Source organism: Mustela nivalis (genome assembly GCF_964662115.1).
Source record: "Mustela nivalis genome assembly, chromosome: 11".
In the NCBI taxonomy this organism is placed as follows: Eukaryota; Metazoa; Chordata; class Mammalia; order Carnivora; family Mustelidae; genus Mustela; species Mustela nivalis.
In genome coordinates, this window is record NC_139030.1 from 72929362 (window position 1) to 73073172 (window position 143811).

Consider the following 143811-nt stretch of genomic DNA (forward strand, 5'->3'; position numbering starts at 1 on the left):
GATGCTCACCAAGTGTCTCCACATCTGCTATCCTCAGCTAGGTGCGACCATCCACACCTTGGGTGTGAAATGACTTTGCATTTGGAATGTAGGAAAAGGCGCGGATGTGCGAACCATAACGCAAACACTTGTTATTCCAAGTGTGAGTTTCGGCTGAGCTGAACACATGTGATGTCACAGTGGGAAGACTGGTGAACTAAAACGAGTCGAGTAAAAACTTCTGGAAAATATCCAGAATAGACTTGCCCGTAAAACTTGTATTTGTTTGATAAAAAGAAATCCTTACAAAGACACACAAAGCTATTCAGGCCCTTGTGTGTAGCCTCCCTCCAGCTGGATGCCCTGTCGTGGTCCCTGGGGTGTTCTTCTTTCAGCCAGCCACACACCCGAGAATTTACTGGGTGTGAGTTGGGCACTGTGGCATCTTCCTCACTCCGTTTGTGGTCTGTGGGACACAAGGTGCAAATGCATGGAAAGATTCGGATTATATTTGTGGTAAGGGCGGAGGGCTGCAGGAAAACAGGTGGGGTTTTTCTTGGTGCATCCAAGAAGACTTCCCAGGGGACTCTGATCATCAGAGCAGAACCCTGAAGGAATAAAACTCAGTCAGAAGCCCAGGTGCGTGTTTGCAAGCAACAGAAATTGGCCCTGGCTGATGCTTCTGGAAAGGGGATTATTCAGATAATTAGGTCAATCTCCCCGGGGGCTGGGAGAGGAGCCACGCTCCGTGCGCGCCACGTATGTCAGGGAGGGTCAAGGACCCGGGACCACTGCTGCCCCGAACGTTCCACCACCCCCTCGGCTCCCTCTGCAAGTTGCTGGTCTCTGAGTCAGAGATCCACTCGTCACATGCCTGCATTTAGCTGCAAGAGAAGCTGCGAGTTTGTGTTTTCTGGGTTCCAAATATAGTGAAAGCGTTCTCAAGATGCCGAGCACCTAGAGAACGCGAGAAAGCCCTTGCTACCACAGTGAGGAGGGTGGTCTGGGAGAGACAGCCAGAAGGGCAGAGGGCCACGGAAACAGTCAGTCTCATGTTGTTTCTCCCTTGTTTGTCCAAAAATTCAACTCTTAAGAAAAAAATGCTTGGATGCCGGTCATCGGCCAACATTTTACTTCGCCAAGAACCACTACTCCTACAATTTACTCTCCTTATCAGTTACTAAAATAAAGGACATTTTAACACCAAAAAAAAATGGAGAGCTTAATCTCAGGACCAGGAACAATGATTTGATTTGCATAAGTTTGTCTGAATGGAAAGCCTCAGCCCACTGTGCTTATTTCTCTCATTTTGAGTGGGCAGGTGGTGGAAGCTTCGTTGGGGCCAACAGCGACCGACACGTGGGCGTGGGGGAGCCCCTGTTCGTCTCCTTGAAACATGGGGGCCACTGAAGGTGGGTGTGAAACAGAGGGGGCATGGGTTGGTTTTAGAAGGACCGTCCTGGGGGCCAGGATCCGAGGAGAAACCCCGAGAGAAATGGAAGGGATGGAATCAGAAGCCTTCATTAATAATCATTATAATGGGAGTGGGTGTGGGGGGGGGGGAAGAGGGGAAGCACTGTGGCTTCTTGAATCTTCTCTTGGGCTGCTTCAATAGTAACGCAGCCGTCTCCCTTCAATTTCAAAGTTCTGCTTCTTCCTTCCTGGAATACAGATAGATCCTGGAGGGCCAGGAGCTGGCTCCTCTCTCCCTCCTGCTCTGTGTGCGCAAAACTGGCTTCCAGGACATGCACCGGGTGAGCAGCCCTCCCGCCAAGCTGCCCACATCTCACAAGGCTTATGCCGCATGTGTACTCCTGTTCTGGCTGTCCCTTGCTGAGCCCTGGAGTGAAGATTACAGAGAGAGTTGTACTGCCTACGTAGGACCTGACTAGACAGATATTCTTCCAAAATGCAAAGCAACTGAATTGGGAAATTAAGGAAAATGACTTCAGATATTTAAAAAGTCACAGACACGACCAGTTTATTCCTTCGGTTCCCTTCTGCCTTGCTAGGTAGAGTAAGAGATGAGAGAAGCAAAGCTTTAAAAATACTATTCTGGATGAGCTGAGGCAGAAAACATCCTGCAAATCCTTTGAAGCAACTAGCGAGCATATCTGATGTCAGTTTCCTTACCATGAGCTTCCTGGTTTTTTAAATAAGGAAAAAAAAAAACATCTTCATTTTCATAAACCTCTAACTGAACATTAGCATCTCCTCCGGGCATGCACGGAGGCAAGGGACCTCTAGTAGGAATCCCTGTGATTTTGTCAATGATTTCTCAAGCTCAGATACTTGCAACGCTCATCATTATTCTGTAAGTTTATGGTGGATGAGACCTGCTACTATGTTGTTATTTGGTGCCTAAAATAGCATATATATCCCCGTGACAATTAAAAAAACCTTTTGCTAACTGCATGTAAATGTAATTGCTTTCATTTGTAAGCCCCGGGTTTGCTTATTTTATGCGTTTACCTAATTGCGAGGACTTCAGAGCTTTATCCAAGTGCCAAAAGGGTCCACGGGAGGGTTTAAAGTCCTGCATTGTACCCACTCCAATCCGTTCCCTGATTTCCATAACCAAGCTGGGCTTGTGGGCAACCGGACTCTTCCTTCACTTAAAAAAAAACACATAGTGAAAGTCTATAGTCTTTACCCTTTTAAGTAGTTCAATACAGTTCTGTAGTGACGCCCATTTATAGTACTGTGCAACACAACCTAGAACGAACTCTTTGCTGGAAATGCCTGGGTCTTCAAAGTGGAAGATGTTTGCTTCTATTTCAAGTACACTTCAATAAAGCTGAAATTCTTAAGAAAGGAATAATTTGGACTAAGTGCAAATATTTTAAATACTTGAGGTTTTAGGGAAATGGACATGAAATTGTAAGATTGTAAAATGTGTACTGCGCACACATGTTCCAGCAGAGGTCTGTGAGGGGTGGAGGAACAACCCTGCTGGCTGGTCCCCTGGTCCCCCAGAGCACAGCGGTCGGTGGCACTGCCCGTTCGCTCCCAGGCACCTGCTTCTCAGACAATGGCCTGTGTGCTGTTGGGTTTCTCTTTGCTGATGCGGCGGGAGTACACAGCTGGGGGTGGACGGAGCTTGCACTGGCCACTGCACCAGCTGGGCCTGTTTGCTGCTCCCCCCACTCCCAGCTGCTTCCCTCCTCTTTGAAAACAAGGTCATCACGAAGATGAATTGGAGCAAACCTTTCAGAGACCGCAGGTGTGATACAAAGCCTGGGCACTTGGCGACACTCTTTTTTCCCCTGAATTCAGGTTACTGTTTCAGATGATGCCATTTCAATCTATTTTACATAAAATTGAATTTTATTATAGCATAAATCATGGACCAAACTGACAGCATTTCCCTCATGGCCAGAAATGAACTATTAGGTAAATTAATTGCTTTTGGTGTACACTTGAGTTCCATCCCTGCCATGTTCTCCCCCTTCGAACATTTCACAAACTGCTGAGTCCAATGCTCTCATCGCTGGCCAAATAGGTCTTACACTGGTTGTAAACCCAGTACGAAGCCTCCCCTAGGACCCCTGATAGCCAAGCTATCTGCGTTGAAGGACCATTTCTATCAGTCACAGTATATTCCCTCCCACAATACGTTCGTGGCACCAGGCTCTGGGGGTTCAGTAACGCGTTCAGATGCTCAATGACCTCAAGGAGCTCAGTGTGGCTGATGGAGAAGGAGAGGTGTTCTAGCGTGGGGGAACAGCTCAAAGGCAAGGAGGTAGGACTGTGGGGGATGGTCCAGGGAGCAGCTCTACTGCTGAACGTTCTCGGGAGGCGCAGCCAAGCCTGAGCATGAGCCAGGAGCAGACCATACAGCAGGAAGCAGGAGCGGAGTGGCCAGGTGGCGGGGAGGGTGTTGAGTAGTGAGTAGTAAGGAGAGCAAAGGGAGAGAAGGCAAAGACTGAGGTCCCATTGGGGCAGTAGAAATGCACGGGAGACTACAGGGTGCTGGGATCTGGTGACAACTCGCGGGGAAGGCTGTCCTAGGACCGAGCCTGGGCTTGGCTGCCAAACCAGGTGACAGTGGGCGTGGGGAGCTTGGTGATCACAAGCGATTTGGCTCCGGTCCCATGTGACATGACTGTATGACAGTCAAGTGAGGACCGAGGCAGGAATTTATTATGGACAAAATGTCTTCTTCTCAGGAAAAAAAAAATTTTTTTAACCAAATCCTTTTCCTGAATATTTGATCTTTAAAAACACCTGCCAACACCATAATTTTATACGCAAATGACTATTACTTTGAATATCAGAATTAACATTAATAATGAACTGGAGATTTTTTTTTCTTCTTTTTAATTTTAAATAGGGTCCATGCCCAGCAGGGAGCCCACACCGGGCCTGAACTCATGACTGTGAGGTAGACCTAGGCCTGAGCTAAAGTCAAGAGTTGGGTGCTTAATTGACTGAGTCACCCAGGCGTCTGGAGAACTAGAGATTTTAACTAAGCTTCCTGGACCAGACTACAGAATATTCGGTAAAAATATAAGTCATCTGCTAAACCAACGGTCATACTGTCCTCGAGGGATGGCTCTTTGGGAAGGAGCCGTTACGCACAGATGGTTCCACAAGGTTTTATTGTTTTATTTAAAGTTTGGTTGTGTACAGAAAAACACGCACACACACACACACACACACACACACACAATAGGTTAAAATATCCAAATAAAATTTACTGCAACTTGTGTAGAATTTAATTTTTGTGCTACAAGACATGTTGCATAGGAAACTATTTAAAGCCCCTGAGGAAAAATATCCATGGTTTAAGGTGCGACTGGTTTTGCTTCTTCTTTGGGGAGAAGGCGAGAGATACCTCTGAAAGAATGATGGTGGGAGAGAGAAGCGGAGTTTACGGTGACTTCGTGGGATGATTGGGGAATCGCGTGTCCTGGTTCTTGCAGCATTAAGAAACATAGTGTTTTTCTGTGTGTTCCTAGCCAGATGATCTTCAGGATCTGAATCAGCAGATACATAAGAATGTTTCAGCCCAATAGGGATCACCCACTGATTACACTAGGTAATTAACATAACACATCTCAAGACAGCAGATAGAGAGAATGAGGTCCAGGAATCCCAAGTGGCCCACCACCAAGCCACACAAGCAGGCTGCGTGTCCTAGTACATACCCGGAATCATCCCTCTCCATCTGCCAGGTAGTTCCTCCGTCCTGCCCCATCCCCCCCTCCCAAGCTGCCACCAGCACAGCAGGATGGCAGAGCCCAGCACTGTGTGCCCATGTACAATCACAGAGATAGGCAGCGGTAAAGGGCATCAGTGCAACGCTCTGAGTCCCCGACTTTCGGTGGGAAACAGTTTCCTTTCTGGAAAACGTTCATCCTGCTTGGAGCCTATTCATCTTTCTCTTGGACAGAAAAAAGTCGGTGTCCCCTATGTTATTTCCTAGGCCACAGGGGTGTGCCAGGAAGGAACAGGGGCTGACTTTGTAATGAATGAAGTGGAGTTGGCTAGTGGCAGCCGGCCCCTCTGTGCACACGCTGGCGCAGGGCTTCCCTCCCCCGCCCCCAAGGAGAAACAGGACAGCTGATGGCTGTGGGGCCCTACTGCTGCGGGAACCCCCGCACAGCCAATGGCACCATTCTCCTGAAGGACTGCACGCAGGTGGGGGCCAGGACGAACACCAGCTCCCAGCTGCCTTCTCATCTCATGGGCACCTGCTGGCCCACTAAAGCTCGAAGAAGGTCTACTGATCATTTCCTGTAACACGAGGCAAAGAGACAGAAGAGAATCAAGTCGAGAGGGGACAGCAGGACCTAGGACACTCTTGGAAAGGATGGGCAAGCGCCGGACTCATCAACTGAAAACCACGTTCCTATTTGATTTACCCTTTTTTACAAGTAGAGAGCAAAAGGGGTCCAACACTTGAACAAGCGTCTCTCTGCGTGCTAAGTGTGGCTGGGAATCACAAATGTCCCCAGTGACCTTTAAATACATATATACATCTGTGACATAATTTAAAAAGGTCTTTATAGAACATAAAAACCTCAACAGCATCCTCTCCTATTAAGGTTTTTTTTTTTTTTTTTTAAACCTTTATGGTCCTTTAAAAAAATGAGATACCACCTTTCTCAACTGCCTCTCCCTAAACTTTAAAAAAAGGAGTTTTCAATTTAAATTTACACCTAACAAGTAGAAAGCTATGTGATTGGCAATGACCTGCAGTAGAAATTCCCTTAGGCCCCCCCACCCGGCCCCCACCAGCGATGGAGGAGGGCAGTGGAGCATTGCTATGTGCTTGGTCCTTGGGTGTGGGCCCAGCCCTAGAGGGACCCCAGATGCGTCTGAGCAGCTGGCCCTTCCTCCCTCCCCCGCTCCATGTGACGGGCGTGGGCATCCAGGACAGACTGACGGTGCAGTGCCCAGAGCAGTGGTGGGTGTGAGGGAACCCACTCAAATCACAAAGTCATCGTGGTCCACGGGACTGAAGGCAGCTGCTCTCAAAATGTCCAGGGAGTTCACCAGGATCAGAGTCCCAGTGAGGTGTTTCCAGCGCTTGGTGATGGGGTTTTTCATCTTGTCCAGACCTATGTGGAGCTCCTGGATGACGTCCCGGTAGCTGTCCCCGATCTGGTGGCTCCAGGTTAATAAAAAGTCATAGGCGGGTTTCCACATGGCCTGGATGGTGGTGGAGTCGTCCAAGATAAAAGAAGGGAGGGGGGAGAGAAGATGGTGGACAGTAAGAGATTTGACCCTATTCTTCAATCCTATTATTTCATCCTATTATTATTTGATCCTATTAAGCAGTTCCTCTGCTCATTACTTATGTTTCTCCTTGGAGCGAGGGACAAACCCAGAGAAACAGGAGGAACAGACCCTGTCCAGAGCCAGCACATTTCCGAGGGAAGGTGTTTTGTGCAAGAGCAGGTGCGCGGCAAAGGGCATCTGAGGAGGCAGGAAGGACTCGCTCCTTGAATCCCTGCAGCACTTTCCAGGTGGGCCATTTCTTTAGAAACTCACTGCGTGAATAAAGGACACCCTTGTTCTGGGATTTCCTCCTTCCTACGTCTCCTGGCCTGACCCCTTTCCAGAAGCTTAAAGCAACCTCCGCCACCAAGTGGACTACAAAGAACCTGTGAGCAGGAACCCAAGTTTCACAACATACCAGGTGTTTAGCCAACGCAGACCTGGCCAGAGACCAGGCAGAAGTGGCCACAAAGGGCTCCGTTCATGTGCTGCTCCGTCTGACGGAAGGTCCCTGAAGATCGGGACGCGCAGCCAAGTCCAGGGAAAGAGGACACTCACCCCGCTCAGGGAGAGCCTCCCCTTCTCACGTCCACTCACTCGTCCCCGTCCACATGCTGTCCAGCAGACAGAGCTGAGTGCATCTCCTCGCCCAGGCTCACCTCGCTATCCACGACCCCGTTCCTGTCCCGGTGCGGAGACTCGTACGCGTCCATCTGCTGCTTGGACACCTTGGCGAGCTTCTCGGCCAGCTCCCTCCAGCGCTGCGCCACCTCGACCGCCGTGGTCAGGAGCACGAAGTCCTGGATGAGTCTGACCACCAGGCCCTGGCAGTCCATTTTCAGTAAGGCCTGCGGAGGAAGGAGCAGGGCACAGGGCAGGTCAGAGGGCAGGCTCCGGTTTCAAGCGAGGGCAATGGACTCTTTCTCCCGAAGGTTCTAGGACCTAGAAAGTGCCCCCTGAACTTAGGCATGGCCGACACCCACAGGATGGAAGGAAAGCAATGAGTTTTGCAGGGTGGACTGGGTTTGCCAGCACTCTCCCTGCAAAGTCACATCCACCTGGAGACTCAGACTGTGTTCGGAAACACGGTCTTTGTGGCTGCCACTCGTTAACACCAGGTTACGGTGGATTAAGGCAGCCCTTGTCCAATGACTAGTTGTCTTTATAAGGAGACAGACAGAGACGTGTAAGAATGGAGGACTGTCTCCCAGCAACTGGGAGCCAGAAGCAAGGTCTGGTCCAGACGGTCCCTCTGAGCTCCAGGAAGAAGCAGGCCTGCCAACACTCTGTTGTCCTGGGCCACCCTGTCTGTGACGCGTTGTCTCTCAGCCCCAGGATGCTGACCCATGGGGCGAGGGCGGATGCGGGCTGCTGGCCCTGTTTCCGCTCCCTCGGATCAGCTGGGCACAGTGATGCTTCCCTGAGATGGACCGGACACCTGGGGCTCAGGGGACCGGACCAGGAGCTAGGCTGGGGGAACGTGCTTCGGGCACCAGCTGGACACAGGCATCTGGGCTGTCAGGTTTTAGGGCAAAGTGAAGACCCCAGGTGGAAGGGTGGGAGGAGGGTGAGAATGGAGAGGGCTGGAGGCTAAACCCGAGGAACCACCATCAGAACCCTTTCTGCAACCAAGAGGATTGCTCCCTTGGCCAAAGCTGAAAGAACTTTCTAGTGTGTCTTCAGGACAATAGTCACCAACTGTGGCGAGAATCTGGAGGGAAATAAACAAACGCCTGCCACCCCGGGGAAGGAAGGAGGCAAGGGGACGGAGCCCGGCCCAAATCCCCACCGGGTCCCCATGCTCGCTCCCACCCCCCCCCCCCAGGAAAGGGGCCGGATCATGCAAGCTTCCAAAGCAGAGCTCAACAGTCCAATGTCTTCTGCGAGACCCCAGGCAAGGGTCTTAAAGAAACAAAACCAAATCAGCCGGCACAAACCAGCAGGCCCCCGGGTCCACCCACCGTGAGGTGCAGAAGGGCCTCAGAGGCCCCCTGGAGATAGTTTCTCAGGCCCTCAGACAGGTCAGCCTCAGCCTGGAGAGGCTAGAAGCAGAACAAGTCACCTGGTGGTCCTTCTGGACTCTGTCTGGGGACCTGCCGTTGTCGCTCCAAGACTCCAAGAGCACATGCTGGGAACAGCCGGCCCAGCAGCCCCTTCCTGACTGAGCCGGACACACAGACTCTGTGAGAACTTTGCCTGCTGGCCTGCGAAGATGGCGAGTGGCCCTGACTGAGCGCAGCTACCGTCTGCCTAGTCCCTGACGGAGACGGAATATCCCCATCTATGTTTCATGTTGATCCAGGGGGAGCTTAGCAAGATGGAGGAATGGTGACTTTTCTGGCAATGCATTCTGGTGGAATGCAGGAGCCGCATGCCCCAGCCCGGGAACCTCTGCCGTTTGCAGCAGGGGTGATGGGTCCCTCTGGTGGCGGCTAGCTAGAACTGCGTTGGGCAGGAGGTGGGGGGTGGGCGTGAGGGTCCCGTGGTCCTCTTTGGGTTGGTTCTGTTGTGTTCTGGAATAAGCCAAGAGGACCGGGCTCCTACGATGAGCCGGGCAGGGCCTCATCCACTCCTCAGAACCCCTGTCAGGCAGGCGCCAGGCTCACCCCAGTTTGCAGACAAAGCCGAGGGAGCAATGGAGAGGCCCAACACCCGCAGGTGGCCTGTCCAGGGTCCCTGAGGGGACAGAGGTGGAGGCAGGCCTTTGCCCAAATTCTGCGGGCACTCACTCACTCCTCGACGTCAGGACGGAACCGAAGAAAACACGGGCTTGGACTATGGGACTTCTCAGCTCTATGTATTTTCTGAATTTTGAGGCATTCAAGTGATGTTGTTTAAAAAGAAAAAAAAATCGATGTTTAGTAGATCCGTGCTTCAGAGGATCTAAACACACGCACGTCCCCGTGTGCGGCAGGGGGACGTGCGATACCCTGGTCGGACCCTGGATTTAAATTGTTGCCGTGTGGGGAGTCTGGAGCCCCAAAGGCGCTGAGGCGGGCAGGTCCCCTCCCCGACAGAGCAGACGGTCAGTCCCTCCGCGTCTGTACTTGGCTTTTGCCCGTGGCTCCCCAGCTCTGGAGGTGGCCTCCTTTTCTAGGAAACAGAACGCACCAGAGTCACGCTTCCGACTGGGGTCGCCCCTGGCGGGAGTGAGGACAATGGCTCTGTGCCCGGGCCACAGGCGAGGACCGGGGCTCCACGTGAGCAGCAGGACGAACGCGGACGGAGGCGCCTTCGTTTACGAATTTCAGCTCTGCTCACACTCGGATGAGCTGGCGCGGGTTTCGACAGCCCCGGAGCGGCCACACCACCACGCAGGAGGCATTCAGGCACTTTTTTAAGGGCATACTGTGGGCGCTGCCGGGTCCTAGCAGTGGAAAGCTTCCAGCAGGAGGCTCGGGCTCCTTCCCCTGTAGCTTCCTCTTCGATTCACACACACACACCAATGCCCACAGGTAATCCCAGAAAATCCCATTCGAAACGAGGCTGACCCTGGCAGCAATCTGATCGGAGCGAACGGGAATTTGAGGCAGGTGACCAAACCTGTTCGACCCAGCGCTAGACAGGGCAGAGGTTTCGGCTCTGCGGGCCCTGCCGTCTTTGTCACAAGCCCCTGCATCGGCCGGGGCTGAAGCAGCACAGACGGTGTGAGAAGCAGCAGGCACGGCTCAGTCCGGTGTGACCTCACTTACGAAAGCAGGTGGCCAGGAGCCAGTCTGCTAGGCCCCGTTTTAGGAATTACTCTTATGAAAAGACAATGAGGTATCCTTTCGGTTTTGCTGTATGGTCACCCCACCCATGCTTCTGTTCCCAAGAAATGCAAACATGAGAAGAACCCCAGGAACCCCCTAGAGGCGCAGTGGTTAGCTAACGGCCCTCTTTCTGGGGGGATCAGGGGTTTTTTGCCGGACTCTCGGAGAATCACTCCAGACTGTCCTCTCCAGCCCTACCCCACCTCCGGAATCTTCCAGTTCACCCCTCATTTCCATCAGCTTGGGCTTTATTCCGCTCCTGGAAACAGCTACCCTTCCCTTGATGTATGTCTTAGAGGAACCTTCTCTTTCTCAGAGACCCTTCTCCAAAGAGTCCGCCCCCGGACTCAGAAGCCCAGCGACTCCAGCCCCAGCCCTGAGCGCCCGCCACCGCCCCCTCGGCAGGCCCGCCCACGCCCCTGAGTGCTCCCTCCCCACCCAGCCCTTCCTTCGGTGCCGTCACAGTTCCCGGCACAAACACACACAAGCACGTGTTTGGCACCAGACGCAGCAGGAGACGCGGTCAAGAACTTCACTGTGCCAAGAGCAAAGAACAGGCTCTGCTTTCTCCCTTTCGCGAAGAAAACAAAAGTCCCAACAGGGAGCCCAAGGTTGGCAAATGGGAGGAGGGGTCTCGGGACAGTCCACGCCATAGTAACAGCACCTGCCACCCACTTCCTGTCACTCCAGCTGTGTACTCCCCAGCGACAAAACCATTTTCCATTCAAGACCAAACAAAACCCGGGATGAGCCCAGACAGCTGTGCAAACACAGGCCCCTGAAGCTCTTAAGGGCCACACCGCCGGGCCCGCGGCAAGAAAACACCGATGACGCCATGGAAGAGTGGCCATGGGCCCCGGGGCCAACCGGCCTGGAAGCAGGGAAAGCGCGCACTGCAGCCAGAAACGGAAGGCCTGATTGCAGGAGGGGCCCCTCTGATGGCTGCGAAGGTGAGCAGCGGACTGGAGGCTGAGCGGCCCAGGCAATCTCCACACCAACCTGGAAGGGCGGCCCCGCCAGGCAGTCCTCGGATCTGGGCGCACCTCTCACCACTGATAAAAAGGAGCTGCCAATTCGTCTCCTGAACACACGTAGATCTAGAAACGAGTATCTAGAAAACGGGGTCCTCCGCCCCAGGCGCCCTCCTGATACTCTGCAGGAATGACATTTGGAGCGGGGTTCCTGGCAGGATGGGTAGCGGCTTCTGAGGGGCTCAGGGGGTGTGGGGTGTGGCAAGGCGCAGGGACACGCCTGGATCCAGCTTGGCTCCCCTTCTCTACCCCCAAACACGGTACCCCTCTCTGTGCCTACAGAGCAAAGCTCGAGTGCGATCCGGTGCGGGTGGCCCCACACCCCACATACCATCCCTCCAGGATCACTGTGTGGTCTCTGGTCTGCCCCCATCTCTGCTCTCCAGGACCCTGATCCTGCTCATGCTGTGCCTTCAACCTGGCGGCCCCCCGCCTCGGCGAGTGGCTTTTGCACCAGTACAAGCCCCCACCCTCGGGCCTGCTCACCTTTCCCTGGTCCACACAGGGGGCTCCCGGCAAGCGTGTCCCGCCCTCGTGCTCATCACTCCACGCCTCGCTCACGTCAAGGACCCCTGCCCTTAGAAAGCCCAGCAGCCGGTGTCGCCCCTGCGCACACAGGAGGCAGCTGGGAAACACCTGCACCGCTGTCTGTGGCGGCGCCTCCTTGCTCTGTGTCAGAAGCTTCCACCACTTACCTTCTACTCAGTGATCCTTGAGGACCCCTTCCTGACCTCTCCCCAACCCGCCACCACAAGTCCTACCGGCAGAGGTCCCCAGGGGCTCCGTCCACCCTGGCTACTTGCCTCGTTCAGTGCCAATCTTGCCCACTCCCTGCAGCAGCCCCGCATCGCCCCTTCCCTCCCCGCCGCATTCAGTCCGGCCTGGGGGCACGGTCGGTGGGGTGGCCGTTCTCTGGCACAGCTTCTACCACAAGGCAAGGGGACGGGGCGGGGGCAGCATCCCCTGGCGGTGGTTGCACAGGCTGGGTGGGAAAGGGCAGGCAGGGGCACACTGGGAGTCCACGGGCTTGTGCAAGACGCCCCTCAAGGCCATGCAACGATGGCAGGAGGGAAGGCGCCCGGAGAACCAGAGCAGAAGCACGGTCTGACCACAGGATGCGGCTCAGGTCGGGGCCCGAGAACCTGAGCGGTGTTTATATCTGATGAGGTCAAGAGCAAGAACACGAACTCGAGGCAACAAGGCCACCTGGGACTGGGGAAAGCACAGTGCAGACAGTGGTCTGGACCGATGAAGCAGAGCACGGAAAAGGTCTGAGGGCACGACCTGTGGGCTGGCACCGGGGGATGTGAAGAGCCTCTGTCCAGGGTCTGCGGGGAAGAGTTCCAGGCCAAGGGAGCAGCGTGGGCCCAAGCCCGACCCCCCCTCAGATGGCGGGAGGACAGAATGATGTTGTTCTCCCTTCCCATCTCCCTGCAAACCTACGATCCCAAACCTTCACCCCTTCCCATGGGTTCACTCTTTCCAGACCAGGGAGTCCCACCTGAACAGAAAACCGTGCCACCACACGAGGGGCCGTGACAGCTGCAGGGCTGGTGGACCCCCTGAGGCTGCGGGAAGCCACTGTTCAGAGACTCGAGTGTGGCAAGAAATGGAAACTGGCTTCCAGCGACCCCTGAAACACACAGGGACAAATCGGCCTGTGATTTCTAGACGTTCAGCCAACATTCTAATCTACCCGATCTCAGGACGGTGACGGATTTAGTCCAGGAGATGAACGAGGGAAAACACTGCCAACCTCCCAGCAGACCCGACTAGGCCCCGGAGAGACCCCCATGCCCCAGGACAGGAACCCAGGGATGGCCCCCAAACATGTGCTGTCAGAGAAGGCCCCCACATGGAAGAGAAAGAGCCACCACTTAAGTCTGGAAAGACCTGGAAGGAGGTGAGGGAACGTGGTAAGCAAAGGGCCTCCCTTGTCATCACTCCTCCCCAGGGGGGAAGGGCTGCTCCCACTGTCCCCTTCCCCAGCTCCGGCCACTGGAGGTGAGGGCATCTTAGGCTGTAATGAAGGAGCCATCAGTGTTGTTTACGTTCATGAAAGCACCCGATTTTATAATCTACAGCGAACCGCAGTTCGAGGGCCTGGAGAGGGATGTGCACCCCTATCCACTGAGCCGGGTCCATCCAAGGGGACACCAGCCTTGCTGGGCTTGCCATAGCTTGGGGGCCTGCTAGGGGAGGGGCCTCCCGCAGGGAGTGGGTGGGGATGCAGCCCTGCCTCTCCCCCGCCTGCAGGAGACGGTATCCCTTCTGGCTCCTGGCTCCCAGGACAGCCAAGAGCTGCATGTGCCATGGACGGACCTCAGTGGCATTCCGACAGCAACAGGGGCATGCTCAGACACACGCACACCCGGCTCATCCGTTCCCACAGCTGCTCTCGCCGCATGGCAGTTGAGAGAATACAGGTGACAGAAATTCTGAGGTGCTGAGACTCACCTCGTAAAAAGTCAGGAGGCAAAAAGAGGGTGTGGAGCCTGGGGGAGCAAGGAAGGAACGCCAATGACCGCATCACCAGGGTTTCCACAGGAAGAAGCCCCAGGGACAGGTTGGAAAGATGGGGAAAGAGACAGAGGATGCTTCTGCCATGGAAACGTCCACCAGATGCAAGGCGGGATGCCAAGAGGGTACCGTCAAGCTTCTGCAGGTCAGTGTTCTATGACAGGACACGAGAAGCACACAGCTGGGAGAGGGTGGCAGAGCCCAGGCTGTGGGGGACTTGAGCAAATGCTTTCCCCGTTGGCTAGAGGCCTGGGCGTGTCCTGTGGTATGACACCAACCTCGCCCTCTCCTAGTCTCAGGATTGCAATTCCCAGCAGTGCCAGAGAAACAGAGGCCATCCTCAATCCCTACTCACACACACAAAAAGGAGACAGAGAAAGAAACGTGGAAACCTCGAGGATAGGGAAACACTTATCAAAGTAAAGCTAAACTTTGGGGCGGCAGTTCTGAAAGCGTCAGAGTCCTAGATCCTGGTAGGAATCTGATGAAACACGGATCTTCTCCCCAAGACATCAAAACAGAGGCAAACTGGAGTGAGAGTCTCCCTGTGTCCCCCACTTGCACCAAGCCCTGAGGGGTCCATCAGAGACCTCAAGGAGTTCGTGAATCCAGCAGAAAGCCACCTGAACGGTGCTCTCCGTGGTGGCTCTTGAGCTGTCTGGGGCTCCCCAAATGCCCTCCAGGTGCACGTGCACACTTAAGCCCTGTGCGTTCCGGAAAGTGAAGACGCGCCCGGATGCTGGCCGGGTGATTCACCAAACCCACGCCCCAGTGTGCAGGGAGAGGCGCTGAGAGCGGACAGTCAGGCCCCAGGCTCCCCACTGAGCAACTTACCATCATGAGCTCCTTCTGGAAGGATTTGCGGTCTTTGTTCTCTGTGTTGTTACAGTCCTCCTTCAGCTTCTCCAGAACCGACGCCACGCGCTCGGGCTCGCTGTCCAGCTCCGCGCGGCAGAAGAAGGTGAGCGGCAGGTTCCCGTAGCCCAGGGCGTCGGCGAAGGAGCGCCAGCTGCTGATGTTCTCCATGAGCAGGGTCCTGACGGAGGCGTAGATGTAGGTGAGGAACTTACAGGGCCGCAGGATCTGCTCCAGCAGCACCGACGTGCTCAGCTCGGGCCCCGAGAAAAGGCTCGGCCTGGCCCTGCCCACCACCAGCACGTTCTTGGCGTGCACCAGGCCGACCTTGCCCTGGTGATAGCCGATGTACCACTCCTTGGTCCACAGCTGCCCCTTCAGCCGGATCTTCTCCTCGCTGAGCAGGGCGATGGCGTCGCCCTTTTTGTACTCCAGCAGGTAGTGGTTCTTGCTCTGCCGCACCACGGTCTTGAGCAGTTTGCCGAACTTGAGGCTGGACACCGGGCGGTCCTGAAACGTTGGGTATTTGGTGGTGGCGGCAAACGGGGACAGGATGATTTTCCCGACCTCGTTCTTCTTGAGGAACCGCCTCTGCCCGGACGGCTTGATGGCACTTTTAGGGGGTGGCTGGGGGGTCTGGACGCAAAACTGGGTCAGGATGGCCTCCTGGTCGCCTTTCACCTGGACCCGCAGGGTGAAGTCGGACAGCTCGCTGGCGTTCTGGCAGGTGACGGGGAAGATGAGGCGGCTCACCTTGCCCAGCTTCATCTGGAATCCCCTGACCACTCTGGCCTGCTCACTGCCCTTGACCTCGTAATTGGTCATGTTGGAAAACATGCAGACGTGCAGGTCCTGGGGCCTGGACAGGACGAACTGGTGTTTACCCCAGAGCTGCAGGGCCACGGGGGCAGGGCAGGGGGCCTGGCGGGTGACCTCACTGACCATCAGCGTCTTTGGGGCACAGTCATGCCCGAAAAGGGTCACCACGGTCTTGAAGGATGGGTGAATGTGTTTGGGGCCATAGAGCCCCACGGTGATCTTTTTATTGATGAAGTCCCACACCGTGGAAGGGTAGAGAATGTTTGGGCCGTGGGCAACGATGGCCAGGTACATGCAGGGCTCCAGGTTGTCCAGCTGGACCTGGACCGTGTCCCCGTAGCTGTAGGTGAGGGGGATGGGGACATAGGGCCCTTCCTTCAAGTCGCTCCGTAGGCACTGGAGTCCCACCGTGCTTTTGCTGAAAATGTCATTTTTCACCTCGGCTGACACTTTCATCTCCAGGATGATGTGGGTTCTCACCTCCAGGGTGCTCAGCTTCACCTCCAGCACCGGGCTGACGCTGCTGCACCGGTCACTGTTGAGCTCCAGTGGAGGGTCCAGCAGCGCTTTCATGGCGATCTGCTGCGTCTCGCCAGGGGCCACGTGGCCTTCTGGCACGTGGATGCTGATGTTGGTGTCGGGCAGCTGCACGGCGCCCCCAGAGCTGTCCAGCTTGCAGGCGATGCTCGTCTCCAGCGCCTGGGTCTGACCCCAGCCGGGGCTCTGGCCCAGCAAGTCCAGATCGTGGCAGGAGCGGGCTAGCTTCCGGTGGCTCAGCCAGGCGGCTCGGAAGTCCTCCCGGCTCTGGAACTGCTCTGGGGCCGGGGACTTCAGGCCCGTGAAGAACCCTGCTGAGTCGGGGGCATCCGACTTGGCCTGCAGGACCGACAGCTCCGAGAGGCTGTAGGAGCGCTTGCTCCTGAAGAACGGGTTGTCCCGCTTGCCGGGCGCCTCTGCCTGGACGCGGTTCGCGGCTGGCAGCTCGTCGAAGATGTTCCCGGTGCTGTTGGTGGTGGCGGAGCTGGACTCCGTGAACGAGGACACGCCTGGATCAAAAAGCAGCAGATCCACGGTGCTTCTGGGGGTCAGCCCGTCCACACCGGGCGTCGCCGGCACATTCCCGTTCAGAAACGGGTTTGTCTGGACCCCGTTCCAGAAAGGGTTATTACTATAGGTTTTGCTGGACCCCTTGTCATCCGTCCACCCCCCGAGCAGGTCTAGCTCCTTGGCCACCTCGTCTGGGCTGTCTGGAAGATTGTCGATCACCCCGCTGTCGCTCAGAGTGGAGTTCCGGTAGTTTAGGGGCTGCACGTAGGAGGAGGGGATGTAGCCCATCTCCGTGGTGTTGTGAGCATACCACCACTCCCCGCCGGACGTGTCCAGGACATAGAGGTGGTCCCCCTTGGAGAACTTCAGCGTGGTGAAGTTGGTGGGGCAGTAGTCCTTGATTGCAATGACTTCCTTTGCGTTTCCAAAAGGTGTGGGATTGTCTACTAGCAAGGCACTGGGAGAAGGCACTGCGTAAAACACAAAGAGACAGGTGGTGAGGGCGAGGCCCACAGGCATGCAGGGCACTGAGCAGAGTGACCCACTGTCTGTGGCCAGGGATGGGCAACGAAGAGCTTCCAAAGCAGCTCTCAGTGTTTGTGAGCGGGTGACACTCTCTGCCTTCAACACAGAACATGTGAGCGGAGTGGAAGAAGGTTCCTTGACACGCTGAACCCATCTCCACCAAACTAAGCCTTTTGAGGCCAGCCTCTTTCAGCCTCCTTTAAATGATCATTCAGAATGACAATGTGGAAACCGCCTCTCCCACATACCTGGAAAAACAACAGTTTTATGTCTCGTGGCAGTCACATTATTTCTGAGCCAAAGCTGAAGTCTGAAAAACCCCGACACTTAGAACAGTGACTCGAGCTAATTTCTGGTTCGCACCATTCAACGACGCAGGTTACGGAGGTCAACAGCAGTCGGAGTGGCCGAAGTCAGTCATCTCAACCAGGGGTGTGTGTCTTTGAACACTAAGGGTTAATCAAATACCGAAGCGTCTTCTCTCCCTCTCATACACGACAGACTATGTCCAGAGGCTGCGGAAAGTTCCATCGGAGAGGACTAAGTCCCCACCCCAAGTGTGCCTTGTGTCACAGAGGTTGTTAATATTCTGGGGTCCTGCAACTAACAACTGGAAGACAGGCCCGTGTGTTTAGTGGAACTACCCCCGCATCGTCTCTAACACACGATTAAGTCAACACATGCTCTGGTCTATCCAACGGGCCCTCTAGAACACCTTCGGCCGGTTTCCTTTTCCTCTGAAAACAAATAATGAAAACTGAATTGAATTTCCTTAGCCAAGTCTTGGAAAATAAAGCAGGAAGTTCCTATTTCCATGAACCAGGTTAGAGGGGTATCTAGAGGGCTATAACCTGGGCGGCGAAGGCTGTCACCTCCCACCCTCCGTGTGCAGTGCTGGCAGGGAATCTGGCCCTGGGCTCACTGTGCCTCGGCTGTAATCCTGACCTTGAGAAGCCGTGTGGCCTCAGGAACTAAGATTCTTCCCTCAGTGGACTCTGCTGAAATTAAGGCTTTCGGATAGCGTCCTTAGCATAAAGATGCTTAGCCCCAGGTAAGGACCCACAAAGGGTTATTATGTTCAAGTGGACCTATCTACCCCCTCCTAATTTTATTTTCTCCATGGCACTTCCATTAAATGATACATCATATACATACACTTTTTTCTGTGGGGAGGACTATGTTGCCCCATTAAGATGGAAGCTCCCTTAGGGTCTGTTTTGCTCACAGTGATAATCCTGGAAGACAGCCTGTCACATAGCAGGTGTTCAACCAATATTCTTGGGATGAATGTTCATCTTGCAGGCACGTGACAGAGAGCCTTTATCCATCTTACGGGGCCAAGGTGTTCTCCCTGGGTGTGCCCCAAACAAATCGCTTACAGTGAAGGGAGGGGAGTGAATAAAACAGCTAAGAAAAAGAGAATGCCTTTGAGGCAGAGGTGGCGGGACAGGGGATGGGTCAGGCTGGGGTCAGGGGACAAAAGGATCTTTCTCCGTTTGTTTTCCAGGCACCGTCTCCAGTAATATAAACCACTTTTTGTTTCTTTGACACATCTAATGAAAATGTCACATAAAAATGAAAACCCAATGAAAATCCGAGAGCTTGCCAGCTATTAAAATCTTGTTAGACTCCCTCAGAAGTTATATCCCTATTATGTTCCCCGCAACAATTCCCTTAGAGTGATATTTTTAAAATTAAAACCCAAAAGCTATTAAGCAGGCTTTGTATATTAGCCTAAGAAAATGTATCAGTGCAAATTATCACTTTAGTTTCACCAGACTGAAGAATAAAAATGGGCTCACTTAAAATTCCAAGCACTCTCCTTAGCAAAGAAGGAGTAACACATTTCACTCAAGGATCCGGCTCACCCAGTGGGAAATGCTGCTCCTCCCTGCTGGGCCGCTCCGTGGAGGAGGACTCTGGTGTGAGCTTCTTCCAGACGGGTCCCTCCATCAGTCACCTGTCACCGGGAACCCGGGGACACCAGGTGGGCTTCCACCCAATCAAATGCAGAAGAATCCTTATCAAATCCCATCTTAATGAATTCTGAGGAGCACTGTCCAGATTTACAGCTATCCTGATTTTAATACAAAAAAAATCCCTGTGTGTCACAAAGCACTGAGTCCTACAGTTTTTACCCCGTTGCCTCAGTTCTGGTGCAGGTGGAACGCTAATGAGGGGGTGGAAGGCTTCACAGCGGGCAGTTTGGCTGGAACAAATCCCCACCTTGAAGCCTGTTGTCCATCGGGCAGAGCTGCCTTGGGAAGTGGGTCCAGCGGCTCTGTGGGCATCATGCCCTCGGCTGACCAGCCAAGCTGGCATCCCGGGCTGTCTCGTTTGTCTTTTCCCCATATCCATGGTGTTCTGTTAGGTCCCTAACACCTCTCAAGTCATCGTCATTGTTTAAAAAATTCAGCTCTCCTATTTCAAGACCCCAGCCCAAATCCCACAAAATGATGCTCTCCGTTTCTACCTTTAAGCATGATTAGCTGGGCTATCAAGTAAGAAGACGATGCCCTTTACCAGCCTGTGAAAAACGAAGGGTCCCATTATTTATGGCAATTCCTGATAACAGTGCCGCTCTTATTAATAAAAATCTCCTGACCTCCTTTACTAGTCTGTTCGTGTGAAGAACATTAAATGCAATGCCCAGGGCTCCAAGCATAAAGCACAGACTGGAAGAGGAAGAAGTTGAGGATACAGTGAAGGGAAAAGCGATTAGGAAGACACAACGGGGAGCATATGGTTTTTAGGACAACAGGGAAGAGGGCCACAGTGTTAGCAGGGAGAGAGAAGTTTGGTTCAAGGACTATTCATTAAGCACTAGGGGCTAAAGCTATGAAGGCCAAGAGCAGCTCCCACTGTTCAGCTCGTACTCTGGATGGCCCAGCGGGTAACGAACATGCTGTGGTGAACGCCGTAGGGAAGCTGCTGGATGGAAGCACATACTAAGGTCAGAGGGGACTTCCCGGAAGAAAACGACCCACGAGTACCCATCACCCACCTCACCGACCCAGCTGTACATGGCTGTTAGAGAAAACCAGAGGCTCAGGGTGATTCACCCCTGGGGCCACCTCTACAGCAAGGATTGGCCAACAACGGCCCCTTTGCTGTTTTTGTCAATAAAGTTTTATTGCAACACAGCCGTGTCCACTGCTTACGGTCTACTCTGACTGCTTTCGAGCTGCAACAGCAGAGGAATAGCTGTGGTGGCACCCTTGGGGCCTGCAAGGACTACAGTATGCTGTGGGTGACTCTCATAGGGGGAGCTTGCTGACCCCAGTCCCAGACCACCTTTTCTTCTGTAGCAGCTCTGAATATTTCCTTGGCTGGCCATACTCTGTCCTTCCCCCAAGTATCCTGAGCACCCAGCTCCCTACCTTAATGTCACCAAAACTCTCAACAAGAGAAAACACAAACACATTCTGCATGAAGAAGTTGTATTACTAAGGGCAATATTCAAAACCTCCCAACACACCAAAAAAAAAAAAAAAAAACCCAAGATAAGTGATTATTGTTCTAAGGCTGGATTTATGGTCGGTGAAGTTTAGAGAGCTAAAGTTTAACTGGGAACTTGGCAGCCTTTAAGGCAGAGAAGTCCTTGGGTCTCTGAGCACCTGCAAACCCCAATCTGCTTCCCCCAGCCACAGTTTTGTCCCCACGAGCTCACATTTTTTTTTTTTTTAAAGATTTTTATTTATTTGACAGGCAGAGATCACAAGTAGGCAGAGAGTTAGGCAGAGAGAGGAGGAAGCAGTCTCCCCGCTGAGCAGGGAGGCCGATGCGGGGGCTCAATCCGAGGACCGAGATCATGACCTGAGCCAAAGGCAGAGGCTTAACCCACTGAGCCACCCAGGGTACCCTGTGAGCTCACCTTTGACATCATTAAAGCTCGCTTCTGAAAACCCTTCGCTCAGGTCAATCAGGGTCCCCTCGGACTTGCACCGAGGGAGACCGCTGGAGTTGGCAGCTCGGATCCGCTGAGCTGCCATCTCGAACTATCTGCCCGGGGGGACGGCTAAGGTTTCATCGCTCTTCCTCCAGGTACCCCCGGCGCCTGCCGAAGCTCTTCTCAGGCAACCATGCCGCGGGATGGGGTCAACTTGGCAATGAGCTTCTTCCTGTAGGCGGGGGAGGAAAACAAGAGAACGTCCCTTGAGCAAGTGAACATGGGTTGAACAGTAATTTTATAGGAAATGGGAATCCTCTTTCTTCCAGAGGCTGTTCCTATAAAACGCATCCCAGCCCAGGAGAGCAGAGTAGGGCTTCCTCCCTGGATTCTCTGGGCACCTTACGTCCATCTCATCAGTCTTGTCAGCGCACAGAGCCAGCCCGTGTTTCCTGGCCTGCTGTCTGCACCCTGGGGCACAACAGGGTTTGGGACATTTGTTCTAGCCCCTGGCCAACCTGCTTATCACAGTGAAAGAGGAGGACAGACAGGATTTGCACGGTCCACACAGCCAGTTTCAGGGTCTGGGAAAGAAGAAATAAATCCATCTGTCCTGACAGCGGCTGGTCCCATTCTTGGCACAGTTCCTGCTGTGGCTCCCACACCTGGGAGAGGAGCTCCCAGGTGCCTCTTGTGGCCCCACATAGCGGGGTCGGGGGGAGATTGCTCCCTGCTCACACTCTCCCCTGAAATCCTCCCTGGATCCCTAACAAACAACAACCCCAAATAAAACACACACACAGCCACCTCTGCCTCTAAGTCACCCCTGGGTACCGTGCGCAGGTGAAGCCGTGGTACACAGACTCGGCCAGCCGCCCGAGAATGTCTGTGCATGGAGCACACGAATCATGGCTCTAAGGCCTGTTTCTTTCTGGAAGGGGCACAAAGGAGGATTCTGAAGATTGCAACGTGACTGGCCATGGGCACACCCTCACCAGCCCACGGGCAGGAGCCAATTTCAAAGCAGCGAATTCCCCACGCCCTTCAAGGGAAACGGCAAAAGAGCACCTTGAGGGCAGGCAAACTTCACGCAATGGTAACAGGGGTCACGTAACCTGGCTGCTCCTTGCCTACTCTATCCAGAGATGGCTGGGAAGGTGGCCTCTGGCCCAGGTGCGTTGCCTTCACTCGTCGGAGGGACCTGGAGGGCCCCGGGGGTGGGGGATCGTCCATGGCCGTCCTTCCCCCACGCTCTGCACGCAGCAGGCCAGGCTGAGCGCCCACCGTGCAGGGGGCACACCCAGCCTTGCCAGCCCACACCCCCCCTTCGTGGGGATGGGGACAGCCTGTGTTCAATGCTGAACTCCACCAACGCTCAGTTTTTGTACTTGTCATGCGGGGTGACGACCGGAACCATCCTGACTGATTTGTGCGAAGTACAAATATGATCCTTGTAAGGTGCATGGAACAAGGATCAGGGCTCAAAGACAGTCCACGCCCTCGCCTCCAGGGCCTCCGCTGTCCTGAGCCTGGCTCAGCATGACCCACAGGAGCCGTGGCTCCTGGACGAGTTCTTTCCTTCTCCCCCACAGAATACTGCCTTTCTCCGCAGAATACTCTTGGAGGGAAGGTGGCACCGAGCTGGACGTAGAGACCGGCCCCCCAGGCCAGAGACAGGGGACCACCGGAAGGCAAGCAAAGCCCACCTCGGGGCAGCGCAGAAAGAAACCATACTGTGAATCTACATCACTGAGATGAGAGAATGTGAAAATCCTTCCGACCTGAAAGACGAGTTTCACTTGCTGGAAATGGGACTCATATGTGGGGAGCGGGGCCCGAGAAGGACAGGTAGAAACCGCAGACAGACACAGCCAAAGAAACTGCGGGTGGGGTCGGGGGGAAAGCCAGTTAGCTGTGAAATCCCGTGAGGGGCTCCCCACCTGGTGCAGAGCTGCTCCGAGGGCTGGGTGAGCAGGAGGGCAAGTGCTCTGGACCATACTTGTGCCAAAGGATGCTCGATGCTCTCCCTGCTGCGCCCACCACATCCTCCCCACAAACCCGTCCATGCACTCCTCGTTATGGAGTTCCTGTTCAGGACACACGGGCCCCAGCACAGGTCTGCTTGAAGAAAGGGGGCCCAGGCGTCTCCCAGAAGAGTCCATTCTGACCAAGCTTCCAGACAGACCCAGAACAAGGAGGCGGCTGCACACCTGCCCTCCCCACTCTTTTTCAATGTATATTAGCTGATTTTCCACTTGCGGCCACAAGAAATTATTTCATGGAGGGTTTAAAAGAAAAGTCGAAACGGGCACCGTCGTGAGACATTACTGCAAAGCGGTGCCTCCACTCCCCTGCTGGTGCGGCCCGAGGACCCCCGAGGCTGGCTGGGGGAGTCCCGGGAAGGCGGGTGGGATGCAGGTGCCCGTGGTGACAGGCTGGGAGCCCCTGGATGAGCCACACCTCCCTCGGAGTCCTGGAGGGGAGTCGGTGGGGTCTGATTTAATCCAGGGTGGGGACAGTGGGAGCCAGTCCCGGGAGGCTCCTACAGAACAGGACCAAGCTTCCCAGGGAGCACCTGAAGAATCCGCAGGTTGGCAGATAAAACTAGAGATAAACAGGGGCGCCTGGGTGGCTCAGTGGGTTAGGCCTTTGCCTTCGAATCAGGTCATGATCTCGGGGTCCTGGGATCAAATCCTGCAACAGGCTCTCTGCTTGGCAGGGAGCTTGCTTCCGCCTCTAACTTTGCCTGCCTCCCTGCCTGCTTGTGATCTCTCTGTCATATAAATAAATAAAATCTTAAAAAAAAAAAAAAAAAAAAACCTAAAGAACTAGAGATAAACATGCTAAGAGCGACAGGATTCCTACATTCCTTATCACCACCGGGAAGGTAGCCTGCAGGTGAATCAGGGCCTCAGGGGTGGGCAGAGCAGAAAGCATCACTGGACCCCACCGGAATTCTGGAGACAGCTGTTTCTGTTCCTTGGGGTTGGGGACATAGTTTTTGCCCTGAGCCAGTGCAGAACCAGGAAAAGGGGTTAGCAGTGACATAAAGAGATCCGCAGTCTTTTTAGAAATAGAGGCGCCATTCAAGGAGCAGGAGAGCCACTAGCCGTACGGTTCTGACCACCTCACTTCATTGGCCAGAGCGAAGCCACAACACGGAAGTGATGGCCGGACAGCCGGCGGCACCGCGTGCCCACCGAGCCTCAGTGCGCTCACTCACGCGGCCGCTCCTGTGGGACAGGGGCATCGGTCCCATGGGGCTCAGGGCCCTGTGGGAGGCCCAGAATGGACATTTTTCCTTCAGGCGTGTGGGACTCCATCCTCAGACGAGGCCCGACCTTCGCCCCTGCCCTCGGGGATGTTACCTCACAGCAAAGCGGGCAGCCCCCCTGCTCCCCTGGGCAAGCCTGGCAGACTCTCTTCCTGGAACCTTCTCTGACCCGACACCATCAGGGTGAGAGCTCGCAGAGCGGCTCGTCACCTCCACCCGTGCCAGAGCCCGGCGTGCAGATGTCTGGGGGAACCTGTTCAAGAGGCGGCGGCCAGCAAACTGCTCCGTGCTCTACCCACTTGCTAACAACCACTTCTTTCCAAACCCAGAGCTCACCGGGCCTTCGCTGCCAGCGACCGTGGGACCCGATTTCGTCCGCTGCCCCTTCCATCAGGGGCCCTTGGCTCCCAAACTGTCCTTCCAGGCCCCGTCACTGTCCCGCTCAACTGTGCAGGACAGCTCCCTGCTTTTAGATCAGCAAAGTCAGACGGCCCTGCCCCAGCATTCGGAGCCCTCCGCCACTCGGTTCCCACCTGCCCTTCCAGGCTTCACTGACCTCCACACCCAGGTGAGTCTGTGGCCGCGCGTGCCGCTTCCTCTCCAGGGTGCCCCATGCTGCTCAGGGCCTGCTCCCGGAACACACGCCCCTCACCTGTGCCTCCAGGAAACCAGTCCTCCCCCTCCACCCTCCTGCCCACAGGCCCGCAGGCTTCTCTGCTGACTCATGCGCCGGGCGCCGACCTGCAGTCCGTGTCCCCGAGCTCCAAGTTCAAGTCGCTGGGGCTCACGGAGCAGGCCTCCTGAGTCAGTCCCTGCTGTACCAGAAAAGTCATGTCGGGGGAAAGGACACAAGGCTCAGATCTGTTTAATAAGGAGTTTGTGAAGATGCAGGACTTTATTTTATAGCACAGAATACGACGGCTAGCGAGTACTGTATTTACTCAACATTTTACTATCTACCCAAGGTAGTTCCCACGATTCCCCATTTTGTTATTTTTAAATTACTTACTACTTTATTTTTGTTATTTTTCCATTTACATACGTGTTTTAAAATGCTTGCAATCAAACCAAAAAGCCCTAGGAAAGCACTATTAGGGAACATTCATTACCTGCCTTCCCAGACACAGTTAGGAACATGCGCACGCATTCCCCTTGGACTGGGAAAAGCTCAAAGGAGCCACAGGGTCAAATGCCCAAGCAGCTGAGCCTCCTCACGGGCCACGGAGACACGGCCAGGTTCTTGCTCAGCAAACATGTGACCCCTGGACCCCAGACCCAGCTCACTGAGGGTCTCCTGAAGACTGAGGGGCGTCCGTCCTGAACCTCCCAGGTCCAAATCCTGCTCGGGGGCTGCCCCAAGCCCCCTCCAGTCTTCACCATCTCAGTCGCGGCTGAATGGCATGTTCACCCAGCCAAAAAAGCCTGGTCTCCCTCCCCAGCAGCCCAGTTAGAACATGACCTCCACCTGATCTCAGCACCTCCACAATTACAGTAATCGGCTCCTTTCCACCAAGTCCACTGAGCCTGCCCCTCAGTGAGCCGTCAGAATGTTTTTACAAGTTTGGACTCGGCTCACAACCCTCCGAAAGCTCTGAGTGTATTTACGGTGCCCTCAAGGCCTCCTATTATGGGTCCTTGCTTCTCCTGAAGTGCTTCCTCAGGGCCTTTGCACCTGCTATCTCCTCACCTCGGAAGCCCATGCCTAGGTTTCACCAGACCTGATCCCTCACTTCATCCAGGCCTTACTCAAATGTCACCTAATGAACAGGACAGGCATCTGCTACAGCAGCAACACCCCTAACTCCACCCTCTTTCCCTATCTTCCTTATCAACACCATGGATCGTGTGCTTTCCTGTGACCAGCCCAATTTCTCCAAGAGAATGTAAGTAAGCTCCAGGAGGCCATAGGACTCGCTCTGCTTCTGTTCCCCCTTCTGCCGTGAGACCTGCACTGATCACCAATGATGAATTCTGTTTTAATAAGACAAAGGGGGTGCCCGGGTAACACAGTCAGTTAAGTGTCAGACTCTTGATTTCGGCTTGGGTTGCGATCTGAGAGTCATGGGACTGAGCCCTGCACTGGGGTCTATGCTCAGCGTGGAGTCTGCCCAGGGTTCTCTCTCTCTCCCTCTTCCACTCCCCCTGCTCTCTCTCTAAATAAATAAATAAATAAATAAAATATTTAAAAAATTTAAGACAAATGCTTCAGAGATATTTTCACAAGTATCCCTGGGATAATCTCTCTTGTCTTTTAAAGAGTCAAAATCCCCAGTGAATGTCTAGTGTCCCCTGATGGCCTTGTGACTCGATTATACAATGCCAGGTGAAATTTAGGAATTCTAGTCTGTTTTGGAAATCTAAGCTACACACTCCTAATCACCGATGGGCTCCCTGGGTGGCACCTCAGACGTGCCCGGATGGCCTGGCCTCCAAGTCCTGCCAACCTCCCCCAGGGTGGGTCACTTCTCTAGGACACCCTGCAGCGGCATGCCAGCTCAGGGTGGCTGGCCCAGGACCTCTGGAACTCTCTGAAGGGTGGGAGGAACCACTCCACCCCCTCTCCGGCCCCCATCCTTCCCATGCCACGCCTGCACCCCGGAAGCCACTCTCCACCCTCTTGATAGAAGTCAGGTCTGAGAAGACAGGAGGGGCATAAAGCTTACTTGTGTCTGACTCACAACTAATGAGTTTTTCTTTGCTTGAGTATAAAGGCTGATTCATGAGGGGAGAAAAGAGCCTGGTCCTGGCTCCTCCCCAGGAACGAGGAGGCTGATATGCGAAGACAACAGTGTCGCCGTACTCACACAGAATTATTTTCAGACTCGGAAACCTACAAACAAGCCTTCAGCTGCCCGTGCCGACCCGCCCTTGCCTCGGCTTCCAGAATCACAGAACGGTCGTGTGGGGGCTGATCCGCCAGTGAGCCGCCCCAGAACGTTGGCAAACACAAGGCCACCAGGAGTAACCTAAGAGCCTGAGTATCTGCGGGGTCCCTTACTCAGGGCCCCGGGGTGCAGTGACCCACCCCGCCCAGGGTCCCCTGACCCAAAGGTGCAGGAGCAACAGGACATGCTGCCTGCTCTGGGCTCCTCCCTGGCGAATTCAGTTCGCGCCTTCCCGGCGATGAGTCATCCCCACATTTGATTTTCATTTCTGGAGTAAGAGTGGCGTGTTGGTTGCATCAGATTTCCTCCAGGTTAAAAAGGAAACATGAGTTTCAACCTGCTCTGGGTGATTTCAGCCACCAGACCTTCGACAGAAACTCCATGCCGTCTGCTCACCCTGCTCACTCCCCAAATGACAGTGAGCTCTGGAGAGTCACAATAATTCAGAGACACCGTCCCTGGCTGACCCTATCTCCCTGTCAGTGGCTGCCTAGAGCCCCAACACACTGGGGCTCTGATCCCCTGGGGCTGGCTGCACAGAAGCCCACAGGCATGCCCATGAGCCCGTCGGGCCTGAGCTCTCTCACAGTCACTCTGAGGACACCATAAGGCGGGGCTGGCAGTGACCCAGCAAGGCCAGGCAGAGCTTCTGTCTCTGTCTGTCCACAAACATCCCCACCACCTCTTTCCCTCCGAGGCCAACGGCCCTGCAGCCGACTGCTCAGTCTGCAAACCAGCTCCCCGGTTTTCTGCATCTTGACCCCTGACCCTACTGGTGTGGGTAAGAACCCAAGTGGAAGGCCAGCACGTGACCAGTGTCCCCTTTCCAGGTCTCTCTAGTGGGTAGGGACAGCCGAGGCTCTGGTTACGAGAGCCCAGCCCAGCGAAACCCAACCTCCTGCACTACAGTGGTGGAGGCTTCTGACATCGGGAGTCTCATTTCTAGAACCTGGCCTGTGGGTACCTTCAGCACGAGAAAATAACCCTCAGAAGAGGGCTGCCTCCTGCTGGGGGTACAAAGAGCAGGCTCCGCTGGAGAGGACCCCAGGGAATTAGCATCACTTACCAGCACCCAGAGTGGGCTTCACTTCAAGTTCAACAACCCAGTGTAGTTGAGGACAGTGGCCTACTGCCATTCGGAGTCCCCCACAGGCCAGCTGCGAGGATCACGCACCCCGGTCCTGAGTCCTAGGCATCTCCTAGGCAGCAGCCCTGGGGTCTCAGATCAGGAACCATCACCCAGGGCACCATGGGCAGTGTATGTGTGTTTGGGGGTGGGGGAAGGGTAGTGCACATCTGCATTTCTAACTTGCTGTTTCTATCATCCCAGGAGGGAGGGCCGGGGAAACCAGCAAGACGGCATGGTGTTTCCCTGGCCAGTGACAGAGGGGACACTCTGGGTCTGGAGAGTCACTGGGTAGGCCTCCTCCCACCAAGGACCTGCCGCCCAGCTGGGGGACAGCTCCTTCTGGGGATCAGATCCATCCCACTCTTTCCTTGGGTAAAAACCTATCCCGGGCTCCTCTCTCCAGTCTGTGTAGGACAACGCCAACCCCCGGCTGGTCCTGCCAGCCCTGCACACACTCACCCACCTGCTGGCCACAGCTGCATCTCACCTCCTTCTGTCTTTCCAGCACTCTCACCAAACCCAGCCGCTGTGCCTTCATCTGGCTCCAAGACCCCCCCTAGCCAGCTCCCGGACTCTGCTGGCTCCCTACCTCTACACCCGTTCCCGAAGACCCTACAGGGGTCCTATTGTCTCTCCCCATTAAAACTTGCCCATCTGAGAGGGACCCCCGTCCAACAGCGCCTTTGCCCGTGGAATCCCATCTCTGTTCCGGGCTCGGCTCAATGCCTGACTCATGCTGTGTTTGATGCCGCCTGCGGAACGGACCAATGTCTCAGCCAACCCATTCCCGAGCACCAGTGTGCACGGGGGGCCCGCCAACGGCGCAGCAGATGGGGGACCCAGTTCCTGCCCTCCTGATCATGCAGCTATTGGGCACATATAGGACACCGACAGCACGAGGAGAATGAGGGGGGTTCCGTCACATCTTCCTGCCAAGCAAGAGACCCGAAGCCCACAGACCTCTTGGTCTGCCCATCACACCAGGGATGCTCCGATAGTGGCCCTTCATCCACCCCGTGACCCTGCTGCTGCTGACGGTTCAAAGAGTAACCCACGTGTGGCCCGCTGACTGCTCATTCAAGAATGGGGTTCAGAAGGTCTGGTGGTTTGCGGTCTGCCCCCCGGAGTCACATGGGAAGGCCAGCCCACCGTGTGACGCAGCTGGTGGCAGACGGGCTGTGAGGGGGGGGTCTTGTGACCAGCCCAGATGAGAAATACTTACCAACCCCACCCAGTCGCCAGTCGGTGAGCAGGAGGAACGAGCGTAATTATCTCTGAACTGTTCTAATCGCGAGAAGAGAGGCCCCCTCACTGGGCTGGGGCTGCTGGTCGGGGGCAGGACTTCTGTACAACACACTCATCAAAACACCAGCGCTCGAAGGGGCTGTGGTTTGTAAATGTTAGTCACGGATTCATTGTCTTCTTAAAAAAAAAAAAAAAAAAACCAAACGGGTACTTCTCTTTAGAGCAACACACTTTTATAACTGAAGTTTATTTAAGGAAGTTACTTTAAAGAAGGCAGCTTTCTATTGCTTTAAAAAGGAAGCCAGTCTATCCTTTAAAAAGATCTCCCTTAGAGACACTGATATCTTTTCTAGTACACGTTACCTTAAAAAGCTTTGTGAAAAGTTCATGTTAGGGGCGCCTGGGTGGCTCAGTCTGTTAAGTGTCTGCCTTCGGCTCAGGTCAGGATCTGGGGGTGCTGGGACTGAGCCTTGCATCGGGCTCTCTGCTCAGCGGGGAGTCTGCTTCCCTCTCCCTGTCCCCTCCTCTGCTCAAGCTCGCTCTCAAACAGATGAATTTAAAAAAAAAAAAACAAAAACAAAAACAAAAAAAGTTCATCTCAGATACCCCTCTGGGATGCGGACACCTCGTCGGTGCTGCTCATTTTACAGATGAGTCAACTGAGGCTTATTTGGTTTTATTGAGAGGGCTGTCCCCCTGAGGCCTGTTTCTGAGACTCGGATTAAAATGCCAGCTTCAGACAAGGAGAGACGAGAACATGGTTTCCAGTCGTGCAGGGCTGGTCAGACTGACCATGCTCGCTGATGACACACAGACGCCGTGTCTGAGGCTCAAGTTCAAGGCAGGACTTTCCTATCCTGAAGACACGGCAGCAGGAGCGGGTGCCAAAAGGGTCCCGTGGGGATGAGTGCGGTGTTTGCACGACTCCACAGGCGGCAGAACGGGGCCGAGCCCACCAAAGAGCCCAGCTAGAAAACAGCCCCCAATGCATGCAGATGCTGGACAGACAGGTCCAGGACATTCTTGCCGCGAACCAACCAACACGGGCTGCCTGATGGGAAGGGGCGTGAGAAGGGAATGTCAACACAGATGGTTTCATGAAGGGGCCAGCTCCGAACGGGCCAGCCGCCGGAGGACAGCCTGATCCCCGCTTCTCCCAGCAGGAGCCAGATTCTTGCTGCTGTGGATGACCCAGTGGTAGGACCATCTTTGTAACTCATCTTCCTCAGCATTTCAAATCACGCTCTTATCATGACTTTCCAGCAGAGGGTGAAGCATTACCAGATGCTTTCCTGGGAAGTTGCAGCAATTCAGGCTCTAGGCAGCAGTGAGTGTTCATCCCCGCCCCCCTCCCCCCCCCCCCGCCGGAGCAGTTTAAGGAAGGCCTAGCTAAACAGGACAAGTGGCGAACAGAATACTGAAGTTCAAATTCATATTCCTGGGACCGTGACAGTCAGAAAAATCTTGAAACTACTACTTCTTACTTCCTTCTTTAGGACTATTCTTTTGTATCCTTGGCTCAATGAGAGTCTAACACTTCATTCTCTCTGCACCACTGTCTTCCCCACTGTCACTTGCACACATTCAGATCCACTTCCTAACTGGTGACCAAGTCTCAGTTCGGCAGCCATATCCGTCTTCCCTTCGTGATTTTGCCTTGAAACACAGAGAGGTCTGCCTCCATGAAAAATCTGATAAACATTCCCATCTATTCTCCTTAACTTAAAAAAAGTGGTCTGTCGACTGACACTAATGGACAAAATTTATTTTGCTGCCCGGTGAGGAACTTTATGAAATTCATTACCAAACGGCTAAGCGATCACCCCTGTCGCGTCCCCAACTATTAATTCATCCCCTCCCGACCGAGGTGATGTCATCATCTCTGTGCATTCCGAATGTGTGCAGACCCTGGGGTCTGAAGCTTCTATTCTGTGCCACTAGCCTGCATATTTTTAGAACCACATCAGCCTTTTGTACTATGGTAGTCTGATCACGCACGGTTACCTGGAAGGACTCGCACTTTGATATTTTGAAGTCTCCTATCAGCTATTTTTACCTATTTTTTCCCTCTAAATGAACTTTAAAATAATTTAATAAGATGTCTTCCCACCTCGTCATTCTCCCACAAAGGGAACCCCACTGGGATTCTGTTGGCATGGCACTGGTAAGAAGTGACACCTTTATATATTTTATTCTTTCCTTCCAGACACACGGTTCGGCTCATTTATTTAAAAATGAGTCCCAGGGCAGCGTAAATCAAAGAGAGGCAAACTCTTTCTGTAAAGGAACAGAGAATAAATTAAGCTTTGGGGACCACACATTCTCTGTCATAAAGACTCAACTCTGCCCTCAAATCCAGGCAATTCTGCCGCTAATGTGAGCCGATCTGACCCCTTCTCTCTATTACCTGCTTCTATCTGAGCACTTTCTCTCTGCCCTGACTCACTACAGCAGCCTCCCACCTGGTCTCCCAAATCCTGTTCCCGCCCCCCCCCCCCGCCCTCAGTCAGCCCCAAACACACACAGCGAAGCCACTTTCCTTAGAACAGCTGGGGGCCTCTTCACAAATTCAGTCTCTCCTGCGGCATCTCCCTGCGCTTAGAATAAATCTATCCAATCTACTGGGACTCCATGAAATCTACTCTCCTTACCAGGACTGGATGATCTGGCCCTGCCCAGCCCTCCATGACCTTGTTTCCTTCTTGGTACATTCATTTCCCAAGTGTACCTCCTTTCTGCCGCAGGACCCTTGCACTCACAGTTCCCTCTGGCAGACAACTCTGTCCCTGAAAACTTCACTTTGCTGACTGCTTTTTTCACTCGGGTCTTGCTCACTGCTTCAGAAAGACCCATCTAACCACTCACCACTGCAGCTACACTCACCCTGACCTCCGTATGCCCGACTGTCCCCTCCCACAAGAGGAAGGGACAACTGTATTGAGGGTTCACACAACAGACAATGCCCACACACAGTGCAAAGGGCCTGGGGCACAGTCAACGGTCCACAGAGGTAAGAAGTGATGCTGTCGTCATGACCCAGCGCCCACACAAGCCTTGTACTTTCCATCAGCAAGTACTGTGAATTTGTGTGAAACATGTTCTTTTTTAACATGGCCTTGCTGCTTCCTAACTGCACCATCGTGGTCCAGAACGCTGCAATTTTGCCGCGGCAAAGATTGCATCTAGCTGGGTTCACACGTGCTTTATCAAATGAGCCAGTGTAATTTCTCTGTAAGCCACTGATCACTTTGGGAACTTTATCTCCATTGCTATAATGGCAGGTTCCATGGAATGAAGGTTTGATGGTACTCGCTGCACCGTATTTCCATGGTTAGAGCAACTTCAGGCCCAACCGTGGGTCTGGGTTCTAGGATAACACAGCAAATCATGCATAGGGACAAATGTCTCTGGTGAAAAACTAAATGCCACCAGACCAGGGAGGAGTGATGCTGTGGAGGCTTCTGTGTTCCCATTTTTCTAATACTCTCTGTAAGGAGCCTGAACCACGGAACCACCCCTGTGAGGCACGGCTCCCCTCTGTGCCTACAAATGTGACCTTATTCGGAAATAGGATCTTTGTGGATGATCAAGTTCAGATGAGGTGATTAGGGTGGGCCCCCCGTCCACTGCGACTGGTGTCCTTACAAAAAGGGGAAATTTGGGCACAGAGGAGAGACCATGTGAGGACACAGGGAGAAGGCAGCCGACCACACACCGAGGAGAGAGGCCTTGAACCTCAGAGGGAACCAGCCCTAAGGACACCAAGATCCCAGACTTCTGGCCTCTAGAACCGTGAGAGTGAATTTCTGTTGTTCTCAGCGACCCGGTTTGTGGTACTTTGCTTTGGTGGCTCCAGGAAGATAAACATCTCCAGCCTCTCTCTCCTCGTGTCTCTCTATCTCTGTCACACCTAATACAACTGAACGCCAAGAAACAAACAGAAGGCCCCAAACGAGAGAGTTACAGGCCCTACTGAAAAATGTGACCTTGCCTCCATACTTTCAGAACACTCCAGGATCCCAAACTGCCTGGCCATCACTGATGACCGCTCACTGCACACTCCTGAAGAAGTCTGATGTCGGCAGGCCACGGGTGACCAAACTTCTACACCCTCAGTATTATTGTAAAATTCCTGCCAAGTTACCCCAGGGCCCTTGCAAAGGTGTTTCTTAGTGGCGACCAAGTTAACTGGAGCTTTGGAACAAGCTGCTCACATGGAGACACTGGAGGTGTCTGGGCGTCACGGTTAACTGAGAACACGCTCGGACCACTGGAAAACAGGAGGCAAGGGAAGAAATAGCAGGGTGGAACAGAATGGTGGCTGCTTGGCCACGGGCAAGGCCAGGGGAGACTGCCCCCCACCCCGCCCCGGGCGCCACCCACAGAGTTGACAGCCAGTGTCAAGTGCCTTCTGGGGGCCCAGCCAGTCTGGAGCAGTCCACGCGCCAACTAAGACAACATTCAGGAGAACAAGTCAACTCCCCAGGGAGTCACAGTGCTGAAACCAAACAGGAAGGCAAAACCCCGGACAGAAATTTTCAGCAGCTGCTAGGAGCCCAGCAGAACAGCCACTGAGGGCGAGAGATAAGGCAGCAGAAGCCACTGGCGCTACCCCAGAGACACCGAGCCGGACGAGGCAGGAGAGCCCAGCTGACCCTGGACGGTGGCAAAGATGCTCCGGGGCCTGGCACCCGGGAAGGAGGGCTGACAGCTGCCCGCACGTGTAGGCAGCGAGAGCGAAGGCCTGGAGGCCCACCGTGCCTGGCGGGCCACGAGGCCCCAACAGCTCGGCATTGAGGGTTTGCATGTCTTCTGGCCCAAACGTGATCTCACTATTACTTTGATGCATCCAAAGAAAGTAATTCTGGAAAAAGACCAGGGAAAGGCTGTTCTGGTGAGCTAATCTGCCCTTCCTTTTCCCTGGAGGCCTCCCTCACGGCAGCCTGGGAGATAAGCAGGTCCCTTCCTGCCCTCTCTCAGAGCAAGACTGCAGTGTGCACCCTGCCCCCCAGCCTCCACGCGCAAGCCCTGCTGAGTCCTGGCTTGGTCTTCTGCCACGAGCCATGGTCTCCTCACCTGATGCTGGGGAAACTATGAAGTGATCACCCTGTCTTCCTCCTCTTTCGCCTCGGACCACAGTGGGGACTGAACTGCAGAGACGGCCTAGCACAAAGGAAGAAACACAGGGCCCTTGGGTCGATCTGAGTGTATACGCCAGGTCTAGCTGTGTGCTCTTGGCCAAGTTACCTAACCTCTCTGAGCCTCTGTCACCTGCAGGAGCAAACCGACCCTGCAAGAAGAGCACACAGTGGGTACTCAGACTATCATTCCTCAAGGTCTTCCCTGGAGAATGAAGACGAGTGGGCACAGCACTGGTGTCCCCAGATAGCTCTGAACCAGGGCCTCCAGTTCCTGGTCTTCTACAAACCACAAATTCTCTGCACTTCCACTTGGAGACATCAGCGTTTATTCAAAACCAAAGTCACCACATTTTCACCTTGGATGACCTCCCCTTTAATCCCTGAGCCTGAAGCCGCTCAGTCTGGGCACGTCACTCAGCTTCCTGGTGCCTCCAGCTCCTCTCTATAAAAGGGGGACAATAGCACCCACCGGCTCCGGGTGAGTGGATAAAACCTGCTCCTACGTGCCCAGTGCCAGCCCCCCTGAGCTCGGGGTCCCCAGTCCCGGCACATTAACTCTCGGACGGGATCGTGCTCTGTCCCACACACGGTAGGACGCTCGCCAACACCCCTGGCATCTCCCCACCAGAAGCCGGGGGTGTCACGTGTGCCCACATGCTTGTGCCCCAAAGGGCTCCCACAGCAGCATGTCCCAGGCCAGAGACGTGTCCACACTCTCACGTGACCCTGACGCACAGACAGGATGGGTACTGCCACACGGCCTGCACCCGGCCACCCAAGAATCGCCAGCAGTCCCCCCACATGGACCCCAGCTCCCATTCCCCTAATCTCAACTGCCCACGGTGGGTCCCCCGCCTGGCCTCCTCCAGGCCCAAGCAAACTCTACCTGTAAGAACCCGATCCTTCTCCAATGCCCTCTGAACCCCCAGCTACATGCCTCATTACTGGGAAAAAAATCTGCCCTAGTTCAACCCCCGAGATAACCCCTTCATCCCCACCAACCCCCACCCGGCCTCTCAACTGTGACAGTCCTCATGTCTGCCACTGCCTGCCTCGGTCTAACCTCTGACACTCAGCAGGTGTGCTGTTTCCCTTGCCTGGAAAATTGTCTCCCTGCCTCTGCTGGCCAAACAAACCCTTCAACCAATGGTCTGTAAACAGCTCTGCCGTCACGGACCACCCCCAACTAGTCCTCATCACGAAGGCCCCGGAAGCAGCAGCACTTTCTGGGTGTTGCACACCAGCCTTGCACACCCACAACACTACACTCTTGGAGGTGAAGTTCTTCCACAGCCGTGCACAAGACACACACACAGGACTCCCGAAATGACGGCTCCCACACAGGCGGCAGACCTGAATGCCCAGGCGAGGGGAGCTCTGGTCATCAGTGGGCAGCTCCGTCTTAACACTTGGACCCTGAAGAGATCAACGTGTGTCCTAAGAGGTATGTGACCCAGTGGGCCCCAGCAGGGCAGCCTGCACAGCCTCAGGAATCCGGGGACCCTGTCCTGCTGCGGTTACGACCATGTGCAGATGCCCTGTCATCCACGGGTGGGAGAGAACGAGGCAAGCGTCCCTGAGTGTGAACTCAGTGTGAACTCTGTCTGAACAGAGTCGACAGCTGGGAGAACTGTATCAGGACGACCCCGCGGCACACCGCGATTCATCGTTAGAAGCAGGACACACTCTTCAGGTCTCTGCGGAAACCCCAGGCAACACTGAGGTCAACAGGAGGCAGGTCTGCAACCCAGGCAGAGGCTCACCTGGCCAGCACAGCTCACACCGTGTGCACACCTCCAACCCCACCAGCCCACTGCCCGGACCCCACAGCCCACACTGTCCTGTGCCTCCTGGTAGCGCCCTGGGCTCAGCGAGGCTGGGACACGGTGGATGAGGCTAGAACAAATCACTACATTAAAGAGGCCTTTAAAGGTCCCAGTTCTAGAGGTGGGCAGTCTTTTGTAGGTAAGGTGTCAGAGGGCCACATGCTCTCACTCGCTCTGGAGAAGACTGTTCCAGGCTTCCCTCCTGGAGTGAGGGGCCACAGGCCAGCCTGGCCTCTCCTCGGCTTATGGGTGCTTCTACCTCCACTTCGGCCACCAGGCAGCCTTCTTCCCCATCTGCACACGGCTGACGTCTAAGGACACCACTCCTGGGATGGGCACCCAATTCCCGAACGACCTCCTCCGAACCGAACAGGTCACCTCTACAAGGACCCTATTTCCAACAAGTTCACATTTTGAGGTTCCTGATGGACATGCCATTTGAGGAACACTTGTGGGCCCTGTACATTGAGGAACATGGTTACAGATGGGCTCTTGGGCTGGCTCCTGTCCCAGCAGTGCATGGGCACCCGGGTCCAAAAGGCTGGGCAGGTGACAGAGGAAATCTGCATATAGTTTAGGATCAGGCCAGGCTTCATGCTCTCAGGTTCGCCGCGAGTGAGAACAGGAGCCCACTTTCCTAGTGAAGGAAATTCACATGCCCCACTCAGATGTGAGGCATAAACCCATCTTGGAGCTTTCTTTATGTAAGACACATGTTTGAGAACACACTAAAAGGTGACACTGGAGAGGTTAACTTTGCCTTCTGCCTCGGCTCCCGTGAAAGGAACTTTACGGAGCCCACTCCCAACTGGCGAACACAGCCCTTCTGACGACCACCTGTCCGGCAAACTCGATCACCCAGCCCGGTCTTCGGTCCCTGGGCTGTGCTGTGATCCAGAGGGCACCGCGGGTCCTGTCTGCAGAGGCCAAGGAACATTCTCACTGTCCTTGTGTCTCCTACAGCCAGTTATCCCTGGGGGTCCCATGTGAGCCCATGCTGGGGCCCCTGGGAAGCCGCCAGGGGATGTCCAGGCTCCTTAAACAGTAAGCGTCAGAGTCAGTGCCACATTTACACTCACCAGCCCTGGCACCCCGGGACTCTACTACAATAGGACCTAAACACTTGCCTGTGGCGTTATGTAATTGTGTGCCTATCCAGCCAGGCTGTCCTGGGCCAGCAAGGGTGGTGCCCTTCCGTGGCCACTGCAGTGCTCTGCACACAGTAACCATCACTCAGCAAATACCTGAACCAGTGCAAGGCATGTGGGCGGTTCCAGTCTCACCGTTCAGGAATGTGGCTGCTTCTCCAAAGCAAGACTTCTTACGTTCACAGCCTTCCTGACATCTGTTTAATGCAGAATGCTGTTCTGAAAACGGAGGGTGGGGGGCATTATCTTCCTTAAGTCAACCAAGTAGGTACAGGGCATCTGCCCCATATCAGGGTACTGCTCCAAGAACACAGCACAAAGACAAGCTTTCCGGCTCAGAGCCGGCTCCTAGAAATGCTGAGGATGAGGACGTGAGGCACAACAGAAGTCTTACTACAGGTAATGCACATAACCACGCCCACATGGCCAGCTAAACAGTCTGTCCCCCAAGACACACATTAAATCCTGACTCCCAGCGTCCTTGAATTTGACAACAGGAAACAGGGTCTTTGCAGATGTGATAAAAATAAATAATAAGTTTATTCTGGATTAGGGTGGGCCCTAGATCCAACCACAGGTGTCCCCGTGAGAGAAAGGAAAGGACACAGAGACCCAGACACACACACAGGGCAGGTGGCCACGTGAAGACAGAGACAGATCAGAGACACAGCTGCAAGACCGAGGGGAAACTGCCAGACAAGAGAAGGGGCAAGGATGGGTTCTTCCCGAGGAAATGTGGCTCTGTGTCCTCCAGGCTGGGACAATGAATTTCTGTTGTTTTAAGCCATGCAGTTGGTGGTCCTGGTCCCACGGTTTGGGCAACACCCGCACATACACCTGCGCACATCAGGCATGTTCTAGGTGCTTTCCGTGTACTCGTTTCCTGAGACTGACGATTACTGCCTCCATCGTGCGGTCGAGGTTTGGAGAAACCAAGCAGCTGGGCCACGGTCTCCAGCTCCTGGGAGGCAGGGCCCACAGGACGAGCCCGGCATGAGCCTAGAACCAGGACTGGAGGGGTCAGCTCACTTCTAGACAATTCCAAAAGCATGAGCTGTCCCACTGGGCACACAGCAGCCCAGCGCCTGGAGACCAGAGCAGGATCCCCAAAGTCCTGCTGTTGTGGTTCAGCGAACAGGATGGTCAGATGGTTGCTCCCATTTTTAATTTATTTCTTTTTAAAAAATTTCTTTCCTTTTACTTTTTTTTTCCCCTCTGTATCTTTTTTTTTTCCTTTTACTTTTTAATCAAAGCATACATTAGCAAACCTCTTATGAATTATTCTCTGTCTCTCCATGCAGCCTGTGCTACAAGTCTGTACCAGGCACAGATAAAATGGACTTCAATTGACCTATCCAGCCTGGCTGGATAGTTTCTTAGGGGAGAGAATTCACCAGAGGCTCTGGAAGCCAGGTCCACACCCCCTCCAGGCTTTCACGGCTGCTTTTCTCAGCTGTTCTGATGCAGACAGACACAGGCGAGGCACTTGGCCAGGGAGCAGATGACCTAGAGCCAAGGGGAGCTGGGAGAAGCTTTTCTTCTGCTTCCAACTAAACATAAAAGATACCCGAGGGTGACTGTTGCATACAGAGGCTAAGAAAGAGGATCGGGAGAAGAAAGAAACCACTCCAGAGCAGAAAGGGCACCGCCGGGAAGGTCTCTGTGCTAGGTCGGCTTTGTCATGGTTCATGCCCAGATGCCGGGCTGATGCTTGGCGGCCTCTTCTCCCCGGCCCCCCGCTGTCTTCAGCTGGGAGGCTGCGCCGTCCACTATCCTAGAGCCCTGTGCCACTCCACCTCCTTCCTGCAGGATCGCCGGCCCCGGACAGGGCTCCACGCTGGCTGGTGCTGGCGGACGGAGCTGCAAACGGGCCTCCTTCCTTTCACTGGAAACCCTCATGCAGCCCCCACCTGCCCTGGGGTCCCTGCGGGGGCTCTCCACGTACCCCCCGCCCCGCCGGCCTGGAAGTCCCTCCCGCCTAGAAGCTCAGAGACTGTTCTCACTGGGGTTGGCAGTGAACCCACACGAAGACCCAGGTCCTAAGGGTGCTTTCCTGTGTGTGTGTGTGTGTGTGTGTGTGTGTGTCTGTCTGTCTCATTGGGCAGCTCTCTAACGACTGACCACTTGGTGGTCTCCCACTACCTTCACCTTTCTCTCAGGGCTGGCCTTCGAGGGTGCCAGGGGTCTCTGGAGGCCCCCATGAAGGCCCACCTGCCTTTACAGATTTATCTCCTCCTCCACCTGCCCAGAGTGCCCAGTGTCCCCACTGTCCGTCTCTGTCCTTCTGCCGCTTGGGGCAGTCTCCTTAAGGAGGCCAGCCACAGCTAGACCACCCCAAGCAATGGGGTGCCCAAACTCATGTCTCCCATACAGCTGCCTCCCATGGCCACTCAGGAAGGTAACACGCTGGCCTCCTCTCCCTGCATGCAGGTGGGCCTGCCCCGCACCCCTGCATCCCCATCCTGGCAAAGGGCACCGCCTAGAGATCACCCATGCTAGATTCCCCCTCCCCCGCAACCAGGCGGTTCTCTGGGTGGAACAGAAGACTGTCTCTGGAAAGCACTGATCCTCAACCTCGGGCTCCGGCCATCTGGGGCCTGGGCAGGTTTTGCTGTGGGGATGTTCTACACCTCGTGCTCAACGGCTGGCAGCCTCCCAGCCTCTACCTGCTAGATGCCGGCAGCAGCCCCAAACCCAGCTGTGACCCCTGGTAATGTGTCCAGACACTGTCGCGTGTCCCCAAGCCAGCATTGCTGTAAAGGGACAGACCTTCCAGGCTTTGTGGGCATCTGTCTACAGCCACTTGTCACCTCCGCTCCCCCACGGCCAACACAGCGCAGACACCGAACAGGTGGGCACATGTGGGTTCCAATAAAACCTTCTTTACAAAACCAGGGTGCACGCAGGGTTTGGTCTCCCCATTCCAGGGCCACACTTTGTTGGTCACTGCCCTAGACTCGACCGGCTCCCTGGCCAGCTCTCTCTCCTTCCCCTGCTGCTGGCCTGCCTTCAGCCACTCCCCACGTCTCACCTAGAACCCCTCAACCCCAACTGCCTGCAGTCTGGTCCCCCACTTGATTTCTTGGGTATGGGATCACTCCAGCCCCAGAAAAGCAGAGACCATGTCAATTCACACCAGGAAGCCTGTATCACTAGGCAGGCCTGGTGAAAAAAGCCTAACAACGAACCTAAATTCTCCAAAGCAGGTTCGATGAGTGGAGTTGATGGAACGGATTTGGAGAACCAGCTCATCCCAGGACACACAGACGTTGCGTGGTACCCCAAACCTTCACCTTCAGCCGTGATGGCACGCACACCATTTGCTGCTGTCACGGCACCTGCCCAGAGCCCTCCTCCACTACCTCTCCGTCTCTGCCCTTCTCTGGCCCCCGGGGCACAGTCACAGGATGGAGGGGTGATCCTGGAAGGCTCAGGGAGCAGAAACCCAGGCTGGCGGCCCCCAGGGGCCAAGCAGAGTGAGGTGAGCCCGGAGGGCAGTGACAGCTGGTCCTGAGCATCCTATAGGACTGGCTGCCTTCATCTCACACGTTCCTTTCTGGAATGTTTCAGTATCACACTTAAAACCCATTAAACATAAAAGGGAATATGCATTATTTCCCATAAAAATGCTACTCTGCAGATTTCTGAATGACCTATTCTTAACCAAAGCCTGAGAATGTTAGATAGGATATGGCCCAAAGCAGCAAGTAGCCCTTCTGAGGTTTCCCTGTGCATAGCCATCTCCAAAGGAAAAAAGAAAAGGGAAGGAAAGGAGAGGAAAAAGGAAGAGGAGGACAAAACCGTTTGGGCATGAAGCGGGAAGAGACAAAGGAGGGGAAGTCCAAGGCCACACAGCCCACCTGCCGTCCTGTTTCCTTCTGCACCTGCACCCTGGGTGGGAAGAGCTGGTGTCCAGCGCACTCCCCAAACATAGAGAGGACAGCAGCACTCTCTTGTCTCCTCCATCTGTCCAGGCCAGGACGGGCTTAGTGCTTGGCGCCAGCGGGGAGAACTGGACAGCTGCAGGGGCTCTGCCTGCTCCTTGGCCCCCAGGAGTCACACCCCCACTGCCCAGGACATGGTGATACAACCTTGGGAGGCCTGGTGTCGCCGCATAACGGAAGGTAAGTGCTCGGGCATGTGGGGACCCTGCAGCAGCGCATTGTTCCGAAAGCCAACAGGCTCTGGCTCCCCCTCTCCATTCCTGCCCTCACCACGTTTGGCCAGTAAGATGGGTGTCCAACCTGCAGAATCTGCTTGTCAGGGGGGCTCAGCAAACATCTGTGGCTTATGAGGGGTCCTCCAAAAGGCGGAGATAGGTTAAGTGTGGACCCAAGGCAGCCGGCTACAGTGGGGACCCACTGTAGGTGGGTCTGTAGCAGGGTGTAGCAGGCTCTGTGAAAGGCAGGTTCCTGGGCCTTGCCCTCGTGTTTCACAGGTGGGGACAGACTGAGCTGTCACTCTAGAAGGGGACGGTGTGTTCAGATCAGCACCATGAGGGGACTGTCATCAAGAGGCAATAAGGTCAAGTCCTAGGTCTTGGAGGTTTCGTAAATACTCGGGACTGGCATGGGAGCCGGGTGCGGGGCTGGAATCCAAAGCCTGGGGTCTCTCCAAGAGGCGGGAGACCAGAGAAGATGGCTCTTAGCATTTTAGTTAGAACATCCAAACAGCATGAGTCTTAGTGCTACGGGCAATCACCAAAAGGCAACAACGGTCCAGTGCCCATGAACGGAGAAACAGACCAATAAAACGTGTCCAGCCATACACACAATGGTCTTCCTCTCAATAAAAAGGAGGAAACTCTGACCCATGCCACACCATAGACGGCCCCAGAAAACATCATGGAAAATGCAGAAGACGGTCACAAAAAGTCACATTACCATATGGTTCCAGAACAGACACATCCAGAGCGACTGAGAGCAGGTTAGTGGCTGCTGGCAGCCGGAGGCAGGGCAATGTCGAGTGATGGCTCACGGGTCTCTTACTGGGTCAAATGTTTTGGAACCAGACAGACAGGGTAGCTGCACAGCTTTGTGATTCTACTAAATACCGCGGAATCGGGACACTTTCTTTTTGTTTTGTTTTGGTTTTTTTTTGGTTTGTTTTTTAGATTTTATTTATTTATTTCACAGACAGAGATCACAAGTAGGCAGAGAGGCAGGCAGAGAAGAGAGAGGAAGCAGGCTCCCGCCGAGCAAAGAGCCTGATGCGGGCTCGATCCCAGGACCCTGGGATCATGACCTGAGCCAAAGGCAGAGGCTTTAACCCACTGAGCCACCCAGGCGCCCCGGGACACTTTAAAACATACCCGCTTGGGGCTAAAATGTTGTGTGCACAGGAAACACCTGGAAAACAAAACTTCAGCAAAACTCTGGTATACACAGAGACATACCTTAGTTATAATCCGCAACAACCCACTAAAGGACAAAAGGAACGCACGTACGGTCAGGAAAGGAAAGGAAGAGGAAAAGCGGGCGAAGCAGCAGCCGCAGACAGGAGGCAGGCACCGATGAAAAGCCTGAAGCACGTGTCCTGCCGCAGCAGTGACCCCGCACAGGGACCGGCTGGGACCACTTGGGTGCTTTTTAGGGCTCTAAGGACCACTCCCACTCACTAAGCAAAAACAGGAACAGATTCCCATAAGCAAGCTGAGCAAGGCCAGGGGTATGGGTGCACTCAGCACCTTCCCGCAGGCAGCCGAGCCCCGTCCCTGCGGGTCTAGCTCCACCCACAGACACGCTTCTGCATAACGTGGGAACCAGTACTCCCACGATGTGCAGCAACAAGAACTGGGAAGGCGTCACATGCCGGCAACTGCAGCTCCCATTCCCATCTTACAGATGGGCAAACCGAGACACAACAGAGGGTCGGTTAGTGCGGCTGCATCGCTGTCAGCCACCCACACGGTCGGCTCTGGAGTCTAGTCAACACCCATCCAGAGCCCCACTGGTCAAGTGGGAGCAAAAAGGTCCTCCTGAGAGGGCCCACTCTGCACAGCCAGGGTGTGCTCACCAAAGCATTTGCTTTTTTCACGTGAGATCAATGAACGGGTTGCCTGGCCTCCAAGGCCTGCATCTGCAGAACCGAAGCCCATCCTCGAGTCCAGTGTTTGGGGGCCAGACCCTGGTCAGAAGAGACTGTCTAGGTCACGCTGGCTCAGTCTCACTGGAGGACAGCAAAGTGGGGGTGCTACCCATCCACAGGCCCACCAGGGTCACACTGACGCCCACTCATGATGGTTCCCTGAAACACTAACACGGTGACTTGGCATCCCCAGGTGGGCAACTAATTTCTCGTGGCTTATACCCAAACCTGCTCCCCTGACAAATATTTAGGACCTGGCAGCAAGGGCTGATTCTGAAGTTACATGAAATCCCTCCAAAATCAAGGGATCCAAACCAGATGGGAATTCGGTGAGCAATACTCATGTCAGGTCCATCCAGGTGCCCCTGGACTCTGCCACAGCTGGGCAACTTTCGCTGATGGCCAATTCTAGAACCCCGCTTAGCCTTCCACCAGTTGACTGCAGATCTCCCGCTATGGGACCCCTGTGTGATGATGCCAAGTCAGAAGCTTCTATCTGGCCTCGCTTCTAATCACTGTCCAGCTTCTCGGAGGCACAAAGCTCCCTCACCTGTACGATGAAATTAGTAATTAATATCTGGCATGCCCTGCCGTCCCCTGAGCAGATCACAAACAAATCTGGAGAGAGCTCTGCAAACTGTAAAGTGCTGTGCAAAATTTATATGTGAAACGAAGCTACAGGGGAATTCTTCAAACACTGCACACTTAACATTTCTCCTCCTGGTTTCCTCTTTGCCAAATCTGACTTGGGCCCCAGGACCTTGTGCGCCACTCAAAAAACCAGCCTCCTTTGAAAGCCAATTCATTAACTCCTCTTTAAGACATCAGCACCGTATGGTCTCAAGGACTTGGGAGGCTCCGTGGATGGCCTGGTAGTACTGTGGATGCTGCCCTTGACCTGGATGCTAGGTTCCCATTAACCACCAGCAGAGTGCCTTTGATGATCAGGGGTAGCTCTGAGAAAGCCTGAGTTCAACTACAATCCAAAGAATTTCCGTAAGCCAAGTCTCCCTCAATCTGTAAATCAACAAATTTAGTATCTAGATTTAACAAAATTAGCAAAAGAATTAACGAAGAGATGAAGGAAAGAAGATTTAACTGGTTTCTGTCCAGTTTGATGTTGGTTTCATCTAAGCACTCCAGCCTAAAGAAAACACTCGGTGCCCCTGTCGGACCCTAGCCTGCTCCTCTTACCTCCCACTTATCCCCAAGCCTGTCTTCGGTCTTCTTCCAAGTCGAGCTGTTGCCTTTTCCGAAGGTGCAGATTATTTTCAGAAATGCAGTAAGGGTGACAGGTTTTCTCTGCAGAAACCACCTGTGCACCTGAAGTTCTGTAGCAGGCCCTCTAGAAGGACCATGCTAGGAGGCCACCGACCCCAGGTAAACACCTGCTTGCTGCTGCTGCTTCTTTTTTTTTTTTTAAGATTTTATTTATTTGAGAGAGATCACAAGTAGGCAGAGAGAGAGGTGGGGTGGTGGGGGGAAGCAGGCTCCCTGCTGAGCAGAGAGCCCGATGTGGGGCTCGATCCCAGGACCCTAAGATCATGACCTGGGCTGAAGGCAGAGGCTTAACCCACTGAGCCACCAGGTGCCCTGACCTGCTTGTCATAAAAATGATGTTCAACAGAACAAGGCCCAAAACAGGATGGGCATGACCCGAGGACACCACAGGCCGACTAAGCATCCATGGATGATCATTAAATTCGCTAACAGCTGAAGGCAGAGAGGGGGCTGCACATTCCAGCTCCCACAGAAACAGCGAAGATAAACAGGATTTATGGTGACAACAAGGAAGAAAGGAAAAAGGATCAAGTTGTGTTTACTGAGCAGAGTCCAGGGCGGCCCAGGGGTGGATGGGAGTGGGGATGGGGATCCCCATTCACATGCAAACCAGGGCAATGGCACACAGCACAGGTGCTGAGCAGAGCAGACCCTCACCAGAGGCGGAGGGCGGAGAGGGTGGACCCTGCCTGCCAGGTTGTAAAGGGAAGACACTGTGACCTCGGGAAGACACTGAGCTAGGACAGACACCGGCTTTTTTGTTTTTTCTTTTTTTTAATCTCTGCTTCGTCTTCTGCCAAATGCAAAGCTTTCCCCGCTGTGGGCAGAGTGGAAAAGAGGTTCCAGGAGCATTACAAGTGGAACTCTGGACCTGCATCTATCTGCCTGATGGTGATGGGAGTCTACAAAACAGGACCAGAGCGTGCCAGGAAGACCCAGATGGGCCCTCCACGCAGCCCTCCTGCAGGCCTGATGCTCACCTCTTGGAAGGAGGGGCCCCACATCATTCACTCTGGCCAGTGGGTCTTATTAATCTCTTTTCTGACCTCTGGGACCACCACGATGGCGAGAGGTGAGAAAGGCAAGGTTCTGGACTTGCCCGAAGTGACAGGTGGTGCCACATTCCCAAGGAAGGAGGTGGGGAGGGGAGGGCAGGAAGAAGGAAGGAAGGAAAGGAAACTGCATAGAAGCCCAGGTGAGGAAGAGCATGGGTCAGCTCCTCACTGGCCAGGAGGACCAGCAGTGGTCACTGCCAGGCCCAGGGACGCCCCCACGGCCCTGCACGCTCCCCCTGAGGAAATCACCAATGGACGCCCCTACAGGGGAGCCAATCCGCAGCCCGCCTGCCGACCCAACCACTGAGGACTGGCTCAGAAGGCTGAGCTGGCTGAAGCCACTTCTGAGGGCTGGCAGCTGGGAAATGTGAAAGCGGCCCAGAGGCAGGTCTCGCCGAGGAGAGCTGTGCACTGGCAGGCGGCCATCCCTGGGCCCGGTGCACGCTGGGTGAGCAGCACGGGCCAGGTGAGGGGGCAGGCGCACAGGTGTGGGGAGGAGCGGTGGAGAGCGCACACGGGACATGTAATTCCTGAAAAGCAGCTTCATGCCTCAAATCCTGCTTCCCGGGTCCTCCGTGGCCCGCAGTGCTTGGTCTGGACCCTTCCAGTCACCCTCCTGTTCCGCTTGAGCAAGTCTGAGATCATATTTAATTCCTTTTCATCTTTAAGAACTTTCTAGACACTGGTCCCATTTTTACAGACAAGGAAACCGAGCTCCAAAGAAATTAATTTATGCAAAATGCTCACGGACTCCTAACTGAAATCCTTCCACACTTAGAAAAGAGGAACATGCTCCCAGAGACAACTTTTCTCACCCAGAATAAAATGCATTCACTCTGCCCTTCCCAAAGCCCCGTGGGCTTTAAGTACTGAACTAATAAAGGAGAAAAGTCAAGCCAGAGAGATAGGGAAATGAGGGGTTTTCTGATTAGACTGGGGAGTTCTTTGTAATCTGAGCCGAGTTTCAGCAAGAGATTGGGAGGCTCTTGAAATAAACAATGGCGGAGTTGTCACTCACACCTTTATCTCCAAACCAAGTTATGTTAAACATTTCTCATCTGTTCTCAAGACTTCCCGCTCTCGAAGGAGGCTGAAGAGGGCGGGTCTCGAGGAGGCTAACACACAAGGCTTTCACGAACGCGGATGCCGTTCTGAGTGTCACTCAGCACCTGGAGGGAGGCTCGGCTTTCTCCTGTGTCCACATTCCCCGGGGTTCCACGGAGCCGGATCCTGACCTCACTCAGATTCAACCGCACTCTTTACTGAGTGAGGTAGCACTGAGGGGAGACCTGGCAGAGCCATATCTCAGATTCAAGGCCTGGCTGGGGGGGCCGGCCTCTGGGACAATGTGAGGTCAGACCTTGCCCCTGGGGGTGTCTTGCAGGCCTCAGCAGGTGCAGGATCGCAGTGCCTTGGGGGCATCTGGCCAGGGACAATCCCAGCAGGCCTGGGCGACCAAGCCGGACTGAGCCGCTCTGTCTTGACAGCAGGATCTCCCACCACACGGACTGGAGCCTAGCTCCATCCTCAAAGGTCACGGCTTAGTAGCTGCCAGGGGATGGGGGCAGGGGTGATGGGAATAATTACTTCACGGGGACAGGGGATTCTTCTGGGGCTTGGCTAAGCACCGACGTGAGCAGAAGGCACTCCATTCCAGGAAACGACACACTTTAAAATGCTTCCTGGATATTATGTGAATTTCGCCTCGAAACGAAACAAACCCCCCAAAACTCCAGCCCATCAGAAACGTCTGGAGATTCCTGGGCTGAAAAGTAGCCCCTGAAAAGAAGACCCCGTTGGTGCTTCTCCACATAGTCCAGGCCGAGGGTACCTGGCCAGATTGGGCCCTACCCAGAGAAAGAAGAGGGGTCCAGGTGGCTAAAGGGTAACTTCCTTTAAGATCAACTCATTCTTGAATCAGATCCTTGACCTTTAGGTAAATGGACAGTTCTAGGAGAAAAAGTTGGTGTCCCCTCTAAAAATTAGCAAGATGGCTCACATTCATGGCTTGTCATTTGTTTTTATTGGGCCAGCACGGGACTGGGGACCCTTGACTGCATGAGGCGTGCGTCTAACCAGGAACAGATAAGGGGAGGTGGGCCAGGAAGGGGTGGCTTAGGGAATGAGCCTCACGTCTTATCTGTAAAATGGACAGGATAGGACCCTCCTCCAGGGCTCGAGCAAACAAAAGGGGAGGGCAATTGGCTGAAGCCTTCCTAGCCACTGGCAGAACTGTGGGAACCAGCTGTAGCCTCCCCTGGAGGAGGAACTGGGCTCTGTCCTTGGCTGGCACGCTCCCTGAGGAGCTGAGGCCAAGTTCTGGTATCTGCTGGTTACACAATCATTCACACCGGTCTTAAAGTGAAGAGAAAGGTAGGGCTCATTTCTGCTCCCTCACTTGGTCCACCATCTTGAGCCGCAGCCTCGGAGCAGGTGTTTTAATGAATGATTTGTGATGGAAGTAACAAGGGGATTGCTAACAGGCTGAGACTTGCTGGAAGGACACAGAAAATCACACAATCAGGCAGAACTCTGGACATACACACTGAAACCCCGGGAAGCTCCACCTCACAGTGAACTGGAGATAAATCAGATCTCAAATATTACAGATGCACACAGAAAACCGCATTTATGTTCCTGGGTTGTGGGGGGGGGGGGCACAGAAATTGGCTGCATGTATCACAATGCCTTGTTTTGACCACGGCCAGTCGATGAGTTCTCTAAATGCCATAGGACCTAGGACACATGTCTACTCTCCTAAAATCTCAGCCCGATGGCACGTCTTCCACCACCTGCCTCCCCCAGAACAGGTAAAAGTAAGCCTCCCAGGCTCACAGGAGCCCTTTATGCCAAGATGGAGACAAGAGGCACCATTCTGGGTCACCTCCAGGTAGAGGGCCCCATCCAACCAACCTGCTTCGTCTTCCCAGACATCTTGCTGCTCCCAAGAACCCTGGTTCAGTGCCAGAGAAAGCAAGCCACAGAAATACAGCTCAGGTTACTACTGGAGCAGGTGCGGGGTCCCGGGCAGAGGACCCAGGAACCTCCACCGGCCTTATTCGGCACACCGGGGCTGGCCGGGTGGTGGGCCCGCACTCGCCAAGCTGCACCCTGAATCAAAACCCAGAGGGGAGACCACGTTGGGGGTCAGATAGCGAGTATGTTGCACAACCCACTGGTGTCGGTCAAGTTTATCTAGAGAAAAGAGCCGAGCTGCGAATCTGCTGGCTGATTTCAGAAATCCTGGCATTCCGGCTGGTGCCAGGCCAAAAGAATGCAAGGAATCTGGATGCCTTTCGCTGGGTTTCCCCGCAACCCAAACAGACCACAGCCTCCAGGGCAAGGGGCTGTACTTATAAGGCAAGGGCAGAAGTATTTTAAGTCTTGAGACCTCAGTGTGGAGAGGACTGACCCTGGGACCACAAAGCTCCTGAATTCCTCACATCACTACTGAAAAGGCCCCAGGCGCGTAACGCGCAGGCACCCCCAACATTCTTTCTGTTGAAAAGCAGATACTAGAAGACAATGAGACCTGATAGAAAGGGTGGGGAGAGAAAAGCCTTGAACAAAATCCAGTTACCCATCCCAAGTCAAACAAAGGATGCGGAAGACTTAAGGAAAAAACTGGAATGATCCGGGTAGCTCCCCATTTTACTTGGAAGGGTTTTTGTTATTCCAACGTGAGGGGGAAGGAGGCAGCCTCTGAGCGGCTCCTCGTGAACTGCCTCTTCCACCCACTGTACGCAGAGGATCCATTTAATTCTATCCGATCCTTTCACCTGGCAAGGGCACAGAAAGCTCTTCATCCCCAGAAGGCTGCCCCACTGCGGTGAATGTTCTGTCACTGGTCAAGGGAGAAAGAACCCAGAGCCGCTAACATCCACCTCTGGGTGAAATGAGACGGGGACCACAGTGAGCCTAGGACAGACTTGTCCCATCACCACGATGTACTCCTGAAACTAACATAACGCTGCATGTCAACTGCGCTTTAATAGTAAACAGTTAAGAAGAAGAAGAAAAAAAGAACAGCCAAGAAAATACTTGGGGACGTGCTATGAGGCCACCATTCACTCTTTCCTGGCTGCAGCAGGATGCCCAGTCTGCCACTGTGTTCCCAGGCCCGACGCCCGCCCCGAGTCCCGGCGTAGGCAAGCCATTACCACCGCCACACGGAGCTCTCTCAATCTGCACGTCATCGCTGGTGGCCGCTGTTTGGGAGCTCATAACCTCTTCTGTTGTAAGACTAACTCCTCTGTGCAAACAGGAAAGGGACAGCCAACCCCGGCTCTGCCCCATGGCTGTCAGGGCAGAGAACTAGCTGCCTGTCTGTCTTCTGGTGGAGCCAGATATTCCTTGGGTGGCACCAGAAAGGGAAGTCCCTGGTGCCATCTGACCTTCCCAGGCTGGGGAAACTGAGAGCTGACAAGGATGTGAAGACAGAGCCGTGAGGGAGAGGTCTGCAGAGCTGTAAAAGGCCAAGAAGCTTCTGGAAGTGACTCCTCCCTCAGGAACTGCCGTGTGGGCATACGGGGCCCATCTCCCTGCAGGAGTCCCTGCACTCTGACCATAACACAGTGGCCTCCACACACAGCAGGTGGGAACAGCTGCTCTTCCAACACCCAGGCTGCACAGCTTACCTCTGACAGGCCACCCGCTTCCTGACGTCAGAGTGCAAGTCCCAGGACCTGTCCTCCCATCCACAGAAGGCAGATGCTGCAAGACAGAAGGGGAATGTGGGATTCAGAGCCTTGGTCAGCGACACCTCATGATGGCACTTTCCTTCTTCCACGTCTAGGGTGAACTATGCCCTCAGCAATGTTCACACGATAAGGTGGGGACAGTGGTGGGCGCGGCGATGTGGCCCCAGATGCACCTTCCATCACTGCTGCAGGAGCAAGGCCGGCAGAAGGAAGGGACTGGCTTGGAACGGGCGTTGGAGACCCCTCCCACTCTCTCCTCTCCTCCCCTCTCCTCCCCTCCCCTCCCCTCCTCTCCTTTCTCAGACTGTGCACAGGGATGAGATGCTGCCTCCTCCGGGCTCCCTGCTGCTGAGAACAGGAGGCAGGGCCTCCCCTGGGGTCTCAGAGGCTGGCTCTGGCCTTCCAGGGACACAGACCCCAAGCACACGCGTCCCCAGAAAACCTCTCACACAGACCTGTATCACAGCCTGCAACAAGGCTATTTTTATTTGCCATTTTTTAATCTGTTACTTGCTATTTTTTTTTTATTTGTTATTTTATTTACTATTTTTATCGGCTCTTCTGCTATCTTCCCCCAGGGCGGTGTCTCCCCTACCTGCAGTCACTTCTGCTACAGAGCCTGGCCATTCGACAGAATCCTCTCGTGCCTGAACCCCAGGGATGCATCCCAGTCTCCCCGCCAGCAGCGGGGCTTCCTCCTCACACACGACTCCCGGTCACTCAGGAGCAGCGTCCAGCCCCACTCAACCAACGGGACGCTACGCAGCCCACATCTGTGAAGGATCCCTTACCCCAGGATGGCGCGGGACTGACAGTCACCATGCCGGACCCCCCCCCCCCCCGGCCTCCTGGCCCAATCACGTGGTGAAACGTGAGGCTGAAACTGCATCCTGGATGCCCTCCCCAAATCAGGGTCACCGGGCCTGCGACGTTCCGGCCCCCTCCCCTGAGAACAGATGGCAGGGACAGACAGACCCTCTTCCAAACGGGTATCTCCCATGCGACGGCAAGAGCGCTGGGGCGGCTGGCCAGTTTTCAGGACGCTGCTCCCCCTGACCCCCCACTTCGGGGCTTCAACAATAAAACGGACTCTAGATGTACAGCAAGGTGTGCACAAAGGAAAAGAAATCAACCTGAAGCCAAGAGAAAAATGCGTCATGGACACAGTTAATCTCGAGACGGAACAGAACGTGGCACAAGCGACATCCAAAATCGCAAAGGCAAAGGGAAGAGCTCCATCAAAGTCAACCAACGCTCAAGAATGTTTATGCAAACACAACAAAAGACTTAGATCCCAAAGGAGACAGAAAGATCCGGGCTGGGGACGGGATGTTCAAGACATGGGGAACAAGATACTGCGGTCCAGCTGGTGCGCTGACCGTGGACGTGCTTGTCTGCTTTGCTACCCGTGGGTCCGAGGAAGACTCGTGGGACTCTCGAATATTCGTCCAGACACTTGTGGCACTCGGAAGATCGATGCCACTTGAGAGCTCTCCTCGTGTTAAAAAGAGGGGGAACATGCTGAAAAGGGACAGGAGGCGGTGACAGTATTAGCAGACCTGGCTTCTCAGCAGAGGGTTGCGGGGGCTTGTGTGTCCCGTCTTTTCTCTTGCTGATCTGTTCCACAGTGAGTAGAACATGACGTAGAGCACTTCTTTTTTTCTGATTGTTAAGTCATCCCTCCTGTCACAACACCAGCCTATATAAAACTGGGGTGCCTCCTTTCCTACTCCCCACCCCTCCCCCAAATCTTGGCTGGGGTCGTGGGAATCTCTTGAAGCATTCTGAACGGATGCCAGCTCTGCGGAGCCTTGCTCCCCTGCTCTGGTCTGTGTGCCCCCCCCCCCCCCCCCCGTGCCGAGCCAGGTGGTCAGGAAGCGGCAAGCCCCGAGTTCCCTGGAGGAGCACCCCCACCCTCATCCCGTATTCCCTGCCTCGGCCTCCTGCACCCCCAGGCTGCCCAAAGCCTCCCTCGCAGCCACAAGAATACACGTTTGCTGAGAAACTGCAGACCGCTACGTCATCAGAACCACAAAAAGTTGCCAGGTTTTTTCTTTATGAAGAGCTAACCACAACACTCGTATTCCCTGTTGCTTTAAGGGCTGAGTCACTTAGCATTTTGAGGGAAGGGCCCTGGGAGCTCTCTGGGGCTTGCCATTTGCTCCTTCCAAAGGATCAGTTAGGTAGAGTTTAATTTCATCCCGTGAGTCTCTGGCAGGTTCCCCAGACTAGGGGTGACTGGGTCAACTCTTACCTCATACCTAACATGGGAGGACCCAATGTTGCCCAACAAGCTGACTCAGACAGTCATGCTGGACTCTGGGCAGGCACGGGAGTGTGGGGGCACAGGCACACAAGGACACACACACACTCACGGAACCCTTTGGCAACTTGGTGCTGGGAGCTCAGGGAGGGAAGGGGATCTGGCTGTGAATGGTCCCACCAGTGAGGTCCAGGGGAGAATGGATTACGTGGAAAGGACCCGTTGGTCCCTCTCCAACCCCCTAGCTCTGTGGTCGACCTCTGAATGTCCTACGTTTCCGCACAAAGACCAGCGCTCCTGAGAGGCAAAGCAGACATGATCTCTGGACCAAGCACTGCTATCCCCAGGGAGTGGCCATACTCCCTAGTCCCCAAGGCCCCCAGAAGAAACCACAGGACTTCATGTGGGATGATCAAGTTGGCATCAAGTTCCAAGTCTAGAAGATGCCCAACTCCCTGATTTTGTGTCATGAAACATCAGGGCTGTCAATGGACAAAGTGGATGGGAACCACCAAACTGTCAAAAAGCAATTCGGAGAACACAAAATTCTGTTGTCTTTGGGAGTCTCTGAACACGCCTTGTCTTCACCCGCAGCCCGATGTCCCCTGTCCGTCTGCCAGTAGCCGTTTTACCAGCTTCCAGTCTCAGCTGAAGACACAGATATGGAGAGTTTACCTTACTTGAGAAGGTCTGGAAATCTGGGGGCATAAACAGTGAGAGGCTCATGACATTTTGACGGGAAACTATATTCATACAAAGACAGAGGTGACAGCTGTGTCCTACGTTCTCACTCCAGGACAATCACCAACAAGACACTCAACCAGGCTTTCCACATCCCCTATTAATACATGGAACTGTGCTTCCTCAAATTCCTATGTTGGAGTCTTGCCCTAACCCCCAGGACCTCAGAATGTGACCTTATTTGGAAATAGGGTCTTTACTGGGGTAATGGCATTAAAATGAGGTCCTCAGGGTGGGTCCTGCTCCTATGGGATGGGAATCTTTACAAAGGGGGAAATTTTGAGGTACAGACACACACACACACACACACACACACACACACACACGGAGGTACGCCACATGAGAATGAAGACAGAGATTGGAGTGAATGTCACAAAAAGCCAGCAAATCACCAAAAGCAGGAGAGACTCACAGAGGAGATGCTCCCTCATAGCCTCAGGAAGAACCAGCCTTGCCAACGCTCCGTCTTAGACTTCCGGCCTCCACACCACGAGACAACACATTCCTGGTGCTCACAACGCCCAGCGAATCCTTCGCTAAGGCAGCCCTAGAAAACTATTGTGCTGTATCTGCAAATCGCGGAAAAGGAATTCTCACGATCCCGACCATCTCAGGGGCTGCTGTGGGGATGACAGGGTTTTTTTAAGGTTTCCAAGCCACCACGATGGACATGTATGGCTCCATCAGCCAGAGGATCGCTTGTACCCCATGTCAGCCAATCTCTGGTGTCTCTCCACAGCAGGAACGGGTTCTCCCTCATCCCTACGCCTTATGCCGCAAGGCACCAGAGTAGTAGACCGAAAGCAAAAAGCAGAACCAGACAAATTCTTGTCCTCCACCGGAGGCAAACTTCGGCCCCAGGGCCAAATCTAGGGCGTCATCTGTCTTTGTACCACCCAGGAACAAAGAATGTTTTTGTATTTTTAAAAATAGTGGAGGTGGAAGATGAAAGTTAAGAGTATTCTGGGACATGGATATTACATGAAATTCAAATTACAGTGTCCGTAAGTCAGGTTGTGATGAAGAGTCATGCCTATTGCGTATACAGAGCTGGGAACATTCTGTCCCACCTTCTACCGGGAGAGTCTGCTGACCATTTCTGTATGAGCCTTACTTATACAATGGGGCAAAAAGGGCCAGGCCGTGGCTGGCTTAGGGCAAAAGTGGGTACGTACCCAGAGGTGCCTGCTTAAATGCCAGCCGTGCCGAGAGGAGGCAGGGAGGAGAGAAAGAAGAAAACGGTCATCATGGCTGGAAACCCAGACAGATAATGGTCCCAAAGACAAATTCGGTCAGCTCACAGGGCTACCTAGAGCTGCTATCCCTGACCTCAGCCAGGAAGGCACGCCCCTGCCCCAAGAGCAACTCAGCACCATGAGCCTCAGAACAAAGTGGGGGACAAAAATTGGGCATTCCTCCTTTCTGATGGCTGCGTAATATTCCACTGCACACGTGGGCCATCCGAGGGGGAAACGAAGCTTGAGAGACTGTGGACAAACAAACTGAGGGTTTTGGAGGGGAGGTGGCTGGGGGGATAAGTGAGCCTGATGGTGGGTATTAAGGAGGGCACGTATTGCACGGAGCACTGGGTGTGGTGCATAAACAATGCATCTTGGAACACTGAAAAAATACAATAAAATATAATTTAAAAAAGAACAAAGTGGGATCTCCTGGCCTGACTTCAGCCCACGTTCTTCATTGTTATCAGAGGAAATCAGTCCCTTTTAAGAACGCCAATTAATAAAACTAAAATATAGAAATATGTAAGTAACACTTTGGTAGACTGGCAATGGTCTTTACGTCCAACGTGATCAAAATCCACACATACACCCCCATGAACGGGAAGCCTGTTCAGGCAAGTGGGGGATGAATACCGCCAAGGGGACGTGTCAGAAATCTCACCTGACTTAGGTGGTGACATTTTCTTACCCAGAATGCAGAGCTGGTCCCCCGATATTTCCCCTAGTTACATAGCATTTGGAATTTTACAGAGTATGTGATTTACAGAACATGGGTTCCTTTCCCCACTCCTGCAGGAAACCCGTACTGAGTATTAAAGCACAAAGGGAAAGGGGGGATTGAGACAAACAACCAGACACTGCACTGATTTATGTACGTGTCTCTCCATTCACGATCCCGGCCTGTGGGCTCCTATGGGGCCCCCGATGCAGGAGCGAACCGAGCTGGTGGTCATCAGGACTGTGTGCAGCTGGCCGGCTGGCCTTCCTCCCTGCGGGGAGGCTCACGTGTCTGTGCGTGTGACAGAAAAACCCGGTGCTACCCGTCCCTTGCTGTCTCAGACACACAGACTCCTACACCTGCGGCCAGACAGGGCTTCTCCTCCTCCTTTGGGTCTCTACCCTGTCTGGCCGCAGCTGGTGGGCCCTGTTCTGGAAAACTGTAGGCATTTAATTATCACAGAAACAAACGGCCACGCGTGAGACAGGAGTGGCTTCCACAGCAGTCCAGCGGACCATTTCCCAGACTCAACTGAGGAGAATTGCTTAAGAATGGGCTGCCAAAGGAGACAACGTTGAACCTTCGAGGAAAAGTTAACAAGCTGGACACAGATGCCTCTGCTGGCGTCTTTGTGTTGTTTGTGGACTTCAAGGAGGAAATCAGGAGGCGGCGCTGTCAGACTCACACTCAGAAGAGACCTCCACCCAACGGAAGAGTCTCGGACATGGCTTTTGGCATTTAAAAAAAGCAAAGTTTTCGGGCGCCTGGGGGACACAGTGGGTTGGGCCTCTGACTCTTGACTTCAGCTCAGGTCAGGATCTCAGGGTTGTGGGATGGAGCCCCGGGTCGGGCTCAGCAGGGAGTCTGCTTATCCCTCTCCCTCTGCTCCTCCCACCCGCAAATGAGTAAATAAATAAAATCTTAAAAAAAAAAAAAAAAAAAAAAAGGAACATTCTTCTTCTTCCAGGATTTGAGTAACTTTTCCAACTAGCTGGGCGGTCACTTAAGAACGTTCGCAATCTGACCCGGATCTCGAGCCTGGGCTTCCCCAGCAAGATAGGAAGTTTAAGTCCAGTGTCTGGACAATGAAGGAGAATTGTCCAAGGGCGGCATCCTGGCTTTTGATTCTTTTTGATTCTAACTTTGCCCATGGATAAAATGGGTGATGGCTCCAGGCAGGGACCTGTGGGCAGGACGAGTGGGCCATGCAGCAGGACTCAGCCCTTCCCAAGCTCGGGGGCCTTGCTTAAAAGGCCTAACTTAAGTCTGGGCCTTGGTGTCCTCAATGTAAAACCGGGCTCTCCATACCGTGCAAGACTTTTCTTTTCCTGCTTTGGAACGTGAAAGAACAAATAACTTAACGCCAACTGCACAGAAGCCCCACAAAATGCTTGGGGGAAGAAACACAAGGTTGAGAACCTAACTGCTAACAGTGGCAGCAGGTGTATTCCCGCACGGGTCGGACTTATGGAGGCCTCACAGTCACAGCCGGCTGGGCTCCAGCCCCCCCACCCCCCCACCCCGCCCCGAGGCCAGCCTGAGAGCCCGCTCTTCTCCCTTGCTCCCAGGTGATGGCGATGCTCCTGGTCCCTGGACCACACTTTGAGAACCACTGGTACTACATATGATGGTCGATACTGTACTTTCCTACCTGGTCTCTTGGCTGTTTCCCACAGTGACGCTGGGAGGTGGGCAAGCAGGTACCGCTGCGCCCATATCTGAGATGGGACATTCTCGACCCCGATCTGAGGTCAGGAAGTGGACAGCCGGGGTCACCAGGCAGGGAGCCGGGCCAGCACCCATGACTGATACAGAGAGTAACGGTCAAACGGGAAGCAAGCAGAGAAGACAAAGCAGGTTGCCCTGAGACCAATGTCTCCGAGTGAGGACTTAAGTTGTCAGACTGGGCCCCAATGTCACCCTTCCTTCCTTCATTCCTTCTTCGGAGACATAAATTATAAAACCTCCCAAGGCTTTTGAAGGAGGAGGAAATGAAACATCCTGCCTGCACCAGGCGAAGGGAGTTCAGGTGTGCGTCTTGGGAGCCCGTGCAAAGTCAAGAGCTCTCCCCCACACCTCCGCCACCCTCGCCCACAAACGCGGAGAAGGCTGAAAGCCTTTCAGATGACTTGGTGGGTAGAAGACTCAGACCCTGTTAGGACGGGGACTGGAGTCCTGGCTCTCTCTGAACGCTGTGATGAATGCAGGGTGGTGGGCAGGGTGGGGAGTCACCCTGCCCAGGCATGAGTGCCGGCTGCTTTCGTCCAGAGCCCCACGGCCACCTCCTCCCTCGGAGTACCCTCCTTTCCCGCACTCTGTTGGCTCCACCTCAGCCAGGGCCTCCAGCCATGTGACCTCTCAGATGCTCCTTCCTGGGGTCAAATTTTCACCCCGGCAACCTGTCACCTGGGCAACAGTTCAAGAGGCAAGAGACGGAGACCCACAGCTGGAGCCTCCGGGGTCAGCTTTTCGACTGATTCCAGTTCCCTTTCACGCCTGACTCATCTCCAACTAAGGCTTTGGGAAGCACCCCCTGCCCGCCCCATTGAGCTTTGTTAGAAGGCTATTCGGTGGGGGGAAGGCCTCCCTTCCACCCCGGCAGCCTCGCTGCTGGACTGTGTGGTAATATTCGCTGTTTAGAAAACCCAGCCAGAGCGGCAGAGCAAAAGGGCAGAATGCTTACTTTCTAAGAGCATAAAATGATTCATTATTCATTCATCTGGCTCTGTATCACAGACCACCCCCCTCCCCCGGCCTCAGAGAACAAGCCATACCTGCAAAGCATATACAGAAACTGGGTCAGAAACAGAGTCGCTGGGACACACACTTTCTGAAGCCCGAGACCTGAATAAAGTAATAAGGGAGCCATTCTGTATTTTTAAATATTTATCCAAAATGAATCTGCAGCTCCTAAATCTCTTTGGTGAGATAAGCACAATGTTATCCAGAAATGCAAAGCAGTCCCCAACCTCAGGGAATATCCTACTTCTTAACCAAGACATTTTAAAAATTGCAATCTTCCAAAAAAAAAAAAAAAGTTATGAAAACCTTGCAAACTCAAAACGCCACCAGAGTGGTGTGCACTTCAGGAAGCATTTCCATGGACAACAGCTGCAGGGCTGGGGGACTCCCCCTCCTCCTGGGTCCCCTCAGCTCCCAGCTACAACGTAGACACATGGAATCGGGTCCTGGGCAGAACGCAGCAGGCCAGGTGGTTATTATGGGCCCTGAAAGGTGGGTTCTGTCCGCCATCTCTCACTTCCCAACAAAGCCATCTGCCCCGACCCGTCTCTCCGAATGATGAATGATGGCTCTGGATGTTTACTTAGGCTTGCCTTCATCCTAAGCAAACAAAAACGAAGCATGGAAGGTGAATGACTAAATACACAGCCCGAGCTTCCGTGACCATGGCCCATTCGGGTCGGGGGACAGGAGGTTAGAGTGTCAACAGGCCACTCTGTCATCATCTCAGAAACCCTCACTGGGCCGCTGCTGCTCGTCAAGCACAGAGGGGACAGCCAGGGAAGTCAGAAACTCAGGTCCTGCCCTCTGGAACTGGAACTGGAAGAGTACAGCAGGCGTGGAAACTCAAGCCTGGAAACGGAAGACAATGAGGGGCAAAATGCTCACTGGAGCCCAGAACGGGATGCAGGGGCTCAAGGCCAGAAAGGTGCCAGCCAGCAGGTGCCCAGGGAGGACGCCAGGTGCATGGGGGACGCTGAGTCCCCCACGGGTGGGCAGCCCGTTGTCTTTGTGTGCTTTCATGGTCACGCAGGTCTGAACCTTCTCCGACCATCCTCAGAACACCGTCTGCCACACTGATGGTGGGCAGTCATCATGCCAGACCTTGCTGGCTGTCTCAGCCGTTGCTGGATGGGGCTGAAATTGCGGCCTTTCTTGTTCCCCAGGAACAGTCGCCACACACTCCCCAGGCCGGCCCTGGGGTCAGTGCCCCAGCCTCCTACCCTCCAGAGGGACCAATCTACAGCTTATTCACAGGGCTCCTCAGGACAGTCCCTGGCACAACTGATCCTGAGCTCAGAAACTCACCCTGCGCCTGCTTTCCCCACCCTCGGCTCCTGGCTCCCCTCTCCTGCTTCCAGGGACCAGCTCCCTGCCCACACCAGAACCCAAGTCCTTACATCAGGCTCTGCATTCAGAGGGCAAACCAGAACAGATGGATTCACAAATGTGAAACTGGCCGGTAAGCACTGGGCCTTTTGGCCAAGGCACAGACACAGCTGGGTGATAGGAATGAGCATGTGCCGCCGGCTCTGGTCCAAGCCAGTGGGCTATTCTAAGTGTCAGAAATTCTCAATTTAGAAAGCCAAGGCAATATTTTGTTCCATTAGTTAGATACATTGGCGCCTGAGTGGCATCTGACTCTTGATTTCGTCTCCAGTCGTGATCCCGGGGGTGTGGGATAGAGTCCCGTGGCAGGCTCTGGGCCAAGCATGGAGCCTGCTTGAGAGTCTCCCTCCCTCTCCAGCTCCCTACTTGCTCACAGAAGCTCTCTCTCCAAAATCACCATCATAATAATGAGATACATTCACACTCTCCTAAACTGGAGAAAAGCAAAAGGGTATTCACACTCCAACTGACATTTTACATTCAAAATAAACATGTCTGCTGTGGCTCACGTCCAGGCTGAAGGCCAAGGCCATCTGAGCTCCGGACGCCCAAGGAGTTCCTGACCCTAGACTGGGCCTGGATCCGGTTCAGGCCCCGAGGCCACAGGCCACTCGTCAGGAAGCCAGCCCACCACAGCCTTCTGAAGGCGCCAGGAGCTATGGCCTTTGGGGCTCTGCTCTATGTCTATCTTCAACCCCTTGCACAAACTTGGTGGCTGGAACCCCAGCTCATTCTCTTACAGCCTGAAGGCCAGAAATCTGAAACACACTTTAAAGTCAAGGCCCTGGCAGGTCTGGTTCCTTCTGGAGGCTCTAAGGAGAGAATCCCCTTCTCCATCTTTTTTAGTTCTAGTGGCCACCTGTGTTCCTGCCTTGTGGGCCCTCCTTCATCCTCGAAGCCCACCACCTGTCTCCCTCCTCACAAGGCGCTCCCTGAGGTCAGATCCCTTTGCCTCGCTCTTAAAGTGACACCTGTCATTACATCATATTTAGGATAATCCAGGGTCATCTCTCCTGAAATGACTCCTACCTGCAAAGCCCTTTTTCCATATAAAGAAACATTCACAATCTAGGACTAAGATGGGACTATCTCGGGGGCCGGGGGGATTATTCAGCCTCCCATATCCCATCCAAACCAGCACACTTTCAGCCCCTAATCCCGGAGCCAACTTCACTTCTCACTCTTGACATTCTGTTGATAGTCTTATTTCCTTTCTCTTCTACTATAAGAAAATGCTCCATGAAGGCCGGGATTTCATCCCATGTAGCTGGGACGCCCGGACACAGCAGGTGCTCGCTCGGATGGCCCTACGGAAGCCCCCAGAGGGGTCAGCGTCTGTGTCCAGAACAAACTAACCTGCTCTGCCTGTGGGGGCAGGAACGTGCCTGTCTCGCTCCCCACTGTGTCCCAGCCCCAAGGCTGCACCTTGCACTTGGTAAGATGTTCCGTTATTAGCACCTGTCGCCTGAACGTTCCTGCCACCTGTCGTCTGCTTCTGGAGCAACTCATCAGCTCCCAGGAGGTCCCACTCCCCTATTCTTGCACCAAACCTACCCACCCACCCGCTGCTTCATCTGCTCTTCCCCTCCTCACCCGCCCTGGGGCCTGGGGCCTAGCTTTCCTGAGCCATTTCAAGGCTCTCCCTCAGTTGGCCCTAGTCCACCTCCAGCCTCCTAGTACCCACGGCCAACTCCCTTCACTGAGCAGGTCAGCCGCTACACGTGCCCAAAACTCCTGCACACACATCCCGCCTCCTGCTGCAGGGAATGCCTCCCTCGCCCCTCCCTGCCCAAGGCCCAGCGCCTGCCCACCTCTCCCCCAAAGCCTGTGACACACCCCCATTAGAGGAAGGCACTTCCAGGCCGGCCAGCATGGGTGAGCTCCTTCCCTCGGTGCGGTGCCGACAGAAGCCAGCCCTGTGCTGGCACCGGGGACTGTCCACGCGCCACATGACACAAAACTGGGGAAGCCATAGGTGTGTCCCCAAGTGCCACAAGCCAGCCCGCCCAGAGGCCTGGGCACCACGCAAGACCCAGCACAAGGACCGCAAAGAACAGCCGGGGCCGAGGTGGGCATTGGGTCTCCAGACAAAATAGAGGACACCCAGTGAAATCTGAACTTCAAATGCAGGACAAATAATTGTATTAGTGGAGAGATGTCCCAGACAGTCAAATATACCTAGGTGTCCTGTGTTTCTGTTTGCTAAACATAAAGTAGGGCTGTACAGGGAGGCGCCTCACCTCTGGGGAGGGGTGGGGGGCGGCCTCCCAGGGAGGAGGTGGGGCGATCAGCCGCCAAGCCCACTGTGGTCCACTCCTCCTGGACTTCCCTAACAAAGATGGTAACTTCCCACTAAAGAATTAAAAAAAAAAAAAAAATGATGAAACATTCTTGCTGGCTAGAGGAAAGGGTTGTTTCAATAATATTTTTCCATTCCCGCATAATCTGCAAGAACTCACAACAAAGCAGTCACTCTCCAACAACAAAGATCGCCATGGAAACCGATCACCTCCATCCCGAAAATCATGACTTCACCTCACATTCCACCAGAAACCAGCTACAGACGGTTACCAGAAAAATCCTTGTGCAAACAAACACAAGCCAACTGCCACTGAATGGCAGGAAATGGAGACGCTTTTTCTAATTTTAACTTTCTCTAGGAATGCACTTGCTCTCAACATGTGGGCACAGACTCCCCAGACCCGCATTCCGTCAGCAATCACCTCCAGAGCGCAGAGCCAAATGCAGGCTGAGAGCGGCTGGCGGGCGCGTCCCCGAGCCCCAAGTCCAGCGCTGACTCACGGATTTCTCCAAACTGAGAGGTGGACGCCAGCCCCTCCAGCAGAAAGTACTCCCAGGCCAGGGGGTGGCCCACAGGAGACCCAGCGGCCAGACTCGCCACAGGGAATAATAATTACCATAAACAGGAGCCTAATTTCACAGGGACAGCCAGGGCCACCCAAAGACTGGACCTCAACCGGCCAGAACTGGAACCCTCGAAAGTAATTCTGCAAATGGGCCCCAGCGACAGGATTCAGCATGTGACTTACAGGCACTGTGAAAGTCTGCGTGGCCAAGCGGCCAACGGGGAAACCTGCAGTACTCCAAGCAAGAAAGGCTCATTTTCCAGAAAATTCAAAGAAATCCTCCAATTCAATAAGGAGAAGGAGTTAAAAACCAGGAAAGAACCTTCACCTTGGAAGCCCCAGGGAGAGCGGAAAAACATTCGTTTAGAGCGATTCGTCCAGAAGAAAGCATAAATTAGAACAAATCAGAGAGCCTGTCCCTTCCATCAGAACTCCCTCTTCCCAAAACGAAAAGTCCGACCACAGGGAGCAGGGGTGGGCGTGCAGAGCCCCCCGTGACAGGCTCCAAGAGGCAGCCGCCAACAGCAAGGGCTGTGAACAAGCTCCAGACCTCGAGGGCAGAGGGTGGAAGCAAACGGAGGTGCGAGCGTACAGGGAAACCACCCCGTAGTAAAAGTCAATGAACTACAGCGACACCCCGTCCACACAGGTGAACCTCAGGAACACGGTGTGCGGCCAGAAAGGAACTCTCAGAAGATCAAGCACTGGGCACCCCGTGCTGCGGAACACGTAACCACACATGACATGCCCTGGGCACCCCGTGCTGCGGAACACGTAACCACACATGACATGCCTATTTCACGGTTTCTGTGGGTCGGGGATCCAGACGGGCTTGGCTGGGTCCTCGACTTCAGGCTACAGTCAAGACCTGAGCCATCCGAAGGCTTGTGTCCTTACTGGCAGCTTTCAGGCCCTTGCTGGCTATGGGACCACGGGCCTCGGGTCCTTGCCAAGTGGGACTCTGGGTACGGCATGGTACTTGATCAAAGCAAGCACAAGACAGAGACTGCCATCCAGAAGAAAGCTATAATCCTATGTAACCCAACCATGAAGGGACGTCCATCAGTGGGCGATCCCTATCAGAAGTGGGATGCCAGGCAGAGGGAGGGATTACGCAAGGGTGTGAACATCAGGTGGGGACCCGTTATCAGGGTGGGCCACCCACAGACCAGAAAGCCCGGGCTTCCATGTACATGCACGTCACAAGCATGAAAAACGATGGACAATGCTTAAGGACCCAAATTTACTGGCTATGTGAAGAAATTGTAAAGAGCAGGGGAAAAATCACCAAGTTCAAGTTAGGGGCTACTTAAATACTTATGCTAGACTGCGTAAAATACACTGGGGGTATGGTGAGTGGACACGGGCACTGGGGGTGGGGGAGGAAGGAATTCAAAGCTGAAGTTCCACTTCTCAGCCTGGGTAGTGGCTGTACAAATCTCTCCAGGCGTACATTGCTTTTGTGATTTTTCTGTTCATCCGCAAAGTGTTCTTTGTATCGACGTTAAGATTTAGGGGACCGCATGGCTGGCCTGCCGGCACCTCAGGAAGAGCGAGGAAAGGCTCCCTGTCCACTGCAGCTGCCTCCCGTTCACCCTGCCCCACAAACAAAACAGACCAGCTTCCTCGGAGAAGCAGGGCCCACCTGGAAATGCTTCTCCCGGCTCCTAGCAAACCAAGTTCCAAGGCCTCCAAGCTTTACCTGGAAGCCTTCTCCTCAGGGGCTGGATGATGACTCAGAATTCACCCCACCTCTTCCCCGACTCCCTTCCCTGCAGTTAAAGGTGGGGTCAGAGGGCGGGCAGAGTTTAGGCCCCCCATCCGGCCAAGGGCTCTCCTCCAGGGCCCCGAAGCGCCCTGTGCCTGGTGGTAGCGGTGGTGGCAGTGGTGGGTGTTACCTCTTAAGACAACTGAAAACAAGAACCACCCCCGGCTGAGAGCCCCATGGGAGTCACCCAGCCCACATCCTGTTTGGCCACGGCATTGATTCAAGCATGCCAATATTGCCGAACAAAGGAACTTTCTACGCAGGCTTGCAGAAGAGAGACGTGACGTCTGCGGCAGGGAACCAGCCCAGCCAGAGCTCCAGCTCTGGTCAGTGGGCACAAGCGGCCTGAGGGCACGCCAGCGAGGCCTCTGAGGTTTGGGGAGGGGGGTCTGGTCCCTGAGCCCACGGGGTGAGGGGGAGGGGAGCCTGGTACCCTGCACTGTGCCCGACACGGTACACCCTCGTCGTCGCAGGCTCCCAAATAGTGGCTGAGCGAATGAAGCCCTCTCCAGACGGCCTGAGGAAACACACGCTGTGAAGGGATCCTCGGAGTGGGGCCAAACTGCTGGCTGCAGAGCAACCCCCCACCCGCCAACCGTGAGGCCTGGGGTGGCAGCAGCCACCCTGCTCTCCCTCCGGATCCCTATTCCACGGCCAGGCAACATTCTGAAAGGCAGGAAGGCACGCAAAGGAATAAGGACTCTGGACGTCCAGCCCCCTAAAACCCAGGCCTTCCCTGGGAAAATCCTCCACAAACCGCAGAGCCTGCTCCCCCTGGGAAGGGGCCAGAAAATGTGTTCTAACGTATGGTATAGGCATGCAGAAATCTGCGCCAGCTTCCCCCATGACGGTACAGGGAATGTTGTGGTTTTTAACCGAAATGTGCCATGAGTTTCAGCTGGGGACAGAGACACATGGACCCGGGTTTGAGAGGCAAAGGGAGGCCAGGGGAAGGACCTTCTGGAGAGCCTGGCCAGCCACAATAGAGTCCCCGGCATGGTCAGGACCCTATAAAAGGGGCCACCCTGGCTCTGGGTCACCTCATGTGAGTCCTTGGGGCGCAGGAGAAGGGTGGACCCCAGAGGCCCACAGGTGGCTGGTGCTCCCCTAGCACAGGGCCCATAAACTCTGGTTCAATGCACGTGAGTGTGAACCTGCCAGCTGGGAACGCCACCTGTGCTCCCCTCCCCCGCCCCCCGCCCCAGGGCTGAGGCACAGACTCTGGACTGTCCAGGCTTCAGGACTGGGTTCCCACCCCCGCCTGCCTGCAGGGCCTGAGCAGGCAGGAAAACCTCCTTCCTCTCTGAAAAGGGTCAAAAGCAGTGTCCACCTGGCAGGGCTGCTGTGTGACTCAAAGGTGTGAAGTGATTAGAGCAATGCCAAAGCCACCTGGGTGCTCACAGGACAGAATCCCATGTGCGCACGCACGCATGCACACACAGTCCACTTTGGCCACTCCCTGCTCTTCCCACCTGCCACCTCCTCATCTCTTTCTAGAACTTTCTAGCACAATCTCCTCCCTTTACTCAGGCTCAGGCTTAACTCCCAATTCATCCTTCTAACAAAATTTCTGACAAGTTGTGAAACAGGAGCCCTCTCCTCCCAGGGAGCACCACTATCACCAGCCCAGATGGAAACCCCTCTCCCGCCCCCCAGACCTCTGGTGCCAAAATCTGCATTTTAAGAAGATCCCAGGCTGATTTCTGAGAAGCTCCAGGCTGGGAGATGGCAGGTGCAGCCCAAGACCAGCATTAGTCTACATGCTCTCAAGTCGGGTCCTGTAAGAAAGGCTTCTTGCCTGAGATTCTGAGCCCATAAGTGTGTGCATGTGTGCCCTCGGTGGCCTTCCCGGTGTTGGGCACCTGGCAGGGCTGCTGTGGGGAGTGATCCCTGTGCCACGACTCAGTGCATAAACTGGAAAACATCAAGGGAACAGGTACCTCTAAGCACCTGAGTGCATTCTGTACATACTTTAATCGGCTGTCTCCAGAGGAGACAATCTCCTCCTGTTGTCTATGCATCAGCCTCCTGTTGCTAACAGGATTAGCGGGGCCGCCACCCCAACACCTGCCACCCCGCTCTGAAGCCGGATGCTCTGGACTCTTGAATGTCAGAGCAGCTTATAAATGGGCCCATTGTCTAGGCGGCCCTGCCCCCTTTCTCAAATTCACCTGGCAAAAAGATGATCTGTGTCTGTGTTTGGAAGCCTCCCTCATTGGCCAGGAGAGCGGTTCACCTCTAAATGTCTGGCCCAGGAGAGAACAAAGAACCGTGCTGAAGGAAAGAGTCCAGCCACTGCCTGACCCAGAGAGGACCGGGCCCACTGCACTTGGCTTTGTAGAGAAGGGCTGTTTCTGGCCAGGGCGTGTCCTGGCAGGGGGTGCCTGGTAGCGCTGGCCAGGGTTGGCAGGCCACCCGAACCCCAAAACTAGCTGTGGTGGGGCCTCATAACACAGATGTGCCCACAGAGGGCCAGCCCGGCCAAGAGCCATGCTACCCACTCACTTCCCTTCCTGACACTCTTCTGTCTATCCTTAAAGGTAAACTCTATTTTAGAATAGATGCAAATTTATAGAAAAGACGTGAAGATAGTGCAGGGAGTTGCCATATACCCCCCGACACACAGTTTCCCTATGACTAACCTCTCACACTGGATGACACGTGTGTCCAGAGGATGGACGGACACAGACACATTACCATTAACTGAAGTCCACTCTTCATCCAGATTCCCTTGGTTTCCCCCTCCACTGTCCTTCTTCGGTTCCAGGATCCCATCCAAGACACCACGTGACATTTGGTCTGATTTCCCGTGGCTCCTCGTGGCTGTGACAGTTCAATTTCTGCCCAGCACGCCCAGCCCTCACCTGTCCAGGCCTCAAACCCTGCAAAGCGCAAGGCGGCTGCTGGCCGGGCCACGCTCGGCCTGCTCCCAGAGGCAAGGCCAAGATGTGTGCCAGACGCATGTCACACGCGCCTGTAATCAGGGGAAGTTTTATGATTATCCCCATTACGAATTGCCACGCGTCCCAGCCGGGCAGGCCTGCTGTGGTATGAACCATATCCCACTCCGGGTTGGGCGCAACCGACTGGCTCGGATCTACCTAATTCCCTCCCTCCTCCCACTCTTCGGCCAAAAAGCACCCCAACACCACCCAGCGAACACAGGGGCCGCCACAAGGAGGGAGGAAGCAGCAAGGAGCCAGAGAAGCCGTGCCCAGAAATGAATCCCTTCTTTATTTCTGAGCTAGGAAAGCTCGACCATGCCAGCAAGGGGGGGGGGGGGGGGACCCCTGGTCTCCCTGAGCACCGAAAGGGCAAGTCCCTCAAAGTCACGACTGCAGATCGCTGTTAGCCCAGAGCCCTGTGTCTACAGGGTAAGGCACCCCACCCATTCTGCCCAGTGCAGTATCTCACCAGAAGAGCACGTGGGGTCAGGTTCCCTACGCTCACGGATCTCTGACCTAGTTTCCCCATGGCTGGTGAGGTGCTGACCCACAATAAAGGAAAACATTTCTTCTCGGAGGTTCACGCAAAGTTTCCCAGCCACACCTGTCAAGCTGGACCCAGAAAAGCACTTCGCTAAGGGGTTCCCATTCCATGTGGGCGGTACTACCCGTAAGCCCCCAAATCCAGGCTTCGGAAAGGGGAACAGGGCAGAGGGAAGTGAGAGAAAGCAATCACCATCCATTCCAGAGGGCCCCAAACGTGTATTCCTTCCCCCGAGTGGGAATGGCCTCTAGGCTGGTGCTGCCCCATGGGAGGTGGTGGGTAATACTTAGCTGGTTTGAATTCAGAACAGAGGGAGCACTGCACTCTTCCTGCCGAGCGAGAGTGTCAATGTCGCTGGGGACGCTTGCTGAAGTCTTGCCCGCAAGACTGGCTCGAGCAGGCAGAGGTGGGTGAGCTTCTGCTTTCAGGCAACATGGGGGCGTGAAGAGGTTCTGCCAACGATGCCCCCGGGAAGACAGCACGCCACCTCAAGCCTGGAAGGTGATGTCGCCCAGCCCATGCAGGGGACGTCAGTGGGGCCAGCCAGCCTGTCCCCACCATTGCTGATTGAAAAAGCAGGTTTTGCAGGACTGAGTGTGAATGGCCCCATTTCTAAAATAATGTCCAAGTGGTATTTACCCAGCAGTGAGGGAGCTATAGGCTGTCAGGTGACTTTTTTTTTTTTTTTTAATTTATTTGACAGAGAGAGACAGTGAGAGCGGGAACACAAGCAGGAGGAGTGGGAAAGGGAGAAGCAGGTTTCCTGCTGAGCAGGGAACCCGATGCAGGGCCTGATCCTAAAACCCTGGGATCATGACCTGAGCTGAAGGCAGATGCTTAATGACTGAGCCACCCAGATGCCCCTGCCCTTGTCAGGTGACTTTTAATTTCTTCTGCAGGCTGCATTTTCCGAGTCTACCACGGTAAGCACGGACCGCTTGTACACAAACAGACCTGACAAGGACCAGACGGCTTTCACAGGCCCTGGGCAGCTCCGAGTCTCAGATTCCAGGTGCCCAGGGCAATGTGGGTGTTTCACATGTTCTTCCTCTCAGTGGACTTCCGTTATATGGGTTCTTTAAACAATCTGCAAGGGGAGGGAGGTGGCCTTCTGGGAGTAACGCCGGGGGAAGGCATGTTCCCTCTTTTCAAGAAAAAACTCCTCCTTCTGACCAGGCTTTTCAGAAATAAGCTCCCCCAGCAACTGGGCGATGGGAGAGAAGCCCGGACACCTAGGACAATTCACTAGCATCTTTTTTTTTTTACCCCAAGCCATGTTGGTACCTATAGAGTAAAGAAAAAGGGTTCCTGAAAACTCTTTATGGAAAACCTAAGTAAATAAATGCCATTTAGAAGGAGCAGATGAGCCAACAAGCGTGAAAAGACACTCACCGTCAATACTCATTGATGCAAATCAAAACCACAAGGAGGTATCACTGCACCTGCCTTCAGGGAGCTGTTACCAAACTGACAGAACCCAGCAGTTGTTGGGGACCCCGTGAAGCTGGAACCCTTGTGACCCTGTAGCTGGGAATGTAAAAAGGTGCAAGCTTTGTGCAAACAGCATAGCAGTGCCTCGAGAAATTAACAATGGAACCGCCGACGTGACCCAGTGAGCCCACCTCTCGGTATGTACATCCAAAATCATCATCGAAGCAGGGTCTCAAAAGATATCTGCACATTCCCATTCAAGAACACGGGGTCTATCCTCACAATGGGATATTATCCTGCCTTGAAAGGAAGGGGATCCTGTCACTTGCTCTTGCACAAATGCACCTTGAGGACATTACGCTGGGTGAAAGAACCCCGTCCCAAGAGGGCAAACACTGCACGATTCCACCCAAAGAAGGGAGCTAAAACAGTCACGTTCATCAGAGTTGGAAAGCAGAAAGGTGATTACCAGGGGCTGGGGGGGAGGGAGGAATGAGGAGAGGTGGTTTGATGGGTAAGTTTCGGTTTTGCAAGACAAAAAAAGTTGTGGGATGTTGCACAATAATGTGCATACACTTTACACTATGGAACAGCGCACTTAAAAACCATCAAGATGGCAAATTTCATATTATGTGTGTGGTTTTTTTTTACAATTAAAAATAAATAGGATTTTTTAAAATTTTTTATTTTTTAAAGATTTTGTTTATTTATTTGACAGAGAGAGAGAGACAGTGAGAGAGGGAATACAAGCAAGGGAGTAGGAGAGAGAGAAGCAGGCTTCCCACCGAGCAGGGAGCCGGATGTGGGGCTCCATCCCAGAGTCCTGGGATCATGACCTGAGCCAAAGGCAGATGCTCAACAACTGAGCCACCTAGGTGCCCCAAAAATAAGTAAGATTTTTTTAAAAAGACGGAGGTCACAGGGCGCCTGGGTGGCTCCATCACTAAAGCGTCTGCCCTAGGCTCTGGTTACAATCTTGGGGTCCAGGGATCAAACCCCGGTGTTAGGCTCCCAGCTCAGGGGGGAGTCTGCTTGTCCTCCTCCCGCTGCCCCTCCCCCATCTCGTGCTCTCTCTCAAATAAATAAATAAAATCTTTAAAAGGAGAGAGTGAGCGAGAGAGGGAGATAGTTCATGTATACAGTAGCCTACTTTGTCTCAGGATGCTTCTGAGTAAATGTCTATCTGGAAACACCCTGCAGTAAAACAGACACAGTCTTTTTGATTCCCGCCTGGTACCTGCAAGACAGGTCTGAAGCAGTCACAAAAACCTCTCCGTGCCAATAGTTTCATGTGGCAAAAAGTGACCTTGCTCCCTCAAAGCTGACAAACAAAAAACACAACTCTACCTACACACCACTTGGGAACACACAGACACAGAAACCTGAGCGGTACAGGTCAGCAGAATCCACTGAGGCCCAATAGAATCAGCCCTAGAAGTCAAGGTCAGTCAAGGTCACAGGTGTGGTCTAGACCCTGGGAGAAGAGAGACTCATGTTTCACCCTCTATGTGTCTGTAACACTTGGAATCGTTACAAAAGCACTTGTTATTCTTATAATATGGATTTAGGTATACCAAAAGCTTAGAAATATCATGTCCAGAATGATAACTGAGACACATATTCCAATGGGGGGCTGGGGAGGGGTCACTCTAACCTGGTGCTTTTCTGTCTCAGCTGGGCAATCACTTTAAGATGCTTTTAAATTTAGAGAGGCAGCGGTCCCAGCTAGACTCTAGAGGAGGGACCTTTGTGATAGTTTTAACCCTGACAGGTCATAGTCTAAACCTGCTGACGTTCAGAGATATGCCAAGACCTCCATTACCGTCACAAGAAAAGTAAGGATGCTGCCTGTGCCGGGTCTCAGCACTGATGCCGGTGACCACGTAGTTCTGCCCGGAGCAACCAGAACTGAGACGCCGGGACGCCGAGGCTCTGTGTGTGTGTGTGTGTGTGTGTGTGTGTGAGAACAGACAGATGCAGCAGGGAAGGAGGGATATTTAGCCTTAAGGCCTTGTGAGGAGAGGCCCACCCAGCAGGAGCCAGCAAAAGCAAGGGATCGGGGGTCCAAACACGCGTCACCTCGGGGACCACGATGGAACCTTAGGAACCGGTCTGGGCATGCAGGGAAGAGCAGGCTGGAACTAAAACTACTCAAAGGCCAGACAGCCAGTCCCCCAGGCAGGCCACACCATGCTGAAAATCTGGGCTGACTCCACAAACCCAGGAAGGCCTCAGAAGTCTGCAGGCCACATCACACTTTCAGTTCTTGGGAAAGAGCAGAGGCCCCGTGGAACCGTGTCCATTGTGATGAAGGAATCAGTGAAGGAACCGCAGGAGTGCGGGGAGGCCAGGGTTACAGAGTCCCACCACTCACAGCTGACGTCAGCATACACCAGGCGTGACACAGGACAGGACACAGAAACCCACCGGGACCCGTATCATGCAGTGTCCCCAATACAGAGAAGAGAGGGCTTTGAGAGTCCTGGGGTGGGGGCTGGGGCCCAGACCCTCACTGTACCCCACAGTCATCCCCAGATGAAAGCATTAAACATACACAATGAAAACCATATGCACACAAGACTGCAAAACCCACTCATGGGATAGCCCCACGCAACAAAATCTAGGTAACAACAGATGCAAAAACACACACATCAAAATGCCTCAGTGAGAACCGGGCCGAGGGAAGAAGAGAGCTGAAGGATGGGAGCCTGGCCGAGCGTCTCCGGTGGCCCCAGGAGCGGAGTCCATGAGAACCGGCCCTGCACACACTCCTGACATGCCCCAGGTGACTCCAGCAGGCGTGTCCTCCGTTACTGACCCCCAACCAAGAGAAAGGGCTCCCTAAGAGGGCCGAGAAGCAAACGCTTCAGATCGGGTGGCGACAGAACCAACAGTCCAGAAACGGGGCTTTCAGCCAGTGAAAAGAATTGCGTGGGCACGGCATGGAATCCACCCGAAACCAGACGACCCACAAAGAGCGGCAGCTGAGTGTCAGAAACCCGGACCTGAAACGCTGAACACACGCTAAAGAGGATTTTTACGCTGACCAAACTGTGAAGTGACAAAACGATCTGATTATCATGTTGAAGACCCGGTCAGCGGTAATCCGCAGAGAAGGACGGTCCCTGTAGTCGTATGGGGCAACGTGAGCCCAGCTCCCGAAATCCGATAGTCCCACAGCCGGCACATATGGCACCTACCGCAAAGCACAACCTCATCAATGAGCTGAATTTAATCGACCCACAGCCAACTTCCTGTCCTGGAGAAAATACAACTGCCGTGAGAGTATCCATGGAAGGAATACTGGAAAACACGAGAGGCATTCCTGCAGCCTGTACGGAGCCCCAGTGCGTTCATAAAGGGGACGAAAGAGGGAAAAACATCAAGTACTTGAAAAAAACTGACTCCTGGGTTGAAGACGATATTAAAATAGGAGCTAAAGACTCCTCAGAAAAAGTAGGGTCCTGCTGGCTCTAGGCAGACATCACGTGGCGATTCCTGGCCGGGAGTGGGGGTGGGGGTGGGGGAGGGGGGGCAGACCATGAGAACACAATTATAACCATGGGTACCCACCAGGGTTCTATGGATGCTGCCCCTTCCGTTTATTCCCTCTGGGTTCAAATATTCTGGAACTTTCCATCCATCATCACCTTTACCACAAAGCTAACCTGAGTTCCAGACCTTCTGGGTGACTACAGCCTGCCATTCATTCCATCTGCCATGGCCCAATTATGAAGGACTGGGGGGACCCTCCACCAGGTTCCCCTCACTTGGTGGAGGGAAGGGCCTGGGGGCTCCTCCAGGGGTGGCAGGAAAAGCAGAGGTACCTTCACCTCTTTGGGCAGAAGGGCTTCTCATACTGTACAAATTCTTAGTGCAATACATAGGGGCTAACCAGAAAGGCACCACAAAATGGGAGCTATCTGAAGGCAAACTTCTTAGTTCATATGAAGACTTATCTCTGAACATCTACCACTCAGGGTCATGAGGATCCATGATTCCAGATGACCTTAAACAAGAGCGTGGTACGCTTTTGACGAATGACAGCATGGATGGAAATAAGGGGGACATGGTCCCATGGCCGTTCATGACACGGGAAGGCTCACCAGCTCCCCACCCTCTCAGCACAGGGGTCCCCCCCACCACAATCCCCATCCTCAAGCTTGACTCCTGCTGGGGGACTGGAATCATCCAGGCCACCCACGTGGCCATCACATGCCCATTCCCAACTCACCTGAGACCTCACCCTGCCTGCTTGCTCACAGCAGCCCCCCCACCACGCTCCCTGGTCTGGTTCTGGTTAGTTAGCACCTTGCTTGCCCCGGGATTTCCCTGCCCTGGGGGAGACCAGGCGCCCAGTGTGGGGCAGAGCAGGGTAGTGGTTGATAGTCTGGACCCAAACATGGCTTCTACACACACAGCTCAGGCAAGTCCGCCACCCTCCTGGTGCCTCAGTTTCCCCCTGTTCCACAAGGACGGTAAGAGGTAAGAGTCCCTCCCCACACCAGTTGTAAGGACAAAGCCATGGGATGGCACACAGTATATGTCAGTGACGACTTAACTCCCACTATTAGCTAGGAGTCCGATTACAAGCATCACTTCTCTGCGTTACACAAAAACGCCCAGGAACAACCCGAAGAAGAGAGGAACTATAGAAACACAATTTGTTAGTGAAGCGGCATTCCACAGCTTCACAGTTTTTTAATATTTCTATTATCAAGTATAATGCTCGCTTAATTAAAGAGGGTGTTTACACTTTCTCGGCCAGGCAGGAGATGTTCACACTAATTTGACACCAGGACTACTTGCTGTCTATGAAAAAGATGTCATTTCTGAAGTTTCTGAGGATCCTTATAGGTCAGAGCAATACACAGGGGTCAAGGACGCAGACGCCCCCCCAGTGTGGGAAGCACAATGGAAAACGAGGTGCCTGTCAAACCGAGTCGACCCCACAGCGGTGCTGACCCCAGCTGCGCTTGGCGGGACACGTCCTGGGCGGAGTCATCCTCGGTGATCTTAGTCCTTCCCCGCCAGGGACCACGCATCCACACCCACAGCGGCACGTGTAGGCCCCTGCGTCCACGGTCACGTGTTTCAGTAAACAGCTCCGTCACTTAACACGCAGGCTTCAATGCTACATAAAACTAAACTTTACTCCCCACGATTCCAGATTCTCGCTGGGTCCGTGGACCCATTCACGAGCCCCTTGGGTTCGGTGTCAATGGAGGGAGCTGGGGGTGGACAGGGGGCGACCACCCCAGTCCTTGCCCGCCAATTTTCACATCCAAACCACTATGATTTCTGTACACTCCCTTCCAGGCCTGTCTGCGGGCTCCAGAGAGCTGCCTATCTGCAGTTCCCAGCAGTAAAATCTGAAGGCAGAGGGCAGCTACAAACAACCTGACATATTCAAAGTCACACTCGCTCAAGTTCTTCCCGTAGTGCCTAATTCACAGTCCTCCGCGAAACCATAAATCGGCATTTTGTCCTGCACGCCTCATTCACCTGTTACTCCGGGCCTCCAACACCGCACTCCCCTCGGGGATCACTGCCGTTCTCTCCACATTTCTGCTTATCAAAATAACCCGGCTCCTTCCCAGAAAAATCATCAGGCTCCCAATTTAGCAAGCAGCCAATTTCTCGACAATTCCTCTAATGACAAAAAGGCAGTGTTTATGACCTCATGCTCCAGCTCTTAGATATGTTTTCACCTTGAAAAAGTCACGGTTTTACTCCAAGCACGCTGAGGACAGCTGGTGGTCCTCCCAGGGCAGAAGATGGCATGGAAGGTACCCCCCCCCAAGGAGAACCGGGATTAGCCAGGTCAACGTGGGTTAAACACAGAAATCCGCTGGATGGCCAGCAAAGCCGCCACCTCCCAGCGACTCAGGCCCCTGTGGCCTGAGAAGCGGGCTGTTGGGAGAGGAAGGATGGCCCAGCCGGGTGGGTTTCAGAACCTGACAAGGAGAGCCAGGGATCGCCCTGACTGCGGCTCTGCGCGCCATGGCCTGGGGGCACAGGTCAGAGGCAGCTGACTGGGGAGAGGTGCTCTGATCTGCTTCTCAGGGTCCCTCCAATGTTGCTTTCACTGGAAAATCTCCCCTTCTTTCTCAATACCTTTTCCTTTCTGGACTATGAAAATGCTCTCTTAATCAGACGGCTAGCTTAGTTTCTGGTGTCATTTTATTAACAAAGGTAACTCTTAACACAGTGCAGAGTGTCATTCAATCAGATGATTTCGTGAGACTTTTCTAGTAAGTCGGGAGGGAGAGGCAGCCATGTGGGTCACAGGGTGGAGTCCCGGGAGCCCCCCAGATGAAGAATGTGGGGAGATGTCCAGGATGAGGGTTGGGGCCTTGGGGCACCTCCCTGGTCCCTTTCAAGCCAGGCCTACATAATCAAGTTTTTCCAGTGCCTTAAGGTTCAAAACTGAATGAAGCCCAGAAGGACTGTTCCATCCAGCCACCTGACCCTTGTATCCCCCGACAGGTGCTTCCAGAAAGTTGTCACCTCGCTGGGTTTCTGGCACTAACTCAGCTACCCACTACCCCCCAAGCCCTCTGCAGGTGCCTGCCCAATTCTTTCATCCCTCACTCAGTGGGGCTCCTGCAGGAAGCATGTCCTGATCCCCCAGTACACCTCGGAACTCAGACCTCTCCTCCTGGGTACTGGCAGCCACTTGCCTGGACAGAGGCCTTCCCCAGTGGTTTCCCAATCCCCTGCCTGGAACAGAGCAGGCTCCATGCGATCCACCAACAGATCATCAAAAGGGCCAGGGCAGTGTCCAGACAGTTATAAAAGGATCAGCTCTCAGACCCAATCTAGGGGCTCCCCAACCCCCAGAACAAACCACCAGAGTGAATGAGCAGTCCTCCGGCCTTCCCGGCAGCCCCCAAAGTGCTGCCTCATGTCACCATAGGTGAGCGGTGACTCACGGACACAGTGGTGCCAAGACCGGAGGTGGCAGCCAGGGCCCTCTGCAAAGCCACGCTCAGGAGGCGGGCCAAAATACATTCCACCCATAATTTAGTTTTCCTCTCTTGCCAGAATGGAGAAGCCCTGTGACACCAGACCGCAGTTAGAAATCAAATGATGGCCTCCCTGTCCAGGAAGGGATAAAAGTACCTTCTCCTCCTAATGAACCAGGAAGTTGTAAACCAAGTCTGGGGCACTGCCCTGCGTCAGATCCAACTACAGCAGCCCTCCTTGACAGAGTGGACCCCAGACGCCTCCCCACACAGCACCGGACACCTGGAAGGCCGTGACCCCGGGGACATGGACAGTAACTGTCCTTCCTGAAGCTGACCGCAGGGAAATCATCAGCCCTTCACTTCGAGGAGCGAGGGGGCCCTGAGGCCCTCCAGAAAGAAATACCTCCCATGTTCTGAGACATATACCTTCCAAGAACATATCATGTTCTAAGACACACACCTTCCCCCATAGGTTGATGTTTCTGAAACTGGCGAGTAGGTAGGACACCTGGGTGGCTCAGTTGGCTAAGCATCTGCCTTCAGTGCAGATCATGACTTCAGGGTCCCAGGATCGAGTCCTGCGCTGGGCTCCCTGCTCAATGGGGAGCCTGCTTCTCCCTCTCCCTCTGTCCCTCCCCCTGCCTGTTCTATTTCTCTCTGTGTCAAATAAATAAAACCTTTAAAAAAAGAAAAGAAACTGGCGTGAAAGTGTACATTTTCAAATTGAGCTGTGCTTTCTCAACCCCGTCCTGAAAGCTCAAAATGAGCAGCCCGAGCATTTGGACAGTCGGGAATCAATCCCCACAAATGGGGTACCAGCATTTCTAAACCTGGTCTTAAAGTTCACCCAGTTGAACACAACAGTCACGGAAACTTTTCCCAAGATCACTGCCTTTGGAGACTTTTCTGAGCAGTGACTACACATTCATCCAACTATTAATATAATCAGAAATTCTTTGTAGAATTGAGCACAACAGTGTTAAAGAAGTGATTCCAAGAAAAAACTTCCACGTATGGAAGGACGTATGTATTGAGATGTTCACTGCAGTGCTCTTTATAATGTCCAAGTGACTGGACTGTCTATGAATAAGAATTTGTTAAACAGGGTGCCTTCTGGAACCATCCAACAGTCATTTGAGGATCTGAATCTGTGGTTGTTTTTTTTTTTTTTTTTTAAAGACTTTATTTATTTATTTGACAGACAGAGATCACAAGTAGGCAGAGAGGCAAGCAGAGAGAGGAGGAAGCAGGCTCCCTGCTGAGCAGAGAGCCAGATGCGGGGGCTCGATCCCAGGACCCTGGGATCATGACCTGAGCCGAAGGCAAAGGCTTAACCCACTGAGCCACCCAGGCGCCCCAGCCGAATTTGTGTTTTGATGTGAAAATAAGTCAACCATAATTTTAGATAAAAAGCAGTTTTTAAAAAGTGTAGCATTCATTTGAAAGATCCGTATGAAAAGAATTGCTATGCACAGAACAAGTCCCCACTCTTTGATCCTGCTTTGTTTGGAAGCTTCTAGACTTCCATGTGACAACACTGGAAACTCAGACAAAAAACATCCAGTTCAGACCAGACTGGTTCTCAGAGGTGGCAAAGTTCCAGCAATGTGAACTTTTTTCTCCTTTTGCATTTTCTAAGATTTTTAAGATCAACGCATAATTACCTGGGTAATTAGGGAAAAAACTCAAGTGGAATGGCTTTTCTTTTTTTTTTTTTTAAGAAAAGGAGGAAAACTACAAGAAAATATTCCCTAAACAATCTGCTTACCCAGAAAGTATCTGTATCAAACACAACGTGCTTCTCATCCCCTGCTCACGGTCAGGCCTTGGAACACCCAGACTCAAGGGCCTCCATTGACCAGCTGCTGGTCCCTGCACACTACCAGCCAGGGCACAACCTGCTGACTCTATCCCTTGCATTTCCTCCTGCTCCCAGAAACCTGAGCAACGGGGCAAGGACTGGGAGAGCAAATCCTTCCTGAGACATTGACCGATACATCACGCAACTCGTCTGTGCCCGGATGTACTTCAGACGAGATTGGGTGCGTTCACGGTGGTATGGCCATAGACTGTGCCTGTACATATTTCAAAGGTCAGACCAAACACCTAAAACTATCAAAGCCCTGCACCCCTATTTAACGCAGATGGTGAAACATCGCAGAAAATCTCTACTTACTCAGTATTTAAGAAAAAATCCGCGGTGCACACAGGACTCACAAAAGAACACCCCAGGATAGGTATGGGGCCCAAAGCCCAACACGAGGGGATGAGGCGGTGAAATCCACATCTCCACGTTGACATTTCCCAGTCCCAGAAGTTAAGTATCTACAGCCACCATGTTACCGAGGAGAAAGCTGGGTCTCAAGTCCAAAAAGTCATCCAGTATCAAAACTCGAAGGAAACAGAAGTGCAAGACTGGAACACAGACAGGTATGTGGGACTAAGAAAGAGAGAGAGAACAAGTGGGCAGAGCAGCAGGCGGAGAAGGAGAAGCTTACCACCCCCCACCCCCCCCCCCTGCACAACTACTGGCTGAGCAGCAAGCCCAATGGCAGGGCTGGATCCCAGGACCCTGAGATCATGACCTGAGCCAAAGGCAGATGCTTAACCCACTGAGCCACTCAGACATCCCTAGCCACTTAATTCTTAATAAGGATTTTCCTTGAAGCACATATGACTTCTGGTTGTGCGAATCCGACTATTCCCTCACAGATTAATTGAAAAGAAAGAGCCATCTACAGGAGACTCCGGCACAGGGCCTGACTCCGAGGAAAAGCCTGATAAATGGGTAAAACCACAGAAAAATCCCTATGTGAAGAGGCGGATAGAAGTATCTCAAGTGTGTGTGTGCACGCATGTCCTCAAATAGTAACTATGATTCTGAGAGATTAGCACCTAAATGTCAAATTACCTGAAACTGAATTTCTCAAGCTCTTAAAATGTTTATAAACAGAAGACAAAGTGAAGGAACCCATGAAGCTCCTGTCCAGAGGAAAAGCACACCTGGGCCCCCCTAACCCTTCCCCGGGACTGGCTGGGCCCCATCAGCTGCAGCCAGGGTTACGGAGCACAGAAGGTTCCCTGGGCATCTCTCTCTTCCCCACGCTCTTCCCCACATGAACAGCCCCGAAATCACAGGTGGTTCTAACAAAATACAAGCCAAGTACGTACACTACGTAAACCCCAGGAACTCATTTCTGATGTGCGCCACCCGGAGTCTGCACCCTCTGACAAGGGCCTGAAAGGTGAGCGAAATGGGAAACCTGGGTTTCCCGGTCCAGCACTACGAATGGAAGACATCCATCCAACAGCTGCCGACCAGCACAGAGCCAGGACCCTGAGGGACAGGGCTCTCCTCTTGTGAACATCTTCAACACTGATTTCTGAGACCACAAAGGGGAAAAAAAAAAAATCCCAACTTCTAAGAGGGGTAATGGGATAGGGGTCATGGGGAGGATCGGGGAATCAAACCAGAGCCGATGGATGACTGGGTTTACCTACACCCACCGTCCTCAACACCGTTGACTGAGCGATTCTGGTCTTCGGTCCTGGGCCCAGCACTTTTCGTGAATTATTTATATGGATTATATCGGCTCCAGTAATTATTTCCAGTGAAATTCCAACCCAGTGCTTTTATTTCCCATTCACACAAAGGACACATGCAAATATTTGACTCTCCTTCTCAAAGCAACAATTCTCAGGGTAATAAAAAAAAAATACTGGAATGCATCTGCACTGTTTTTTTTTTTAGGATATCCCACTTACTTCTTTGTATCTAAAACCTATTAAAAATCCAAATCCTTCAAAGCGGGCAGTGGAGTAAAATGGGTAAACAGAGGCGGGGTGAGGCTCTCTGAATGAAACGTTAAATGTCAGAGTGAGGGGGTACCACTTGACAGAATTTATGAGTAAGCTGATTACTATTCACAGGCCAGAATTCTTAAAAGCCAGAAATTACTTCTGTCACATATTGTGCACTTGGAACTGCTAAGACGTCTAAGAAGAGAGTATTAATGGAGCTTCCCAATGGTTATACGGTAAGTCGCCCCCTGCAGTGTTCACCTTGGTCAGCCCATCTCCACCTGTCAAGTCCCACATTCGTGGGACGTGCTGTCTGGCACCGCGGATGTGGCCGTCAGTAAAATGTCACTGGTGACCAGTGGTGCCCAGCCTAGAAGGACAATGTTCCTGCGGGAAGCAGCAGTCAGCTCCCGACCTTGGGAGTCAAGGAAAGGTTTCTTGAAGGAGCCTGAATTAGGTCTTAAGCGCCAAGGACTCTCCTCACCATAACAGCCTGAAAAGGCATCTGGGAAGTCTTTGAACCTCTTCTTCCTGAAGACCACCACCCACGTCCATCTCCTTCCCTCGCAGGGCGTGAGGTCACTCACTGCCCTGCACTGCTGTAGGCTGGCCCCCCGGCATCCCAGGCCCTCTGTGCAACCCAACCCTGGGTTCTTCCTGTCTCAACACCATCAAATGACAGTCCTAATTCTTTTATGTGAACATTTTCCCATGTTCTCTGTTTTTCCTAGTATCTTCCAACTACCATAACTGCACAGTTCTAACAAGCCAAACCCAGTGGCTCCCTGTCCCCTCGTTGCTGCTTCTCTGATCAACCCCACAACTGTCCTGTTTGCGCTGGGCTCCCAACGCCCTTCCTCTACACCCCCACCATATGCAGCCTGGCTGCAGGGACACACCCCCTGCCTGTTCTCCCTCCTCCAGCTGCTTCTCTGCTCCCTCTCTTTGGCCTTCATGCCCCATCTTCTTGAGGTGAGCTGGAAGCATGCTTCCAGACCCCCAGCCTCATGTTCAAGTCTCCAGGGAGCTCTTCCACACACGTGTGCTCAACCCCAAGGAAATGAGGCCTGAGCTGGCCCTTTCAAAGGGTTCTCGGTCAGTGAGGGAGACCCCGCAGGTGAACAACCCCAAGGACCCCTCCTTCAATTCTGCACCCCAGGGGCCTGGCTTCCCTCTTGCTAGTTAGTGTCAGACCTGCTAACAGAACTGGCTCAGACGTTTAAGGACACTCCCCCCTTCCCACGTGGATTGCTGCCTCCCAAGGAGCTCTCACATTTTATAACAATTTTACTGCTAATTGTGGCAGAGAAAAAATAATCCGAATTATGTATGCAACCAAGTGCAGACTGACAAAACCCTTAACCAGGGAGCTTCTCCTGTCTTCACTTGGGTGGTCCCAGGAAGCTCCTCTAGACTCTGGTTCTCTGCTTTAACATCAGAGATCAGCTCATCAAAACAACCAAGTAGCGGTCTCTCCAAGGACAGAGCTCCTGGGTTCATGCTGACCCCCCTTTTCCATGAAGACCCTTTCTGTTCTAGACCAGCTAGAGCGACCAAGGAGGAACAAGTATGTGGATCACAAGCCATGCAGAGAAAGGGTCAATGGAGTAACATCTCCAGTTGGCAACTGGAAAGATCTGGGCCTCTGCCTGCCTCACCTGGCCCTGAAAACCTTCCCTGGCTCCACAAGGGGAAAGTGGCAACTCCCTCCTGACCTCCGACACAGAGTCTGCCCTGTGTCCCAAACCACACCTCTGCTTTCCTTTCAACAGACACCGTACCTCGGCGTAGAGCAACCTGGATACACAGGAGAATGGGGATTCTGATGGGAGGTTTGGGGAACTGTCCAGGTCTAGGCCCCGCCCTCAGAGATCTGCTTTCCCCTGGGGATGATCAGGCGCGCAAAGATGGATTTAAAAAAAAACAAAAACAAAAACAAAACAAAAGCCACCTCCCAGGTGATTTCAACATACAGTATGCTTTGAAGCTGGCCAAAACTCGCCACCCAATGACATCCGAATCTTCTCCCTGCCCAGCTGCTGGGCAGACTCGGTCCCTGCAGAAGCCAGGCAACCATGTGGCCCCCTTTGTTTGTTAAGGAGGGCTGGCTGGTGGGCTCAGGGCAATGAAGGGCGAGCTGCAGCTGGCTCTCACTGGCTCACATGGGTGGTTCAACCCGGTAGCTGCCCAGGGGCCACAGTGGTGCTGTTTAGACCACACCACTGAAGCCAGCAGGTGCAACAGTCACGGCTCTTTGTTCCCCTCCTCCGAGCTGGTTTATCAACAGACCACATGCACAAGGGCCTCCGACACTGGGAAGCCAGGGAAGGACACCTGTATTCCCTTCAGGACCCGAGAGACTAGAGCAAGCTTCCCGGTTCCTAAAAATGGGGCAGGGTTTCCCTGAGTCCCACAGACTGGGGGAAGGGGAAGGAGAGAGGAGAAGATGAATCACAGGAATCTGGAACCACAAAAGTCCTTCCACAGGAAGTATTCTTTTCAATTTGTTCAGAAGCATTGGGCTAACAGGAACCAGCCGAGAGTTTCTCCAGAGACTGAGCTTTTAATGAGCAGATAAGAATAATCTCCTGAGTGTGTCATTTATTTCATTGCGAAGGGAAAGGTGGAATCCTTATCTTACACCTACTAGAGAGACTGCCCAATCCTTATCTTACACCTACTAGAGAGACTGCCCGTAATCTTTATCTTATTCTCCTGACCTCAGTCTGCCCGTTACACCCTCGCTTCAGGGCACAAGGACAGACTTCACGGGGGCTCCCGTCCCTGTTACCCTCAACGGCAACACCTCAGTCTTCCAATAGAACCAACCTGGACCCTGCAGAAGACAGGGAGAGGGCGCAGATCCCCGGGAATAAAGGTGGAACTGGCTGCCTTCCGCTCAGGCTGCAAACATTTTGCAAGCTTTAAGAATTTCATCACCTTGGGGCGCCTGGGTGGCTCAGTGGGTTAAGCCGCTGCCTTCGGCTCAGGTCATGATCTCAGGGTCCTGGAATCGAGTCCCGCATCAGGCTCTCTGCTCAGCAGGGAGCCTGCTTCCCTATCTCTCTCTCTCTCTCTGGCTGCCTCTCCGTCTACTTGTGATTTCTCTCTGTCAAATTAATAAATAAAAGCTTTAAAAAAAAAAAGAATTTCATCACCTTCAGAGTGCAAGTTCTGTAACTGTGTAAGGAGGCTTCACGCACCTGTCTTTGTGCACGAGCGCTTTTGATGTCAGCACCTTGGGAGATGTGAATAAGAGCGCTGATCTTGGGCAGACACAGGTTCGATTCCCGGCTCCAGCACTCTGGGACCCTTGTGCGGGGACTGCGTAAATCCTCACAGCTTCTCTGTAGGAGGAAACCTTTCATGATTTTGGTGAGGATCTTAACGTGTGCTGGCCAGGCCCAGTGCTTCGTAAGCCCTCAGCAAATGATACCTCTTTCTAGCCCTAAAATATCCCAAATCTCAAATTAGGTGAACTCCTTCCTGAGATCCTACTGGCTTACTGAGCAGGCGCTAGTCCACCTTGGGGTGGTGGGCGGGAACTGATGCACTCTGTGGGATCCACCCTTCCCCTCTCGAAACACACCACTCATCCCTTGATTTCTAAAATACCTTCCGAGAGCCCTGGCCTTCAAAAGGCTGAGTATTGACATCCTTTCCCTTAAGACACTGGGCCAGATGGCATCAGGTGCTGTTATGTAACTCGCGGATGCCCCCGGGGGCCCACTGAAAAGCAGGCTCAGGCTTCCTGAGAGATCCTCAGTAAGTAGCAGGATTGTTCCCTGGGTGTTTGGGGACTCGGTGAATTATTCTTCTGTCACTCCTCCAGAGGGTGATGGTGGAATGTGGAGCTTCTATTGTGCCAATCCCTGAGAAGGTGGGCAGCCCAGCTCAGGCCCCCACACAGGACGGCACCAGGCTCCCCTCCTGGCCAGGAGCAAAGCCGGCCAGAGCACTCTGAGTGAAGTCTCCATAGCTGTTCGGTGACCCTTGCCGGTTCCGGCTTGTCAAGCAGTGACCTCAGGACAAAGAAGTCCGAGTGCCCAGCTCCAGGGCCTTCAGAAATATCCCAGGGGCCTGGCTGGAATTCTCAGAAGAGAAATCACACCGCCATCCAGTACAGGTGCGGGATTTGAAAATAACAAAGCTAAGGAAAACCCACGTGGCTGGCCCAGGGCCCACTTGCTAAAACAGCAGCTGCTAATCAGTCAAAACAAGGCTGATACCCGAAACAGGGAGCCAGAGAGGTCTGCCCAGAGTCAGGGAGGACAGCAAGGGTCAAACTCCGTGGCTCTTAACCTTGCTCGGGCCAAGAGCTCCACTAAGAATCGGAGGGAAGCCAAGTGGCCTCCTCCCACAAGCAACCGGCTGGGATCGGAAGATTTAAATGCGGGAGGGGCCTCAAGACCCAAGGGCATAAACCCCATTCGCATTAGCATACCTTATCAACAGATGAGAAACCATTAGAATAAGAAAAAGTCTGTTCCAGCAGCCACAGGAAAGCACTTCCAGGCTGCTGGGTAACCAGAAATCAAGTTACCAAACAACAGCAAAGGAGAAAATCCAGGAAGACTCCCTCTTCCTCCCTCCACCGAGAAAATTAAGAACATAATACTAATTGGCAGACAGCCCAGTTAAGGACACTTAGCAGCAACTTGTCCAGCCCCCTTTCTGGGTCCTTCTGGAAATCCCCCTGTGTCTGGACTGGGATCAGCCACCAGACCTCGGGCAGATCAAAGTGCCGGTGGGATCAAACAATAGAAAAATGAAAACTATCAAATGACAGAATGAAGCCCCGCAGACCAGCTACAGAGGCTCTTCCAGCAAGGCTCGGTTTCACCGCCCTGGGAACAAAAGGCAACCTGTGTGTGCCTCTCCCCACTGGGGCTTTGCATACCTGAAATTAACAAATGGTGTGAGTCGCTATCCATTGTGGGAAAGGACCACGGAGTGTGGTGCCTGAGTCCTGGAACAACAGGAAAAAATTAAAGCTCACAGAAGCTTCTCAGGCACCACAGATCTGAGCGGCTCATTGTTCATTTAGTAAACAAGGGAGCCATAAGACAAATCCCTAGGAAGCCAGGTTTGTTCACTTTCCGAGTCCTCCCAGAACTAACTGTTCCCTCCCAGATCAGCATGGCCTTGGCATTCCACAGATGGACAAGCATCGGGCCTGGGCAACGGGGGACCTGCCCCTTACCCTCTCCAAGTCCACCCATATGCACAAAGCAAGGAGGGAGGAGGCGGACTGGGGAGTGCATCTCCTTCTAAGCACCCCCCCCCACCCCGCCCGCCACCCTCATTGGACAGAATGCAAAGAGCCCAGAACCAGGAACGTTCTCCAGGCTTCACCGGACATTCCTGGAGTCTGTTTCCTGGTCAGGAGGGCCAGGTGGAAGGTACGCTGTTTCACTGGATGATGACAGCAACGTGAACAGCAAAATGCTCCCTAGCCCCTTAAAGTACAGTCGCTGTCCATCCATGGATGTCAAAACGCTTCACAAACCACCCATTAATTTTTATGGTGGCCTGAGAAGCAGATTGAGAATCATTACCTTCATTTTTACAAGGCAAGGAACCCAAACCACAGGGGAAGGCGGAGAACAACCAGGCCAATGCAGTCTCACCCAACGTTCCAGGCTGATGCTCCCTTCTCTCTCCACCTCTGGCCCACAGAAGGGGAGCCAGCTCAGAAGGGAGGCAGGCCACTAAAGATAAACTTAGGTGTTCAGAGACCACTACCCTTGAAAGGTTGCAGAGACGAGAGCTGTGTAAAGGGATTATTTTGATTTAGGCAAGAGAAGCCCCAATTGCAACTTACTCATTAAATCCGCAAGCCTGTGACCCCAAGAATGTAAATATTAAAGGCGGGTAGGAACAGTGGGGTCACGGATGTCTTCTGTCTTACTGTTTATATTTCTTTTTGTTACCACGTTTTCTCCCTAAAGCATATACTGCTTTGCTTCTGTGATCAAAACAAAAGTTATACGAACTTATTACTGATAAAGGACACACTACAAATCTCCTGCACTAACTCGCCAAGAATGAGCACGAATAAAATCCAGCCCGGCGTCCCCTCTCGAAACCTCACTGCTGGGGAGGATCCGCAAGCCGCTCAGCACGCAGAGGGCCCGCGGCTCTCGCGCAGCCCAGCACCCCGGGGAAGGGCCAGCGTCGGCCTGGTCCCCGGCTGCAGGAGCGGCCGCGGGCCAGGAGCCGCCCGCACTCTCGGGCACCACCAATCCGCAGCGCGGAGCAGGCTTCCCGGGAAACATCACTTAGAGAACAACGTGCCTCTCCTCCAACCGTCCTCACCCGCCGGCAGCCCGCGCTGTCAGCTCGCGACTGCTCGCTCCCCGGACGGCTCAGCCACAACCCGGGATTTGTATTTCCATCCTAGAACCAGGCATCTCCGAAGTTGAAATATGCATTGTCACTAACAAGTTTAACCCGGGACCGCACGCCCCCCTCTCCTCCCCAGAACCGCGCGAGAGGGCGCCCCGGGGACGCGTGCGGTCGCCGCGCCGGGCCACCCCGCAGGGCCTGCCCAGGAGGCGCCAGGGCCGGGGGAGGGGGCTCCGCGGGCGCACGCGGGGGCTCCGACAGCGGCTCGGCGCCGGGAACCCCGGCCCGCCCGTCTGCGCCCGGGTAACCCAGGCTCCCGGGCGGCAGCAAGGGAAGAGAGGCTTCCCGAAGCCGCCCGGCGCCAGCCGTGCCGGAGCACCCGGACCCCGAACTCAGGCGGCGGGGAACGATCGGCGCCCACGAGGGGTGAGAGCCCGCCGAGCCCCGGCAGGCTCTGTGGGAGCGAGGCCGGGCACTGGGCGGGAGCTGCCCGCAGGGGACCGCCGGACCGCCGCCTGCCTACCTGGCTCGCATTGCGTCCCCGCCGGCTCCTGCGGCTCTCCTCACCGTCTGGGAGCTCAGCCCGGCCGGGGGCGCGCGCGGCTCCGCGGGAATCTCCGCGCGAATATCCGCGCGGCGGCGGCGAGCGGCCGGGACCGCCGAGAGTGCCCCGAGCGCTCGGCCCGCGCCTCAGCGGGCGGAGGGTGGTCCCCGCGCCGGGGCGGGGCTGCGGGGGCGGGGGCGCGGCGCGCGAGGCGGGGCGGGCGAGAGCGGGGGGCGGGGGGGGCAGGTGGGAGGGCAGGGGTGGTCTCCGCGGGGGGTGGAGCCTGGGGGCAGGGCGGAGCCTGAGCCGAGGCCCCTAGCGAGACAGGGGACGGGGAGAAAGGGAGACTAGGAGGGGGACACAAGCTCAGGCCTCCCGAGGCGGATTGGGCGGAGGCGGGGCAAACGCGGAGGGGGCGTGGCCGATCTGGGGCGGCCCAGAGGCAGGGGCGGGGTGTGGATGAGTTGGGGGGGGTCTGGGGGGTTTGGGGGGGGGGGGAAGGCCGAAGCCGAAGGGGGTGGAGTTTAGCCAAGGAGGCGGCTAGTCTGGGGCGGGGTGGGAATAATTAGGGGCAGTGCTAAGGAGGGACGGGGCTTAGCTGAGGCCGCCGAAAGGCCGGGAGGGGGAAAATGTGGATAATTAGGGGGCGGGCCGAGCCCTTGATGCCCGGAGGCCGGGGGCGGGGGCGAGCGCGAAGGGGGCGGAGTCGGGCCGGGGCCACCCGGAGGCCGGGGCGGGGTGTGGTTTGCCGGGGCGGGCGAGGGCGCCGGGGCGAGGCGGAGGCGGGGCCGCGGGGAGCCGGCCCGGGAACGAGCTCGCTGGCAGGGGTTGGCGCCGCGTCTCCCGGAGCCCCAGCTGGGACCCCGCTTCGGTGCCTCCTAGTCTTCCTCCTCCGGGCGCCAGCCGGGGAATGGGGTCTACGGCTGGGGGGCGCCCCCCCCCCGGGGTCGTGGGCCCTGGAACCGAGCAGATCTAGATAAGGCAGCTCCATCGTTACCTTTTGGTCGCGCTCCAGTGCTCCTTGCACCCCCATCCTCCCACTCGTTCTCGGAGAGCCCCACGCGCGGACCCCTGGGTGAGGTACGGCTCCGCGGGCGTGAGCCGGGACTCGGAGGGTGGTCCCTAATGCTGAGAATCCGGTTTCTCACACACGGTGGGGGGCAAGCACAAAGTTGTAAAGTAAGTCGAGAAGAAAGACAGTCACATAGAACATTACAAAGGAGAACTTCCGGCTGAGCAGAGTGCTGGAGGAATACATGGTATCATAACCATTTATACTTGGTCTAGCTTATGTCCCCATGTTTGGCACCTGAGAAGCGTTCAATAAATGCTCAGTAAACTGAACCACCACCTACTGTGTGGCAAGCACTTTCCATGGAATGACACAATCCCCCCAAAATCCCGTACTTGGCTACTCTTTTTAGTCTGTCTCACGCGTGAGTGGACTGAAGCTCCGAGGGTTGATTTGACAGTGAGAAAGTAGTACAACCAGAATTTGACCTGAGGTCACTCTGGAGGTTAGAATCTAACTACCTGGGGGACTGCCAGCTGTCTTCCTGCAAGACTGGAGTCCCCTGCAGGACTGAAGGCCCCCTACAATGCAGAAAGGAGGAAGCACAGGTCTTCCCTGGGACAAAAGCTCTCATATCCTCAACCAGGTCCAGACCTAGATATCTCAGGAGGCGTTTCTCACCATTACCTAGCAAGGCAGATATTCTTACTCTCATTTGATAGGTGACTTTAGACCTTATGTTTATCATGATCTCATGGGGCACATGAACCTAAATTCAATCCCTGGAATTTCTGGATCCCAAGTCTTTGCTGCTCCCTCTGTCTTGGAGATCTCCCATAACCTAAGGAATCTGTTTTTCTTGATCTGCTGTCTGTGTTGCAGAAGGATTCACTGGAGGACAGAGATGTGGTTCAAGAAGGTTGGAGATCGGGGGCTCTGATTTGGGTGTGAGCAACTGAATTCCTGAAAACGGATACAGTTAGCCTTAAAATGTATGCCGCAGGCTTTGGAAGGAGCCTCAGAGAGGAAGAGGGCATCCAGGGGGCCCAGGGAGTTCTCAGTGGTATAGGGACGTGCAGGGAGCACTGACCCAGGAGCGAGCCTACTGGGTTCTGATCTCTGGTGAGTTATTTTACCTCTCTGTGACTCAGTTTCCTATACGAGTATGAAAATTCAATGCCGCCTGTGGAGTGTTTAGCAGATTAGCACAGTTTAGCATTCAATGCCTGGTACAGATCAGCATTCAATAAATTTCAGCTGCTATTCTGAATGACATCCTTGCTGTGTAAAAAATGTCTGTGATGCATAAGAAAAGACAAACTAGTAGAAAATTAAGAAATAAACAAAAGGTATGAAAAGACAATGCCCAGAGGCCCCACAAATGGTCCAACAGCCACGCTGATACAGGGAGGAAAAGCAACACATAAGGATAAATCAAATAAGAAAGCCAGAGTCTCGTCTGGGAGAAGCTGAGCTCATTGACGGTAAGGAAGAGACAATAAAATCACAAGGAACAAAGTACTGTGGACATGCAGGATACCACGTGAAAAAAATAAAACGCTCACTCATTTTGCCTGGGGGCACGCAGAGAGCCTGCCTGATGGTGACCATAGTTGTACCAAGGGGACTTGGCTTTCACGATGCCATCAGCATCTTTACATCCTAGGAGAGGCATTCCCAGAGGTCAGAATGTCTAAAGACAGTGGCGGAAGAAACGCGAGCATACTGTGTATTCTTTTACCACCACGGCTTGAATTGCACTTGAGCCTGGTAGGAGCTGGGTGACAACGTGACACGATTAGGCAGAGGTTCGTGTGTGGACCCTTTCACCTTTCCTGGCTCTGGAAGTCAAGGAGATCTCAAGATACTGCTTCCAGTTGAGTATATGCTTTCTCGTTCCACCAGTTTTTCTTACTTGCCCTTCCAAAGACAAAAGGGGAAAAAAAGGTATGATATTCCTAATGTTCAGTTACTCAGTAAGCATTTCTAGTGGGAACACATACAGCAAAATCAATAACTTGGTGTTTTAGGTGTGGAACCAACGCACGTTTGTTTCAAAGGATACAAACGATCAGAGATGGGTTTAGTGTAACAAGTGGGCATCGATTCCCAATTTCATACCCTCTCCCAAGAGTCCACGGTCATGTGTGAATGTGTGTACACACCCCATATCTGTAGACACATGCTCAAAGACATTGAGAATGGGGGCAGTGCTTGCTAACAAAGACTGAGTGAGATAATGTGTGCAGATAGACCATCTACGAACATATGCTACCGTCATTATTACTAACACACACACACACACACACACACACTTGCAACTTGTGCTTTGAATCACTTAAAACCCAAGAGAACGATCCTAGTTTTGCATCAGCTATACACAGAAATACCTTTTTTCAAGACTTCTTGATAAGTAGTTACCAAGGGGGCGACCACGTTGCTCTGAGGCGGGAAGGGTGGATGAGATGGTCCGAGAACGTGAACTTCAGGCTTCAGACTTGCCAGATTTCTCCCTGAGCATGGGCTCCTTAAAAAGGGCATGAAGGGAAAATGCTGTCCTAGAAGGTCTCTTGTGGGTTGGAAAGTAAAATATGCATGTGGGTTAGAGGAAGGGTGTGTGGTAGGTTTGGAACATGCACAACTTTTATTTCGATGAGCAATAGGTTAAACTTATTCCACCCCAAATGCCACGACCAAAGATTCATGCTAGGGGCTTCTCAAAATAGACACCTACTGTGTGCCAGGCCCTGAGAATCAGAGGCTGAGAGAGCCAGAATCAGCTCCACTGTCTTGGTGCCGAGAGCCCAGCGGTGATTTGAGACTGGAGAGGGGCCAGCCTGCTGGTGGCACATGCTCTCAAGGCAAGCGCCAGGGGCTGAGAAAGGAGACACCTGCCATAGGGATGACAGCCAGACAGGGCCCTCTCAGGAGAGATGACATCAGACCCAAAGTGAAAGAAGCCAGGGAGGGGCAGGCCAGGCAGAGAGAACAGCACACGTGAAGACTTCGAGGCCAGAAAAAGCTTTGCACATTTAGGAAACTGAAATGCCACCCTGTGTGGCTGGGGTGAAAAAGTGAGGTGAAGAATGGGGACAGGTGAGGACGGACAGATGGCAGGGGCTGGACCCCCCAAAGCGCATCGCCTGTGTAGGAGTGTGGGGTGCTCAGATGCTGCTCTTTCCTCTGACCCTCCTGCGGCAGCTCAGAGAAAGTTGCTTTGCCAAGAATTCGAGCAGGCACTAGCTTTTTTGACAACTGTTGTCTGTTGTCAAAAAATGTTGAGTGACCCGCTTACCATTCTGGGAAGCCTCCACCCTTGCAGCCCCGAGATGCTGTAACACTGAGCCCTCCATCTTGCTGTTGTCCTTAATTACTCCAAACACACAGGGGCATAAGTAGGGCAGCAAGGGAGCACACGATTCTCTCGCACAGAATCCAGAAGGGTTGCAGACAAAACAGTCGGCTGAGGGGAGTTCTGTGACTTTCTTCGGGAAATTTCTAGAAATACTTCTTAATGAATATTCATTTTCTCACTCATTTTTATTTGGTTACTCATTTAACAGTTATGTCTAGAATGCTTACTGTACATCAGGTGGTGTGCTAGACGCTGGGGATAAGAAGAGGAGTACATTCTAGATCCTTCTATCTAAGAAGTGCACAGCTGGGGAACGAGCAATTAGGCTATCGAGTGCTTCAAGGGCAAATGTGTGCCAGGATAGCCACCTGCCCCAGCCTAGATGCAAGTGGGGCTGGGCATCCTCATGGCTGGGATGGCAAAGGTTGAATTTGTAATAGTTATAGGGGAGAAATGGGAGGGGGACAGCATCCAGGCAGGGTCTGCCAGTACCAAGCTTGGAGGCTGGAGGGGCCGTGGGCAGGGAGGTAGCAGCGGGTGGCATGGGGCAGGAAGTGTGTGTGGACACACAGGCTAGCTCTAAGGCCGGGGAGTCCTCTGGGGTCCAGGACCCCAACTGCACAAGGCCAGGCCTCCCCATGGGGAGTATTTCAATGTCAAACTGTGAGAACTTAATAAAAGTGCTCAGTCAGTTTGGGAACAGAAGAGAGACATGACAGTTTTGCAACCCATGACCAATTTTGTGAGTAGAAAATAGCATGAACAGCAGAAAAGTCTGCCTGGAGGTCTGAGATTTACCTGGATCTCTTTGGTCGTATGCACGTGGTTTTTCCACATGGTCCTTTCCTCCTCTTTTATTTTTATATATTTTTTAAGAATTTATTTATTTATTTGTCAGAGAGAGAGAGCACAAGCACGGGGAGTGGCAGAGGGAGAAGCAGGCTCCCAACTGAGCAGGGAGCCTGATGCGGACCTCTATCCCAAGACACCAGGATCATGACTTGAGTCGAAGTCAGATGCTTAACTGACTGAGCCACCCTGGCATCCTGCTTCCTTCCTCTCTTACCATTCTGTGTGATGATAAACTTTCTTGGTCTTTTTATCATCTTAGTCACATTTTTGTCTTCACTGCCCTTTCCTGGGACTTGAGATTACCATTTCAATAGCACACTTTTCACTGGGCCTAGATAAAGTTCTGCTCAGCGTGTGGTCTTTAACCCCCCAAAAGTTAATGATAAGCATTTGAATTGCTGGCTTCCTGTGTGTGTGTTTGGATTATCTTGTCTGCCATCTGAATCCCCTCATTCCTTGACTGGGATCCAGTTTTCCTCTGGGGAGTCATGACCCCATCCCCAACTTCAGGCGCTGCCAATCAGAACCTCCAAAACTTAGGGATGGACACGTGACTCAGGTCAGCCCATGGGACTTAAACTCCAGGATTTTTCTGGAAGCATCATGGGTGGGAAGCCATGTGGAGACATGGTGGCCTTTTGCTATTGCCAGGAGAGGGTCCAGCTGAGCTCATCGAAGGGAGGGAAGAATTTGGGCTAGAGAGGGACACATTCTGGCAGCATCATTGGTAGCCCTGGAATATAGAAGTTTCGATTTATAGTCCCTGGCAGGGACCTTACACCTCGTACCATCTCTGGACAACTGTACTCAAGCCCCAAAGCCACTCACTGAGGTGGGCCTAACCCTCATCACCCCACTTCAGAGTTGGAACTATTTTAAGAGTCCCCAGGACTTGTTTCCACCAGACATGGAAAGACACACAGCCATAGAAGTGACTGTCATGAAGGAAGAAGTGTCTCCCTAGAGACAGGAGGCCTGGTGTGCGGGGCCGCACCAGGGTAAGCTGGGAGGCAGAGTGAGTAGGGAGGTGAATGTCAGCAATGGGAAAGTAGGGGCAAGGAGGGGCAAGCCGGCTTGGGTTCCACCATTTTGAATCATTGCAGCAGGCTCTTGGGCAGGTCCCTCTGGTCTAGTAGGCGCCCGCCTCGGCAACTTTGGACCTGCTGTTTTATCAAACCCGTGCCCCTGCCTCAGGTCCTCACATTGTCCCATCTCTGACCAACTGTGTCCTGGGAGAGGTCTTCTCTGATCACCTTTCTCCCTTCAGAGACCTCCTCAAGCATTGCCCCTGACCAATTCTGCCTTGCTTCCTTTTGCTGCCAAGCACACGTAGCCCGTAGACATCAGATTACATATTTATCCCTTACTTTGTTATCACTCATTTCTTGCTCTTCCTCCCTCTTCCCGCCCCATGCTGGATCTTAAGTTCCTCGAGAAGAGAGGCTTTTGTCATAGCTTTGTCCATCAGCCAATAGCTGATATTCCACTGCTATTTGCTGAGTGAATAAATGAGCATCCTAAGAGGAGTTGGAAGCCAAGACTGTTAAGGGACAGTAAAGAAACAGGAAGGAAGTCAGGGTGGATAGGATCCTTTTCAAGGTGGGTTGAGAAAAGATTTCAAGCATAAGAGTGGGTCAGCAGGATCAGGTGTCCCCAAGATGGCTCAAAAGATAAACGCAGGAGTACGTCCATTGGCTTGGCTGTAGAAAAATGGATCTTGTGGGGATGGGGCAGGGCAGTGGGGCAGAGGGCAGACCGCAGTGACTGGGCACAGCGTGGATGACCAGCGTTCAAGACTTTCTCAAGAAATTGGCTGTGAATGTGTGAAGACAAAGAGGACAATAGCAAGAGGGTGACCAGTTTTTTTTTTTTTTTCCCAACTTGCTGTATGATGGTTTGGGGTGTGACAGTCAGCTAAATGAGGGTACACAGTCTGAAAGGGAGTCTGGAGAGGACCATTCCAGAGCAGGAGGCCTTCGTGATGGGGGCAAGAGCCAAGGTGTGGCCGTGAAGGCGGGGTGATGGGGCTACCACAGAGGCTCTGCCTCTTTTTCTCTTCAGTGCTTAGCCTCAGTACTTAGCCTTCAGTACTGTCTGAGGTCAAATCTGGATGAGATTCCCTTCCTGCCTCTTGCCTTCCACTGCTCCTAGTTCCCATTAAGGGTGTTCTGAGAAAATGCGCTTCAGGAAATACCTGTTTTCTGCTAGGGAGAGTGCTGATAGAAGCAAATAGGAGGACCACAGCCCACTGTCCAATAGAGGAGGACGTAAGTGTATGTTTGTGTCTTCCCAAAATTTGTACACTGAAATGCTAACCTTTCCCTGCCGTGTGATGGTGTTTGGAGCCGGGGTCTTTGGGAGGTATTAGGTCACCAGGGTGGGGCCCTTCTGCTGGGATTAGTGCCTGAGCAGGAGACCCCGAGAGCTCCCTTGTCTCTTGGCTCCCCATCATGTGAGGACATGGGGGGTGGGGAGGCAGGGGCAGGCTGCAAACCTGGGCGAGGACTCCTACCAGAGTGGACCCAGGGGCAATCTGGGACCCCTGGTCCCCTGGAACTGTGGGAGGTCATTGTCTGTGGTGTGTGTGGTGGCCACTGAGCTGACCGGAAGGGAGAGAGAAAGAACATTGGCAGGGACAGCTCTAAGGATTATGGACAATAGCATTTCAGAGACAAGAGTCCAGAATGGACATGGACCAAAGCCCATAATGAAAAAAATAGGGAATTCAAATATATATTGCCCTCGACTAGCCCTCAAAATTGAGGAAAGTCATGAGGCCACCTTCCCATGGCTGGGAAGAGCAGGCAGTGAGCAGAGTTAAACACACTGAGATAAAGTTTGGCCTTTCTAAAAACAGACCCACTGTCTCCCTCTGAGGAAATCACAATATCTGCTTTCTTGCTAACTTCAAGGGTTGGTTTCCCTTAAGGTTAAGAATGTATTTTAAAATCCATGATATAACAGTTGGTGGACTTAAAAGGCTATTTGCCCTACAATCACGAAGAAGTCTTCTATAGGGCGACAGAAAAAAGGGGGGAAACCCCCACCCAAACAAAATAGAACAGAAGGCAGCCAGTCAGAAAACACACAAAAGAGCATAAAACAAGATGCAGAAACATCACTGAACAGAAATGATGACGATGAATACAATGGGTTTATTCTTTAAGTAAAAGGGAAAAATCTGATTAAAAAAAAAAACTTCTAGTGATTCACTCCTCACGAAGGGCAGGCCTAAAACATGGCGAGAAAGGGAGGAGCAGAGGCAAACAGGCAGCAGTTGGAGAGAACAGGAAAGGGAGGTAGAGTGTGTTAACGTCATCGTTGCAAGTGAAAAGCATCCCCCAGTTGGGGGGTGGGGGGGATACAGAGGTCAGCTCATGTGGGTGCAAGAGGCATACACACTGTACCACCAGGAAGGGGGTGCTCACCTGTCATCTGTGCGCTGACTATTCCTAACTTACACCCCAGGTTGGGTCTATCCTTTTGTGTCTGTAACCCATTCCTGCCTGACCCGAGTACCTGCCAGCTGGCCGACCACCAGTTGACCCAGGACCTCATGGTTTCCCGGGGCTTCTGGTACTAGATTGGGACAGTCCAAGGCACATCAGGAAGGTTGGTCCGCCAGAGTCCCTCTGTCATGGAGAAGGGACACGCCTGGTTGAACAAAAGAATACATGAATGATGACGTATTAGTCAGGAACCTTCCTGAATACACAAGGCAACTTCCCCAAATTTGCTCCTTTAAATACATTTTTAAAAGCAGTATAAAGAGGTGCCTGGTCAGCTCAGTGGGTTAAAGCCTCTGCCTTTGGCTCAGGTCATGATCCCAGGGTCGTCGGATCAAGCCCCGCATCAGGCTCTCTGCTCAGTGGGGAGCCTGCTTCCCTTCCTCTCTCTGCCTGCCTCTCTGCCTACTTGTGATCTCTGTCAAATAAATAAATAAAATCTTTAAAAAAAAAATAAAATAAAAGCAGTATAAAATGACAAAACACAACTGCATTTGCGTGTGTGTGTGTGTGTGTGTGTGTGTGTGTGGTTTCATTTGGCTATCTTCTATGGAGATCGTTCTGGAACATCTCCACTCCTCCCAACCCTCCCTCTGCCTTTCAATTTGTTGATATCCCTTTGTTTTGCCTCCCAAAAGTTTAACTTTGCATACATTTTAGTTTCCTAAGATTTTGGACTTCTTCAACTTTGTTAAGAAAGTTTGGAATCCCCAAATAAAGAATGAAAATAGACTCACCATTTATTACTAACCCAAGAGGTGTTTCCTTTTTCTGAAAGAACTTCTTGTCTTGGTATCATTTACAGAAACACTTCCATTTCCCTAAATATTTATTAATGGAGTATTTTTATCACCAAACATGCCTTCTAAATATTTACGTTTCAGGAACCCTCTTGCAAAGTTATGTTTACAAAACTGCCAGGAGAAAGTGAGGGCAACATCACTTCACAGGTCTGGAGTGGTTTTAACAACAGCAGGGAAGGCCTGCTTGGCTATTGGCATCCCCACGATTTTACTGGAAGATTTGGTTCTGTCACGTTTTGTGCAGTGGTTCTCACGTGGAGAAATGCTTACCCAATGCATGGGACCATCTGCAGGAGGGGTCTCCTCCGAGGCCCACGGAGAAGAGTGGCACCCGAAAATCACAGATGGAGATTCCTATTTTTGGATCACAGCTGCGGTGGACGGACACGCTGTGCGCCTGCGCTAGGCATCGGGACGCACACCTGGCATGCACACGTGGCGGGGGTGGGGAAGGCCTGCTGGTCCTTGCTGTTTCTCCAGAACTTCTTCCATTCTAATTGTCCACCTTTGTCCCCATACTGACCAAACAACACACCTTGTCTGACTTCATGTCATCTCTTAGATTTTAAAGAACCGTTTGCAACTTTTAACATTCAGTCTATTTGCTGACTGCGTGTAACAGGTGTACTCCGAATTTTTGGCGTAAAAGTTGTGACCTTCCATAACTGGTGCCGTCAGCACGCTACTTGGTAAGAGAGAATGGGGTTCTCTTAAGCCTGTCTACACCCAAGTCTCTGAGGCTTTGCCCTGAAGTTCTGTGGATGCAATTGCCTGTGAAATGAATTTTGTTCTTGCTTTTTCTTTGGAGTGTTTACTTCAAATGGTGGGGGTTGTTTTATTCTGTCCCCTATGTTAGCTCTTTTCATGGGGGGCGGGGTGTTGCAACCCATGGGGGTCTCATATGCATTTGGTTTACTACCAATACGTAAAGGACCAAAGTTGGCTAATGATTTACTTCCAAATAAATTAGAGCTGCCACCTCCAAGATGACAGCCTCCTTCCCTGACATCTGTTTTGCTTGGTTGGAAAAGAAAAGAAGCATTGGAGCGACAGCCGGCAAGCAGTGGCTCATTCTTTGTCCTGGCAAAGCCCTTGGGCTGTGTCACGTCTGTGAGCATCTTCTGGTCAAGGGTAACTTGGGGAGTTACAGCTGGAGAAGGCTTGCCTTCTGTTACCTGTTTGCCAACAATGCTTCCAGCTCTTTCTTTTCTCCCTGAGGTGAGAGAGGCAGTTCTGGCAAAAGCACCTGATATCTGAGCCGGATGTAGAAACCTTCCGGCAGAGCTAAGGAGGTAGTTTATTATATAAGGTTCATGCTTGTGTAATAGTTTTGATGTACTTTATAAAACTAAATTATTTGTGCTAATGGAGGAGGTAATGAGAAGATAATGCATGATGGGCACAAAATCTAATGGTCTTTACCTTCAGGGTTAGAGTGTGTCTCCAACCAATCGTCCTGCCTGGTTGTATTTTCTTAGGTGGAAATTAACGCTGAGTGCACATTCCTCTTGTGCTGAGCCGGCCCGGGCTAGTCACAGGAAGCCGTTCCAAGGTGGTTAAAGAAGAAAAACTGGAACCTAATATTTACACTAGAAATCTACAAATTGGATCATCTCCATTCCGTGAGTTGAGTGTTGGTTTAAAAACCGATGAACAGAAACTAACACTGTGTCCAAGTACAGAAATAGCATAATTTATCAAAGTCCCAATGATGACGGGTAATCACCCAAATTGTGCGAAACTGACCACTTAATGTCTTGGTCCTAATTACTCATTCTCTGAAAACTATGTTTCCTAGATGTCTGGGGGAGTTGTTCTAAAACTCGATATTCTTCAAATAACACCTTTGTCTTTAAAGTCATCTGGAGATTTTTCTTGAACTGTGTAGTATGCCATCCACTCAAATACTACTTTGAGCTGTTACTCAGAAACTTAATTATTCAATTTTTTGCATGCTTGCTCTTCTTCTTTTCAATTAAAAGGACAATGTCCTTTGCTAAGGGCACTCCTCTCGTGTGCCAAGAATTGTGCCTACTCAGAGCAGAGTTCCAGTAAATTTCAATTTGGTATATTTCTGTCCTCTTAGAGCAACAGAACAGGTTTTAAGATCCTATATCCATAGAAGTCTTGGAGGTCATCCTCATGTTCCGAGGTACTCAGAACTCAACGCCTGCATTTTGAGGGGACACAATTTAGCCCCTAACAAATGTCATAATTGGAGTATGGTGTTGCCCCTGGCATGCTGAGAGCATTCAGGCAACTGTGACTCCTCTACACAGACAGGACTCATGCCCCAGAGCTGGGGTGCAGAGGGCACGCCCTCATACTCAGAGAACTGACCACAGAACTAGGCCAGGATGGAGGAGATGTGTTGTTGCCCCTGTTGCTTGAAGCCTGGGCCACTGGGATGACATTGCATTCATGGCTCGCAGGACAGTGGGGGTGCTGGGTGCTCCATGCTGCCCTCCTTTTCTTGGGGGCTGGAGCATGGCTCCTTGTTGGCTTATCCCTAGCAGCTCTGTTCTCTGTCTCTGTTGGTTCATCTCTGAACAACAGTGAGCCATTGGGTCACACTGTAAAATGCACCATTGGAATGACGGGATCTTCACTTGCCTGTGCATCTAGGACAGGATATGGACATATCCGGCAGAAAGGGCAGAAATCCACCACGGATGCTGATGCAAGAGCTAGCTGCCTTCTTAAGTCAGTCCTTCTGCAGCTCTGCCCTTACCTGGGCTTCACAGGTGTTTCTGCAGAGAATGGCACACCATGTTGTGCTAGAATGGCCTCCCACATCTGGCATGACCCTCCTGCACCTGTTCTTCGGTGTGCCTGGCTCAGTCCTGGGGGGCGAGCTTGAGAAGTCAACAGGCCACCTTTAGATGCAGGGACCTATGCTTCATGCTTTTTATTGTCTTCTTTCTTTTTTTAAAATTTTAATTTATTTTTTGAATTTCTTTCCAGTGTTCCATAATTCATTGTTTATGCACCACACCCAGTGCTCCATGCAATCTGTGCCCTCCTTAATACCCACCATCAGGCTCACCCAGTCTCCCACACTGCTCTCCTACAAAACCCTCAGTTTGTTTCTCAGTCTTATCTTCTTTCTGAATTCTTCAGGGACTAAAATCATACAGACGAATGCAATTTCTAGAGAGATGGAAAGAAAGTAGGAAAATACAAAATGCTCATGATTCCTCATACTTTGTGTCCTAAAAAAATAGGCTGAATACAAGATGGTATATTGGAGTCTTGCTGTTCCAGTAACAGACTCTATGATTTGGGGTTCTGTTGAGAAGCAAGTTTTAATTATGGATCCCCTGGTGCTTCCAGGAATCTGCCTCTAAACTGGGCTTAGAGACGGAGGCTGCTTGAACCCAGCCCTGTTCTCCTGAGGACATGTCTGAGCTCTGAAGAGCGTTAACAAATGCGTCCATTTTCGGAGTATTTAACACCTTATCCATGTGTTTGTGTGATGAACATTCTCAATGCATAATCATTTGCAGTTCACCGTAAAATGTATTGTCAAAATGACATGCTATTCACTCAGCTGTGTATTAAGGATTTGATACCAAATGTCTTAGTGTAATTTTAAGGAATCTCAGGAAAAGGCATTTATGGCAGGGGATAGTACATCGCCGTAGAAACTGGGACTTAAGAGTGAAATAATGAAGATTGCTTTATTCTAGAATCCTGAAAATGCAGTATTCTTAAGGAATGTCTATATTTGTCTGTATCTACCCCCTACCCCCGCCCATCTACCTCGCTATTGTCTTTCATCTGTGTAGGAATGTTGTCAATTGTATGAGACTAAGGCCTAGAGATTCTCAGGCAGGGAGCTGTCCTCATTTAAGAAAATACTGTGATAAGCTGCTTGATGAAAACCTAAAACCCTGAGGGTGTTGCAGGATAGGGTACAAGAAACAAAAATCTAGCAGCAAATCTGCTTCCTGTTGAAATATACAAGAGAGTGGGTAAGAGCCGTAGGAGGGATGGGGGCTCAGAGCGGTGTTGCTGGAGGCTGTGAGCGTTGGAAGCAGATGAACGACTTCTAAGAATTGGAGTGGTGGTCATTAGAGTTTTAAAAAACTGCCTAAAATTGGGTCCCTGTGTGGCTCAGTGGGTTAAGCATCTGCCTTCAGCTCAGGTCATGATTCTAGGGTCCTGGGATGGAGTCCTTTGTCGGGCTCCCCGCTCAGTGGAGAGTCTGCTTCTTCCTCTGCCTCTCCCCCAACTCATGCTCAAGCTTTCTCTCTCACAAAAATAAATAAATAAAATGTAAAAAAAAAAATGTCTAAAATTATGAAATCTAACATACATATAGAAAAGAGCGTAAAATGTGAATACATGACTTAACAAATGATTATGAAACCAAAAATCCTGTCCAAGGTGGGGAATGAAGGACTCCCAGAGCCCCAGATGTGTCTCTTGCCCGGCACAGCTCCCTACCTCCCCTCTACCACACAGGCTACCCTCATTCTGTAATGAACTCTTTTCTTTGTTTTGACTTTCACATCCCTAAAAATATACCTTAGTACCACCTGGAAAAATTTACGTGCAATGTAGTGCTCAGATCCTAAGTGTTGGGTTTGATGAGTTTGAAAGTTGCAAAACCAGCATTCTAGTCAAAATATACAACATTTCAATCACTTTGGAAGCTTCCCTCTTGTCATCTATTGCTCAATGCTCCACCCAATCCAAGGACCTCAGCTGATTCCTAGATATGGTGGATTATTCCCCAGTTCTCCAGCTTTATGCAAAACAAACCATACAATACGTGCTTGTGAGGTTGGTGCACGTTTCGTGAGTCAGTAGTGAATCAGGACTTTATCTCCAAGTAGGAGTCAGTGTATGAATACACCACAGTGTTCTCTTTTTCGGTTCTCCTGTTAATGGATACTTGAGCTCTGTAGTTCAGTTTTGGCAACTGAAAAAAGGGGCTATGAACATTCTTGCACACATCTTGTGAAAGGATGCTTTCATTGATCTTGGATGGATCCCAGGCATGGAATTGCAGGGCACAGTGGGGTCTATGGTTCACTTCATAAGAAATGGCTGGCTGGTTTTCCAAAGGTGCACAGCGGACCGTATGCCAGCGCCCCACCGTCTCTCTAGCACATGCCATTGTTGGTCTTTTTAATTTTAGGTATTTCGGTGAGTGTGAGTGGTACCTCATGATGGTTTTAATTTTCATTATCCCACAGAATAATGAAGGATAATGGACCAAGTTTCACAATTATTTTATTTTGTTCATGTACATACCTTCCTTTGTGAAGAGCCTATTCAATTACTTTGCCCATTAAAAAACAAACAAACCAAAAAAAAAATGGTATGATTTTAACCCTTCTGTATTTATTAAGACTTGCTTTATGGGTAACACACGGTTGATCTCCATGAACGGTTGGTAGGCATTTGTGAAGGATGCAAGCTCGGCCGTTGGAGGCGTCAACTGTGTCAATTACATTATGTTGCCTCATGCTGTTCTTTGTGTCTTCTCTGTGTTTGCTTTCTGCCTATTTGTTCTTTTGGTATTACTTTCTAAATTGCTGGCATTGTCATAGTACAGTGATCTCCATCTTCCTTGACACAAAGGACTTTTCTGAATGTTTCGTAAATTAAACCAGTTGAAAAGACTGCGTCTCCATGCGATTGGAAGAGAGACAGCCCAACTTGCATGGAAGCAAGCTACTCAGACTGAATGATGTTAGTGATCTCAGGCTCTAGGAACCAGAGGTATCCATGAAATATCTGGAACTCCCTAGAGAACGTGGAGAAGGCTTGCAGGGGAAGTCATTGGACCGTTACATAATACATGGCAGTGATGTACTAAACCTTATCTGAAACCCAAGAAACCAAGTGACACTCACTTATTTACCTTAAAATGGCATTTTTAACCTGAGAATCTGTTGTATTGGGCGCACTGTTCTAGGCACTGGGGCACAATAGTGACGAACGTTTTTAGTTCCTTTCTTAATAAAGATTATACTTTAGTGGAGAAGACAGATGATAGGGAAATACAGATACAAAGGACAGATAATATGAAAGCTGTGAAGAGGGTATGAGTGGGGAGATGTGGTTTCAGATATGTTGATTATGGAAGATCTCTCTAAGGAGGGGACATTGTGCAGAGATCTGAATGAAGTACAGAAGTGAACTCTGCAAAGGTTTGAAGGGGAAGCATTTATTTCAAACAGAAAGAAGAACTAGTGCAAAGAGCCTGAGGTAGAAACACACTTGGCGAAGTGGAGGAATCAGGAGATACATCTGGCACTTACAGTGTCTTATGATGCTTGGTCAGGAATCTTTCTTTCCCACTGACCTTTATTTTGGAATGAGCATGGGAAGAATAAATCATTTGGGCCATACCCTATGTGACTTCAGACCAAGAGGAGTTCTAGTATCACAGTGGCTTGCAACACCTCCAGGACAGGGAAATTTCTGTGTCTTCTTAGAAGTTGCAGGAGGGGTTAAGGGTGGGATTCTCATGGTGTTAGGGACGTGCATATTTATTGTGGTTGAGGGATGAGGTTGGTCCTGGAAAGAGATAACTTTTCCTTGGAATATTCTAATGCTTTGGGGGCAAATAGGTTGGAAAGGTATCCTCCACTCTCACCAGCCTGTGGTCGCTAAAGCAGGGAAGAAGAACACATAAAATACAGGTAGGATGACCAATTGTCTCATGTTCCTGGGACTAAGTCAATTCTCTGGACATGTCCCTGGCAAATCAAGACAAATTGATCAATCTAGGTGCAGACCCAAGCTATGGGCTGAAACTTCTTGTTCTCTGAAAACTCAGTCCTCCCCCAGGGATCCTCAGGCCTGTTGGCCACCCAGCTATATAACTCAGGACACTCCAGGCTTGAGGTTCTTTATGGCTGGGTGAGATTGAGCTCTGGGATAAGGAAACCAAATTTCTGAACGGGCCATGGTTCCAGCAAGGGGATGTAAGGGGCTTCCATGACGTCTCTTGATAGAATCACCTGTTTAGCCAAAACTTGTTCAAGAGTTAGGGAACCCAAGAGAGCCAATGCCAGGAGAGCTGCTGAGAAGCCATTGCAAAGGTTGCTCATCTTTCCACATCTCCTTGCAGAAAAGAATCCTTGAGCAAGAAAAGACAAACTCGCAGAGATTGTGAAGTTTCAAAGGGGAGAGGGAAACATGCATCAGAGCTTAGTTCACCCATAACGCCGGATACTCAGCTGCAGGTCAGCAGAGAAATGAGATTCTGCATGTGGTCGACGTGAGTCTCACCTGGTAGATACCAAGCCACGACTGGGGTAAGGTGAGTGGAAGGAAAGGCTGGGAGCTTACATAGCAGATGGTGGCCAAAACAAACAAACAAAAATCACTGGCAATGATTTATTGTGACTGAATTTACCTCCAGGGTGGTGTTACCTGGGCCACTGACCTTGTGTAGCTCTTTAAAATTGACCAGGTAGGGGCGCCTGGGTGGCTCAGTGCGTTGAGCCTCTGCCTTTGGCTCAGGTTATGATCTCGGGGTCCTGGGATTGAGCCCTGCATCGGACTCTCTGCTCAGCGGGGAGCCTGCTTCCCCCTGTCTTTCTCTGCCTGCCTCTCTGCCTACTTGTGATCGCTTTCTGTCAAATAAATAAATAAAATCTTAAAAAAAAAATTGACCAAGTACTTCTCATTTGCCATGCTGAGTCACTTGCCATGCTACAACGAACACGTGGCAGGAAGCTCATGTTGGCTTCTGGACACATTTTTGCATCAATGAGGAGTACTGTGAGCATGACACCTAACATTACAGGCCACCGACAACATCCAAAGAAGGAGAGAAATGTTGCCGAAGGAGTAAGTCGGAAATCAGGCCAAGCCTCTGTTGCACACAGCTGTAGACTTGTGTCAAATGGGACCTGGGAGGGGTGAGTGAGAGCCACCGCCATGCGTCCAAGTAGAAGCGTGCACTGTGCCAGACGCCGGAGAATGAGGCCCATCTGCTGGTTAGCATTCCTCTGTTTTAATGACTCCTTTACGGAAGATTTAGGGCCCCAGTAACAGGAAGTGAGTCATAAAATATATACAGGTTCTAGGAACAGGATCTGACTGGCTCTAGGGACAATTTAAACTTATGACAGTGAACTTTCCTGTATAAGAGGTGATTTTTTCCTAGGTTGTGAACGTGCTGAAAATGCAACGTTCCTTACAGAGTTGTTCTAAAATACATTTCATGTTGATTCATGAAGCCAAGTGAGAGGAATAAAAAACCAAGGCTTCTCCTCTGAGGCTTGAATATGGGAGCGATCAGATATTTTTCTCCTGGAAAAAGGAAGAGAGCGAATGATGCCAAATAGGATTATGCACACAGACCCTGGGAATGTTACCATGAGCTTGGACCGTGGCTGCACCTCCCCACGTCTGTGTGTGCCTCAGCTTCCGACCAGAGTGGCCTCGGCAGCGTCAAGGAGCAAGGCCACGGGCACCGTAGGGACCTGGCACGGTGGCTGCCCCATCCTTCTTGTGGCCCGAAGGTAGGACCAGACCCGCCTCACACTCACGTCATGTGACTCTTGTCTCTGCCCCATCCCCCCCACCCCTGCAGCCTGATTGTCACCACAGCCTGACCGTGTAGGACCCACCAGGTGCCTGCAGATCCAACCCACAAGTTCAGGGCCACATGCTCTGGTGAGTAGCTTTGACTAATAGGAGTGGATGCTGGGAGCTCCATCCCCCTCTCCTCCCCGCGGGTGGACACTTCGGATCTGTAGTCACTTTGAAAGCATCTCTAAAGCTCTCCTGTGAGACGTGCAGCCGGTCCCAAAGCAACAGCCAGCTGGTAAGACCTCTTTACACCCCACTCCCTTCCTTCCTGCCCAGTTAAATCTGGGCCTATAAATACTCAATGAAGATTTGTAAATGAATGACTTTTTAAAAATTTCATGGGTATTTGGAACATTTCACTGTTAGCAGTTCCAAATATTTACACACACACTCACACACACATACACACGAAGGTAGATATCTATCTATATCTTATATACTTATATGTAAGTATATAATATATATATATTCCAAGCTAATGGACTTCAGTTTGTCAACTCAGTCATACCCTCTCCTTTATCTCAAATTAAAATTAAAATTAAATTTTAATTAAAATTTAATTAAATTAATTTTAATTAAGGGAATTTAATTTTATTTATTATAAATTATTAATATATTATAAATTTATTATATTTATTTATCATTTAAATAATTTATTTATTATTTAAAATATATTTATATTTATTATAAATTTATAAAATTTTATTATAAATTATTAACTTTATTTCTATAAATTTAATTTTAATTTAGGTGCTGGGACACCTGGGTGGCTCAGTCGGTTAACCGTCCTACTCTTGATTTTGGCTCAGGTCATGATCTCAGGGTTGTGAGGTGGAGCCCCGTGTTGGGCTCTGTGCTGAAGATTTTCTCACTCGCCCTCCCCTCTCCCTCTGCCCCTCCCCCCATCCCCTGGCTCACGTGCCGAGAGCATGTGTGCATGCCTGCGTGTGTGCTCTCTCTCTCTGGGAAAAAAAAAAAAATTGCCAGGGCCGTCATGTCTGTTGATAACTTAATTGACTGATGATAATTTGTGGGTTGAATGTAGGATAATTGCGTTAAAACCACGCTTCTAGACATGGTAACCACCAGCCACTGAATCCTGGGGCTGTGACACTGCCTGCGTGGCCCCCCTTCCCACGGGCCCCTTTGAGTGACTGGAGTCCTTGGAGCATCTCTTGGCTGCTGAGGGGCTCATACTCAGGAGCCCGCACTGAGGAGCTGGGTGCTGGCAGCACTCCATACTCAGCACTCCCACTTGGTGACGGGAAACAGAGATTGTTGCTTTATATCTAGAAAACTGTATTTCAACTCAGTATTTGATGATTTAGATTCGTGCACTAGGATACGAAAGGATTTTACATAAGTGTTTGACTATGAGCCACATGTTCAAAAACAAATTGAATTTGAAGGCATGGGATCACAGAAATTGGAGCGAGTATAGTTCAACTACACTCCCAGTGGGGGAAACTGAGTCCCAGAGGAAGGCATGGACTTGCCTAGATTCTCACCATCAGTGCGAGCCCTGGAACGGAACCCAGGTCTCCCAGGGACTGGTTCACACACCTTCTGTCACAAATGCTTTATCTTTTGACTTTATTTATTTCTGTCCAGTACACATAAATGCAAGCCTACCTCCTTCCAATTGACTGAGTAGTCTCACCTGTTTTGTAGCATTTAAAGAGAATCTTTAAAAAAAAGCTTCATGATGACTTGCATACTGCTATAGAATGAATACATGCCCCAAATTTTATTCAACTCATTAGTGAATGGGGAAACCAGTAAGATGTTACAGACCACCACATAGATAAAGGTGGGCAAGATACAGAACTGATTTTACAAAGAGATGCAAACAGGTTGACAATCAATTGCATTTCATGAGACACAACTAATTTACATTTTTATGGGCAAAAATTATTTGAATTGGTGTTGATTTCTACAACTTACAGAGTTGTAAAATACCTCTAAGACAGTGAGCAGGGAACTTGGAGACGTGTGCTAGACAGGACACACAGGAATCTTCTTATTCGTCCACTTCAGTGTCTTCCAAGATTCTTCCTAACAGTGATAGGAAGTGATAGGTGTGATTGAAGAACTGAAAATCTATATAATATATTTTTAAACAAAAGTCTTGTAATTGTCTCCTCTTGGTGTATATATATGCACTACCCTGAGAAATTTTATTTTATTTATTTTTAAAGATTTTGTTTATTTATTTATTTGACACACAGAGAAAGAGAGAGAGAGAGAGAGAGAGAGAGAGAGATCACAAGTAGGCAGAGAGGCAGGCAGAGAGAGAGGGGGAAGCAGGCTCCCCACTGAGCAGAAAGCTCAATGCAGGGCTCGATGCGGGGTTCTATTCGGGGCTCAATCCCAGGACCCTGGGATCGTGACCTGAGCCGAAGGCAGAGGCTTAACCCACTGAGCCACCCAGGTGCCCCGAGAAGTTTTATTTTAAAAGCAATTATGTTTGGGACAAATCCTAATTATTGCTTCCTGCCCTTTCTCCCTGTTTTTATAATCACGTTGGGTCAAAGTAAATGATGTGATAGGCTTGGCGGAATGACTTCAGTGTAATGGTAAATTCCTGTGTCTGTTCTCACTTCTGCAGCCCAGTCTCAAAGATCCTCTTCTTCCTTTAACTGGTGTCCCAAGGACATTCCCCCCACCCCTGATGCCCCGCATTTTACTTCTTGGACAGATATTTAAAGGCCAGACCAAACCTGAGAGGCTTAGACGGGTTTTCCCTTTGCAAACAGTCTGACCGACTAGATGGGTTGTTACAACTGACCCCTCCTTTCTTTCTGAGTCCCCAGACTCTGTGCCCACTGCAGGTTCAAGTCATTCCACCTAAACCTTGGCTTTGGGCCTTATTGTCATTTCTGTACTGGGTCTAATGTCTGTCCCACTCCCATTTATAGCCCGGACCTCCTGGGGCTGGGCGTGTTCACCCCCGGGACCAAAACCTAACACATCCCTGTGCCCTGCTCCATCTACCCAGACCAATGTTACCTTCCTGTCCAATATCTGACCTTTTTCCTTCACACATCAACAAGCCTCCCTTTGTGGTCTTGCAGATTTCCTGAGCCATGTCTGGAGAGCTTTGCATCCCTTCAACATAGTGGTTCCCACTGGAGCGAGCATCTCTGCCATTTCCCGGGGCATCTGCCCCACCCCAGTGCAGAGTCTGGTGCCAAGGCTACAGGCTTCTCCCCTGTAGAACCAGCCCTAAGTCAGCGGGTCCAGATCTCACACATGTATCGTGCTGCCTCTCAGAAACAGTCAACCCAGCAGAGAGGTCTAGTGAACATATGTTTCATTAACAGACACTTCACAAGCACCTGCTAAGTGCCGCCACTCTGGAGCTTATTATCTTTAACCGTTAGGAAACAGAAGCGTTGGGTGTGGTGTGAATTTAGACCAATTGCTGAAGGGCAGTCATATACGAGCACCAACAGGGTGACCCAGGGTGAAACAGCATCTCAGGATTTTTTTTTGTTGTTGTAATTTCAGTGAAATATATGTATTTATTTATTTTAAATGGAAAACAAAACAACAAAACAGCTCATCGATTTCTACTATCCCCAGCTCCTGCCTCTTGCAACCATTACTCTCTGTATCTATGAAGTTGGGTCTTTTTCTTTTCTTTTCTTTCCATTACTTTTTTTGATTCCACATGTAAGAGAGATCACAAGGTATTTGTCTTTCATCCTGACCTGTTTCACGTAGCACAATGCTCTTTGGTTCGATCCGTGTTGTCTCAAATGAGAGGCTGTGTTTCTCATGTCTGAATAATATTCCATTGTATGTCTGTGTGTGTGTGTGTGTGTGTGTGTACACCACGATTTCTTTACCCATTGATCCATCAGTAGACACTCAGGTTGTGTCCATATCTTGGCTGTTGTAAATAATGCTGCAATAATCACCGGGATGCAGCTACTTTTTTAAGTTAGTGCTTTCATTTTCTCTGGTTAAATACCTAGACATGGAATTGCTGGATCCTATGGTATTTCTGTTTTTAATTCTTGAAGAAACCCCCCACTGTTCTGCACAATGGCTGCCCCACTTTGCATTCCTGCTAACAGTGCACGTGGGTTCCCTTTGCTCCACATCCTCACCAACACTTGCTATTTCTTATCTTTTTGATGCTAGCGATTCTAGCAGGTGGGAGGTGATATCTCATTGTGGTTTCTTTTTTTTTATTAATAATTATGGACATATGTATTAAAACTGCTGACTGTGGTTTGAAATTTTCTTTTCTTTCTTTCTTTCTTTCTTTCTTTCTTTCTTTCTTTCTTTCTTTCTTCCTTTTTTGATGTATTGTTCCATGATTCCATTGTTATTTATTATTTATTAATATTATTACTCCATTATTTGCATGTAACACCCAGGGCTCATTGTGGTTCAGTTATTGACCATCTGGATGTCTTCTTTGGAAAAATGTCTATTCAGGTCTTCTGGCCACTTTTTCAATTAAATTGTTTGGGGTTCTTTTTGCTATTGTGTTGAGATATATATCTAGATACATATATACAGATATACATATATACAGATCTAGATACATATATATATATCTAGAGATCTAGATCTAGATACAGATCTAGATATATATATATCGATATATATATATCAATATATATACAGTTCTAGATACATATCTATATAGATACAGATCTAGATATATATCTATAGATATATATATATCTATATATATACAGATCTAGATATATATCTAGAATTGTATCTATATCTATATCTAGATCTCTCTCTCTCTATATATCTAAATCTGTATCTATATCTAGATCTATATCTAGATATATATATCCAGTGAGACTGTGGCTTAGAAAAGTGTGTTATAATTTTATATATATATATATATATATATATAGATATATCTATATATCTACATATCCCTCTCTATATAGCTCTATATAGCTATATCTATATACATATCTATATATATATATCTCAGCCCCTTATCAGATATATGATTTGCAATTCTTTTCTCCCATTCAGCAGATTGCCTTCTTGTCTTGTTGACTCTTTCCTTTGTTGTGCAGAGGCTTTTTAGTTCAATGTAGTCCCATTTGTTTCTTCTTTAGTTGCTTTTGCTTTTCACGTCAGATTCAAAAGACCACCACCATGACCCATATCAAGGAGCTCATGTTTTCTTCCATGAGTTTGATGGTTTGGGGGCTTATGTTCAAGACTTTAATCCATCTTGAGTTAATTTTTGTATGTGATCTAAGATCATAGTCTAGTTTCATCCTTTTGCATGTGACTGTCCAACTTCCCCAAAATTACTTACTGAATAGACTGTCCTCTCCCAATTTTATATTCTTGGCTCCTTTACTGTAAATTAATTGATCATCTATGGGTGGGTTTATTTCTGGGTTCTCTATCCTGTGTCCATGGACCTATGTGTCTGTTTTTATGGCAATACTGTACTGTTCACTCCTTTTTTTTTTTTTTTAAACTGTATTTGCAATATAGTTTAAGATCAGGGAGTTTGATGGCTCCAGTTTTGGTCTTTTTCCTCAAGAATGCTTTGGCTACTGGGGGTCTTTTATGGTTCCATACAAATTTTATGTTTGTTCTATTTCTGTGAAAAATACCACTGGGATTTTGGTAGGGATTGCACTGAATCTGTATACTGTTTTGGGTAGTATGGACGTCTTAATAATACTAATTCTTTCAATCCATGAACATGGAATACTTTTCCATTTATTTGTCTTTTCCGATGGCTTTCACAGTGTCTTGTAGTATTTAATACATAGGTCTTTCACTTCTGAAAGTGGCAAATGATAAACACTTTTGTTTGCAATTAGTCTGTTATTTGCAAGATCAAATGTCATTTCCACAGAGAGTTTCTCTATGAGGTAGAGATGGTATTTTGTGGGTGGTAGGTCTGGGAGAAAAATATCAGAGTGCAATAATCTGCTGGATCAATGGAGAATAGTTTTTTTTTTTTTTTTTTTTTAAACTAAAATCTAGGGTTGTAATTATCATAGCTTAGTGAAATGTAGGATAAAATTAATGTCACTTCCTTTAGTACAATATTCCAGTGAGACTGTGGCTAGGCAAAGGATGACTTAGAGAAAAGTGTGTTATAATTTTATCTGGGCTGCTATTATTTAATATATAAATCTATGCTATAGTGACAAATGGGCTGGTTTCCAAGAGCTGGCTTTTGTAACATTTCCTTTTAATAATGACTTCTAAAGTCCTTTGTTAAACAAAAAGGTGATTAGCACAGTTAATGTCAAATAAAAATAAGTTATTTTTAGGTTCACTAGCTATTTGTCCTGAAATTCTAGTTAAATGTTTATTGCTAGTTTAAATTAATAGCGGTAGCATCACATTTTTAGCTATATATTTGATTAAAAAAAAAGGGTGATGTTTTAGATGTAGAACCCAATAACCATATGGAAAAGCTGGTGATTTTAATTTCTGTATTAGTGGAAGACTTGGCTAATTAGAATAGCTTCGGGTCCCTGACTTGTGAATGTGCATTTGGCAAAGCCATCGTTTACTGACACACTCTTTCAGAGATCCTTGGTGACCTCCCAAGAACCACAAAATATATTTTGTGTCTGGGCAAATGAGTTAAGGCTGTCAAGTTTCGAACTAGTCCCCCTTGAGATGGTATGGACCATCAGAACAACGGTGGTGTTGGTTAGTCATCTGCTACTCCAGCAGATACCCTGAGGGACAGTGCAGTCTCCATGTTCCTTCATCTTTGGGTTCCAATGGTGAAGTAGGCAGGGCCCTACCCTGCTGGATCTCTCTGTGGTCTGTGCCACTCCCCTGCCCCCTGAGATTGAATCCCTGGTGCCTTCAGAGCTCTCGCCTAAACTCCCTGTCCTTATGGGTTCCCATTCCTGCTTCCCTCAGACTTGCAAATAGCAGGTATTTGGGCCACTAAGGATCTCTATCAACACACTTTCGTCTGTGAGGTCAGACCTATTACTAAGTTTGAATGACACACAAATACACACACACACATTTGCTGTGTCTAGCTCTCCTTTTATGAGTTGTTTGATATCATTATCTTTGAAGATTCTACAATTTATTTTAGAGAGAGAGAGAGAGAGAGAGAGAGAGCAAGAGAGAGAGTTAGTGGGGAGAGGGGCAGAGGGAGAGAGAGAATCCTCAAACACACTCCCACTAAGTGTAGAGTTTCCTGCAGGGCTTGATCCCAGGATTCCAAGATCATGACCAGAGCTGAAACCAAGAGTCAGAAGCTTAACTAACTGAGCCACCCAGGTGCTCCTTGATGTTGTTATCTTTGTTCACTTTTCTTTGGAGGATAGGTGTAAAATCATTTGTAAGATTTTTTTTTTAACATAGTAATGAGGTTGATCCTTGGTTAGTTGTGTATGTTGCACATTTATATTCTAGTTTGCTTTTTAATTTTATTCATGGATGTTTTGTGTTGTTTGTTTTATAAGAAGGTGCTTTTTAAAAATTGTTGTCAAAGCCAATGCCTCTTATGAAGTGGGAATGCCTGCCATTGGTACAGTGGGGTCCATATGCTAAATGACAGCTGTTGTGACCAAGATCGTTCATGTTCCTAGAAAAAATTTCTTGTCTCTTGCCTACATTCTTGAAGCCAAAGGTGAACACATCCTGACTATGTGTGTTGGGCAATTGCTAAAGTTGGGAAGAGCCTCTGCTCCTGAACAGGGAGCACTAGTGGACATAAGCACTTGGGGGGAAAAGAGAAAGATTGGTCAAAACTTGCATCTTCCAGAGCATGAATTAAATACATTCTTGCATATTAAAGTATAATTTCATCATTGGACTGTGTCCATTTCCTTGCTTCTTTGCATGTGCAAATTTTTGAATCTGGAAGTCTTTCCAGATTTGCATGACATTTGTGATTGCACATGGTGGCAAAGGAATGTGTGGCAATACTAAATAATTCAGTCTCCTCGTCTCTATATACATGTGCACACACACATTCTTCTCTTTGTGAAGATTAGTATTTCACACACATATACATACCAAGGGTGAAGCATGATTCTTTTTTTTTTTTATGTTGGCTACAAAGACCGTGAATGCTGAACTTGCAAGTTGCGTTATTTTTATTTAAATATTTAGTAGGATTTAATGAAAATAAATTTTAAAATGTGGCTCTACATAGACAATTATTATTTAAAATGCTGATAGGCATTAATTAAAACTTGGTCCTTTAATTTTAATAGGTAATCTTGGATATTTTAGAAGAAACATTTTTTGAAAACTTACAAAAATAATTCAAATTTTGTACATTTAGCATACAATTGATTTATACTTTTTAATCTCTAAGATCATTAGTGTCAAAGGAATCTAAATTACATAGAAAATTCTGAAAATAATAGTGATTTTTGTTGAAGTGAAGACAAAGAAATCATTTTTATAGAAAAAATATTTTATTACTTATGTATATATTTGTTGTAGCACTCATCCAGGCATTGCTGATTCAGCAACAGAACACCAGACACAGCACAATAATTATTAAACTCAATCTTGGATATTTTGCCAACTTCTAATCATATGAAAACCATAGCTTTATGTAAATTTTTGTTTTTGTTATTTGTTATGACAATGTATTTGTCATGTTAGGATAAAACAGATTTCATTTAACAATGTGTTAGCTTGATTTATAGCTTTTGGATATTTACACATGTGATAGGCAGGCCACCATTTGTAATCTGTGTTTCTGGCCTGGCGAACATCTGGCCATCTTGGTCAAAACATTCCCATTGCCTTGTCTGTCTCTAGTGTCAAACTTTTAAGTCCCCTTTCCACCTTGATGTAATATAAGTCTTTCGCTACTTTTTAAAAAACTATTTTTAAGGCTTTGTTTTCTATCAGTCCTTAATCTGTCTGGAGTTCATTTTGGTTTAAGATGAAAAGTAAGAACTTAATTTTGTCTCCCAAATTCTTAGTCAATTTCACACATAATGGTTTTGCTGAAAAATCTTTCACTTCACCACTAATTTGTAACTCAACCTTTTTAAACTGTTATATTTATGTATAACATGTGTTTTTATCCAGTTTCTGGGCCATCACGGTACTGTTTTAATTCTTCTTCTCTTTTTTATTTAACATCATTGTTTCGCTTTATGATAACCTTTAGGCTATGTCTCCTTTCATTATCCTTATTTTTCAAAAATGTATTAGATGTTCTTAAAAATTTGTCAGATGAGCTTTATAATATTTGGTAAATGAAGAACAGTTTTCTTCTTTGTTAAAACAAATACAAAATATTTATGAAATTTTGGGGTTAAAAGAGAAAGAAAATTTTTACAACATTTTAAAAAAATAATCTTTTCTTTCAGGCTTGGGAGACTATGAAAACACCTTTTTGCATATTGATGAGTTTGGTTCTGCTTTGTTTTATAAGAGGAAACTAGGGCACACTGGGAATCTGTGTCAGGGGTCAAGGCCTGTGCAGGGGCTGAGGGTCCCTCACTTGGTTGTGGAAGCCGGCTTTGTTCAGTGGTGAGAAAAGCAGGGGAGCCCACTTTGAAAGACCCCGCAGAGCAAGGAGACATTCCTTGAGGACTCCACTAATGAGAAAGTGGGTGTTTTTATGTTTCCAGAGGTCCACCTGGCTCTGGCAGGGGTGCATGGGGCAGGGCTCTGGAAAGAATGAGGGCGGAGGGAGGGTCTAAGAGCATGTCAAGATGGCCTTGATTCTTGGGGGCGACTTAGGGTGTGGGAGGCAAGTCAAGATGGGCTCAGCCTGCTGGTCGTGCCGGGACTGTGTCTGTGGGCAGAAGTGAGGCAAGAAGATTGCAGTGTGGGATGCAGCGGACACGAGGCTGCTGTGGGGCCTGGAGTCCTGAAGCTTGTCAAACCTACAGACCTGATGATCCTTCTGAATCCCCAGTAAGAGCTGTCAGCCTGCTGTGGAATTATTGTTTGTTTGGGGTGCTGGGCTGGCTCAGCTGGTGAAGCACATGACTCTTGATCTCAGGGTTGTGGGTTCAAGCCCCACATTGGGTGTAGAGATTGCTTAAAAACACAATCTTGAAAAAATTCTTTTTTTGTTCAATCTTCTCTTTTACGCTTTGAAGACTGTAAAAACATATTTTTGCGTATCAGTGAGCTCCAGTCCTCCTGGAAACATCCCACTTTCAAGGCAGGCTGCCTAGAAATACTTTGAAAAGACTGACCCTCGAGCCTCGTCTGGGCTACCTTCCATGAAAATCAATTGGGAAATTCAAGACGTCCTGCCCACACCTCACACAGATGTTCCTTCCTTGCTGGACCTGCTATCCTATAACACAAAGTGTGTGCAAATTTCTCAGCACCTGGTGGTTAAAGATACAAAGGTATGGGTTTTAGAGGATGCTCCCCTCCACACAGGACTAGCTGCGTGATTCCCAGGGCCCAATGCAGAAAATTAGAAGTTTAAAATGCAAGCATAGAGCATTAAACCGCCCATCGGCCATCTGAGCATGCCCCCCCCAACCCGTGTGATCATGGAGTGGCTCTCTCCAAAATGGCCTTGATGGTAAATGACATACAAAAACACAAAAACAACACATTCCAGTAATCCAATGTTTAACATGTGCAAAGAGAATCATTATTGTCCTAAGGAGACATTTTGGTTTGAAAGTCTCAAGATAAATAAGTTGAAAGTATGGAGAAGATCAACATTGAAAGAGACAGAAGATCCGTTAAGGAAAACTGGAGAGAGAGAAAAAGAAAAAGCACTAGTTACCCTGGGGGGCTTGTGGGGTGCACAGGTCTGTCACACCATTGTCCCAACGACGGCAGTAAGAAATCACTTTGACGACAGAGACAAAAGTCAGCAAAACCCACCCAATAAATTACTGAGAGGACCAGAGGCATGTGATGATATGTCACCCAAAGAATAAAAAAGAGCAAAACAGCAGAGATACAAAGTTTGAATAATAAAAGATTGAAATGTTTGCTAGAGAAAATCAAACTGAAGAAATAAATGTGACATAAGAATGACACCTCAGTGTAAGAGTGGAGGGTGAACAGGAAAACAATATGAAATTATTAGTATTAGCTTGTATCAGTTTGCTAGTGTTGTGTAGCAAAGTGTCAAACTGGGTGTCTCGGCTCTGTATCTCAGCTCTGGACTTCAGGTCTGAAGTCCACGACCAAGGTGTTGGGAGAATCTGTTCCAAGCTTTTCCTAAGTTTCTAGTGGTTTGTTGGTCAGCCTGGGTGTTCCTTGACTTGGAGAAACACAACCCAGTCCCAGCCTCTGTGTTCACCTGGCATTCTCCTTGTGTGTGGTTCTGTGTCACAGTTTCTGCTTTTAGTGAAGACACAGTCGTGTTGGATTAGGACCCAACCTACTGTAGTATGAGCTCATCTTAACTAATTATATTTGCAATGATCTTCTTTCCAAATATGACATTTAGACATAATGGAGTCAGGATTTTTTTTTTAATATTTTATTTATTTATTTGACAGAGAGAGAGAGAGATCTCAAGGAGGCAGAAAGGCAGGCGGTGGTGGGGAGGGGAGCAGGCTCCCTGCTGAGCAGAGAGCCTGACACAGGGCTCGATCCCAGGACCCTGAGATCATGACCTGAGCCGAAGGCAGAGGCTTAACCCACTGAGCCACCCAGGAGCCCCAAGGAGTCAGGACTTAAGTGAAATTTGGTGGGGTTAGGGGACTCGATTCAACCTGTGGCAGTGATAAGTTAAAGAGCAGGACAGTAAAGAGATAACTTAAAAGAAAAAGATCTAGAGTTGTATTTCTTAAGCGTAGGCTATATTATTAAACAGAAATCTTCTATGTGAACAAAGCAAACAAAAATCCAACCTTTCTGGAAAACAAAATCAGAAACAAACAAATAAAACAATAGGCATATTTAACAGCCTAAGACAGCTTCTTCAGGCTGAGACCCCCCTTGGAGGTGATCCTCAGGACAGAGAACCGAAACGGAATAGGGGACCTGGGACCAAATAATGTCACCCTGTTATCATGTCACTCTCCGATGCCCACCATTCTGTGTGGGAAAATTCTTGCCGAACCTACTGTTCCCTTCTTTCCAGCTTCACTACTGTGCACGTGTGCGTATGTGTGCACGAGCAGTTGTGCCTGGGTGTATGTGTGTGTGTGTGTGTGTGTGTGTGTGTGTGTGTGTGTTCACAGCCTGGACCAGAGAGAAAGTAATGAAGAGAAAGCAGGTCCAGCAGGAAGAGAATCAACACGTTCCTGGAGAGCAATGGGGAGGAGGAAGGGTTGGGGTCAGGCGGGCTGGGTTTCAGGGGTAACTCTGAAGAGAAAAAAGCCATTGCAAGAAGCAGTTGTCAGTTGTGGAGTGATGTGAAGAATGACAGAAGAGAAGGATATTCAAGAAAATTTGCTTCTCAGTGTTTGTCTATTTTCCCTTTGGCCTTTTGGCAACACGAAGTGATCTGAATTCCTTTTGTGTTTTTGTTTTCTTGGAGGTGACCTCATGCAGCCTGGACCAGGTGGGCTGCTTTTTCATGCTGACTACAATCCGCTTGGGGTTGTTGGTGGAGCACTGACTAAGTGTAGGGGAGGGGCCAAGCAGGGAAAGTGCTGGACACCACCTGCCCTCTGGCCTGTATTTCCGCATTACCCCTAAGTGCTTCCAGCAAGTTCCCCAAACTTCTCATCCTTGTTTGCCTCATTTGTCACGTGGGGCCAATTAATAATCGGAGTAAGCAGTTAATCAGTGCTAGCTCTCCAACCGACTTCTGGGGAGCCTGGCGCAGATGGTCCTGCGAAAACATTAGGTGTTCGGTCCAGAGCAGCTAGAAAGAGGTGTGAAAGGCAGATTGTTTATAGCCCCTCTACTGGGGATTCCTATACCCCCAGTCCCTCAGAGCTGGCCTGTGTGACTGTCAGCTGCCCTCTTCACGGGGGGGGGGGGACCACCTCCTGGGACCTCTGGTATGGGTTCCACCTGAGCTGTTTCAGTTAGGGAAACGCCAAGCAGTTAGCCTTGGTTAATCATTATTCATCTCATGGTCTCAGATTTGCAAATCATTATTCATCTCATGATCTCAGATGATGGGGTGCCAAAGGTAGGACAAGGACAACCATGGTGTAGGACCTAGAAGGTGTGGTTTCTGGGTTACCAGGGTCTCTGTTGGTGGTGGGAGACCCAGAGGTCATGATGAAATGTCACTTGAAACGAAGATGTTGGTATGAGCATGTCTTCTATCTCAATGGCTGTCTCTGACTCCAGCCTCCTATCATTACAGGCTTTCAACGGATCTTTTACCTTTTCCTTTTTTTTTTTTTTTTGAAGTGAGGGAGAGAGAGAGAGAGAGAGAGAGAGAGAGAGAGAGAAGTCAGGGGGCAGGGGCAGGAGGAGAGGGAGAGAATCTTAAGCAGGCTCCATGCCTATCACGGAGCCCAAAGCAGGGCTTGATCTCACAACCCTGAGATCATGACCTGAGCCAAAATTAAGAGTAGGACGCTTAACTAATGAAGCCACCCAGGAGCCCTTATCGGGTCTTTCCTGGAGGAGAAATAAGAAACACTCCAAGAAGCAGAATGAGCCAGCACAGAGTAAGAAACATAGTATCAAACAAAAGGGCTAGAATGCATTTGAGTGAATCATGAGGAAAATATATCCATTTTTGCCTTATTGGAATATTTGAAATTCATGAAAACTGATGTTTAATACAGATTTATGATGTCTATTATGTCTTAGTCACTCAGTCCATTTGGAAAGAGGTGTGGTAGCTAGCTAGAGAGGAGTTCCAAGTCATTCGTAATGGCCTTGGGGGCACTGTCCCCTGCCAGCCAGAGGCTGCACCTGATTTTCCTCCCAGCCCCACCCACCGGTGCACTCAAATCCGTACTTGTACTTGACTACAGCTGGGTAGGGCGTCAGGGAAAGTTCTCAGGGGATTTTAACATCACCACAGACAACCCACGAAGTTGAGAAAAGACACGATGTCAGTTGGCAGTGCATATCCTGTTAAGCAATAGCAAAATTCTTTCCAATTTCTATTATTTTCCCCCTTCAGAACAAACTTATTTCTGATGTCATGGGGCCAGAGGGTTTTTTTTTTTTTTTAATGGATTCTGATGGCAGCCACTGAAAGCAAATTTATTTCATTTGCATATATTTGTCCTGGTTGCATGATATATGAAAAGTAGGGTAAATTATCCCCCTAGTAAATTTTTCAATTTTCTGCAATATCCAAATGCTTCCAATTCAGAGATGATTTCCAAAGATACCTGGTGGTCTCCATCTTTCTGTGCACTGGAGACAGGAAGAGGATATTCAGAAAATAATGATATTTAGCACAAAATTTTCTCAGCAAATAACTGTACAGGCTGTAAGCACATCCTTCTCTGTGGGTCACAGACTCACAGTCCAAGAACGCCATTCCGGTCGGCTTGAACCCCCGTATGGTTCGTTAGTGTTACAAGTTCCTGTATTGGCAACACCGAGTTTTATATAATTTTTATTGTTTCATGAAAAACAACTTCCCCAGCTAATTACTTTGATACCTACTGGTTGTGTGCCTGTCTTCCTTAGCAGGATGTATATAGAAAGGGTTCTTCCAGAATGACTCTGATGGTTCTTATATGCAGTCAGCAAACCACCTGTCTTCCCCCAAGGGGTGAAATTCTGTTGTTGAGAGCGACTGACAGCCAGATGCTGGTGGACACCAATGTGGGTGTTTGCAACGCACCCTCCAGGCTCTGACTCTTGATGTTTGTGCTGTGATGCAAAGGGTGACTTCTGTACACCCCCTGTATGTGTGCGTCCCTAGGCATGGACCGGTTTAGCAAGCCCAGGACCACATCCCTGCCTCAGCCCAGGTTGTCCTCTGGCACCCACCCTGGGTGTGGCCAGGAGATGGGAACCCACAGCCCATCACCAGCCTTTGCTGTCCCAGCTGTGCGCCCCCTCTCGCCCTGCTGCCTCTCCTTCCCTCTTCTGTCTACCTCCGAGGGGGGGCTGCCTTGCATGCATTCTGGCTGCAAGGACACCCAGCCAATGCCCCAGCTGGGCTGCCCCGAATAGTCACAGCCCTAACATGATCAGGGCTTTCAGAGTCCCACGGATAAGAAAAGATCTGCAAACTTTGATAGAAGATTCCTTCTTTGATCTAAAATCACCTTAAGAACTTTGAGTTCTAAAAGAATCAGGAATGTTTCTCAGCAAAGAAGTGGGTGATAGAACTTGGAGAGAAGCCATGTGGTGTGGATGTTGAAGGCACAGGCTCTGGAGTCAGAGGGGCCAAGGTCAAGGCCTGGCAGCACGGTTTCTCCACGCCATGAGCTTTAATAGGTCATGCCAATGCACCACACCTGTTTCTTAGAGACATCCTGGAACAGGGCTAGTGATGGTGGACTCATCCCATATTGGCTAACGTGAGGCAGAAGTAAGGATGCACTGGGCACACAGGAAGCACTTGGCAACAGTGAGATGTGACTGTCCTTGTTTTGACTTTAAGGCAATAAAAATGTTCTTAATTCTCCTGCTGGGACACGAGTCACCCGTCCCATCCGTCCAAGGCCTGGTGGACAGCGAGAAGGTAAACAATATACGCCCTGAAGGAGCCCCCCCTAAATGAGAACATCCCCGGCTCCTGATCAGCTGAGACCCATGGGCCTGGTCCCTCCAGAGCTGAGGGGGCAAAGCCGCCTTCTGCTTGATTTGTTCTCCGCCTCTAAGCTGAATTATGTGTCCCCCAAGTACAACCCCCAGTACCTTAGAATGTATTTAAATTACGGCCTTCAACGAGGTGATGGAATTAAAAGGAGGCTGTTAGGATGGACCCTAACCTGATCTGACCGTTGCCCTCATGAAAAGAGATTAGGACACACAAAGAGACACCAGGAATGTGTGCACAGGGGACAGACCATGTGGGGGCATAGCGAGAAGGCACTGCCAGCAAGGAGCGGGGTGTCACCAGAGGCCAGCCCTGCCAACACCTTGACCTTGGACTCCCGGCCTTTGGGACTGAGGAAGTAAATGTCTGTTGCCCAGTCTGTGGGACTGTCATGGCAGCCGGAGCTCACTCAGGCAGGTGCCATCTTGCTGCGACAGAGCTCCTTGTGCTGACAGAAGTTCCCCTTAACCCAAAGGCCTCCTCCACATACCTCCTGTTCCTGCTTATTTGTTTCAGTTCTGACCCCGCCCCCAGCCGACCTGGCCCAGAGCCTCAGTGGTTCTCAGCTCTGGCTGTTTGGTGGAATCATCCAAGGAGCTTCTGACAATAGCACCAGTGGGTCCTTACACCACTACCTAACTGGCATGCCAAAAAAGCTCCCAAGTGATTGCCATGGGCACCAGGGCTGGACCCCCGTCTAAATGTTTGACCTTCTTTTTGCCTCTTCCCACCGAGAGGCTAGCCTCCTCACCTGGGCCCTCCCTCCTCTCCCAGCTCTAGTCCTCTGTTCTCCCGAAGGCCCACTGGGGGGTTGGGGGCAGGGCTTCCACATGCGTCTGCTTCTGTCTGGTCTGTCTTCCAAAGGGTCCTTCTACACTCACCTGGTCATGACAGCCATGATTTGTCTCTGCCGTTCATTTCCACCCTCACTGTTGGTGCCTTTCACCGTAGATCTCTTCCTGTGATCACACTACGTGGTTATGGCATCTCAACCACGGCAACTTTCAGGCCTCTCCCCTCCAGCTCTCAGGGCTGCTTGCCAGGGCTAGACCGCCTCCTCTTAGCCAGCCAGGTGTCCCACTGGGGAAGCCTTCCTCAGCCTGCCTGCCATGCCTCTGTGTCTCCATAGCTCTCTTTATTTTGTCACATGCATTTATACATAGTTACAAAGTATATATATATATATATATATATATATATACATATATATATATACACACACACACACACACACACATACATGCATACACGTATGTGTACATATAGAAGCCTATTCGTGTGTGTATATATATCATGTATGGTTTAGATTTATACATGTAGACACTGAGTGCCACACAGGAGGAAAGTTTATTTTATTCACCTTTATCTACATGGAATATATAAACAAGTATTAATTAAATATTTTTCAAATGAAAATGTATAAACATAAACCATAAACATTTAAAGTAAATATGTAATTTTGTATGGCTCTATAAATATGGAAATAGGATAGACATAGACATAGCAATATATAAATATACTAAGGGGCACCTTCCTGGCTCAGTTGGTAGAGCGTGTGACTCTTGATCTCAGGGTTGTGAGTTCAAGCCCCACTTTGGGTGTAGAGATTATTTAAAAATAAAATCTTTAAAAAATGTATATATGTATACTGGTATATAAATAAATATTCATAAACGCATTTTTTTTCTGAGTGAAAAACTGAATTTGTCCCAGATTAGGAGGAGAAGGACTTGAAATGCTATCTTTATATTAGACCAGATTCTCACATATATACATGTCTATTTTTCAATTCCCCTTCTTATTCTATTAATACATGTCTTTTCTTAGGCCAGTGTCATACTACTTTAATTATAACTGTGCAATATACTCTGATACTTGGTGTGATACATTCCTTTCCTTTGTTTCTTATATTTTTTTGGTCCTCTGGCATATTTACTTCATATGAACTTAAGAATCAAGTTCTAATAAATTCCTATGGGAATTTTGACTGGGATTCTATTGAATTTACAGATTAATTCCAATGAAATTTGATGCCATCATGATACCAACAATTTCCATCCAGGAATATTCTGTCTCTTTGGGTCTTTAGGCTTTTCAGTTAGGTGTTAAAGATTTCTTTCTAAAAGCAACAGCATGATTCTTAGAATGTTTAATTTAATGTGTCTGGTGGGTTTTGACATGGTAAATGAAATATTACATTTTTTTCTACAGGGAAATCTTAGAAAAGCTCACTACATGAGGCAAGAAGGACCCCTAATATACTGAAACCCAAACCTCAACAATTATTATCTCATGGCTAATCTCACTTCCTCTCTAGCCCTTTAATGCCCTCTTCCCCCCAACCCCGGCTTCCTTGCCCAATTATTTTAAAGCAAATTGTGGATTTCATATCATTTCTACCACGGACTCCTTTACTTTAACGTTGGGCCTGATAGCTTACTTACCCTTCTTGTTAATGTTGATAACATGTAATTAATCAATTGTGTGTTGTTGTTTTTTTTTTTAAGTGGAGACTCTTTTCACTTTATCTCTCCCTTCCCCAACACGTTACAGAACATCAGGGGGGTCATTCATGGTGGGTCTGAATACATTGGTTCCCAACCAGTGGTCATGAGTCCATCTCCCAGCTTGTGGTGTGCGCCACGGAGACCATCTCTACCCCTAGCGCCATGTGACGCCCAAGGGCACTTCTTCCCAGCACACGGCAACCTTGAACTCATATTCAGGTTGAGCAGAGCAATGCTGTTTAGCACTCTACAGACCGTGCAGTCCTTGATCATTGAGAAAAACATCCTATAGTTTGGATCAGCCTCCCCCAGACCCTTCTGCATCGTCAGAGGTGTACGCCTTGGGTTCATTTCTGAGGACTAGCGGCAATAGGAGTGAGGCAAGGTTCACCTGAGCAGAGTCTGGCAAATCATTTCTGTAGAGTTTCTACTGCTCAGAACCTGAATCCATTATTCAGCCTTCAAACAGGAATAAAATATGCAAATGCAGCACATAAAAGTGCTCGCACAGCACCTGTCCTACTTCAGTGTTGGCAACTGCTAGGCCCACTGGAGTTCACAAAGAGAGAGACGCTTCAGTGCCTCTCCCTGCAAACCTATAGAAAGAGATGCAAACCTCAGCCATGGCCTGGCATTTCCTTGACAAGAGGCGCCAGGTTGCTTTGTGTATCTTTAGACCTGACCTCCAGGGATCCCGCCATCAGCACACAGCAGCTGGAGAACACGAGACTCACCTCTCCAGAAGCTGTGGGTCAGGCCAGCTCGGCAGTTACCATGATAGAGGGAAACGGGGTGCTGTGTTGTCAGTTTCAAATGCAAGGACGTGCTCTTCTCAGTGAAATAATCCCTCTGGGTGATCACCTCTATCTTAATACAAACTCCCTTTGGAATGTTTTGTTTGACATTTTGGGTTATTGCATTCTGCTACGTATTGGGTAAAGTGGGCATGTTTTCTTGCTCTGATGCCGACCTCTATCAGAGAATTCGCTGAAGGGGGTTGTGTACACTCTCCTGACCCACGCCCATCATGATGTTAGGGTCTCACCTGTAGCACAGCCTTCAGAGGGCTTTGCTTGGAAAGCTGGTCCTCATGAGAACTCCCACAGCACACCCTGGACTTCAGCTTCCCCTCTGGTTCCTGGGCTCGGGAGCAGCTTTAGTTGGTTCTCTCATCTGCAGTGGAGCCAGTGGGGTCATATACCTGGGCTGGGCGGATTTACTGTCATTTAAAAAGTAGCTGTTGTTTAATGAAAAGAGGGCTGAATTTGAAATCCGAAACTGTGAGTTCAAACCTGTGTATGATTCCCTACTGGGGCCACCCCAGTGGAGTGATTTTATGTCTGGGAACCCTCAGTGGCTGCATCTGTGAAATGGGTGGAACAGTTATGTCAGAGGACAATCGTAGAATCAGGCAGGATGACCGTTGGGAAAGTACGTGGTAATATGTGTTTATACTAATATCACTGGAACTGTAAACAGCTGTACCATGCTCCAGAACATGATGCACTGTTAAATCTTGGAGTTCTTCGTTTTGTAAACAGCTGCCCTCCTGAGTCCCCTTTGCCCACTCCCAGAGTTCCTCACGTCTCTGACCACCCCACCCACCCATTGGCCCCTTTGGTCTCACTCCCACTATCTTAGAACAAAAGGGTTAATGCCTGGCACTATTCACGAGATGCACATTTTCTGCATTTGGCTCCAAGCAACACATTTATTTTCAGCATTAACTGCAGCTTAACCCCAGTGTTAAAAACTAGAAAATGCAAAAATTAAAATTGGCCACTTCAGGCAAATTCTCTCTCTTTCTCTCTGAAAGTATGAATTACTACTTCTACCTTCTGGGTAAGATGAAATGAATATAATAGCGCTGATCTTGTTTGTCCCAATAGAATATTTCATATGGTAGAAGAAGGATAAATTACGGGTTTTGAAATTTCCTGAAGCTGCAATTCAAGAAACGTATAATTAAGCCCCAGCATTGTCAAAGAGTAGAAAATATTTTTCTTCCAACTTTCCTATGGTTTAAAAACTGTTCAGGGTTTTGACTTTTGTGACGGCAGTGTAGACGGCGCACTGAAACTCTAGGAACAACTATTACCTAATGAATGCAAGTCAATGGATATTCTCATGTTGCTTAGATGTTAGGTTTCCTTGGGCTGTAACAAAGTACCAAAGACTTGGTCCCTTAAAGACAACAGAAATGTATTCTTTTATAGTTCCGGGGGGTTCCAAGTACTAAAGCCCATCCCTCCAATATGTGCTTGTCTGGCTGTATGGCCCTTTTCTTTATGTCTCAGATCTTCTTCTGCCTTTCTCTTCTCTTGAAAGGACACCTGGCTTTGGACAGAGGGGCTACTCTAACTCCAGGATGGCCTCACTTTTAGAAACTTAATTACATCTGCAAAGACTTTATTTCCAAATAGGGTCCTATTCATTGGTACTGGGTGTTCAGACTTGGACATATTTGGGGGAGACCAAAATTTAAATGACAGTAGATTTTAATATCCCTGGAAATCACATAATGGATTGATAGCAGCAGTTATCTGTTTGGAGAGAATAATAGGAAGAGGAGAGAAAGCAACAGGATAGGAAAGGAGAATTTTGCCTTTATATCATTTTTAAGCTATTTAAAGATTTGAATGCAACAAATCAGCTACTTATTAAATATTAAATAAATCTAAGTAAAAAATGGTAAAATTGAGGTGTTATCAGTTATAATGTCACCCTAGATCTTCGACATAAAGATTAAAGACAAAACAAAACAGCATTAAGACTTTTTAATAAAAGGAAGCCGAAGGTGTTATAAGCTGATATTTATTTTTACAAATTGTGGGATATGCAAAATGTCAACAAAGAAAGTAGAAAATAAGATATCATTATATTGGCCTGATTTTGTGGTGATTCCCACTGACTTCATTCTGGATGCATACATATTGGTATGTGCCCACTCATTAAGTATTTCGTGAGCAGCTACTATATGCCAGTCCTGGTCACTCAGATATGAAATGAACAGAAAGGACAATAAGCGGAAGGGAATTAATCATCTCATTTACTTCTTACAATGACCCTGAGAATGGCCATTTATTGAAAACTTCATCTTACAGATAAGGAAACAGGCTGATGAAGTCTTCTCTCTCAAGGTCAAATAGTTAGAAAGTGACAGACCTATAATTTGAGCCAAGAGCTCTTTGACTTCAGAGACACATCCTCTTAATCACTATACTTAACTGCATGAGAGGTCAAATCATAATTATAACGTTATTTACTGAGTGTGGAATTTCATTGACGGGAATTTATTAGCTTCTTGGAGAAAATTTTTAATTTTTTGTCATGTCTTAAAATACATAAAAAATTAAGAATTATAAAATGGAAAATAGAAGAAGCTATTAATCCTCTAGGCCAGAGATAAATAGCTTGTAACTTCATAGTTTTTGTTCTATTCATATAAATAAGTGCATAAATAAATATACTTTCAGAGCATAATTGTTAATGTTGAGATAAGTATACACATTTATTTGTCTTCCTAATTATGATCATCTTGACATGTGTACTGTTAAATATTTTTTAACTCAGGAAGAGCACCCTGATGTATACACATATACATACTTACATATAAATATAGAGAGAGTGTCACTGAATAATCTAATAACTACAGTCATTATTTCATCTCCATATGTCTAAGAAGGGAAGTTGCTGTGTGAACAGGTACTGTCTCAGCTAATGTGTTAGGGACATTGATATATTCATTCTTGGGATTCATTTATCTCAAGTCCAGCTGTCTTTCCTCCTTTTGTTAAAAAATTATAGTACCAATAGCAATCATTTACCTTAATTGTTTATCAGGCTCCTCACTGCAAGAAACAAAGAATTATTCAAATTATGCTGAGTAATAAGGGACGCATTACAAGGAAAAGTAATCAGCAAAATTTGGTAATCAGCAAAATTTCAGTCACATTATCCAGACCTCCTGCAAGATGCAGAAACTGTGATAGAGCACAGACCACGCAGAGATGGAAATGGGAGGGTATCAGAAGCTAAGGAAAATTCTAGATACCTCAGGACCAGAGGTTTATGAATACTCTTTATGGTGCTTCATTTGTGAAGATGTTTTCTTTCTCTCCTACCTCTGGTCATTAGTGACTGATGCTTTTCTCATTGTACATTTCTGTTTAACTTCCCAACAGAGAGAATCTGATTGGCCAAACTAACTACTGTGATGTTTGTCACCAGGAGCAGAGCCAGCTTTGTGGATATGTAATCCCTGTGTGCAGAGGGTCCCTGATTTTGGTTTAATGTTTTGTTACTTGAATTACTGTCTTTTAACTATTATTTGTGTTTTGGAAGCAAAACTTGGGGGGACAATGGAGCACAACTATGTGTGCAGAGTAGGCACCCACAATGTGTGTGTCCCCATTCACATGCAACTTTTTGATGTCTCATAGGCATAGAATTCTGGGGACCCAGGATGCATGCAGAGTTCAGGGAGACTCAAAAGCGAGTAAAAGTTGAGTGATAGTCTTGCTGCATCCATGGCTGAACTCAGGGAGGAAGACAGAGATTAACCCAAGAGACATACTTTCCATTAGATGCAGAACTTACTTCAAGTGCAAGAAGAAGTCAATAGCATAGTGAGAAGCACTAATGACCACAGACCCTATTATTACCCATTCTTACTCCTGGTATGAGCCAACGACTTATGCCAAAAATAATGACACACAAAGAAAGGGGAAAAAAAAGACAGTCCTTCCTTACTCATAAGCAAGTCAAAAATAGAGGGTTAGTAGAATATGTGTGTATCAAGAAGTGAAATAAAACCAGTTGAGTTAATGCTTTGCAGGGTTTCTGATATTCTGGTAGGAAGGAAATACATGAGCATGTACAAGCTACAAAATACAAATCATGTAATTTTGGCTTTCAGCATATGAGTTAAATGCTCTTTATTTGCATTTAAACAGAAATCCCACAGTATAAAGAGGAAAGGTAAAAATTTTACATTTTAATTTTTCTTTATTTGAAACACCGTTAAATAGCAAATAAAAAACACCATGATAAGGTGTAAAAGCCTGCAGAATAAAGGAAGACACTTTATATTTTATTACATTTAATGACATGTTCCTTCTTTTTGAACAGAAAACCCATATTTTCATTTTGCCCAGGACCCCACAGATTGCACAGCGCCACCTACAGGAAGCAGTACCACGGGTTTCCATGTGCCCTCTAGGGGCGTGGCCTGCTCTGGTCCAATCAGTTTAGGAGCCAAGAGTCATGTGAGATAAAATATGGCTGCCTCCTAAAGAGCCTGGGGCAACTTCCTGGGAAGTATTCATCAGAAGGGAAGGCGATATTTTTTTTTCCTTTTCATTTTTTATTTTTTTATAGCCTTTTTTTTTTTTAAAGATTTTATTTATTTATTTGACAGGTAGAGATCACAAGTAGGCAGAGAGGCAGGCAGAGAGAGAGAGAGAGAGGGAAGCAGGCTCCCCACTGAGCAGAGAGCCGGATGTGGGGCTCGATCCCAGGATCCGAGATCATGACCTGAGCCTAAGGCAGAGGCTTAACCCACTGAGCCACCCACTGCGCCCCTTTATAACCTTTTTACTTTGGAGTGATTTTAGGTTTGCGGAGATGTTGCAGAGATGGTGCCGAGGGCTCCTATAGCCCTTGCTCAGTTTCCCCTGATGATAGCCTCTCAGGCAGGTTTCCATGATGTTTCCGTCCAAACCTTGGAAAAAACATTGGGCCCTTGACTGGGGATGCCCCGGGGCGTCATTCTCAGGCCTGGTCCCACCTCATACATAGCATCTTCAGAGTTTCTCAGGGATCCTCCTTCAGGGCCTGTCTGACTCTGAAGGCGAGATTTCTGGCATTCGGGTGGAAGCCCACAGAGGTGACTGCCTTTCTCATCATCATACAGCGGGGGCATGGGACATCTTGTCGCTGGGATGCTGAACCACAGTCCCTCTGCAGCCACGGTGGCAGCCATTCTTTTTCCAAAGAGGTGTAGACCTCCTCGAGAGAGTGGTGGTCCTTCTTCTCCTGTCTTTTTCTTAGATGGCTTAGGTATCTACACAGCATGCTGGAGGAATTGTTGGCGCCGCGGGAGAGCCAGGACCAGAATTAGGATGCCTGTGTCAGCCTGGGGCTGCCTCTGAGGTTAGCCTTGCAGGCAGGCTTTGTGGGAGAGCTGACAGGTGCCCTCTGAGGGCTGGTCTTGCTGGTTCCTCAGATACCCCCTGGAGATGGGAGGTCAGAGGCCCAGAGGCCTGGCCGCTCCCATGCCCACTGAGCATGTTGGAGCCCTGGGAAAAAGACCATTGTTTTAAGCGTTAGTATTTTGGAAGTCTCCCACCCCTCTTCCCCAGCAAGCACTTGTTCATTGCTCTGTTTTAAACAATATCATGCCAAGTTTGAGGTGGAACATTTCCTCAGCCTAGGAAACTTGACTGCCATTTCTTAACTGTGTCTGAGAAACTGTTAAAATGGGTGTTGCTTCCCCTTTTCTTGTTTTAAAATTTTATTTATTTATTTGACACAGAGAAAGATCACAAGTAGGCAGAGAGAGAGAGAGAGAGAGAGAGAGAGAAGCAGGCTCCCCGCTGAGCAGAATGCCTGATGCGGGGCTCGATCCCAGGACCCTGAGACCATGACCTGAGCTGAAGGCAGAGGCTTAACCCACTGAGCCACCCAGGCACCCCTCACTTCCCTTTTTAATTCACCTTCCATGTGCTAGGCTTCGTATTAACAGGAAAGCAACAGGTTATTTTGAACAATGGCAAAAGATGAAATGGGCTGTCTTAAACATGTCAGATGACAAGCTCAGCACAATTAATTATTCCAACAACAGAATTTCTGTGTAGTCTTTCTGGGGGAGAATGGATCGTAATGAAATATTAGGGCTTCGAGTTTTCTTTGTTTTTTGTTTTGTTTTTGGTCTTTGTTTATTTGTTGTTTAGATGTGCAGATGTGGGAAATAATTCCTTCTTCATGGGCAGCAGCTCCTAACTGCAGTTCTTCCAAAGCACAAAGAACGGAGGATGTATAAGCCTTTTTTGTCTGGCCGATTCCCTCCCCCTGTGCACAGGAGTGCTCCCTTCCTGGGCAGAGACAACCATCCAGGCTGGGGTGTGGCTGTCTGTGTGCCTTAACCCAGGCACCCGCCTCCACCCCGCTGCCCACCCACACAGGCACACCCTCCCCAGAACTGCAGTCAGAAACTCTGGGTCCAATCTCAAACCCTGGTCATGGAGCAGAGAGCTCCAAGTCTGCAGGGAATGTGGGATTTCCTCTCCTGTGAAGTTCTTGGCAAACATTTTCTGCAAGACTCCCCTACCAGCAGCCACGCAGTTCTTGACGACCCCTCTTTTTTCAGGGAAAAAAAACAGCACAAATCTGCCCTCGTAGCTCTCCTCCACGAGGTTCCACAGAGAGCTGGTATCAGCACCTTTGCAAGCCTGGGGGAGATTGTGTGACCTCTCTGGAATTTCAACGTTTGCTTTCCCTGGGTTTGGTAACTAGTTCCTGGCTCCTTGAACCGCATCCAAGAGCCCGGTTCGTGATGTCATAACTGCTCACCCGAGACAAGGGCAGAGATTTGATTTCATATTGTACAGCGCAGTGCACCTGGGTACCACATAATGGCTCTATAAGGCGCATTTTACACCAACTATGATTCATTCCTATCATTTGGTTCTAAGCCAGCATCTGATAACACAAACCAAATACTTCAATGGCTAGAAGATGCCTAACTGGAAAAAAACAAAACAAATATATTCTCTTCCTTCTGACTTTAGACTTAAATATATATGTATTTGTATATGTATATATATATATATATATATATATTCAAAATATTCCACATGACTTTTAAACAGCAATAACAAACAAACAAGCAAAAAAAAAAAAAAAAAAAAAAAGAAAAAAAAAAGACCTCAAGGGAGTAGGATCTAAAACTATTTATCTTGCTGAACTTGGATACACTTCAGGGTTATTAGCAAGCTGTGCCAAGCAGCATATGAAAGCAGTGAGATAAGCTTTGAAGCATTTTAGCTGTGTGACCTCAGGCAAATGATTCAAACTCTCTGAGCCAAAGTTTCCTTATCTGGGAAATAAGGATCACAATGCCTATCTCATAGCATTGTTGTGAGGATTAGATTCAATAATAAAAGAAAGCCCCTTGCTCAGTGCCTAGCATGTTATCTAGGCTCAGTACCTATTGGTCTTTCTCTCGTTTGCATCTACAGAAAACACTCGTGTGGGACAGAGTGTGTTTTTGACCACCCCTCTCACTATGCAGCAGTGAGGTTTGATGGGGGCGGGCCCCTCCAGGCCCGAAGTACCATGTCCTGATTGACCTCAGCTAATTCCCTGTTTCTCCTCCTGCCAGTGTGATCGATTCTCACTGCTGCGGGCCAAAGCTGGACAGCACAGGTCAGTCGCCTGGGCACGGTGATTGGGTCAGGACGGATCCATCAACCTAAAGTTCCATGACTTATTTTTCTCCCTCTGTGTGTGAGCTAAGCAGCTGGACCCCTGGCTGCTGTGGAAGGTGTCTTGTGATCTTAAGGGAAGCCTACTGCTGGTAAAGCCAGCAAGAGAAAAGGGCAGAACAGAGAGCATCTCTAGGAAACAGCAGGGAGCCCTGTTTGGACAAAGCCTGAGCTGCCCTTTTCAGTTACCTAACCATTCTGTCCCCCGCTCGTGCACCAGCTGTCTCTTCAAGCTTCCGTAAGAAGAGAGAGTTTCCGGCTCTCACCTTAGGTTTTGATCCAAATCTAGAGCTAGGCAAGAATGCATGCTGTTTCAGCATTTCCACCAGCTGAATTATTTCCGGTGGATTTTAAGACCAAATCCTCCACACTAGAAACACGAGTAAAACTTCCACTATGAGACAAAACTCCGTTGTATATAGTTGTTTCTAACTTTTCCTTCAGGTTGGGACCACCTACCAAAGGCTGAACCTCTGAAACCCCTCCAGAACATGAGAGTTGGCCCAATCTTTAAAAGAGCGGATCGCTTAACGCAGTAATCTAACTTCTGGATACTTCCCTTGAGACACAACCTAAAGAAGAAGAAAAACAATTTGTACAACTGTTACTGTAGCATTTTATATTATATTATATCATATTATTTATTATCATTTATTTATTATATATAATATATTATTAATTATCATTATTTATTTGCATGGCTTTCAAAAAGATTTGTTTATTTATTTATTTATTTTAGAAAAAGAGAAAGTGAAAGAGAACACAAGCATAAGAGGCAGAGGGACAAGGAGACAGACTCTCAAGCAGAGTCCACACTGAGCACAGACCCCAGTGTGGGGCTTGATCTCATGACCCTAAGATCATGACCTGAGCCAAAACCAAGAGTTGGGTACTTAACTGACAGTGCCGCCCAGATGCCCCTTTATTCACATATAATAATTAAAATTGAAAAACATCACATTCAGTTATAAAACCTCTGATAATAGAAAATGATATTAAAATGAAATACATTAGCACATTCCAGGTATATGACCCGCCTCTCTGATCTCACTTCTTAGAGGTAATTGTTGTTAACAATATTATTCTAAAATCTTATTTAAATGAGCATATTGGACATTTTTGTAAAAGACTTTGTTTTTGAAAAGATTTAAAGGAATACTGAAGTACTAAGAAGTCCTATGAAATCATACTTCAAGGAAAAACCCACCGACCCACCCATTGATGAAAAAAACAACCAACCAAGGAATCCTAAAACAATGTAAATGCCATTAGTAGGGGGCTGGGTGAGTGAATTTGATACCATATAATGGTGCTAGACACCCATAAAAAAGAATGAAGGAGGCTTACATGTACCAAAATGGAAAGCTGTCTAAGGTATGCCATTAAGTAAAAAACAAAAGCAAAAGCAAATTACAAAATAGCATGGACAGTGTTTATCCCTTGCTAGTACAATGGTATAGTTTTGTATACTATATTGTTACTTACCCTTGTACCCTGCAACTTTGCTATAATCGCTTATTATTAATTCCAGGAGTTTTTTAGTAGATTCTTTTGGATTTTCTACATAGATAGTCATGTCATCTCTAAATACAGTTTTATGTTTTCTTTTCTAATCTGTCTACCTCTTGTTCCCTTTTCTGGCCTTTACTGCATTAGCAAGGCCTTCTAATACAGTGTCGAAAAGGACTGGTGAGAGGGGACAGGCTTCCTTGCCTTGTACTTGATCTTAATGAAAAACTTCTAGTTTCTCACCATTAAGTGTGATGTTAGCTGTAGGGTTTTTTTTTTTTTTTAAGATTTTATTCATTTATTTGACAGAGAGATCACAAGTAGGCAGAGAGGCAGGCAGAGAGAGAGGGGGAAGCAGGCTCCCTGCCGAGCAGAGAGCCCGATGTGGGGCTTGATCCCAGGACTCTGAGATCTTGACCTGAGCCCTAGGTAGAGGCTTAACCCACTGAGCCACCCAGGCGCTCCTAGCTGCAGGTTTTTTGTAGGTATTCTTTATCAGGTTGAGAAAGTTCCCCTCCATTTCTGTACCATGAATATGTAATGGGTTTTGTCAAATGCCTTTTCTGATCCATTAACGTAATCATGAGATTTTTCTTTTTTTAGTCTGTTAATATGATGACTACTGTACTATTAAAAAAAAATAATAATGATTTATTTATTTTAGAGAGAGAGAGTGAGAGAACAAGTGCAGAGTAGGGGAGGGACAGAGGGAGAAAGAGACTCTGTGCAGAGCCTGACATGGGCTTGATCCCAGGACCCTAAGATCATAACCTGAGCTGAAACCAAGGCTCAGCACCCAACCAACTGAGCCACCCAGGTGCCCCTACTGTGCTATTTTTTAAATTTGCTTTCATAACTCAAGACATGTTTGGATTAAGTCAAGATATTTTGGATAGTTTTGGAGTATTAGTTTCAGAATTTATGTTCTAGGGTTCATGGCTGGGAAGAGTCTCCTTGGTATAGAAGCAAAGCTCTGGGTTGCCACAGGGTTGGGTCAGACTCCCTCCTTACACAATGTGGCATACCTGATCTGACTAATCAAACCTCTGTCTGTGTTTCTAAATTCCACTGAGTCCAAAGAGCTTGGAAGGGATTCAAACAATATGTGTCAGAATCCAGACTCATTTCTGATAACAAACATTTCATGAGAATTAACAGAGACAGAAAGAATTAATTAGCTTTATAAAGTGATAATATAGAAAAAAAATCACTAGTGAATGCAAAACAAACCAAAACAAACGAACAAAAAAGCTGCTTCAAAAGAAACCAGAACAGATGTTTTCCGATGACATGGAGTTCCATAAGGAATAGAAGAACGTGTTGCAAGCTTTCTACTGTGTGTTCCTTCGAACGTTCAGGAAAAGTTTGCACCTGTGAAAATTGAGCAGGGAAAGATAGTGGGACCAGGCAACAGTGTGTGGAGATGAAAAACATAGTAATGGAATTTAACACCCTAAATGGAAGCGGTGAGTAATAGATTCTACACTGCAGGAAATGGATTCAGATAAGTAGATGATGTACATGAGAAATTGTCTTGTACCTAAAAATGAGGGTCAAGGACCTGAAAAAGACAAGAAAGTGATGTGGTGGGAGGTAAACTAAGGGACAGAGGAAAGTTCAAGGGGACCTCACATACACGTCAGGAAGCTAGAGCAAATGGGAAAGAAGCAGTAAACACGTAGGAACTTTCTGGAGCTAAAGAAAAGTGGGCTTTCAGATTGAAAGGTCTTAGAAAATCAAAGCAAAATTTACTAAAAGAGCCCAACATCTGGATTTCACGCTGGGACACTTTCTTATTTCAGGCATAAAGAAGAGACTCTTAACAAGTAGAAACTAACAAACACACAAAAACCAGTAACGAAAACAAAAACAAGTCAGAAAAACCCACAGGAGACAGAAATCAGCCTGGCTTCCGCCTTCTCCACAGAATCAATAATCCAGAAGGCAGCGGAGTGGCGGCCTTAGAATTTGGAGAGTGACACTGAAACAGACGTGTAGAGGATCAAGGTGGCACGTGCAGACTGGCAAGTCGGAGAGCACCCGCACGCTGGAAAAGTAAAGATGCTCTCAATTCCATCTCTTCATGGGTGCGATTTAAATGCCCTTCTTACTAACAAAACAACTGGTAAAAAAACAAAACAAAACCAACAAAAACCCATAAACACCAGAATAGGGGAAAAATGAGCAAAACGGAGAAAATAAAGCTTCTGTGTTAGACTGCAGTTGGAGAAGTCCATACGCTTCCTTTAAAGCAGATCAGGGAAGTGCTCTTCCTTCCTAGGCATCTTAGAACCGTGCTTGCCTGTATGTTGAAAGCCGTGGCAGATGTCGACAGGCTGAAATTTCGCATCCTCCTGTCCAGGGATAGTCTCCGGAAGCACCAGATGTACATTCCCACCCTCCCCCCCTTCCAAGACTCCTGAGCACTAGGTGTTTCTGGGGCAGTATCTGCACTTTTGCTTGGAGGGACGCTCAGACTGATGGTTCAGCAAGTTACAGAGCAGGGAAAGAATCCCATGTGGCTCACTTTGCTGATGACTCAGCCTCACAAGGATACGGATTAAAGCCTCAAGCCCAGCTCTGCTTGCTCTTGAGTATGCGACAGCTGAGAAGGGTACCTGCAGAGCCCAACGTAGCCCCACTCCCTGTGCTCCCCTTTCCTGCCCTCTGGGGTGCAGCCATTTGGCTCAAGATCACCCAAACCCCCAGTGTTTTCCAACATTCCCACCTCTCTTCGTCTTCTTCCACCTGGAACACAATGCATCCTCTCAGTTCTACCCAAGCTTGAGATACCTCATGGGTTTTGTAGACAAAGCCAGCACCGACTGGGGCAGCTTTCCAGAGGAAAAGACCTCTCAGTTCTGACCCTCAGACTCCTCCAGAGCCCCCCCCCTTGTAGGATGGTTCGACTTAACGATTTTTAGGCTGTACAATGGTGGGAAAGCGATAGGCATTCAGTAGAAACTGTGCTTGGAGCTTGGAATATGGGTCTTTTCCCAGGCTAGCAATGTGCGATCTGATCGTCCGTCACGATGCTGGTCAGCAGTGACTCCTAGCCCTCTGGCGATCACCACGGTCAACAACATTGCCACAGACCTCCCTTGTGTGCCCACCCGGCCGTTCTGTCTGCCACGCTTAGTACGGTGTTCACTACATCACAAGCAGTATCAGCACTTGTATGATCCAAAAGGCTTTGTGTCAGATGATGTGGGGGCATGGTAGGCTAATTTTAAGTGTTTTGGGCACATGGAAGGTCAGCTAGGCTGAGCTCTGATGTTTGGTAGGTTTGCTGTATTAAAAGCATTTTCTATATGTGGCATTTTCAATTTATGATGTGTTTATCAGCATATAACCCCTTCGCAAGTCGAGGAAGAGCTATAGTTTGTTTCTCGGTTATATTTCTTTTCTAATTTCCCAGCAGATTGAGTTTGGATGCATTTTTCACTGGCTTCCAGAGCCTTCCCACATCTGTCCTGAGGATTCTTGTCAGTCATGCTTCCTCACAGCTGGGCAGCGGCAGTGGCCAGGCCAGTGGTGGACGGCTTTGTCCTACTAAGCTTCCCAGACAATACTGAGCAAGCTGGGTGCCCCAGGACAGAGGCTCCCTGCCGCATGCCCTCAACCATCTTTCCATTAGCCCAGAAGTTGGGCACCTGCCGCTCCCATGGCGTCTGTCCTGGCCACCTCTAGGCTTATTCTCTGACTTTCCCAAGACCACGGGTTTCCCTGAGTCTCAGACCCTCCTCTGGACCCTTTCTCTTCACCCTCCCATAGAGACTTCCCATCACGTTCTGCCCACAGATCCAGTGCGACCTCACCACACCCTAGGACACACAGTTCAGATCAGCCTCTGGATGAGATCGCCCCCTTATTCCTGGATAGATGTCAGAGTCCTGATGCCTCCTGGCCAGACTGCCTCAAGCTGTCCAGTTTGTACTATGGGTCACCAAGGCCCACCAAGGGGTCCTCTGAGGACCAGGTTTAGGTCATACCTAAACATAGGCTTTTGGCACTGGATGGTTCTTTCTCTCTCTGGTTACTTAGTCTAGGTCTAGGTCACACACTGGATTATTTGGCAGGAAGTTGATTTACTGCTCAAGGTTGTGTTCTGGGGGGGACTGTCCACTATTCCTCACCCCAGAGACATGATGGGCTCACAGGGAGTCAAATATGGCTCACATCCGGACTCTGCAAGCTGGATTGATGGGCAAAGTATAGAACCAGGTTCAGCTTCCTCATCTGTATGTAACAGGAATGCAGGAATATCCAGTTCTGGGCTTTCATGAATTAAACGAGATCAAAAATGCAACAAATTGGGAGAGACTCAGCCCGGAGAAACCTCTTTCCTCTCCATGTCCCAGGGTCCACGGCTGAGTGTTCAAACAGGGACCCAGGGATATTGAAACAGATCAGCCTTGATGTGAAGCTTTTATATATTTATAAAATGTTATTCTTTGTAAGGCAGAAATAATCACCTTGGCATGTTTGACACATGTTACTATGTTTGCATTTTCTGAGATAAGGTCATCACAGATAATCCGAAGTGTTTCAGATTCAGCCTCAGAGGGCAAGCAAGTTCTGCTCTGGGCATTTCTGCCATATGAGAGAGGACATAATGAGGTTTATCCAGGCGGTTGACTTTGAAACATGGGGTAGTTCAAGAAAATGCATGTAGCGGAAGGACACGCGGGTGCTTAGGCAGGGGCAGGGAACTAGACTGTTTCTGAAACGTGGAGGAGATGAATGCGTGACCGTCTACACGAGAAGGAGCAAGGCTAATGAGGACGGGTTTCTGCCTCCCGGCTCTCAGCAGAGCAGAATGTGGCCAGTTTACATTGGGGATAAAGAGAGCAGCTTCATTCTAGACTCAAATCAGATGGTTTTTCAAGTCCTCCTATTGGAAAACAATGTCCCAGCCCCACCAGCTGCATCCTCAGAGGGAAGTTAGGCCCGTGGATATTGACTTTACTCCCGTGGAGATGTTGTTGGCCCTCGACTGAACATTCCAGAAGCTTCAGCGCCAATCGGCCTCCCCGGCCCAGTTCTGACTACAGTCTTTCCTTTTGTTTTGTTGCTGCTGTTGCTGTTATTTTAAAAGAAGGCCAAATGAAGCTTGCAAAGGCAGTTACTGACACAAAATGGGTCAAATTCCCACGGATTTGAGACAGGACCTGCCAGAGGCACCATTCACTGAACCGGGAATTCCTAATCCACGCGACCCAAAGACAGAGGTGAACGTCATTGCGCATGATGCACAGATACTCTCTTTGTTGGGCCAACGAAGCAGAGAGTTGCCCGCAGGATCAAAGGGCCAGGAAAAATCATTAGAACTGCCAACAGTCCCGTGTCGTCCTGGGTGTGTTCTCCACGAGCCTATGAAACAGAGCCAGAGTCTGCTCTAAAGGACAAGGCATGAATGAGTCTGCCTGCTTCTTAGCATCTCATCTGGAGAAGGTGGAAGCTGGCAGACATCCAGACCTCCCCCAGGTAAGTGACTTAGTGTGTCTGAGCTTTTTAATGAAACGAGAGAGGAAATTGCAAGAAATCCGTTCCCAAGGAGGTCTAGGGCCAGCTTTGAGTCTGAATGTGGTCCAGCCAGGCTGGGAGAGCTTAACCAAGATCCCTAGGGTGCCCCGCGGCAGTGTCCCCTAGCTGTCCTCAGATCCAATGTGCTGACTCTGGGTGCTGGTAAAGATTTAATATGTCCGAGGCTATGAGAAGCTTGAAGGAAGATGAGGATTTCAGAGACTCCTGAGTCATTTCTCGAAAATTCTGTTTGCCTCTCACTTGTGTAAAATGGCAAGTTTTTTCTCTCTTGAGCAAATTTTCTTTGTCAAAACAGATGATTAGAAAGGCAAGTCTTATGTTTATGGAGATTTTAACACATCCCCAAGACGTTGGTGGCATGTAGGCAGGGAGAACGTACTTTCCTGGCACCAGAGAAATATGAACATCAGAAAAGGGTCATTGAAAAGCGATTTCGTCCCTTCTGATGTCAGTGAATGAGTCAGGAGTACACGCGTCCTCTGGGTCATTTCTGTGAAAGCTTGAATTCGGCAGACAATAGAGTGGTGTGTATTTGTGTAGAGGAACAACCTGAGACTGGGGCAAGCTGGGGAGGCCATCTGCAGTGTGACCGTGGTGCGAGGCCACCACGCATGCCCAGACCGCAGGCTGCTTCTGTCCCCTCAGTGGACACATCTCTCTGCTGAGCCGGTGCCCAGAGCAAGGCTGCCTTCCCGACTCAGACGCGTCTGTTTTAACCTTTCCTGAGTCCTCGAGGAACCCCTCCGGGAGTCTGAGGAACACTCCGAACCATTTTTCACAAGAAAAGAAAAGCACACACACAAACACAAAATAGGCAGGAGGTCATTTCAGGGGATACACGTGTGCCCTTCTCATGTCTCCGAGCCTCTGGGCAAGGATGACGATACTAATGATACTGTAGTAATATGTTACTCCTACTTTACAGGTAGAACAAAGGGATTTGGGGTACATGCGTAAGAAGAGGATGAACTGACAAAATCTTCAAAACGATGAAAGCTATTACTTGGGTACATCGTGCAAAGAGGACTGTATCTTTCTCTTTGGGAGATGTTAGTGTAAGAACAGAACACCCAGATTATTACTGCCTTGATACATTTGGTAGGATCTATTAGGTTTTGAATGGGGAGAAATTAACATGTAAAGGTATTTTTCTAGGAAGCAATATAGCACAATAACAAAAAGCCCCACACAAATGATTTCCAGATTAGGGAAAGAATCAGGTGTAATAAATTCAAACAAAAGGCAGCAAGAGGAACGTTAGAAAGTCTTCATCGCGTTTATCATGGCGGTCGCTAACCATCGCGGACACATCATTAGTTTTGACAAAAGTGAGGAGCTTCTGTGGATAGGTCTCGTAGATAGTTTGAGGGGTTTGTGAACCGATTCAGGTCTGTTCAATGTGCCTTTACAGGGAATAGTTCAGGTTGTGCCCCGTGGAAGCAATTTGTACCATAATTGGAAAGATGCAAGTCATTGCAACCAAACCAGTCTTATAACTATTCTGTGGTTTACATTTATTATGAACATCACAGTAGATAAAGTGTCTCCGTTTGTGCTGGCAGCTTGGGTTAGACCTTTGTCCCTGCATAATTACCGAGTGTCTTTTTAGTTCTAAATAGTTTCCCAGCTGGATGATAAATGATTAGGTCCTTTTGTTAATCAAGGCAGAAAGAAAGACTATGGCTAGATGTAGGTTTGTGTGATTAAAAGGCCATGATTTGGTGATGGACTTCTGTTCTAAATATATCAAACCTGGAAATTTCTTAAGGGACCAACACAGGACAACATCCAACGACTACCCCCCTTTAATGCCTTTTGACCCAATTATAATATAATTATACATATATGAATATATATATATATATACACACACGTACATATACATAACACAAACATACATATAAACAATTTTTTGTATAGGATTTTGTATAGGATTCCTTACCCTCAAAACTTAGTACAACTAGAAGTATTTAAAGAAAGCATATTTTACGTGAAATCATGGTCCTTTTTGGGTAAGCTTTCTCTACTCAACAGGACACAGAATTCTCCTGTCCTTAACATGTTTGAAAATGAATACAGAGTAACACAATCCTCTTACAGACATTACTTAAGGCCCCCCACAACACACTCTTATTTGTGTTTACAAGAAAGGAAGATATTTCACCACTAAGAATATTGTGTTCCTTATCTTATCTTTTTAAATTTTTTTATTTATTTAGAGAGAGCATGCATGAGCAGTGGGAGGGGCAGAAGGAGAGAGAAAACCCCAAAGAGACTTTGCACTGAACGTGGAGCCCATGCAGGGCTTGATCCCACAACCCCAATCCAAGATCATGATCCGACCTGAAATCAAAAGTCAGGCGGTTCACCAACTGAGCCACCCAGGCACCCCTGTGTTCCTTATCTTATTGAGGAGACATCTACTGTTTGCAATTTGGAACGCTAAAAATTATAATTACTAAATAATGCTTTTAATTTAATCAAATGCTTAATGACTAATGCATTTGTACACATTAATGTTTGGGAACCCAAATGGTACTCAGTGAAATGTACCACCTCTCCATGCCATCCATTGAGCGGGTTGCCAATCTCATTTTCAAATCTTGTGTATCCTTTTAGAGACCCTCCATGTACACATACAAACAAAAATCTATCATAGAGTTTCATTTTCTATCCCCTCTTTGTGACCCAAAGGATGACATAGTCAGGACATTGCTCTGCTTTCTTGCTTTGTTTTTCTATTTTCTTGCAGTATGTCTTGAAGAGTTTCTGTGTCTCATCTAGAAAGTTTTATCATTCTTTCTACACTTGTATAGTAGCCCAAAACATGGGTAAGTCATTATGAAATCAGTCCTCTATTGATGAATGCGTTGCTTCCACTATTTTACTATCAACAAAGTTTCAACATATCATTTCATCTCTCTGTGGATATGGCTGTCTGATAAATTCCCCAAAGAGAGTGGATGGACAAAAGGAACTGACTTATTATTTTCACAGATATTGCCCAATTTCTCTCCATTGGGACTCTATGGATTTCCATCAACTGTGCATGAAAACACTTGTTCCTTGAGAACTTTGCCAGCAGTGTTGTTAAACTCTGGAATTCAACAGAGTTTTAATTTGCTTTTTTCTTATTAAGATTGAGGTTCAGTGCATATTCATTGCACCGATAGCCCTTTGTAATTTCTTCCCCATGAAGTGTCTGTTCCTATCCTTCAGGTTGTTTGTCCTTGCTTCTGTTTTATTTTTTTGAAAGCCTTATTCTTAATACTTTCCAGGATCTCAACATGTGTAGGAGACTGGCCCTTTCCCTGTGATTTGAGTTGTAAATATTTCTTGTTATGTTTGAACACATTTCTATTGCCTTTGATTATAAAGATTGGAAGTGACTATAGAAACTTCATGAATTCAGTGCAGACTACCAGTCACTGATGCTTACAGAAAAGCTCCGTGTTAACCTGTAAAGCCCGTGTTAATTGCCTTTTCTTTCTGCATGCTTTCTGCAAAGTTCCCTTGATTAACTACTCTTGGACTAAAGTGAAATTGAGTCTTTAGTTTAAAGTATTTGGAAGATTAGAGTAAGGTAAAATAGGGAAACCTTACAGTTATTTCCCGTTCCCCTACTATGTGCCAGTCATGGTGTTGTCTTTTCTCAGAATGAGAAATTAATGACCGTGCAATACAGGGCATATTTCATCCCATCTGCAACCTTCATTCCCTTGCCACGTGTGGTGACGTATTCACACGTTCCAGGTACTGGGACATGAGCATCTTTGGTGGGAGCTTCGGGTGCCGATCATATTACCTCTCTGATCGTGTGATGCCTCTCAAGGAGGCTTTACATCTTCCCATCGGAGCATGTGGTATCTTCCTCCTCAGCTCTGTGACAGAGTCAGGGAGACCCAGGGCCTTTGGGTTTGTTGGGAAAATGGGCCTTGCCCAACACTCAACACCATTTCAGCAGATCCTGGGAATGCGAGGTGAGTCTCCAAGTGCCCCACAATGATCTCTGGTAACTCCAGAAGGAGCTGAGTTGAGTTAATGGTGTGGGGGCTGATTGTTTCCACCAGGTGCCCAGGTAGGAGAAGGGCACCTGTTCTAGTAGCTTCATCAGGATAACATGGAGTATTTGTTAAAAATACAGGGTGGCTCCATCAGTTGAGCATCTGACTTTTAATTTCAGCTCAGGTCATGATCTCAGGTTTGTGAGATGGAGCTCCACGTCGGGCTGGTGCTCAGTGCAAGGTCTGCTTGTTCCTCTCCTTCTGCTCCTCCCCTTGCTTGTGTTCTCTCTCTCTCTCTCTCAACTAACTAAATAAATAAAATCTTAAAAAAATAAAAGTACTATAGACTTATGGATTCCTATACATAAAGCAACATTGCCAAAATCTATATTTTAACGTGTTCTCCAGGTGCTTGTTCCTCAGTAAACCAATGTTCTTGATCACCATGGTTGAAATGTGAATTCCTGGCTCTTGGCTATGGTCCTAATTGGATTTAAGGACTTCCAAGTTTTTGTTCTGTGTTTTTTTTTTTTTTTGTATTTTATTTATTTATTTGACAGACAGAGATCACAAAGTAGGCAAAGAGGCAGGCAGAGAGAGAAGGGGGAGTCTGTATCCCGGCTGAGCGGACAGCCTGATGTGGGGCTCGATCCCAGGACCCCGGGACAATGACCTGAGCTGAAGACAGAGGTTTTAACCCATTGAGCCACCCAGGTGCCCCTAAGTTGTTTTTTTGTTTGTTTGTTTGTTTTGTTTTTTTAAATCCTGGATTATATGACTGTCTGGCTTCCTGACCATTCTTCTTAGCTCCTGTCCGTCTTTTCCTTGAAGATATAGCCAGGACAGAAATCCCAC

At 50.0% G+C, this 143811-nt stretch overlaps 1 protein-coding gene and 1 long non-coding RNA gene across 3 annotated transcripts; both read right to left on the reverse strand.

The window, feature by feature from the left end:
• Window positions 1-4566: 4566 nt before the first annotated feature.
• SH3BP4 (SH3 domain binding protein 4) lies at window positions 4567-87590 on the reverse strand. 2 transcript variants are annotated; one of them, XM_082689787.1, is made up of 6 exons: window positions 87207-87590; window positions 50852-50927; window positions 21129-21375; window positions 14843-17199; window positions 7365-7553; window positions 4567-6636 (listed from the first exon to the last, which is right to left on the reverse strand). In XM_082689787.1, exons 3-6 carry the CDS (start codon window positions 21244-21246, stop codon window positions 6412-6414), a joined length of 2889 nt encoding a protein of 962 aa, XP_082545913.1. In that variant the 5' UTR covers window positions 21247-21375; window positions 50852-50927; window positions 87207-87590; the 3' UTR covers window positions 4567-6411. The 2 variants fall into 2 exon arrangements, with proteins under 2 accessions (XP_082545913.1, XP_082545912.1); XM_082689786.1 differs by lacking the exons at window positions 21129-21375; window positions 87207-87590 and adding an exon at window positions 72764-72796.
• Window positions 82911-83838, reverse strand: LOC309843858. The gene is made up of 3 exons (XR_014300379.1): window positions 83494-83838; window positions 83013-83275; window positions 82911-82978 (listed from the first exon to the last, which is right to left on the reverse strand). It is a non-coding gene; the product is annotated as an uncharacterized lncRNA (long non-coding RNA).
• Window positions 87591-143811: the final 56221 nt, after the last annotated feature.

Coding starts and splice junctions, on each gene's coding strand:
- SH3BP4 (XM_082689787.1), bottom strand. CDS start 21,246: ATGGCAGCTCAGCGGATCCGAGCTGCCAACTCCAGCGGTCTCCCTCGG. Junction 17,200..21,128: donor GAGCTTTAATGATGTCAAAG/GTGAGCTCACAG, acceptor TGTTTTACGCAG/TGCCTTCTCCCAGTGCCTTG. Junction 7,554..14,842: donor TCCAGAAGGAGCTCATGATG/GTAAGTTGCTCA, acceptor CTTCCTCCGCAG/GCCTTACTGAAAATGGACTG.